A 144,179-nucleotide genomic window follows, 5' to 3' on the forward strand; every position below is an offset into this window, starting at 1 on the left:
GTATATGTACCACTTCTATTTCCCATACCTATGTTATCCCTAATATACCAGCACCGTATATGTACCACTTCTATTTCCCATACCAATGTTATCCCTAATATACCAGCACTGTATATGTACCACTTCTATTTCCCATACCTATGTTATCCCTAATATACCAGCACCGTATATATACCACTTCTATTTCCCATACCAATGTTATCCCTAATATACCAGCACTGTATATGTACCACTTCTATTTCCCATACCTATGTTATCCCTGATATACCAGCACTGTATATGTACCACTTCTATTTCCCATACCAATGTTATCCCTGATATACCAGCACTGTATATGTACCAATTCTATTTCCCATACCAATGTTATCCCTGATATACCAGCACCGTATATGTACCACTTCTATTTCTCATACCAATGTTACCCCTGATATACCAGCACTGTATATATACCACTTCTATTTCCCATACCAATGTTATCCCTAATATACCAGCACTGTATATGTACCACTTCTATTTCCCATACCAATGTTACCCCTAATATACCAGCATTACTGTATATGTACCACTTCTATTTCACATACCAATGTTATCCCTAATATACCAGCACTGTATATGTACCACTTCTATTTCCCATACCAATGTTACCCCTAATATACCAGCACTGTATATGTACCACTTCTATTTCCCATACCAATGTTACCCCTAATATACCAGCATTACTGTATATGTACCACTTCTATTTCCCATACCAATGTTATCCCTAATATACCAGCATCGTATATGTACCACTTCTATTTCCCATACCAATGTTATCCCTAATATACCAGCACTGTATATGTACCACTTCTATTTCCCATACCAATGTTATCCCTGATATACCAGCATTACTGTATATGTACCACTTCTATTTCCCATACCAATGTTATCCCTAATATACCAGCACTGTATATGTACCACTTCTATTTCCCATACCAATGTTCTCCCTAATATACCAGCACTGTATATATACCACTTCTATTTCCCATACCAATATTATCCCTAATATACCAGCACTGTATATGTACCACTTATATTTCCCATACCTATGTTATCCCCTAATATACCAGCACTGTATATATATGTACTTCTATTTCCCATACCTATGTTATCCCCTAATATACCAGCACTGTATATATACCACTTCTATTTCCCATACCAATGTTATCCCTAATATACCAGTACTGTATATGTACCACTTCTATTTCCCATACCAATGTTATCCCTAATATACCAGTACTGTATATGTACCACTTCTATTTCCCATACCAATGTTATCCCCTAATATACCAGCACTGTATATGTACCACTTCTATTTCCCATACCAATGTTACCCCTAATATACCAGCACTGTATATGTACCACTTCTATTTCCCATACCAATGTTATCCCTAATATGCCAGCACTGTATATGTACCACTTCTATTTCCCATACCAATGTTATCCCTAATATACCAGCACTGTATATGTACCACTTCTATTTCCCATACCAATGTTATCCCTAATATACTAGCACCGTATATATACCACTTCTATTTCCCATACCTATGTTATCCCTAATATACCAGCACTGTATATGTACCACTTCTATTTCTCATACCAATGTTACCCCTGATATACCAGCACCATATATATAACACTTCTATTTCCCATACCAATGTTATCCCTAATATACTAGCACCGTATATGTACCACTTCTATTTCCCATACCAATGTTATCCCTGATATACCAGCACTGTATATGTACCAATTCTATTTCCCATACCAATGTTATCCCTGATATACCAGCACCGTATATGTACCACTTCTATTTCTCATACCAATGTTACCCCTGATATACCAGCACTGTATATATACCACTTCTATTTCCCATACCAATGTTATCCCTAATATACCAGCACTGTATATGTACCACTTCTATTTCCCATACCAATGTTACCCCTAATATACCAGCATTACTGTATATGTACCACTTCTATTTCCCATACCTATGTTATCCCTAATATACCAGCAGCACTGTATATGTACCACTTCTATTTCCCATACCAATGTTATCCCTAATATACCAGCACTGTATATGTACCACTTCTATTTCCCATACCAATGTTACCCCTAATATACCAGCACTGTATATGTACCACTTCTATTTCCCATACCAATGTTATCCCTAATATACCAGCACTGTATATGTACCACTTCTATTTCCCATACCAATGTTATCCCTAATATACCAGCACTGTATATGTACCACTTCTATTTCCCATACCTATGTTATCCCTAATATACCAGCACTGTATATGTACCACTTCTAATTCCCATACCAATGTTATCCCTAATATACCAGCACTGTATATGTACCACTTCTATTTCCCATACCAATGTTATCCCTGATATACCAGCATTACTGTATATGTACCACTTCTATTTCCCATACCAATGTTATCCCTAATATACCAGCACTGTATATGTACCACTTCTATTTCCCATACCTATGTTATCCCCTAATATACCAGCACTGTATATGTACCACTTCTATTTCCCATACCAATGTTATCCCTAATATACCAGCACTGTATATATACCACTTCTATTTCCCATACCAATGTTATCCCTAATATACCAGCACTGTACATGTACCACTTCTATTTCCCATACCAATGTTATCCCTAATATACCAGCACTGTATATGTACCACTTCTATTTCCAATACCAATGTTATCCCCTAATATACCAGCACTGTATATATACCACTTCTATTTCCCATACCTATGTTATCCCCTAATACACCAGCACTGTATATATATGTACTTCTATTTCCCATACCTATGTTATCCCCTAATATACCAGCACTGTATATATACCACTTCTATTTCCCATACCAATGTTATCCCTAATATACCAGTACTGTATATGTACCACTTCTATTTCCCATACCAATGTTATCCCTAATATACCAGTACTGTATATGTACCACTTCTATTTCCCATACCAATGTTATCCCCTAATATACCAGCACTGTATATGTACCACTTCTATTTCCCATACCAATGTTATCCCTGATATACCAGCACTGTATATATACCACTTCTATTTCCCATACCAATGTTATCCCTAATATACCAGCACTGTATATGTACCACTTCTATTTCCCATACCAATGTTATCCCCTAATATACCAGCACTGTATATGTACCACTTCTATTTCCCATACCAATGTTATCCCTAATATACCAGCACTGTATATGTACCACTTCTATTTCCCATACCAATGTTATCCCCTAATATACCAGCACTGTATATGTACCACTTCTATTTCCCATACCAATGTTATCCCTAATATACCAGCACTGTATATGTACCACTTCTATTTCCCATACCAATGTTATCCCTAATATACCAGTACTGTATATGTACCACTTCTATTTCCCATACCAATGTTACCCCTAATATACCAGCACTGTACATGTACCACTTCTATTTCCCATACCAATGTTATCCCTAATATACCAGCACTGTATATGTACCACTTCTATTTCCAATACCAATGTTATCCCCTAATATACCAGCACTGTATATATACCACTTCTATTTCCCATACCTATGTTATCCCCTAATACACCAGCACTGTATATATATGTACTTCTATTTCCCATACCTATGTTATCCCCTAATATACCAGCACTGTATATATACCACTTCTATTTCCCATACCAATGTTATCCCTAATATACCAGTACTGTATATGTACCACTTCTATTTCCCATACCAATGTTATCCCTAATATACCAGTACTGTATATGTACCACTTCTATTTCCCATACCAATGTTATCCCCTAATATACCAGCACTGTATATGTACCACTTCTATTTCCCATACCAATGTTATCCCTGATATACCAGCACTGTATATATACCACTTCTATTTCCCATACCAATGTTATCCCTAATATACCAGCACTGTATATGTACCACTTCTATTTCCCATACCAATGTTATCCCCTAATATACCAGCACTGTATATGTACCACTTCTATTTCCCATACCAATGTTATCCCTAATATACCAGCACTGTATATGTACCACTTCTATTTCCCATACCAATGTTATCCCCTAATATACCAGCACTGTATATGTACCACTTCTATTTCCCATACCAATGTTATCCCTAATATACCAGCACTGTATATGTACCACTTCTATTTCCCATACCAATGTTATCCCTAATATACCAGTACTGTATATGTACCACTTCTATTTCCCATACCAATGTTACCCCTAATATACCAGCACTGTATATGTACCACTTCTATTTCCCATACCAATGTTATCCCTAATATGCCAGCACTGTATATGTACCACTTCTATTTCCCATACCAATGTTATCCCTAATATACCAGCACTGTATATGTACCACTTCTATTTCCCATACCAATGTTATCCCTAATATACTAGCACCGTATATATACCACTTCTATTTCCCATACCTATGTTATCCCTAATATACCAGCACTGTATATGTACCACTTCTATTTCTCATACCAATGTTACCCCTGATATACCAGCACCATATATATAACACTTCTATTTCCCATACCAATGTTATCCCTAATATACTAGCACCGTATATGTACCACTTCTATTTCCCATACCAATGTTATCCCTGATATACCAGCACTGTATATGTACCAATTCTATTTCCCATACCAATGTTATCCCTGATATACCAGCACCGTATATGTACCACTTCTATTTCTCATACCAATGTTACCCCTGATATACCAGCACTGTATATATACCACTTCTATTTCCCATACCAATGTTATCCCTAATATACCAGCACTGTATATGTACCACTTCTATTTCCCATACCAATGTTACCCCTAATATACCAGCATTACTGTATATGTACCACTTCTATTTCCCATACCTATGTTATCCCTAATATACCAGCAGCACTGTATATGTACCACTTCTATTTCCCATACCAATGTTATCCCTAATATACCAGCACTGTATATGTACCACTTCTATTTCCCATACCAATGTTACCCCTAATATACCAGCACTGTATATGTACCACTTCTATTTCCCATACCAATGTTATCCCTAATATACCAGCACTGTATATGTACCACTTCTATTTCCCATACCAATGTTATCCCTAATATACCAGCACTGTATATGTACCACTTCTATTTCCCATACCTATGTTATCCCTAATATACCAGCACTGTATATGTACCACTTCTAATTCCCATACCAATGTTATCCCTAATATACCAGCACTGTATATGTACCACTTCTATTTCCCATACCAATGTTATCCCTGATATACCAGCATTACTGTATATGTACCACTTCTATTTCCCATACCAATGTTATCCCTAATATACCAGCACTGTATATGTACCACTTCTATTTCCCATACCTATGTTATCCCCTAATATACCAGCACTGTATATGTACCACTTCTATTTCCCATACCAATGTTATCCCTAATATACCAGCACTGTATATATACCACTTCTATTTCCCATACCAATGTTATCCCTAATATACCAGCACTGTACATGTACCACTTCTATTTCCCATACCAATGTTATCCCTAATATACCAGCACTGTATATGTACCACTTCTATTTCCAATACCAATGTTATCCCCTAATATACCAGCACTGTATATATACCACTTCTATTTCCCATACCTATGTTATCCCCTAATACACCAGCACTGTATATATATGTACTTCTATTTCCCATACCTATGTTATCCCCTAATATACCAGCACTGTATATATACCACTTCTATTTCCCATACCAATGTTATCCCTAATATACCAGTACTGTATATGTACCACTTCTATTTCCCATACCAATGTTATCCCTAATATACCAGTACTGTATATGTACCACTTCTATTTCCCATACCAATGTTATCCCCTAATATACCAGCACTGTATATGTACCACTTCTATTTCCCATACCAATGTTATCCCTGATATACCAGCACTGTATATATACCACTTCTATTTCCCATACCAATGTTATCCCTAATATACCAGCACTGTATATGTACCACTTCTATTTCCCATACCAATGTTATCCCCTAATATACCAGCACTGTATATGTACCACTTCTACTTCCCATACCAATGTTATCCCTAATATACCAGCACTGTATATGTACCACTTCTATTTCCCATACCAATGTTATCCCCTAATATACCAGCACTGTATATGTACCACTTCTATTTCCCATACCAATGTTATCCCTAATATACCAGCACTGTATATGTACCACTTCTATTTCCCATACCAATGTTATCCCTAATATACCAGTACTGTATATGTACCACTTCTATTTCCCATACCATTGTTATCCCTAATATACCAGTACTGTATATGTACCACTTCTATTTCCCATACCAATGTTATCCCCTAATATACCAGCACCATATATGTACCACTTCTATTTCCCATACCTATGTTATCCCTAATATACCAGCACCGTATATATACCACTTCTATTTCCCATACCAATGTTATCCCTAATATACCAGCACTGTATATGTACCAATTCTATTTCCCATACCAATGTTATCCCTAATATACCAGCACTGTATATGTACCACTTCTATTTCCCATACCAATGTTATCCCTAATATACCAGCACTGTATATGTACCAATTCTATTTCCCATACCAATGTTATCCCTAATATACCAGCACCGTATATATACCACTTCTATTTCCCATACCAATGTTATCCCTAATATACCAGCACTGTATATGTACCAATTCTATTTCCCATACCAATGTTATCCCTAATATACCAGCACTGTATATATACCACTTCTATTTCCCATACCAATGTTATCCCTAATATACCAGTACTGTATATATACCACTTCTATTTCCCATACCAATGTTATCCCTAATATACCAGCACTGTATATATACCACTTCTATTTCCCATACCAATGTTATCCCTAATATACCAGCACTGTATATATATGTACCACTTCTATTTCCCATACCAATGTTACCCCTAATATACCAGCACTGTATATGTACCACTTCTATTTCCCATACCAATGTTATCCCCTAATATACCAGCACTGTATATATACCACTTCTATTTCCCATACCTATGTTATCCCCTAATATACCAGCACTGTATATATATGTACTTCTATTTCCCATACCTATGTTATCCCCTAATATACCAGCACTGTATATATATGTACTTCTATTTCCCATACCTATGTTATCCCCTAATATACCAGCACTGTATATGTACCACTTCTATTTCCCATACCAATGTTATCCCTAATATACCAGCACTGTATATATATGTACTTCTATTTCCCATACCAATGTTATCCCCTAATATACCAGCACCGTATATGTACCACTTCTATTTCCCATACCAATGTTATCCCTAATATACCAGCACCGTATATGTACCACTTCTATTTCCCATACCAATGTTATCCCTAATATACCTGCACCGTATATGTACCACTTCTATTTCCCATACCTATGTTATCCCTAATATACCAGCACCGTATATGTACCACTTCTATTTCCCATACCAATGTTATCCCTAATATACCTGCACCGTATATGTACCACTTCTATTTCCCATACCTATGTTATCCCTAATATACCAGCACCGTATATATACCACTTCTATTTCCCATACCAATGTTATCCCTAATATACCAGCACCGTATATGTACCACTTCTATTTCCCATACCTATGTTATCCCTAATATACCAGTACTGTATATATACCACTTCTATTTCCCATACCAATGTTATCCCTAATATACCAGCACTGTATATGTACCACTTCTATTTCCCATACCTATGTTATCCCTAATATACCAGCACTGTATATGTACCACTTCTATTTCCCATACCTATGTTATCCCCTAATATACCAGCACTGTATATATATGTACTTCTATTTCCCATACCTATGTTATCCCCTAATATACCAGCACTGTATATATATGTACTTCTATTTCCTATACCTATGTTATCCCCTAATATACCAGCACTGTATATGTACCACTTCTATTTCCCATACCAATGTTATCCCTAATATACCAGTACTGTATATGTACCACTTCTATTTCCCATACCAATGTTACCCCTAATATACCAGCACTGTATATATACCACTTCTATTTCCCATACCAATGTTACCCCTAATATACCAGCACTGTATATGTACCACTTCTATTTCCCATACCAATGTTATCCCTAATATACCAACACTGTATATGTACCACTTCTATTTCCCATACCACTGTTATCCCTAATATACCAGCACTGTATATGTACCACTTCTATTTCCCATACCTATGTTATCCCCTAATATACCAGCACTGTATATGTACCACTTCTATTTCCCATACCAATGTTATCCCTAATATACCAGCACTGTATATGTACCACTTCTATTTCCCATACCGACGTTATCACTAATATACCAGCACCGTATATATACCACTTCTATTTCCCATACCTATGTTACCCCTAATATACCAGCACTGTATATGTACCACTTCTATTTCCCATACCAATGTTATCCCTGATATACCAGCATTACTGTATATGTACCACTTCTATTTCCCATACCAATGTTATCCCTATATACCAGCACTGTATATATACCACTTCTATTTCCCATACCAATGTTATCCCTATATACCAGCACTGTATATATACCACATCTATTTCCCATACCAATGTTATCCCTAATATACCAGCACCGTATATGTACCACTTCTATTTCCCATACCAATGTTATCCCTAATATACCAGCACTGAATATATACCACTTCTATTTCCCATACCAATGTTATCCCTAATATACCAGCACTGTATATGTACCACTTCTATTTCCCATACCAATGTTATCCCTAATATACCAGCACTGTATATGTACCACTTCTATTTCCCATACCGACGTTATCACTAATATACCAGCACCGTATATATACCACTTCTATTTCCCATACCAATGTTACCCCTGATATACCAGCACCGTATATATATGACCACTTCTATTTCCCATACCAATGTTACCCCTAATATACCAGCACTGTATATGTACCACTTCTATTTCCCATACCAATGTTACCCCCTAATATACCAGCACTGTATATGTACCACTTCTATTTCCCATACAATGTTATCCCTGATATACCAGTACTGTATATGTACCACTTCTATTTCCCATACCAATGTTATCCCTGATATACCAGCACTGTATATGTACCACTTCTATTTCCCATACCAATATTATCCCTAATATACCAGCACCGTATATGTACCACTTCTATTTCCCATACCAATGTTATCCCTATATACCAGCACTGTATATATACCACTTCGATTTCCCATACCAATGTTATCCCTGATATACCAGTACTGTATATGTACCACTTCTATTTCCCATACCAATGTTATCCCTAATATACCAGCACTGTATATGTACCACTTCTATTTCCCATACCAATGTTATCCCTAATATACCAGCACTGTATATGTACCACTTCTATTTCCCATACCAATGTTACCCCTGATATACCAGCACCGTATATATATGGACCACTTCTATTTCCCATACCAATGTTACCCCTAATATACCTGCACTGTATATGTACCACTTCTATTTCCCATACCAATGTTATCCCCTAATATACCAGCACTGTATATATACCACTTCTATTTCCCATACCAATGTTATCCCTGATATACCAGCACTGTATATATACCACTTCTATTTCCCATACCAATGTTACCCCTAATATACCAGCACTGTATATGTACCACTTCTATTTCCCATACCAATGTTATCCCTGATATACCAGTACTGTATATGTACCACTTCTATTTCCCATACCTATGTTATCCCCTAATATACCAGCACTGTATATGTACCACTTCTATTTCCCATACAAATGTTATCCCTGATATACCAGTACTGTATATGTACCACTTCTATTTCCCATACCTATGTTATCCCCTAATATACCAGCACTGTATATGTACCACTTCTATTTCCCATACCAATGTTTTCCCTAATATACCAGCACCGTATATGTATATACCAGCACCGTATATATACCACTTCTATTTCCCATACCAATGTTATCCCTAATATACCAGCACTGTATATGTACCACTTCTATTTCCCATACCAATGTTACTCCTAATATACCAGCACTGTATATGTACCACTTCTATTTCCCATACCAATGTTATCCCTGATATACCAGTACTGTATATATACCACTTCTATTTCCCATACCAATGTTATCCCTGATATACCAGTACTGTATATGTACCACTTCTATTTCCCATACCTATGTTATCCCCTAATATACCAGCACTGTATATGTACCACTTCTATTTCCCATACCAATGTTTTCCCTAATATACCAGCACCGTATATGTATATACCAGCACCGTATATATACCACTTCTATTTCCCATACCAATGTTATCCCTAATATACCAGCACTGTATATGTACCACTTCTATTTCCCATACCAATGTTACTCCTAATATACCAGCACTGTATATGTACCACTTCTATTTCCCATACCAATGTTATCCCTAATATACCAGCACTGTATATGTACCACTTCTATTTCCCATACCAATGTTACTCCTAATATACCAGCACTGTATATATACCACTTCTATTTCCCTTACCAATGTTATCCCTAATATACCAGCACTGTATATGTACCACTTCTATTTCCCATACCAATGTTATCCCTGATATACCAGCACTGTATATATACCACTTCTATTTCCCATACCAATGTTACCCCTAATATACCAGCACCGTATATATACCACTTCTATTTCCCATACCAATGTTATCCCTAATATACCAGCACTGTATATATACCACTTCTATTTCCCTTACCAATGTTACTCCTAATATACCAGCACTGTATATATACCACTTCTATTTCCCTTACCAATGTTATCCCTGATATACCAGCACTGTATATGTACCACTTCTATTTCCCATACCAATGTTATCCCTGATATACCAGCACTGTATATATACCACTTCTATTTCCCATACCAATGTTACCCCTAATATACCAGCACCGTATATGTACCACTTCTATTTCCCATACCAATGTTACCCCTAATATACCAGCACCGTATATGTACCACTTCTATTTCCCATACCAATGTTATCCCTGATATACCAGCACCATATATGTACCACTTCTATTTCCCATACCAATGTTACCCCTAATATACCAGCACCGTATATATACCACTTCTATTTCCCATACCAATGTTATCCCCTAATATACCAGCACTGTATATGTACCACTTCTATTTCCCATACCAATGTTACCCCTAATATACCAGCACTGTATATGTACCACTTCTATTTCCCATACCAATGTTATCCCTAATATACCAGCACCGTATATGTACCACTTCTATTTCCCATACCAATGTTACCCCTAATATACCAGCACTGTATATGTACCACTTCTATTTCCCATACCAATGTTATCCCTAATATACCAGCACTGTATATATACCACTTCTATTTCCCATACCAATGTTACCCCTAATAGACCAGCACTGTATATGTACCACTTCTATTTCCCATACCAATGTTATCCCTAATAGACCAGCACTGTATATGTACCACTTCTATTTCCCATACCAATGTTATCCCTAATATACCAGCACCGTATATGTACCACTTCTATTTCCCATACCAATGTTACCCCTAATATACCAGCACTGTATATGTACCACTTCTATTTCCCATACCAATGTTACCCCTAATATACCAGCACCGTATATGTACCACTTCTATTTCCCATACCAATGTTACCCCTAATATACCAGCACTGTATATGTACCACTTCTATTTCCCATACCAATGTTATCCCTAATATACCAGCACCGTATATGTACCACTTCTATTTCCCATACCAATGTTACCCCTAATATACCAGCACTGTATATGTACCACTTCTATTTCCCATACCAATGTTACCCCTAATATACCAGCACTGTGTATATACCACTTCTATTTCCCATACCAATGTTACCCCTAATATACCAGCACTGTGTATATACCACTTCTATTTCCCATACCAATGTTATCCCCTAATATACCAGCACTGTATATATACCACTTCTATTTCCCATACCTATGTTATCCCTAATATACCAGCACCGTATATGTACCACTTCTATTTCCCATACCAATGTTACCCCTAATATACCAGCACTGTATATGTACCACTTCTATTTCCCATACCAATGTTATCCCCTAATATACCAGCACTGTATATATACCACTTCTATTTCCCATACCAATGTTACCCCTAATATACCAGCACTGTGTATATACCACTTCTATTTCCCATACCTATGTTATCCCCTAATATACCAGCATTACTGTATATTTACCACTTCTATTTCCCATACCAATGTTATCCCTGATATACCAGCACTGTATATGTACCACTTCTATTTCCCATACCAATGTTATCCCCTAATATACCAGCACTGTATATGTACCATTTCTATTTCCCATACCAATGTTATCCCCTAATATACCAGCACTGTATATGTACCATTTCTATTTCCCATACCAATGTTATCCCCTAATATACCAGCACTGTATATGTACCATTTCTATTTCCCATACCTATGTTATCCCTAATATACCAGCACTGTATATGTACCACTTCTATTTCCCATACCAATGTTACCCCTAATATACCAGCACCGTATATGTACCACTTCTATTTCCCATACCAATGTTACCCCTAATATACCAGCACTGTATATGTACCACTTCTATTTCCCATACCAATGTTACCCCTAATATACCAGCACTGTGTATATACCACTTCTATTTCCCATACCAATGTTATCCCTAATATACCAGTACTGTATATGTACCACTTCTATTTCCCATACCAATGTTACCCCTAATATACCAGCACTGTATATATACCACTTCTATTTCCCATACCAATGTTATCCCTGATATACCAGCACTGTATATGTACCACTTCTATTTCCCATACCAATGTTATCCCCTAATATACCAGCACTGTATATATACCACTTCTATTTCCCATACCTATGTTATCCCTAATATACCAGCACTGTATATGTACCACTTCTATTTCCCATACCAATGTTATCCCTAATATACCAGTACTGTATATGTACCACTTCTATTTCCCATACCAATGTTATCCCCTAATATACCAGCACTGTATATGTACCACTTCTATTTCCCATACCTATGTTATCCCTAATATACCAGCACTGTATATGTACCACTTCTATTTCCCATACCAATGTTATCCCTAATATACCAGCACTGTATATGTACCACTTCTATTTCCCATACCAATGTTATCCCTAATATACCAGTACTGTATATATAACACTTCTATTTCCCATACCTATGTTATCCCCTAATATACCAGCATTACTGTATATGTACCACTTCTATTTCCCATACCAATGTTATCCCTAATATACCAGCACTGTATATATACCACTTCTATTTCCCATACCTATGTTATCCCCTAATATACCAGCATTACTGTATATGTACCACTTCTATTTCCCATACCTATGTTATCCCCTAATATACCAGCATTACTGTATATGTACCACTTCTATTTCCCATACCAATGTTATCCCTAATATACCAGCACTGTATATGTACCACTTCTATTTCCCATACCAATGTTATCCCTAATATACCAGTACTGTATATATACCACTTCTATTTCCCATACCTATGTTATCCCCTAATATACCAGCATTACTGTATATGTACCACTTCTATTACCCATACCAATGTTATCCCTAATATACCAGCACTGTATATATACCACTTCTATTTCCCATACCTATGTTATCCCTAATATACCAGCACTGTATATATACCACTTCTATTTCCCATACCTATGTTATCCCCTAATATACCAGCACTGTATATGTACCACTTCTATTTCCCATACCTATGTTATCCCCTAATATACCAGCATTACTGTATATATACCACTTCTATTTCCCATACCTGTTATCCCTAATATACCAGCACTGTATATATACCACTTCTATTTCCCATACCTATGTTATCCCCTAATATACCAGCACTGTATATGTACCACTTCTATTTCCCATACCTATGTTATCCCCTAATATACCAGCATTACTGTATATATACCACTTCTATTTCCCATACCTGTTATCCCTAATATACCAGCACTGTATATATACCACTTCTATTTCCCATACCTATGTTATCCCTAATATACCAGTACTGTATATGTACCACTTCTATTTCCCATACCTATGTTATCCCCTAATATACCAGCATTACTGTATATATACCACTTCTATTTCCCATACCTGTTATCCCTAATATACCAGCACTGTATATATACCACTTCTATTTCCCATACCAATGTTATCCCTAATATACCAGCACTGTATATATACCACTTCTATTTCCCATACCTATGTTACCCCTAATATACCAGCACTGTATATGTACCACTTCTATTTCCCATACCAATGTTACCCCTAATATACCAGCACTGTATATGTACCACTTCTATTTCCCATACCTATGTTACCCCTAATATACCAGCACTGTATATGTACCACTTCTATTTCCCATACCAATGTTACCCCTAATATACCAGCACTGTATATGTACCACTTCTATTTCCCATACCTATGTTACCCCTAATATACCAGCACTGTATATGTACCACTTCTATTTCCCATACCAATGTTATCCCTAATATACCAGCACCGTATATGTACCACTTCTATTTCCCATACCAATGTTATCCCTAATATACCAGCACTGTATATGTACCACTTCTATTTCCCATACCAATGTTATCCCTAATATACCAGCACCGTATATGTACCACTTCTATTTCCCATACCAATGTTATCCCTAATATACCAGCACTGTATATGTACCACTTCTATTTCCCATACCAATGTTATCCCTAATATACCAGTACTGTATATATACCACTTCTATTTCCCATACCAATGTTACCCCTAATATAACAGCACTGTATATGTACCACTTCTATTTCCCATACCGATGTTATCCCTGATATACCAGCACTGTATATGTACCACTTCTATTTCCCATACCAATGTTATCCCTAATATACCAGTACTGTATATGTACCACTTCTATTTCCCATACCTATGTTATCCCCTAATATACCAGCACTGTATATGTACCACTTCTATTTCCCATACCAATGTTATCCCTAATATACCAGTACTGTATATGTACCACTTCTATTTCCCATACCAATGTTATCTCTAATATACCAGCACTGTATATGTACCACTTCTATTTCCCATACCAATGTTATCCCTAATATACCAGCACTGTATATGTACCACTTCTATTTCCCATACCAATGTTATCCCTAATATACCAGCACTGTATATATACCACTTCTATTTCCCATACCTATGTTATCCCCTAATATACCAGCACTGTATATGTACCACTTCTATTTCCCATACCTATGTTATCCCTAATATACCAGCACTGTATATGTACCACTTCTATTTCCCATACCAATGTTATCCCCTAATATACCAGCACTGTATATGTACCACTTCTATTTCCCATACCAATGTTATCCCCTAATATACCAGCACTGTATATGTACCACTTCTATTTCCCATACCAATGTTATCCCTAATATACCAGCACTGTATATATACCACTTCTATTTCCCATACCAATGTTATCCCTGATATACCAGCACTGTATATATACCACATCTATTTTCCATACCTATGTTATCCCTAATATACCAGCACTGTATATGTACCAATTCTATTTCCCATACCTATGTTATCCCTAATATACCAGCACTGTATATGTACCACTTCTATTTCCCATACCAATGTTATCCCCTAATATACCAGCACTGTATATGTACCACTTCTATTTCCCATACCAATGTTATCCCTAATATACCAGCACTGTATATATACCACTTCTATTTCCCATACCAATGTTATCCCTGATATACCAGCATTGTATATGTACCACATCTATTTTCCATACCTATGTTATCCCTAATATACCAGCACTGTATATGTACCAATTCTATTTCCCATACCAATGTTATCCCTGATATACCAGCACTGTATATGTACCACTTCTATTTCCCATACCAATGTTACCCCTAATATACCAGCACTGTATATGTACCACTTCTATTTCCCATACCTATGTTATCCCTAATATACCAGCACTGTATATGTACCACTTCTATTTCCCATACCAATGTTATCCCTAATATACCAGCACTGTATATATACCACTTCTATTTCCCATACCAATGTTATCCCTAATATACCAGCACTGTATATGTACCACTTCTATTTCCCATACCAATGTTACCCCTAATATACCAGCACTGTATATGTACCACTTCTATTTCCCATACCAATGTTACCCCTAATATACCAGCACTGTATATGTACCACTTCTATTTCCCATACCAATGTTATCCCTAATATACCAGCACTGTATATGTACCACTTCTATTTCCCATACCCATGTTATCCCTAATATACCAGCACTGTATATATACCACTTCTATTTCCCATACCAATGTTATCCCCTAATATACCAGCACTGTATATATACCACTTCTATTTCCCATACCAATGTTACCCCTAATATACCAGCACTGTATATGTACCACTTCTATTTCCCATACCAATGTTATCCCTAATATACCAGCACTGTATATGTACCACTTCTATTTCCCATACCAATGTTATCCCTAATATACCAGCACTGTATATGTACCACTTCTATTTCCCATACCAATGTTATCCCTAATATACCAGCACTGTATATGTACCACTTCTATTTCCCATACCAATGTTACCCCTAATATACCAGCACCGTATATGTACCACTTCTATTTCCCATACCAATGTTACCCCTAATATACCAGCACTGTATATGTACCACTTCTATTTCCCATACCAATGTTATCCCTAATATACCAGCACCGTATATGTACCACTTCTATTTCCCATACCAATGTTACCCCTAATATACCAGCACTGTATATGTACCACTTCTATTTCCCATACCAATGTTACCCCTAATATACCAGCACTGTGTATATACCACTTCTATTTCCCATACCAATGTTACCCCTAATATACCAGCACTGTGTATATACCACTTCTATTTCCCATACCAATGTTATCCCCTAATATACCAGCACTGTATATATACCACTTCTATTTCCCATACCTATGTTATCCCTAATATACCAGCACCGTATATGTACCACTTCTATTTCCCATACCAATGTTACCCCTAATATACCAGCACTGTATATGTACCACTTCTATTTCCCATACCAATGTTATCCCCTAATATACCAGCACTGTATATATACCACTTCTATTTCCCATACCAATGTTACCCCTAATATACCAGCACTGTGTATATACCACTTCTATTTCCCATACCTATGTTATCCCCTAATATACCAGCATTACTGTATATTTACCACTTCTATTTCCCATACCAATGTTATCCCTGATATACCAGCACTGTATATGTACCACTTCTATTTCCCATACCAATGTTATCCCCTAATATACCAGCACTGTATATGTACCATTTCTATTTCCCATACCAATGTTATCCCCTAATATACCAGCACTGTATATGTACCATTTCTATTTCCCATACCAATGTTATCCCCTAATATACCAGCACTGTATATGTACCATTTCTATTTCCCATACCTATGTTATCCCTAATATACCAGCACTGTATATGTACCACTTCTATTTCCCATACCAATGTTACCCCTAATATACCAGCACCGTATATGTACCACTTCTATTTCCCATACCAATGTTACCCCTAATATACCAGCACTGTATATGTACCACTTCTATTTCCCATACCAATGTTACCCCTAATATACCAGCACTGTGTATATACCACTTCTATTTCCCATACCAATGTTATCCCTAATATACCAGTACTGTATATGTACCACTTCTATTTCCCATACCAATGTTACCCCTAATATACCAGCACTGTATATATACCACTTCTATTTCCCATACCAATGTTATCCCTGATATACCAGCACTGTATATGTACCACTTCTATTTCCCATACCAATGTTATCCCCTAATATACCAGCACTGTATATATACCACTTCTATTTCCCATACCTATGTTATCCCTAATATACCAGCACTGTATATGTACCACTTCTATTTCCCATACCAATGTTATCCCTAATATACCAGTACTGTATATGTACCACTTCTATTTCCCATACCAATGTTATCCCCTAATATACCAGCACTGTATATGTACCACTTCTATTTCCCATACCTATGTTATCCCTAATATACCAGCACTGTATATGTACCACTTCTATTTCCCATACCAATGTTATCCCTAATATACCAGCACTGTATATGTACCACTTCTATTTCCCATACCAATGTTATCCCTAATATACCAGTACTGTATATATAACACTTCTATTTCCCATACCTATGTTATCCCCTAATATACCAGCATTACTGTATATGTACCACTTCTATTTCCCATACCAATGTTATCCCTAATATACCAGCACTGTATATATACCACTTCTATTTCCCATACCTATGTTATCCCCTAATATACCAGCATTACTGTATATGTACCACTTCTATTTCCCATACCTATGTTATCCCCTAATATACCAGCATTACTGTATATGTACCACTTCTATTTCCCATACCAATGTTATCCCTAATATACCAGCACTGTATATGTACCACTTCTATTTCCCATACCAATGTTATCCCTAATATACCAGTACTGTATATATACCACTTCTATTTCCCATACCTATGTTATCCCCTAATATACCAGCATTACTGTATATGTACCACTTCTATTACCCATACCAATGTTATCCCTAATATACCAGCACTGTATATATACCACTTCTATTTCCCATACCTATGTTATCCCTAATATACCAGCACTGTATATATACCACTTCTATTTCCCATACCTATGTTATCCCCTAATATACCAGCACTGTATATGTACCACTTCTATTTCCCATACCTATGTTATCCCCTAATATACCAGCATTACTGTATATATACCACTTCTATTTCCCATACCTGTTATCCCTAATATACCAGCACTGTATATATACCACTTCTATTTCCCATACCTATGTTATCCCCTAATATACCAGCACTGTATATGTACCACTTCTATTTCCCATACCTATGTTATCCCCTAATATACCAGCATTACTGTATATATACCACTTCTATTTCCCATACCTGTTATCCCTAATATACCAGCACTGTATATATACCACTTCTATTTCCCATACCTATGTTATCCCTAATATACCAGTACTGTATATGTACCACTTCTATTTCCCATACCTATGTTATCCCCTAATATACCAGCATTACTGTATATATACCACTTCTATTTCCCATACCTGTTATCCCTAATATACCAGCACTGTATATATACCACTTCTATTTCCCATACCAATGTTATCCCTAATATACCAGCACTGTATATATACCACTTCTATTTCCCATACCTATGTTACCCCTAATATACCAGCACTGTATATGTACCACTTCTATTTCCCATACCAATGTTACCCCTAATATACCAGCACTGTATATGTACCACTTCTATTTCCCATACCTATGTTACCCCTAATATACCAGCACTGTATATGTACCACTTCTATTTCCCATACCAATGTTACCCCTAATATACCAGCACTGTATATGTACCACTTCTATTTCCCATACCTATGTTACCCCTAATATACCAGCACTGTATATGTACCACTTCTATTTCCCATACCAATGTTATCCCTAATATACCAGCACCGTATATGTACCACTTCTATTTCCCATACCAATGTTATCCCTAATATACCAGCACTGTATATGTACCACTTCTATTTCCCATACCAATGTTATCCCTAATATACCAGCACCGTATATGTACCACTTCTATTTCCCATACCAATGTTATCCCTAATATACCAGCACTGTATATGTACCACTTCTATTTCCCATACCAATGTTATCCCTAATATACCAGTACTGTATATATACCACTTCTATTTCCCATACCAATGTTACCCCTAATATAACAGCACTGTATATGTACCACTTCTATTTCCCATACCGATGTTATCCCTGATATACCAGCACTGTATATGTACCACTTCTATTTCCCATACCAATGTTATCCCTAATATACCAGTACTGTATATGTACCACTTCTATTTCCCATACCTATGTTATCCCCTAATATACCAGCACTGTATATGTACCACTTCTATTTCCCATACCAATGTTATCCCTAATATACCAGTACTGTATATGTACCACTTCTATTTCCCATACCAATGTTATCTCTAATATACCAGCACTGTATATGTACCACTTCTATTTCCCATACCAATGTTATCCCTAATATACCAGCACTGTATATATACCACTTCTATTTCCCATACCTATGTTATCCCCTAATATACCAGCACTGTATATGTACCACTTCTATTTCCCATACCTATGTTATCCCTAATATACCAGCACTGTATATGTACCACTTCTATTTCCCATACCAATGTTATCCCCTAATATACCAGCACTGTATATGTACCACTTCTATTTCCCATACCAATGTTATCCCTAATATACCAGCACTGTATATATACCACTTCTATTTCCCATACCAATGTTATCCCTGATATACCAGCACTGTATATATACCACATCTATTTTCCATACCTATGTTATCCCTAATATACCAGCACTGTATATGTACCAATTCTATTTCCCATACCTATGTTATCCCTAATATACCAGCACTGTATATGTACCACTTCTATTTCCCATACCAATGTTATCCCCTAATATACCAGCACTGTATATGTACCACTTCTATTTCCCATACCAATGTTATCCCTAATATACCAGCACTGTATATATACCACTTCTATTTCCCATACCAATGTTATCCCTGATATACCAGCATTGTATATGTACCACATCTATTTTCCATACCTATGTTATCCCTAATATACCAGCACTGTATATGTACCAATTCTATTTCCCATACCAATGTTATCCCTGATATACCAGCACTGTATATGTACCACTTCTATTTCCCATACCAATGTTACCCCTAATATACCAGCACTGTATATGTACCACTTCTATTTCCCATACCTATGTTATCCCTAATATACCAGCACTGTATATGTACCACTTCTATTTCCCATACCAATGTTATCCCTAATATACCAGCACTGTATATATACCACTTCTATTTCCCATACCAATGTTATCCCTAATATACCAGCACTGTATATGTACCACTTCTATTTCCCATACCAATGTTACCCCTAATATACCAGCACTGTATATGTACCACTTCTATTTCCCATACCAATGTTACCCCTAATATACCAGCACTGTATATGTACCACTTCTATTTCCCATACCAATGTTATCCCTAATATACCAGCACTGTATATGTACCACTTCTATTTCCCATACCCATGTTATCCCTAATATACCAGCACTGTATATATACCACTTCTATTTCCCATACCAATGTTATCCCCTAATATACCAGCACTGTATATATACCACTTCTATTTCCCATACCAATGTTATCCCTAATATACCAGCACTGTATATGTACCACTTCTATTTCCCATACCAATGTTATCCCTAATATACCAGCACCGTATATGTACCACTTCTATTTCCCATACCAATGTTATCCCCTAATATACCAGCACTGTATATATACCACTTCTATTTCCCATACCAATGTTACCCCTAATATACCAGCACTGTATATGTACCACTTCTATTTCCCATACCAATGTTATCCCTAATATACCAGCACTGTATATGTACCACTTCTATTTCCCATACCAATGTTATCCCTAATATACCAGCACTGTATATGTACCACTTCTATTTCCCATACCAATGTTACCCCTAATATACCAGCACTGTATATGTACCACTTCTATTTCCCATACCAATGTTATCCCTAATATACCAGCACTGTATATGTACCACTTCTATTTCCCATACCAATGTTATCCCTAATATACCAGCACTGTATATGTACCACTTCTATTTCCCATACCAATGTTACCCCTAATATACCAGCACTGTATATGTACCACTTCTATTTCCCATACCAATGTTACCCCTAATATACCAGCATTACTGTATATGTACCACTTCTATATCAGGGCCCCCAGGTGCTGTTACTTGAATAGATTATTTACTTCTATACTGTCCGGTATAAATGAGATCTTCCGACTGCTACGATTATGGGAATTGATACATAACATCATTATTGGTGCTGTGATGCATTTTATTTATTTCTCTTCCATCTTGAACCTGATGTAAGTGTTGTATCTCCTGTATCCTGTTTATATGTTGTTCTTAGGTTTATTTGATGCAGTTACAGTAGATTAGATGCATAAAATTACCAACAATTAGGTCACAAATCCGTTTTCTCTTACTATGTCAGCCTAAGGCCCCTTATACTTGTGTACTTTATGTGTTATTGTAGCGCAGAAAACTGTGGATTATATATATATATTTCACTTTATTCTGGTACATGATATGTTTTCCTATGATAAGAGCCATCGCCTAATGTACAATCTCTGCACAATTAGTATTACAGAGCGGTTTCTTACCGTTAGTTGTTTGGTCTGATTTCCCGTCTGTTTGTCCAGTTTCTGTCTGACCCTATCGGTGACCACGCCAGAGACGGACACATACGTTTGGAAAAGGAAAATATAAGTAAAGCGTTTGGAGCAGATACTTTGGTACTTTATTGTAAACTTTGTCACTGTGCTTATTTCATTCACCTTGGTGTTATTACAGATCACTTTCTTCCTATATAACCTTAATCTGTGTTATATAGACGTATACATGTATTTTCTTTATTTAATATTGGATCCATATTGTTTATAACACCAATTTTATACTAATGTCTAAGCTATAAAACGACTTTACTCTTGTATCATTGGGTCATGCCTCAATAAATATATATATAGTTTCCTGCTATAGTACCACTTGGAATGTTATTTATTGAATATTTAATACTACAGATTACTATAATATTGTGTGATTGTTTTGCTGCTAGAATAATGCAAGAAAAGCAGATTATAAAATGAGCAGCTGCTGTATCCTGCAAACCTGGGGGCAGACACACAAGCAGCAGATAATGTGGGTGGTGCTGGAAATCTGTAACTAAAGAGAATGGTAACAGCAGCACAGAGTATGTCAGCTCATATAACTCCATTACAACTATGATCAGACAAGACTGACATGGATACAGCTAGGTAACAGAACAGAGTAATGATGTGAGGCTCCCGGCATACTGGTACAGTGACGCTGTGCTGTGCACCTGTATATAGATAACAGATCATACATCCAACGCTCAGAGATGTGCAGCATCCTGGCATTTTCCATCAGGTGGGGTCTGTACGTATTAGGAGCCATCCATGAGGAATAGCTGTCCTGGCTTTCTCTCTTTGGTATAATATGGTCCTTACATTAATGATGAGAGTAACATCCTGCACATAATAGTCCTGTAACGTCCAGTTACTCATACAGAGCAATTCCTGTTATTATTCATGGCTTGTGTACAATGTGTCATTTCTGTATTACTCATGTATTATAAGCTGCAGGATATGATACTCGCACAGTGCTGTCATTCCCTCCATGGCACACATACAATAGAGATGACATATTATCTAATACATATGTACTAACATAATGCTGATATATACCATGATAGGAGGTAATGACAGGACAGGCCAGTGTATCCATGCAGGTGCCCATCAGAGAGCAAATCCCCAACACCAGAGCGGTGTCACAGTGACAGGAGACAGGAGAGAGGGGCACACGTGTAAGACAAAACCTTCCTTGTTTGGGTATGAGAAATGGATACTAAGACATTCACAGTATAAAGATACTAAGAGCAAAGTTAGGATAAAGCTAAAAGACAGAACAATAAATAACTGCATAACAAGAACCGAGGAATAGGATGAGCTGGTGCAGCCCCAATATATACCTATAATCACCCCAATATATACCTATAATCACCGGTACCTAAAGTGACAGAGTAATACAGCTTTATGTCAGTTTATATCCAGTTCTGAATGAATCACAGTAATTATCTGATTAACCAATACTGACCCGGCTTATGCCTGTGTTTGTTCTTCTGTGGCCCTGACCTCGGTTCGTACCCTGCTCTATAGCTGACTGCCCTGTCCCTATCTGTTATTTTCTCCTGCCAGTGTGACCAGCCCGTGAGACACAACTCACCCTCATGCAGAAACCTCTATACTTCCTTGTGACATCTCTGGTAATATCAGTGTTTCCACTAAATCCCGTCTTACAGCAAATCACTAGATCTTACATCTAGGCCAGTGGTGGCTAACCTTGACACTCCAGATGTTGTGGAACTACATATCCCAGCATGCCTTGCCACAGTTTTAGCATGCCCTAATAGCAAAATGGTAGCAGTGCATGCTGGGATATGTAGTTCCACAACATCTGGAGTGTCAAGGTTAGCCACCAAGGATCTAGGCCATCACAGAACATGTGCACCACCGAGAGGACAACTGGTCACTATTCCAGCTTTACTAACAATGTACAAAAACATTCAGGTCATTAAGTGTGGTAAATACTAACAAACAAGTGCAACTGTGTTACCCCACATGGACATCAGACAGGTCCATGCGGAGTTTGGTTTTCTTGTTACCAAACACTTTGAGCTCATATTTGTAGGTGTGTAACAAAGCTTGTATTGTCCTTTCTGTGATTTCCTCACTACCAAATAATCTTCATCTCCTGACCCTGCACATTACTGGTGGTGTCACCACTGTGGGAGGTGACAGTGCAGGACATACTGAGGACAATCTGTACTGATCCTACTTATCCTGTGATGTCCCTGTATTATTCCTCCAATACTACGTACCCTGCTCACATCTGTATTCTGCTGGGGATATCGGGAGCCTGATGCACTTAATGTACATTACTGTTAGTGGTTTATACCAGGACCAGCAGCTTCCTGTGTCCCAACACAAGTTACAGTATGTATACATTAAATATATGATCATGATTTTAATGTTCATATCTTTTGGAACAGTGTAAATAGTAGGTTACAGAGGATCTAATTAGAAGGAACCAGACATCAGACTGCTGTAAGGAGATTAGAGATCCATTTACCAGGAAACCCAACCAGAGAATACTGGATCCAGTGAGATAAAATCAGAGGTCACAGATGTCATTATATCGCCCATCTCACCCCGTCACTTACAGCCCAGTCATCACATGATGTCATAGTTTCCCAGTTCCCATATTACATCCCCAGCACATTGTCATGGTGACAGATTAGTTATGTCCTATATTACATCATGTGGTCTTGTTACTGCAGAAATAGGCCAAGACCACAATAATAATCTAATACAGAGCTTCCCAAACTCCCCCATTACAGGCCAGGGTTTAAGGTTATCCATGATTGAGTCCAAATGGTTAAATCAAATTGGCTGAGAAATTAGGTGACCTGTGCTCAAGCATGGATATCCTTAATACCTGGCCTCTAATAGAAGAGTTTGGGAACCTCTGATCTGATAGAATAAGGAAACTGAAAGCCATTACATGAGGAACCTTTTAGAGCCCTATGTTAGTGACATCCGTCTGGATATATAATAAAAGTGTAATATATTAGTATATAGGGGCTGATTCAGCAGAGGATATAATGATGGTAGTTACGCAGATAGAGCGAATGCTTGCCATCAGACCTGCGTATAAGTCACACAGCGATCACATTGCGATTACGGATGCACAGAAGAATACATCACATAGTGAGTTGCAGGGTGACAGCGTTTGGAAGGAGGTAACGGGGGGATGGACAAAAAACTGCAGACGTATCTGTCCGTGTGATCGCCATGTCATGGGCGTGTATAAATTAGACATAGCGATGGCCGCTGCAGCATGAGACCTCTCTGCGTGTCAGGAGAGCTGCAGTGTTTGCGGCTGGTCAAACCTGATGTAAATGCTGCGTGACTGCTTGATGTGCGGCGATGGTACCGATTACACAGGAGGGCGACATTGGATGATAACGAGAAGGTAGCAGTGGGCGTGGTTATGGCGGCTGTACCTCGGCATTAGCATATATTAGCACCTGCGATCTGTAAGAGACTGCAGCTGCATTTGCTTCTGAATCAGGCCCATAGTGTGATCATGCAAATGTAATTTACCCTTCAACAAGCAGGGACAGCAATCTAGGCTAACATTGTATTTATGCTTGTTCTCATAATTCCCAATTATTATTTCAGTGATCCAAATATCGCTGCAATTTCTATATATTTCTAGACGCTCATACACATTGTTTTTCTCATGTGTGACGTTTCTGATGACTAAAAAGAGCGGATATATTTGTAAAACATTTCCCACACTCAGAGCATGGATATGGTTTCTCACCTGTGTGATGTCTCTGATGTTTAACGAAACTTGATTTATATGTAAAATACTTCCCACACTCAGAGCATGAAAATGGTTTCTAACCTGTGTGAAGTCTCTGATGTGTAACAAGATGTGATTTCTGTGTAAAACATTTCCCACACTCAGAGCATGGAAAAGGCCTTCCAGCTGCGTGAACTCTCTTCTGATGCATAGAAAGACTCTTGTGCTTAGTAAAACCTTTCCTACACTGAGAACATGAAAATGGTTTCTCACCTGTGTGACTTCTCTTATGTGTAATAAGAACTGATTTCTGTGTAAAACATTTCCCACACTCAGAGCATGAAAATGGTTTCTCACCTGTGTGAGATCTCTGATGTATAACAAGAGATGATTTCTGTGTAAAACAATTCCCACACTCAGGACATGGAAATGGTTTCTCACCTGTGTGACTTCTCCTGTGTTTAACAAGATCTGATTTCTGTGCAACACATTTCCCACACTCAGAGCATGAAAATGGTTTCTCACCTGTGTGAATTCTCAGATGTCTAACAAGATGTGCTTTCCGTATAAAACATTTCCCACACTCAGAACATAAAAAAGGTTTCTCACCTGTGTGATGTCTCTGATGTTTAACAAGACATGATTTATATGTAAAACATTTCCCACACTCAGAACATGAATATGGTCTCTCAATTTTGTGAATCTTTGTATGTCTAGCAAGATCTTCTCTCAGTATAAAACATTTCCTGCACTCAGAACACAGAAAAGGCCTCTCAGCTGCGTGTACTCTCTTCTGATGTTTAGAAAGACTGATCTGCTTTGTAAAACCTTTCCCACATTCAGAACATGACAATGGGTTATCACCTGTGTGATCTGAACTATTTGTAACGCAACAGGGATTATCTTCATGGTTAGAGGGATCAGATGATATATCTGCACTATGAGATGTTGGATGTATACTAGGAGTAAAGGGGTTTTCTCCTGGAGAGTCCTGTGAGAAGTTATTATCATCTAGGTCAAAATCTGGAGATAATATGAGACGTCTCCCCGAGTTATTCCTGCTGCTGTGTCCATCTGCTGGGAACAGAATAATTATATGGGAATTAGCACCCCTGCAGAACCATACCATACTGTGTAACTATAATAAGACGTCCCCGTATGTACCCCAACATCTCCATACTGTGTAACTATAATAAGATGTGCCCGGCTGTACCCCAACATCTCCATACTGTGTAACTATAATAAGATGTGCCCGGCTGTACCCCAACATCTCCATACTGTGTAACTATAATAAGATGTGCCCGGCTGTACCCCAACATCTCCATATACTCAGTGACTTCATCAAGTATTTGCTGATGATTGTCATGAGGAGGTATAGGTGTAGGAGTAACACTGGCCGGGGAATAGTCCGTAAAAAAGACAAATCTCCATCTCAGCATAGGTCATACTAGCTGTATCCTCACACTCTCCATATCTCCATCTCAGTATGTGTAACATAGTGCAGGCATGGTCTATACATTATATCACACACAGGTCATACTAGCTGTATCCTGCTGTGTCCTCACACTCTCCATATCTCCATCTCAGTATGTGTAACATAGTGCAGGCATGGTCTATACATTATATCACACACAGGACATACTAGCTGTATCCTGCTGTGTCCTCACACTCTCCATATCTCCATCTCAGTATGTGTAACAGAGTGCAGGCATGGTCTATACATTATATCACACACAGGACATACTAGCTGCACCCTGCTGTGTCCTTACACTCTCCATATCTCCATCTCAGTATGTGTAACAGAGTGCAGGCATGGTCTATACATTATATCACACACAGGACATACTAGCTGTATCCTGCTGTGTCCTCACACTCTCCATATCTCCATCTCAGTATGTGTAACAGAGTGCAGGCATGGTCTATACATTATATCACACACAGGTCATACTAGCTGTATCCTGCTGTGTCCTCACACTCTCCGTATCTCCATCTCAGTATGTGTAACAGAGTGCAGGCATGGTCTATACATTATATCACACACAGGACATACTAGCTGTATCCTGCTGTGTCCTCACACTCTCCGTATCTCCATCTCAGTATGTGTAACAGAGTGCAGGCATGGTCTATACATTATATCATACACAGGTCATACTAGCTGTACCCTGCTGTGTCCTCACACTCTCCATATCTCCATCTCAGTATGTGTAACAGAGTGCAGGCATGGTCTATACATTATATCACACACAGGACATACTAGCTGTATCCTGCTGTGTCCTCACACTCTCCATATCTCCATCTCAGTATGTGTAACAGAGTGCAGGCATGGTCTATACATTATATCACACACAGGTCATACTAGCTGCACCCTGCTGTGTCCTCACACTCTCCATATCTCCATCTCAGTATGTGTAACAGAGTGCAGGCATGGTCTATACATTATATCACACACAGGTCATACTAGCTGTATCCTGCTGTGTCCTCACACTCTCCATATCTCCATCTCAGTATGTGTAACAGAGTGCAGGCATGGTCTATACATTATATCACACACAGGTCATACTAGCTGTATCCTGCTGTGTCCTCACACTCTCCTGATCTCCATCTCAGTATGTGTAACAGAGTGCAGGCATGGTCTATACATTATATCACACACAGGACATACTAGCTGTATCCTGCTGTGTCCTCACACTCTCCATATCTCCATCTCAGTATGTGTAACAGAGTGCAGGCATGGTCTATACATTATATCACACACAGAACATACTAGCTGCACCCTGATGTGTCCTCACACTCTCCATATCAGTATGTGTAACAGAGAGCAGGCATGGTCTATACATTATATCACACACAGGTCATACTAGCTGCACCCTGCTGTGTCCTCACACTCTCCATATCTCCATCTCAGTATGTGTAACAGAGTGCAGGCATGGTCTATACATTATATCACACACAGGACATACTAGCTGCACCCTGATGTGTCCTCACACTCTCCATATCAGTATGTGTAACAGAGAGCAGGCATGGTCTATACATTATATCACACACAGGTCATACTAGCTGCACCCTGCTGTGTCCTCACACTCTCCATATCTCCATCTCAGTATGTGTAACAGAGTGCAGGCATGGTCTATACATTATATCACACACAGGACATACTAGCTGCATCCTGCTGTGTCCTCACACTCTCCATATCTCCATCTCAGTATGTGTAACAGAGTGCAGGCATGGTCTACACATTATATCATACACAGGACATACTAGCTGTATCCTGCTGTGTCCTCACACTCTCCATCTCAGTATGTGCAACAGAGTGCAGGCATGGTCTATACATTATATCACACAGAGGACATACTAGCTGTATCCTGCTGTGTCCTCACACTCTCCATATCTCCATCTCAGTATGTGTAACAGAGTACAGGCATGGTCTATACATTATATCACACACAGGTCATACTAGCTGTATCCTGCTGTGTCCTCACACTCTCCATATCTCCATCTCAGTATGTGTAACAGAGTGCAGGCATGGTCTATACATTATATCACACACAGGTCATACTAGCTGTATCCTGCTGTGTCCTCACACTCTCCATATCTTCATCTCAGTATGTGTAACAGAGTGCAGGCATGGTCTATACATTATATCACACACAGGACATACTAGCTGTATCCTGCTGTGTCCTCACACTCTCCATATCTTCATCTCAGTATGTGTAACAGAGTGCAGGCATGGTCTATACATTATATCACACACAGGACATACTAGCTGTATCCTGCTGTCCTCACACTCTCCATATCTGCATCTCAGTATGTGTAACAGAGTGCAGGCATGGTCTATACATTATATCACACACAGGTCATACTAGCTGCATCCTGCTGTGTCCTCACACTCTCCATATCTCCATCTCAGTATGTGTAACAGAGTGCAGGCATGGTCTATACATTATATCACACACAGGACATACTAGCTGTATCCTGCTGTGTCCTCACACTCTCCTGATCTCCATCTCAGTATGTGTAACAGAGTGCAGGCATGGTCTATACATTATATCACACACAGGACATACTAGCTGCACCCTGATGTGTCCTCACACTCTCCATATCAGTATGTGTAACAGAGTGCAGGCATGGTCTATACATTATATCACACACAGGTCATACTAGCTGCACCCTGCTGTGTCCTCACACTCTCCATATCTCCATCTCAGTATGTGTAACATAGTGCAGGCATGGTCTATACATTATATCACACACAGGTCATACTAGCTGTACCCTGCTGTGTCCTCACACTCTCCATATCTCCATCTCAGTATGTGTAACAGAGTGCAGGCATGGTCTATATATTATATCACACACAGGTCATACTAGCTGTACCCTGCTGTGTCCTCACACTCTCCTGATCTCCATCTCAGTATGTGTAACAGAGTGCAGGCATGCTCTATACATTATATCACACACAGGACATACTAGCTGTATCCTGCTGTGTCCTCACACTCTCCATATCTCCATCTCAGTATGTGTAACAGAGTGCAGGCATGGTCTATACATTATATCACACACAGGACATACTAGCTGCACCCTGCTGTGTCCTCACACTCTCCATATCTCCATCTCAGTATGTGTAACAGAGTGCAGGCATGGTCTATACATTATATCACACACAGGACATACTAGCTGCATCCTGCTGTGTCCTCACACTCTCCTTATCTCCATCTCAGTATGTGTAACAGAGTGCAGGCATGGTCTATACATTATATCACACACAGGTCATACTAGCTGTATCCTGCTGTGTCCTCACACTCTCCATATCTCCATCTCAGTATGTGTAACAGAGTGCAGGCATGGTCTATACATTATATCACACACAGGACATACTAGCTGTATCCTGCTGTGTCCTCACACTCTCCATATCTCCATCTCAGTATGTGTAACAGAGTGCAGGCATGGTCTATACATTATATCACACACAGGTCATACTAGCTGTATCCTGCTGTCCTCACACTCTCCATATCTCCATCTCAGTATGTGTAACAGAGTGCAGGCATGGTCTATACATTATATCACACACAGGTCATACTAGCTGCACCCTGCTGTATCCTCACACTCTCCGTATCTCCATCTCAGTATGTGTAACAGAGTGCAGGCATGGTCTATACATTATATCACACACAGGACATACTAGCTGCATCCTGCTGTGTCCTCACACTCTCCTTATCTCCATCTCAGTATGTGTAACAGAGTGCAGGCATGGTCTATACATTATATCACACACAGGTCATACTAGCTGTATCCTGCTGTGTCCTCACACTCTCCATATCTCCATCTCAGTATGTGTAACAGAGTGCAGGCATGGTCTATACATTATATCACACACAGGACATACTAGCTGTATCCTGCTGTGTCCTCACACTCTCCATATCTCCATCTCAGTATGTGTAACAGAGTGCAGGCATGGTCTATACATTATATCACACACAGGTCATACTAGCTGTATCCTGCTGTCCTCACACTCTCCATATCTCCATCTCAGTATGTGTAACAGAGTGCAGGCATGGTCTATACATTATATCACACACAGGACATACTAGCTGCACCCTGATGTGTCCTCACACTCTCCATATCTCCATCTCAGTATGTGTAACAGAGTGCAGGCATGGTCTATACATTATATCACACACAGGACATACTAGCTGTATCCTGCTGTGTCCTCACACTCTCCGGATCTCCATCTCAGTATGTGTAACAGAGTGCAGGCATGGTTTATACATTATCACACACACAGGTCATACTAGCAGTATTCTACTGTGATCTCCATCTCAGCATCTGAGATACACCAGAGAGTGTGGGGAGGAGACTGGTCAGATTTCTGGGCTGGTAACAGAGTGACATGATGTGAAGGGGAGAGCAGGAGTATATAATAGGGGCTGATGGCTCCCGACTCCCCCACTGGGCAGATACATTTACTTTATTAGTTTGTACTGACAGAGGAGGGTGTAAGTTAAGACAATGAACAAGGAGAATGTGACTATTCTGTAATAAGTGTTTATTACTCACCTGTGCTGATATCTTTAGGGATTTCCTCCATCGTAAACTGCTGATTGCCCCACGCAAACGTCTCTGCATCTCCCTCTATATCTTCTGCCTTCATATCAGTCACATACGTCTCTTCTACCTCTATATCTTCTGCCTTCATATCAGTCACATACGTCTCTTCTTCTGCCTCCATATCAGTCACATACGTCTCTTCTTCTGCCTTCATATCAGTCACATACGTCTCTTCTACCTCTATATCTTCTGCCTTCATATCAGTCACATACGTCTCTTCTTCTGCCTCCATATCAGTCACATACCTCTCTTCTTCTCCCTCTATGTCTTCTGCCTTCATATCAGTCACATACGTCTCTTCTTCTCCCTCTATTTCTTCTGCCTTCATATCAGTCACATACGTCACTTCTTCTCGCTCTATATCTGCTACCTTAATATTAGCCTGAGCTGCACCCTAAACAAAAATGGTTTTGTTTTTTTAATAATGTTTGATTTCATTAATTGAGAATAGACAGTATAATATCAGTGCATAAAACACACACAGCTTCTCTACACATCATATAGTGACGGTCACTGTGGTATATTGGTGAGACCCTAAATCCCATCTACCTGATGCTCCTGTGGGGTCCTGTGATTCTCCTCTGTACAATACTGTGAATAAAGAGGATGTGGACATCTCTCTGGGGTATTTCTGTTACTGGGTCCATCTATAGGAGACACACAGTGACTGAGTACATTGTGTATATGTGAATATCAGGGTGGTGTGTGTATATAGGGGGCCCCAATACCTGCTCTCCCAGTCATGTCCCTGTATTATTACTATAGATATAAGTGATGTCACTGTGACACTCCCAGACTCTCTCACCTCCCCAGTCATGTCCCTGTATTATTACTATAGATATAAGTGATGTCACTGTGACACTCCCAGATCCTCTCACCTCCCCAGTCATGTCCCTGTATTATTACTATAGATATAAGTGATGTCACTGTGACACTCCCAGATCCCCCTCACCTCCCCAGTCATGTCCCTGTATTATTACTATAGATATATGTGATGTCACTGACACTCCAAGATCCCCTCACCTCCCCAGTCATGTCCATGTATTATTACTATAGATATAAGTGATATCACTGTGACACTCCCAGACCCTCTCACCTCCCCAGTCATGTCCCTGTATTATTACTATAGATATAAGTGATGTCACTGTGACACTCCCAGATCCCCTCACCTCCCCAGTCATGTCCCTGTATTATTACTATAGATATAAGTGATGTCACTGTGACACTCCCAGATCCCCTCACCTCCCCAGTCATGTCCCTGTATTATTACTATAGATATAAGTGATGTCACTGTGACACTCCCAGACTCTCTCACCTCCCCAGTCATGTCCCTGTATTATTACTATAGATATAAGTGATGTCACTGTGACACTCCCAGATCCCCTCACCTCCCCAGTCATGTCCCTGTATTATTACTATAGATATAAGTGATGTCACTGTGACACCCCCAGATCCCCTCACCTCCCCAGTCATGTCCCTGTATTATTACTATAGATATAAGTGATGTCACTGTGACACCCCCAGACCCTCTCACCTCCCCAGTCAGCAGGTAGATGATCTCCAGGGTGAGATGTAAGATCCTCTCAGTCCTGTGACTTTCATCCATGTCCATCTTCAGTGAATCAGTGAGAATATAGAACGTGTGACGTGTAATAAAGACTCTGGTTCCTCACAGCAGGACTATCTAGGAATAAATAGAATAAATATAATACACATCACAGAGAACACATGTAACACAGTCAGACATGTAACACTGAGTGACCAGTATGTCTCCCCTTTCCCCCCAGCCATAGAGCCCTGGTCAGTGTCTGTCAGAGGTTCCTGTGACCCAGCCCCATAAGGCTCCTCAGAGGCCATCACACAACGCTGTACTGTATAAGGTTACACCAATGCTCCTCTCCTGGCCGGGGGTCTTATTCCTCCCAGACACAGATTTGGTGCAATTTGCTCCACGTGAATCTTTTACAAACACATGAATTAGGGATTTGGGGATTTTTTACTTTGTTTTACATTTATTCCAGAAACGGAGAGAATCTGTGACTATACTGAGGTCATATAGATAACAGGGGTGTGAGGGGAGAGTACACAGGAGAGCAGAAGGGGTGCAGATATGGGGAGAGGGGAAGTAACGTAGGAATACAGAGCACACAACAGGGGGTGTAACAGATGTACAGAGGTGGCAGTAACACAGGGGAGGGGGAAGGGAACAGAAGAGGTTAATAACACAGGGATAGGACAGCAGGCAGCCCAGGGGACACACAAAGGGTTACACAATACAGAATCCCATCAGTCAATCTGCACAAATGATGAAATGACAAATGACCGCACCTCAGATGTATGTTACATGTGTGACCAGCCTGCCGGCCATGTGTGTGCAGCGTAGGGTGGGGTGAGACATGTCCTGGGGGATAATCAGTGACACTCTGAGGATCTGGGGACTGTCACAGCCAATGGCTGTCTCTGAGAGAGTCTCTATTGCTCAGGATAACAAGACGCCCTGACAGACAGTCTCAGCTCAGGGAGTCAGGGGAAATTGTGGTTGTGCTGTCAGGTGTTATTATATAATAGGAGTGAGGTAAGAGTATATAATAATAACACTATACATTTATTATAGACAATAACACATAAAACAAACCAATGCACTTAGATGTATAATGTCAGTCTCTCAGGTGTATATCTCTATGTTACAAGGAAATATAGTTACACACCCAGTAACTGTGCAGAGAGCTCCTGTAACAGAGTATTAGGATTGTAGTAATACGTTTGTACATAGTGACACAAGGTATAAAAGCCACATTCCTCTGACTATAATCATTACTAGCCCGAGAGAAAATATGAGATATGGTAAGAACTTACCCTTGTTATCTCTATTTCTACGAAGTCCATAGGGTTCCACAGGATACCTTGGGGTATAGGTGTGACGTCAGTCGCTGGGCACCATAGAGTTAAGCTTTTCAGCCTCCCAGGATGCACTAGGGTCCCCCTCCTATACCCCGCCCCCGAGCCAAGGCACCTCAGTTAGTTATCAAGCCATAGGCCGGAGGAGGAGAAGGAAGAGAGAGAAAAAAGATCTGGACACATACAAGAATCACATTCTCACCAGAGGGAGACGGAAAACCGGTGACCAGAGCAAAGCCCATCTGCAGCACAGGTGCGACAGGGCGGGAGTCCTGTGGAACACTATGGACTTCGTAGAAATAGAGATAACAAGGGTAAGTTCTTACCATATCTCATATTTTCTACTTCAGGGTCCATAGGGTATCCACAGGATACCTTGGGGATGTCCCAAAGCAGTATCCTTTAAGGGTGGGGACGCTCCTGTGCAGAAAGGAGAATCCGCCGCCCGAAGGAAGCATCCTGAGAGGCGAAGGTGTCAAACCTGTAATACCTCACGAAGGTATGGACAGAGGACCACGTAGCAGCCTTGCAGATCTGAACTGCCGAGGCACCACGTCGAGCTGCCCACGAAGGACCCACAGACCTAGTGGAATGAGCCTTCAGAGAAGGTGGGACCGGTAGGCCTTCATGAAGATAAGCTTCAGAAATAGCCATACGGATCCAGGCTGCCAAAGTTTGCTTTGAAGCAGGCCAACCCTTTTTACGGAAGCCATAGAGGACAAACAAAGCGTCCGACTTCCTAAACGAAGAAGTGCGGTCAACATAAGTCCTTAAGGCCCGCACAACATCCAAAGAGGCCTCACCCACGGAAAGACCCGGTGAGTTAAAGGCCGGAACAACTATTTCCTCGTTAACATGAAACTGGGAAACAATTTTGGGAAGAAACTCGGGCCGAGTGCGGAGCACTGCCCTGTTCCCATGAAAAACCAAGAAAGGGGGTCTACAAGAAAGAGCCCCTAACTCAGAAACACGTCTGGCCGAAGCAATGGCCAGAAGGAAAACAGTCTTAGCTGTTAGCCATTTAAGATCCACTGAGCCCAGTGGTTCAAACGGCGGTCCTTGGAGAGCCCTCAGGACCACAGCCAAATTCCAAGGCGCCACAGGTGGAACAAAGGGCGGCTGAATGCGGAGAACACCCTGCATAAAGGTGCGCACATCCGGGATTGTAGCAATCCTACGGTGAAACCAGACAGATAGGGCCGAAACCTGTACCTTCAAAGAAGCAAGGCGAAGCCCATGATCTAGTCCCGCTTGCAGGAAGGCGAGAATCCGAGACAGACGAAACTCCCGCGGTGCATAACCTCTCGGTCGACACCACTGGAAGAACGTATGCCACACGCGATGGTATATCCTCGCGGAAGACGGTTTCCGAGCTCGTAACATGGTACGCACCACAGAACTGGAAAACCCCCGGGACCTCAGCATGGCCGTCTCAACAGCCACGCCGTCAAAGACAGCCGAGTCAGGTCCGGGTGAAGGCAAGGACCCTGAGACAGAAGGTCCGGTCGTAGCGGCAACCGCAGAGGACTGTCCACGGACAGACCCTGAAGGTCTGAGAACCAGTGCCGTCTGGGCCACGCGGGAGCTATCAACAGGAGCGTCCCTCCTTCCTGTTTGAATTTCCGGATTACCCGTGGAAGAAGGGAGACCGGAGGGAACAGGTATGCGAACTGGAACGTCCACCGGACGGACAGAGCATCCACCAGAGACGCCCCTTCGTCTCTTGTGCGAGACCCGTACACCGGCAACTTGTTGTTGTGCCGGGACGCCATGAGGTCGATTTCTGGAAGACCCCACCTGTCCACCAGTAGTTGAAAAACGTCCGGGTGCAGGGACCATTCCCCTGGATGAACGTCTTGGCGACTTAGAAAGTCCGCCTCCCAATTGAGCACTCCCGGGATGAAGACCGCTGATATGGCCGGAAGATTGCGCTCCGCCCAAACCAGGATCCGAGAGACTTCTACGAGAGCCGCCCGACTGCGAGTTCCTCCTTGCCTGTTTATGTAGGCCACGGTGGTAGCGTTGTCCGACTGGACCTGCACCGGGCGACCCTGGAGAAACCGCTGTGCCTGCTGGAGAGCATTGAAGACCGCACGGAGTTCCAAGATATTTATTGGAAGCTCCGCTTCTGTCGGCGTCCACCTGCCCTGGAACAAGTGTGGACCCGAAACTGCTCCCCAGCCCCGAAGACTGGCGTCCGTTGTCAACAGGACCCAATTTGGAACCCAGAACGGACGTCCCTTGTTGAGGTGGATCGTCTGTAACCACCACGCAAGGGACAGGCGAACCTCCGGGGTGAGCACAATCGTCTGGGACTTCAGAGACTGAGGCAGCCCGTTCCACTTGGACAGGATCAGGTGCTGCAGAGGTCTGGAGTGAAACTGGGCGTATTCCACCATGTCGAACACCGACACCATGGAGCCCAGTAACCTCATCGCCGAGTGTAAGGACACCCGGCGGCTGTGCAGGCAACTGCGCACCCTTGACTGTAAAGCAGAGATCTTGTCCTCCGTCACGAAGATCCTTTGCTGTCCCGAGTCCAATAAGGCTCCAAGATGCAGAATCCTCCGAGACGGGATTAGAGTGGACTTCTGCCAGTTGATTAGCCAGCCGTGCCGTTGCAGCAGTGCAATGGTCAGGTCCAAGTGGCGTAACAGGAGCTCTGGAGATCCTGCCACCAATAACAGGTCGTCCAAATACGGCAACATGCGGACTCCCTGCAGCCGCAGAGAAGCCGCCATGACCGCCATCACCTTGGTGAAAACACGTGGTGCTGTTGCCAGGCCAAAAGGTAACGCCCGAAACTGGAAGTGGTCGCTGCGGATTGCAAACCTGAGGAACTGTTGATGGCGCAAAAGAATAGGGACATGCAGGTAAGCGTCCTGTATGTCCAATGACACCATGTAGTCCCCAGGTTCCAGCACCAGAATGATGGACCGTAGGGTCTCCATCCGAAACTTCGGGACCCGCAAAGACTTGTTGAGTGCTTTGAGGTTGAGAATCGGACGATATGACCCATTGGGTTTCTGTACCAAAAATAGATTTGAATAGAAACCCTGGCCCCTCTGGGAGAATGGAACAGGCACTATAACTCCAGCCTGGAGCATAGTGTGCAATACCTTCCGCAGCTCCGTAGCCTTGTTCCGGTCTGATGGTAGACCCGTGGTGAAGAAGCGAGCCGGGGATCTGTGCTGGAAGGAGAGGGCGTATCCGTGGGAAACCGCCTCCAGAACCCAAGTGTCTGTCGTAGTGGTCGACCAACACTGGGCGAACTGTAGCAGGCGGCCTCCCACCCTGGGATCCCCCAAAGGGAGGCCCGGACCGTCAGGCCGCAGGCTTGTCATCTGGCTTGGGGGCCGGACGTCTGGTACTCCATGCCTGCTTCCGGGGCTTGACCGATTTCTTAGGGCCAGCCTGTCGAGGAAACGACTGTGGTTTGGGCCTGCCCTGGGCCCTAGATGACCGAAAGGACGATGGTCCAGAACCAGAAGGAGCAGCGGCCGACGGGAGACAAGCAGATTTGGCTGCCGCCAGCGTGGCCACAATCTTATCCAGATCCGGACCGAAGAGAACTTCTCCGGTAAACGGCAACGCTTCCAGACCTTTCTTGGAATCTGCGTCCGCCTTCCAGGATCGCAGCCACAAGGTGCGACGAGCAGCTACCGCTGCTGAAGAAATTCTAGACACCAGAGTACTAATGTCTAGAGCCGCCTCGTTGATGTAGGTGGCCGAATCATGGAGATTGCCAATCAACTCCGCCTGTTCGGCCGGACAGTCGGATTCAAAAGAAGCCTCTAATGAATCCGCCCAGCGCTCCATCGCTCTGGCAACCCAGCAAATGGCCATAGCCGGCCGTGCTGCCCCCCCTGCAAGGGAATAAGCGGACTTCAGGCAGATTTCTACCTTGCGGTCCGTAGCATCCTTAAGGGAGGACATGGATGGCATCGGCAATGTGGCACTACGGACAAGACGGGTCACGTGAGAATCCACCTGTGGAGGGGATTCCCACTTAGCAAAATAATTATCCGCGAACGGATAAGCCACCGCCAGGCGTCTCTGCGGCTGGTATCGCTTGCCAGGCTGTTTCCACGCCTCCTCTAAATGGTCCACCAACTGACCCGAAAGAGGAAAGACTGTGGCATCGCCCTTCACATCTTTGAAAAAGGCATACTTAGATTTAGCCGCTGGGGGAACTTCGTCCTCAATCACCAAGGCTGTGCGGACCGCCCGAATAAGTCCAGGAATATATACTTTGGACTTAGCATCAGCGTCCTTAGTATGGAGAGGTTCCTGATCGTAAGGATCCAGAATCTCCCCATCATCAGACGTCCCTTCGTCATCCTCATAAGGAGCGGACAGAGACGCCACCGGCCTTTTATGAGGCCGCATCACAGACTCCCCTTGTAACACATCCGACAAGTGCTGTACAGAACTCGTCAGGGAGTTAACCCACGCTGGCTCCTGAGAACCCGGGAGCGGGGAAATAGGGAGACTGTGGGGTACCACCAATTGTCGTGGGAACCCCTGCATGGGTGACGACACCACAGACTGCTGGGACAAACCCATCGGAGTAAACGCGGGCTGCGGAGCTAACTGGCCCACTAAAGCTGTTAACGCCTGAGCGAAACAAGCCCAGGGCGGCTCCTGTACCGGTGCTGTAACCGTAATAGGCCGCGCCATGGACAAACACTGCCGGCAAAGGCCCTCCGCGCTACCCTCCCCCTCCGCTAACGGTACTTTGCACGTGGTACACTGTAACCAGAGGGGAAAATCACTTTCAGACATGATGGCACCACGTTTGTGACCTCTCTCACCAATTAAGTATTAAATAGGCGAGAGACCACCCTGCAGCACCGCACCGCAAGGGCTTTAGCAGAAAGAACAGGGACAGTAATAAAGCTGACAGTTTAGAGAAGATAAAGTTACAGGCAGCGCTAGCACAGTCACATACAATGCAGAGAGATAACAATTCCTGCACTAACAGCGCTGATCACTCAACTACACAGACACAGGGCCTGGTTGGACACAGCGCTGCATACACAGACCTGAGCCACAGCGGAGGAGAGGTATGCGGGGGGACCCAGACCACGATGCTTCCGTCCAGCGCTTCCAGCAGCGTTCACCATGCGTTCTGGAGAAGATGCCGCCGAGGAGCAGAGAGGAGGCTGGCCTGGGGGAGGAGCGCTGCCACAGGACTAGTCGGCAGCATGCAGAGAGGGCTGTGTGCAGCGGGGGAGGCGCCGGCTGTGAAACAGGGAAGGCGCGCTCCCCTGGCATGCATTTAACCCCTGGGACGCCGCAGCGCTACCGCTCTGCTGCGGTCCGCTGTCCCAGGGGGTAGTGGAAAGCGCAGGTTGGTCGCCTGGCTCCACGCTGCAGCCAGTCCCCAGGGAGCCCCCTGCCTGGGGACTTAGGACCATGTGACCAGCGGGGACCCACCGCGGGACCCGCTGCTTACCTTTGTCCCCCTTGGATCCGGCCATGGTCCGGAACATCTGGGGTCACCGCTAGCTGTGACCCCAGATGCTCACCAGCATCCCCGGATCGGTACCGGCGTTCTGGTACCGGCGGGGGTGTAGGGAAGACAGCATGGACGTCAGGACTGACTGTCCATGCTGTACATCCAGATGTGCAGTCACAGCTGCACTGAAGAAAGCTTCAGGGGCTCTTCTAGCCCCCACTCCGACAGGTGCACCCGACGCCGGCCGGGCACCAAACTAAACTGAGGTGCCTTGGCTCGGGGGCGGGGTATAGGAGGGGGACCCTAGTGCATCCTGGGAGGCTGAAAAGCTTAACTCTATGGTGCCCAGCGACTGACGTCACACCTATACCCCAAGGTATCCTGTGGATACCCTATGGACCCTGAAGTAGACAAGAGAGTTACTGAGTGATAGCTGAGTCAGGGCTAATACATGGTCAGTAATAAGATCATTGGTAGAAGGGGATATAATATGTCATGTACCTGGCACAGAGATCACAGACTGTCCTATCAGGATATCTTACTAATATGTCCTTATTGTCAGCTTGTACTGTACGGGTAATGACGTGTCCTTATTGTCAGCTTGTGCTGTACGGGGAATGACGTGTCCTTATTGTCAGCTTGTGCTGTACGGGTAATGACGTGTCCTTATTGTCAGCTTGTGCTGTACGGGTAATGACGTGTCCTTATTGTCAGCTTGTGCTGTACGGTAATGACGTGTCCTTATTGTCAGCTTGTGCTGTACGGGTAATGACGTGTCCTTATTGTCAGCTTGTGCTGTACGGGTAATGACGTGCCCTTATTGTCAGCTTGTGCTGTACGGGTAATGACGTGCCCTTATTGTCAGCTTGTGCTGTACGGGTAATGACGTGTCCTTATTGTCAGCTTGTGCTGTACGGGTAATGACGAGTCCTTATTGTCAGCTTGTGCTGTACGGGTAATGACGTGTCCTTATTGTCAGCTTGTGCTGTACGGGTAATGACGTGTCCTTATTGTCAGCTTGTGCTGTACGGGTAATGACGTGTCCTTATTGTCAGCTTGTGCTGTACGGGTAATGACGTGTCCTTATTGTCAGCTTGTGCTGTACGGGTAATGACGTGTCCTTATTGTCAGCTTGTGCTGTACGGGTAATGACGTGTCCTTATTGTCAGCTTGTGCTGTACGGGTAATAATGTGTCCTTATTGTCAGCTTGTGCTGTACGGGTAATGACGTGTCCTTATTGTCAGCTTGTGCTGTACGGGTAATGACGTGTCCTTATTGTCAGCTTGTGCTGTACGGGTAATGACGTGTCCTTATTGTCAGCTTGTGCTGTACGGGTAATGACGTGTCCTTATTGTCAGCTTGTGCTGTACGGGTAATGACGTGTCCTTATTGTCAGCTTGTGCTGTACGGGTAATGATGTGTCCTTATTGTCAGCTTGTACTGTACGGGTAATAATGTGTCCTTATTGTCAGCTTGTACTGTACGGGTAATGATGTGTCCTTATTGTCAGCTTGTACTGTACGGGTAATAATATGTCCTTATTGTCAGCTTTTATTGTATGGGTAATGATGTGTCAGGGATCTTTAGGACTCCCCAGGGTCTTTATCTCGGTCTGCAGACCACCCCACAGGTCACTCACCAGTCGTGTGTGTGTCTCAGAGTATATACCACCTTTTTGGTTGGTATATACACTGTTTTTAACGTGAGTTCGGTATGCGATTGATATACTGAAATATTCGAAGTAGAGAATCATTACAGCCACATGCCTGTCTGAGAAGTACTCAGGGCCGTAGCTAGGGTAGTGCGGCCGGTGCCATCGCACAGGGCACTATAGGTCAGGGGGCGCTGTTTGGCTCTTTTTTGGGTGCATTATGTCCCTTTGAAAAATGAGGGGGCGTCAATGCTCTTTCTGGGACAGGGCACCAAAAAGTCTAGTTACGGCTCTGGAAGTACTGTACCATTGGTTTTCCTTCTTCTCTTTTCCCCTCTCCTGAGGATATTTTGAGATTCACCCCACCTTTTGAAGATTGGGTCATTATACGTTTGACAGAAGAGAAGTCCCGTATCGGCCAACGACATTATATGGAGCAAATTGAAAAGAAGTGACTTTGATATAGAGATTATTATATGTTTCTTTTGAGAGTTAGTTCACTCAAATTATGGGGAAGGGTAAGCGCTCTATAATATAATAGAGAATATGAATGTATACTATGAAATTATGTGTGTTGGCTGTAATTTCATAGTATACATTCATATTATCTATTATACCACAGAGCGCTTACCCTTCCCCCATAATTACTACCATAATCATAGGAGGTTGGAACACCTCATAGAGTAAGCTGCTAGTGGTTGAGTAAGTTAGAGGAATACCCTGAGAGCGCCTACCATCTATTTTATATTGATTAGTTCACTCAAATACCATTAGCTTTGATCAATATATATTGAATTGTTTATTAGCTGTGCACAGGAGTAGGGGTGCTTGGTCTTTGTTTTATTGTACCTTTTGAGAGGTGGATGACCTCTTTTTAGCACTCCTTTAGTGCTGCCGCTAATGTGCGCAGTCTATTTCTCCTCGCTTATTTGGTTTAGAATCCTAATACTCTGTTACAGGAACACTCTGCAGAGTTAGGGCCGTATTCAATTAGCGGCGAAAACGGTCGACATTCGCCAGAAAACGGCAAAAACAAAAATCCCTATTTTTTGCTAAAAATATGGGGATTTCTTTCAGAACCCTTTGGACATCCCCCTAATGATAAATTACCCCCAATATGTTTCTTAAGCTGCGTACTTTGGCAAAAAACTGCAGCGCAAATCTTGGGTGAAAACAAAAATAAATAAAAATGACTTTAACATACTGGATCTAATTTTTGGGGGGGCAATATGGATGCGTCAAGTGTTTTAAACATCACATGCAGACGCAGCAGGCGGTTTATTAAAGGTTTTTAAAATTGCATTTTTACAACATGAAAATATACTTGCGCCCATTTTAACGTTCTCCCAATTTACGTGGGACAGTAATTTCCTGGAAAAAAAATAGCTCTATCATGTTAAAAAAAACATTTCCACCCAAATTTTGCACAGTCGTTTTTCACCAACGTCCGCAACTTTCAAATTTTTGGGGGGTTAATTTATCATGAAGGGGGGAGGGGGGTGTCCAAAGGTTCCTGAAAGAAATCCCCTGACTTTTAGCCATAAATAGAGTTTTGGCTTTTTTTTCTCCTGATCTCGGATGGAGAAAACTTTTTTCTCCATTTTCACCTGTTTGCTGTTTCCGCTGTTATTTGGGGAAAATCAGCCATTTCCGATGTTTCTTTTGTCAAAAATTGTCCGTTTTCACCAATGTCGAAAAAAAAACCCTGCCGTTTTCCAAACTAATTGAATAATAACAAGACACCCCAGGCTGCTCCCCCTGTATAATAATAACAGGACACCACAGGTCACTCTCCCTATATAATAATAATAACAGGACACCACGGGCTGCTCCCACTGTAAAATATTAATAACAGGACACCACAGGTCACTCCCCCTGTTTAATAATAATAACGGGACACCACAGGCTGCTCCCCCTGTATAATATTAATCACAGGACACCACCGGCTGCTCTCCCTGTATAATAATAATAGGACACCACAGGCTGCTCCCCTGTATAATAATAATAAAAATAATAACAGGACACCACAGGTTGCTCCCCCTGTATAATTATAATAACAGGACACCACAGGCTGCTACCCTGTATAATAATAATAGGACACCACAGGCTGCTCCCCTGTATAATAATAATAAAAATAATAACAGGACACCACAGGTTGCTCCCCCTGTATAATTATAATAACAGGACACCACAGGCTGCTCCCCCTGTATAGTAATTATAACAGGACACCACAGGCTGCTCCCCCTGTATAATAATAAAAACAGGACACCACATGCTGCTCTCCCTGTATAGTAGGACACCGTTACCTGCTGCTGCCGGACACTCTGGGCCGGACACCCGGAAGGTGCAGCAATGGGTGAGATCACATTTTCTGTGTGTGAAACGCACAGCCCGGAAGTAATGTGGAACGCACAGCCCGGAAGTAGATTGGAACGCACATCCCGAAAGAAAAGTGGAACGCAGAATCCGGAAGTAAGGTGGAATGCACAGACCGGAAGTAACGTGGAACGCACAGCCGAGAAGTTGGGTGTGATTGGCAGGGTATTGGTTCGTTTCTTCTGACGTCATCAGGTAGCGTTGAATCATGGGATGAGACCACACACAGAGTTCCCGGGTCTTGCAGGCTGCGTTGGAAGAGACTAAGGTCAGAGAAGGCGCTGGGGGCATGGGGGGCAGATGGCAGTGTGGGGGGGGGGGGAAGCTGGGGCATGGGGGGCAGATGGCAGTGTAGGGGGAAGCTGGGGGCATGTGTGGGGGAAACTGGGGGCATGTGGGGCAGATGGCAGTGTGGGGGGGAAGCTGGGGGCATGGGCAGATGGCAGTGTGGGGGGGAAGCTGGGGGCATGTGGGGCAGATGGCAGTGTGGGGGGGAAGCAGGGGCATGTGGGGCAGATGGCAGTGTGAGGGGGAAGCTGGGAGCATGTGGGGCAGATGGCAGTGTGGGGGGGAAGCTGGGAGCATGTGGGGCAGATGGCATTGTGAGGGGGAAGCTGGTGGGCAGGGGTACCATGCAATGGAAGGGATGGGGATGTAAGATAGCATGATGGAATTCATAGGCTAGGCAAGGCTTTGTCTATAAAGTCACTGTCTCATGTGCCCCCTCTGCCCACCCCCCACTCTCATGTGCCCCCTCTGCCCACCCCCCACTGTCTTAAGTGCCTCCTCTGCCCAACCCCCACTGTCTCATGTGCCCCCTCTGCCCAATCCCCACTGTCTCACATGTGAGACACCAGCCATTGCACCCACCATGTATACTGGCACAGTTTCGTCACCGCCAGCCTGGGGCTTATGCAGGTGTGGGGTTACCCTGGGGTGTTACATCACTGAGGGTCACTGGCTGACACCATGGTAAGAGCTGGGGTCACAGGGAGCAGTCCTGTGACAAGATGGCCGCACCATATCTAGTCAGTCAGGATCCCTACATGATCCCTACCATCTATTACATGGGTTCTGTCCCTGGCCCCCGCATCCTGCCCATCAGCATTACTGACACTGAGCAGATCAGGGACTGGGCACGGGTCAGCGTACAAAATGAGGGGAAGTGATGGCAGGAACGGGCAGCTGTACCCTCTGTGTAGCACTGAGATGCCCATTCCAGCACCTGCCCTTGGTACTATTCCCTCTCCCCTGGCAGCGCCAGCTACAACCACATGTTTTTGAATAGAGATTCCCTAAAAATTGTTACATTGTGCATATGCGCGGCGGCTATTTAGTGTTGGGAGGGGGCTGGGGGCTGTCAGTAGCTGCCGGAGTGCAGGGATTCCCCCCAGTGTGACGGAAAATGGGGCAATGACACATGGTCTCACCGCTAAAATGTAGCATCAGTGGGTGTGGCCTAGTAAAGCCCCTCCCCAGCATTACAGAATGTGGGGGGCTCTGGGGCACCTGCTGTCACACCATCATGTTGGAGAAGTGTTGGGGTTACGCGGATCACCATGGGCAGGACGGAGAGTCGCCGTGTAACCATCATAGAGAGCGTTATACTACTATCATTGGGCGACTTAAATGATGATGGACCCCTCTTTTTGAGGAATTAGTGATTAGTGCCCCCACCCCAGCTTATCTAATAGATAGTGTGAGTATCCCGTGTGCACTTACCTGGGAGCAGTGTACTGATGTGTAATAATATATACAGCTATATGGAGACCTTTCCTTAATACCTGCTCCTTCTATGTCAGGGGTCGTTGTACAAGTGGCTGCTTCTTCCTATAACAGGTTACTGACTACACAATAATAGTATATTTACAGCATCTTTATACTATATAAGAGCAATGACCAATATTCCATTACAATAAACACAATACAACAGAGATATCACCCATAGACAGTTACTGTAATACACAAATAACTCCTCACCCTTCTCCTGCAATTATAATGGTATCCTATCCAGTGACCGTGTGTATACAGTATTACATGGTATACTATTCAGTGACCGTGTGTATACAGTATTACATGGTATACTATCCAGTGACCGTGTGTATACAGTAGGGGTGTGCACCGGCCACTTTTCGTGTTTTGTGTTTTGGTTTTGGATCTGGATCTTTCTTCGTGTTTTGGATCTGGATTGGTTTTGCCAAAACCACCCTTCCGTGTTTTGGGTTCTGGGTTTTGTGTTTTGGATCTGTATTTTTTTTTTAAAAAGCATAAAAACAGCTAAAATCACAGAATTTGTTGGTTTCTCTGCTCCTATGCTATTATTAACCTCAATAACCTTAATTTCCACTCATTTCCAGTCTATTCTGAACACCTCACACCTCACAATAGTGTTTTCATGTCCAAAAGGTTGCACCGAGGTAGCTGGATGACTATGCTAAGCGACACGAGTGGGCGGCACAAACACGTGACCCATCTAGGAGTGACACTGCAGTGGCAGACAGGATGGCAGTTAGAAAAACTAGGCCCCAAACTGTACATAATGCAAAGAAAAAAAAGAAGTGCAAGATGGAATTGTCCTTGGGCCCTCCCACCCACCCTTATGTTGTATAAACAGGACATGCACACTTTAACAAATCAATCATTTCAGCGCCAGGGTCTGCCACACAACTGTGGCTGAAATGATTGGTTCGTTTGGGCCCCCACAAAACAAGCTGGCAATTAATGTGTCCCTGCACAAACTGGCTCTACGGAGGCAAGATGTCATCCTCATCCTCCTCATCCACCGATTCCTCACCCTCTTCAGTGTGTACATCCTCATCCTCACAAAGTATTAACTCGTCCCCACTTGAATCCACCACCACAGGTCCCTCTGTACCTTCTGGAGGCTGGTCTCCCTGGAAGAGCTGATAATTCATTTTGATGAACATCATCTTCTCCACATTCTGTGGAAGCAACCTCCTACGCCTTTCGCTGACAAGGTTCCCGGCTGCACTAAACACTCTTTCGGAGTACACACTGGAGGGGGGGCAACTCAGGTAAAATAGAGCCAGCTTGTACAGGGGCCTCCAAATTGCCTCTTTTTCCTGCCAGTACAGGTATGGACTGTCTGACATGCCTACTTGGATGCTGTCACCGATGTAATCCTCCACCATTCTGTCAATGGTGACAGTATCATATGCAGTGACAGTAGACATGTCAGAAATTGTTGCCAGGTCCTTCAGTCCGGACCAGATGTCCAAACTTGGTCCTGCCTGCCCTGCATCACCGCCAGCGGGTTGCTTAGGATACCTAAGTTTTTTCCTGGCAGCCCCAGTTGCGGGAGAAAATGAAGAAGGAGCCGTTGACGTGTCACGTTCCGCTTCAGCTGACAGTGTGTTCACCAGCAGGTCTTTGCACCTCTGCAGGCTTGTGTCGGCCGGAAAGAGAGACACCACATAGGCTTTAAACCTAGGATCAAGCACGGTGGCCAAAATGTAGTGGTCTGATTTCAACAGATTGACCACCCTGGAATCCTGGCAAAGTGAATGAAGGGCTTCATCCACAAGTCCCACATGCCGAGCGGAATCGCTCCGTCTTAGCTCCTCCTTCACTTTCTCCAGCTGCTTCTGCAAAAGCCTGATGAGGGGAATGACCTGACTCAAGCTGGCTGTGTCTGAACTGACTTCACGTGTGGCAAGTTCGAAGGGCTGGAGAACCTTGCACAACACGGAAATCATTCTCCACTGCGCTTGAGTCAGGTGCATACCCCCTCCTTTGCCTATGTCATAGGTGGATGTATAGGCTTGTATGGCCTTTTGCTGCTCCTCCATCCTCTGAAGCATATAGAGGGTTGAGTTCCACCGCGTCACAACCTCTTGCTTCAGGTGATGGCGGGGCAGGTTCAAGAGTGTTTGCTGGCGCTCCAGTCTTCGGCACGCAGTCGCTGAATGGCGAAAGTGGCCAGAAATTTTTCGGGCCACCCAAAGCGTCTCCTGCACGCCCCTGTCGCTTTTCAGAAAATTCTGCACCACCAAGTTTATTGTGTGAGCAAAACATGGGACGTGCTGGAATTTGCCCAGATGTAATGCCCGCACAATATTGGTGGCGTTGTCAGATATCACAAATCCCCAGGAGAGTCTAAGTGGGGTAAGCCACTGGGCGATGATTTCCCTCAGTTTCTCTAAGAGGTTGTCGGCGGTGTGCCTCTTACTGAAACCGGTGATACACAGCGTAGCCTGCCTTGTAACGAGCTGGCGTTTCTGAGATGCTGCTACTGGTGACGCTGCTGCTGTTGCTGCGTAAGGTGATACATCTACCCAGTGGGCTGTCACAGTCATATAGTCCTTAGTCTGCCCTGTTCCACTTGTCCACATGTCCGTGGTTAAGTGGACATTGTGTACAACGGCATTTTTCAGGACACTGAGGACACTTTTTCTGACGTTTCTGTACAGTCTCGGTATCGCCTGCCTAGTGAAGTGGAATCTAGACGGGATTTGGAACCGGGGACACACTACCTCCATCAATTGTCTAAATCCCACTGCACTAATGGCGGATACCGGACGCACGTCTAACACCAACATAGCAGTCAAGGCCTCAGTTATACGTTTTGCTTCAGGATGGCTGCTGTCGTACTTCATCCTCCTCGCTAAGGACTGTTGGAGGGTCAATTGTTTAGTAAAAGTAGTGGTGTTCCTACTTCCTCTCTGGGATGATGAACGACTCCCAGCAGCAGCAACAGCAGCAGCGGCAGCAGTAGGCGTAGCAATGCAGGATCCTCCAGAGGAATCACGGATAGGAGAGTCAGTCATGCCAGTGACATGGCCTGCAGGACTACTTCCGATCCTGACTAAGGAGGAAATTGACGAGGAGGGAGTTGACGGTGTGGTTTGCAGGCGCTTGGATACAACAGGACAACGGGATTTAGGTGTCCCTGGACTGCTTACGGTCTTAGCCAAAGTTTCTGAACTTGACAGTAACTTTTTATGAACGCGCTGCAGGTGCCGTATAAGGGAGGATGTTCCTAGGTGGTTGACGTCCCTACCCCTACTTATTTCACCTTTACATATGGTACATATGGCAAGACAGTTGTTGTCCGGATTTGGATAGAAATATTGCCAGACCAAAGAGGTGGAATGTTTGGTCTTCTGCCCAGGCATGACCGTGATGGGCTTTTTCATCCCACGGACAACAACTGTCTCCCCCGGAGCCTGATTTAAACAAACCACATCACCATCAGAATCCTCCTCGCCAACTTCCTCCTCAGCGCCAGCTACACCAGTATCCTCATCCTGTTGTACTTCAACAGTGACATCTTCAATTTGCATATCAGCAAGTGGACTGTGGGTGCTCCTTTCAGCACTTGCAGGGGGCGTGCAAATGGTGGAAAGAGCCACCTCTTCCCGTCCAGTGCTGGGAAGGTCAGGCATCGCAACCACCACCACACTTGGACTCTCCTTGGGGATTTGTGATATCTTCTTAGAAAGCACAGTTCTTCGCTGTGCTTTTGCCAGCTTAACTCTTTTGATTTTTTTAGTGGGAGGAGGGCTTCCATCGTCATGTGAAGCTGAACCACTAGTCATGAACATACTAGGGATCGACCTTAGCCGTTCCTTGCCACTCCGTGTCGTAAATGGCATATTGGCAAGTTTACGTTTCTCTTCAGCTGATTTAAATGTCTTTTTCAAGGTCATTTTCCTGAACTTTGCCATTTGGGATTGTATGTGCCCTCTACTATGACATTGGGCATCGGCCTTGGCAGACGACGTTGATGGCATGTTATCGTCTATGTCATGACTAGTGGCAGCAGCTTCAGCACTAGGAGGAAGTGGTTCTTGATCTTTCTCTATTTTATTTTTATCGGAGAAAGTTTGGTCCTCCATTTATGTTATATCGATTTGATATATACGTGCGGCTAAACACAGAAAATAATTTTTTTTTTGGTTTGGACTGGAGTGTACTTTGGGGGTTACAGCACCCTTTAACGGTCAAGCCAGCCGGCCCTTTACTTATGACACAGGCGCACGCTTGGCACTACTTTGTTGATGCACGTGCGGCTACTGCGCACACAATTCACAAACACAGAAAATAATTTTTTTTTGGTTTGGACTGGAGTGTACTTTCGGGGGTTACAGCACCCTTAACGGTCAAGCCAGCCGGCCCTTTACTTATGACACAGGCGCACGCTTGGCACTACTTTGTTGATGCACGTGCGGCTACTGCGCACACAATTCACAAACACAGAAAATAATTTTTTTTTTGGTTTGGACTGGAGTGTACTTTCGGGGGTTACAGCACCCTTAACGGTCAAGCCAGCCGGCCCTTTACTTATGACACAGGCGCACGCTTGGCACTACTTTGTTGATGCACGTGCGGCTACTGCGCACACAATTCACAAACACAGAAAATATATTATTTTTTTAGCACTTGGGGGGAGCACCCCTGATGGACAGAGCACCCCCTGGACAACACTACAGCACCCCTTTAGGTCTGGGACACTGCACAGGACTTTGGAGTGGACACAGCCCCTATGGAGAACTGACTGCACAACACAGTCCAGCCAGCCCCTATGGACTTTGAAGTAGTGGACACAGCCCCTATTAACAACAGCAGCACAGCACAACACAGCCAGCCCCTATGGACTTTGAAGTAGTGGACAACAGCAGCACTACACTACACTACACTACACAGCCCTAACTCCCACCCTCCCTCTTCACTGTCCACAGCCGAGTGAGAAAATGGCGCCGACGCGGGTACCTTATATAGGATCCAAAACCCGCGAGACTCGGAAGGCGGGATGATGACGTTTTGCCTCGATTTCAGATCCGAGTCAGGCGGGAAAAGTCGAGCCTGACTCGGATCGGACTCGGATCGGGGGGGCTCGGGGGGGTTCGGATTTCAGAAATCCGAACCCGCTCACCCCTAGTATACAGTATTACATGGTATACTATCCAGTGACCGTGTGTATACAGTATTACTTGGTATACTATCCAGTGACCGTGTGTATACAGTATTACATGGTATACTATCCAGTGACCGTGTGTATACAGTATTACATGGTATACTATCCAGTGACTGTGTATACAGTATTACATGGTATACTAGCCAGTGACTGTGTATACAGTATTACATGGTATACTAGCCAGTGACCGTGTGTATACAGTATTACATGGTATACTATCCAGTGACCGTGTGTATACAGTATTACATGGTATACTATCCAGTGACCGTGTGTATACAGTATTACATGGTATGCTATACTATCCAGTGACCGTGTGTATACAGTATTACATGGTGTACTATCCAGTGACCGTGTGTATACAGTATTACATGATATACTATCCAGTGACCGTGTGTATACAGTATTACATGGTATACTATCCAGTGACTGTGTATACAGTATTACATGGTATACTAGCCAGTGACTGTGTATACAGTATTACATGGTATACTAGCCAGTGACCGTGTGTATACAGTATTACATGGTATACTAGCCAGTGACCGTGTGTATACAGTATTACATGGTATACTATCCAGTGACCGTGTGTATACAGTATTACATGGTATGCTATACTATCCAGTGACCGTGTGTATACAGTATTACATGGTGTACTATCCAGTGACCGTGTGTATACAGTAGTACATGGCGTACTATCCAGTGACCGCGTGTATACAGTAGTACATGGCGTACTATCCAGTGACCGCGTGTATACAGTATTACATGGCGTACTATCCAGTGACCGCGTGTATACAGTATTACATGGCGTACTATCCAGTGACCGCGTGTATACAGTATTACATGGCGTACTGTCCAGTGACCGCGTGTATACAGTATTACATGGCGTACTGTCCAGTGACCGCGTGTATACAGTATTACATGGCGTACTGTCCAGTGACCGCGTGTATACAGTATTACATGGCGTACTGTCCAGTGACCGCGCGTATACAGTAGTACATGGCGGACTGTCCAGTGACCGCGCGTATACAGTAGTACATGGTGGACTGTCCAGTGACCGCGTGTATACAGTATTACATGGCGGACTGTCCAGTGACCGCGTGTATACAGTATTACATGGCGGACTGTCCAGTGACCGTGTGTATACAGTATTACATGATGGGAAATTACAGTACAAAAAACCATTACTGTAATAACATATATTTCCACGGAAGGTAAATCCACTTTTCGGTCATTGTATTACCCTGATGACACCTCCTAGTGTATTATAGCTCCTCTACTGCTTGTCCTCTGTAGTATCTGACCACAGTATGTGACGGTCTGTTCTCCGCTTATAGGTCATTGTATTACCCTGATGTCACCTCCTAGTGTATTAGAGCTCCTCTAGTGCTTGTCCTCTGTAGTATCTGACCACAGTATGTGACGGTCTGCTCTCCGCTTATAGGTCATTGTATTACCCTGATGACACCTCCTAGTGTATTAGAGCTCCTCTAGTGCTTGTCCTCTGTAGTATCTGACCACAGTATGTGACGGTCTGTTCTCCGCTTAAAGGTCATTGTATTACCCTGATGACACCTCCTAGTGTATTAGAGCTCCTCTAGTGCTTGTCCTCTGTAGTATCTGACCACAGTATGTGACGGTGTGTTCTCCGCTTATAGGTCATTATATTACACTGATGACACCTCCTAGTGTATTAGAGCTCCTCTAGTGCTTGTCCTCTGTAGTATCTGGCCACAGTATGTGACGGTCTCCTCTCCACTTATAGGTCATTGTATTACCCTGATACCTCCTAGTGTATTAGAGCTCCTCTAGTGCTTGTCCTCTGTAGTATCTGACCACAGTATGTGACGGTCTGCTCTCCGCTTATAGGTCATTGTATTACCCTGATACCTCCTAGTGTATTATAGCTCCTCTAGTGCTTGTCCTCTGTAGTATCTGACCACAGTATGTGACTGTCTGCTCTCCGCTTATAGGTCATTGTATTACCCTGATGACACCTCCTAGTGTATTAGAGCTCCTCTAGTGCTTGTCCTCTGTAGTATCTGACCACAGTATGTGACGGTCTGCTCTCCGCTTATAGGTCTTTGTATTACCCTGATGACGCCTCCTAGTGTAACACAGTAAATTGCAGTGCAGGACAAGGACACAATTTATATACATTGCTGCAATAGTGATTAAAACACTCACAATAAGCAGCCGAGAGTAGGCAGTCACGTGTTAGGTGCCCTTATGGGGAGTGAAGAGTAGAAGAAAATGTAAAGAGAAGCACATGAGGGAAGAGGTCCTTGCTCGTGAGAGCTTACATTCTAAAAGGGAGGGGCAGACAGACAGGTGTGACACAGAAGGGAAAGATGGGGAGGAAAGAGCATGAAGTGGGATAGGATGAGAGCTGGAAGGCTATGATGAAGTAGTAAATCTTGAGAGCCCGTTTGAACATTTGTAGAGAGGTGGAGAGTCTGATAGGGAGAGAGAGAGCATTCCAAAGGTAGGGAGCAGTACGGGCAAAATCTTGGATGCGGGAGTGGGAGGAAGTAATCAGTTGGCAAGAGAGGCGGCATGCATTTGTTGAGCGAAGTGGACAGGCGGGAGTGTGAAGGGAGAGAAGGTCAGAAATGTATGTGGGAGAGTATTTGGTGAGGGCTTTGTAGGCGAGTGTAAGAACCTTGAATTGGCATCTGGAGGGGAAGGGGAGCCAGTGTAGGGCTTGAAGGAGAGGGGAAGCAGATGTAGAACGTCTGGAGATTAATAGTGTTCCCGCTAGGCTGTTTTAGCGGGGCGCGGCGCCCTGCCCTCCTTCTGGAGGGCAAAAAGCGCCCTGCCATCACAAACTGCGGGTGCCGTCTTCACCTGTGGGTCACAGTGTCCCGCGGGTGGAGAAATGTGCGGTGACCCGGTCCCCGCCGGAGAATAGTCGCCGGAAATCTATTCTCACTGTCTGCAGCGCTTGGGGGCTGCCCGGCACGTCCGTAAGTGCCGGGCACGCCCCCAAGTCTGACGAAAAGGGGACGCATCTTATAGACACACCCCCTTTCTGTTGCCACTCCCCTTTTTCGGACGCGCGCGCCTTCGGCGCTCACACAAACTTGCCCTCTCTAGCTCCGGTGCCCTGCCTGCCGCCGGAGCTAGAGTGAACACTAGATTAAGATGAGTCGAGCAGCAGCATTGAGAACCGATTGTAGTGTAGAGAGGTGAGAGACTGGGAGGCCAGCTAGAAGAAGGTTACAGTAGTCCAATCTGGAGATGACCAGTGAGTGGATGAGGGTTTTAGTGGCATCCTAGGTGAGGAAGGGTCTAATTCTGGAGATATTTTTTATGTGGAAACGGCAGGACTGTGAAAGGTGCTGAATGTGTGGTTTAAAGGAGAGGGAGGAGTCTAGGATAACTCCAAGACAGCGCACTTTGGGGCTAGAGGAGATAGTTGTGCCATCAATAAATAATGAAATTTTGGGAAGTGATGTAGTGGAAGAGGGTGGGAAGATGATCAGCTCAGTCTTAGACATGTTAAGTTTAAGAAAGCGCTGGGACATCCGTGAAGAGACAGCAGAGAGACAGTTGGAGATACGGGTAAGGAGCGAGGGGGAGAGTTCACGGGTGTAAAGGTAAATTTGAGTATCATCAGCATAGAGATGATATTGGAGGTCAAAGGAGTTTATGAGTTCACATAAAGAGGTCTTATATAGGGAGAAAAGGAGGGGTCCAAGAACAGAACCTTGGGGAACTCCTACTGTTAGTGGAAATGGGGAGGGAAGAGGAGTCATGAGAGGACACAGAGAAGGAACGATCAGAGAGGTAGGAAGACAGCCAGGAGAGGGCAGTGCCACGTAAACCGAGAGAGTAAGTACTTTGCAGGAGGAGAGGGTGGTCTACAGTGTCAAATGCAGCAGAGAGGTCAAGGAGAATGAGCAGAGAGTAGTGGCCCTTAGATTTGGCAGCAAGGAGGTCGTTGCTGACTTTCGTGAGGGCAGTTTCAGTGGAGTGGAGAGAACGGAAGCCAGATTGAAATGAGTCAAGGACGGAGTGGGAGGAAAGAAACTTAGTAAGGCGGTTGTAAACAATAAGTTCAAGGAGTTTGGAAGCAAAAGGGAGAAGAGAGATGGGTCGATAGTTGGAAAGTATGTTAGAATCACGGGTAGGTTTTTTAAGAATGGGGGAGACAAGGGCATGTTTGAATGCAGAAGGGACAGTGCCAGATGATAGGGAGAGATTAAGGAGGTGAGCAAGATGGGAACAGGCAGAAAGAAACAGGTAACAGAGGAGACGGGAAGGGATAGGGTCAAGGAGGAGAGGAACGGCTGAGGGCATGACAGTGACATCACTTATATCTAAAGTAATAACCGAGCAGAAGGGAGCCGGTCTCGGATATAGTATAAGTCCCACAGTTCTCACTGGAGTTGGGATTTATTATGTTGCTCGCAGTATGCTCTTTTCTTTTAGTCACTGACTCAAATATGTCAGAACTGCAAGAGATTCTATATACTCTACTTTTTCCTGTGTATGGGGGATTGTTACAGTACTTGTTATTGTGAAATAGTCTTCTTGCATATTATGCAAAGTTATCCAAGTTATCGCCTGAATAAACAGCCCCATTTAGTTGACGTTTAATTGACCTTTTCATTGATGTCTCCCCCAATATACAGGATTACATAGTAGTGAAGAAGACAACTGGTGAGTGTGAGACACCCAACAACCGTCCCTGTGTGTCAGGAGGACTGAGCAGTACCCAGAACCCCATCACGGTGCCTCCACGTCACTCTCTGATACAAGAGAGAGACAATGACCAGAAGATCCTGGACCTCACCAACAAGATCATTCAGCTGCTGACCGGAGAGGTGACTGCTGGGAATAGGACATTATACAGTAACACCAGGGGATGTCTCTGGGTGATGACTGGAGAGGTGACTGCTGGGAATGGGACATTATACAGTAACACGAGGTGGTGTGTCTGGGTGATGACCGGAGAGGTGACTGCTGGGAATGGGAGATTATACAGTAACACGAGATGGTGTGTCTGGGTGATGACCGGAGAGGTGACTGCTGGGAATGAGAGATTATACAGTAACACCAGGGGATGTGTCTGGGTGATGACTGGAGAGGTGACTGCTGGGAATGGGACATTATACAGTAACACCAGGGGATGTGTCTGGGTGATGACTGGAGAGGTGACTGCTGGGAATGGGACATTATACAGTAACACCAGGGGATGTGTCTGGGTGATGACTGTATCATTGTGTGTGTCAGGTTCCTATAAGGTGTCAGGATGTCACTGTCTATGTCTCCATGCAGGAGGGGGAGTATATAGAGGAACACAGGGGTCTGTACATGGACGTGATGATGGAGAATCACCGGCCCCTCACATCACTGGGTAAGAGGAGACTGTCATTTATTGTACAGGGGAGAGCAGGTATGGGTGCCCCTATATACACACATTACCTGACAATCACATATATACAATGTACTCAGTCACTGTGTGTCTCCTACAGATGGACCCAGTAACAGAAATACCCCAGAGAGATGTCCCCATCCTCTTTATTCACAGGATTGTATAGAGGAGAATCACAGGATCCCACAGGAGCATCAGGTAGATGGGATTTAGGGTCTCACCGATTTAGCAAAGTGACTTTATATGATCTGTGGAGAAGCTGTGTCTTATTAACCAGAATTCCTATACTTAGGGGGTATTCAATTAGAAGCAAAATTGTCCGATTTCGCCGTCGTTGGCGAAATTGGCCCGCCAGTCAGTCGATTTGGCGGGCGATTTCGCCAACGACGGCGAAAACCGTTAGTTTTTCGCCTAAAAACTGAAGAAATCTTTTCTCTAGCCTAGGGCAGGCGAAAAAATTTGCAAAATCCCTATTTTTGTGTAAAAATGTCGGGATTGGACAGCCCCCCTAATGATACTTTAGAGTAAAAAAAAAAAAACTCGTAAGCTGCGTACTTTGGCGAAAAACGACAGCTGAAATTTTGGTCGAAATTTATTTTTTCCCATGAAAAGTGCGTTTAAACATATTGGGTCTGGTATTTCGGAGGGCCATAAGGATGCACCAAGTGTTTTAAACCGCATGTGGCTGGCGCAGACTGTTTTTAAAACTGCTAAAAAACACCTGCGCCAGCCATGTGCGATGTTTAAAACATTTCGCGCCTTTCGAAAAATTTGTTAAACGCATTTTCGCCAAAGTACGCAACTTACAATTTTTTTTCCGCTAAAGTATCATTAGGGGGACTGTCCAAAGGGTTCTGTAAGAAATGCCCACATTTTTATCCCAAAATAGGGATTTTGCTAATTTTTCCCCATTTCTCAAAATGGAGGAAAGTTTTCTCCAGTTTTTCGTGATAAATCGGCAATAAATTATAGCCGATGTGACAATATCGCCGAAAAGTCGGCAATATTATCGCGGGTATGATAATATCGCCACTAATTGAATACCGCCCTTAATGTGATTTAATTGTTTTGTGGGTTACTTAGGGTGGACGTATAGCTGATATAAAGGCAGAAGATATAGAGGGAGAAGAGACATATGTGACTGATATGAAGGCAAAAGATATAGAGGGAGAAGAGACATATGTGACTGATATGAAGGCAGAAGATATAGAGGGAGAAGAAGAGACGTATGTGACTGATATGAAGGCAGAAGATACAAAGGGAGAAGAAGATACGTATGTGACTGATATAAAGGCAGAAGATATAGAGGGAGAAGAAGAGACGTATGTGATGCCGCTTCAGCAGTGTAGGGAGGAGGAAATTCCTACAGATATTAGCAAAGGTGAGTAATAAACACATTACAGAAAAGAGTCACATATTCTCCTTGCTTAATCACTACAAAAATCTTGTTTCCTCCACCCTCCTCTGTCACTACAAACTAATGAGGAAAATAAGTCCGCCCAGTGGCGGAGTCAGGAGCCTTCAGTCCCAATTATACTCCTGCTCTCCTCCTCACATCATGTCACTGTGTGTTACCATCCCAGAGATCTGACCAGTCTCCTCCCCACACTGTCTGGTGTATCTCATACATCAGGAGCCATCAGCCCCTATTATACTCCTGCTCTCCTCCTCACATCATGTCACTGTGTGTTACCAGCCCAGAGATCTGACCAGTCTCCTCCCCACACTCTCTGGTGTATCTCATACATCAGGAGCCATCAGTTCCTGCTCTCCAGTATTTAAACATTTTAAAAGTCAACACTGGTAGTAGAATATTAGGGTGTGAGGGCTTCTTAAATCTTTGTGTCTGGAATGCTTGGACTCTTTCTTTCTCCACTAGGGGATACAGGGACAATGATGGGTGTGAAGACACCGAGTTTATGTGTGCGTTATTCTCGTTTACTGGCCCTCATCGCCTTGAGAAAGGCAACGGTACATAGCTCCTGCACGGTACCCCGGGTCTTTTATGGGTTCAAGGATCACACAGTAAGCACGCAATAGCAAGGTACAAGAGCACCTTTATTTCATACACTCTAATTATACATGTAAACCGTAACCAAACTATGTACAGTATATACAGGTAGCACTAACATCAACCACATTTAAAGACTATGACTATTATAAAAACCACACAAAGGAACCCTTCCCACCTAGACAGTCAATAATCACCAGGTGGACTATGTGAGCACGGACCGCTGCACAGCTGTGAGTCTCCGGTGGGCACGGTGCTGCTGCAAGAGGTAATGCTGAACGACTTGCTGGTCCCGGCCGCCTGGCCCGAACGGATTCCGCTACTCGCGAGAGTAGGGCACGCTGCAAAAGTTACCCAGCTCCAGCTGGCACATAAACCGCGAACCTGAGACAGCTCCGGATAGAGCAGTAAGTTTTGGCTGCGTATCTGTCCCAGGTTTCCCTTTGATGAAGTCCGTTGCTGGAAGTCGGTAGGGTCTGCAATCCTGGCTGGGTCTGGAGGTGCCTCAGCCACTCAACATCAGTCCTGCCTCGCCGGTCAGGACCCAAGAACAAAGAACCCAGAAGCCCAGCTTTAGACCCTTTTTATCCACTCATCAGTGACCTGACGGCACAGCTTTATCTACTGACCGCAATGTACCTTTGTCCATTCCGCTTCATTAAAGGTGGTAATGTCTCTATAGGAGGCCAAACACAGTCTTCAGCTATTACAAGCTATCTGTGCCACATTGCTGTTTCCTGGTGGCCAACTGAATGAACAACAGCTTATATTATAAGGATTTCCCCACCAACATTTGTGGCTACTATTCAGACTGTGCTCTATCCACCTCACTCACTGGTTTGTTGCCTTAGTGTCAGCTGACAAGACTTCCCTGTAATGCTGCTCCCACCCACCCATATGATTATTTCTCTTTGTGTTGTCCTCTGCTACGTGTAGCTTCCAGGGTCGTGATGTATCTTCTAATCAATGCCCTTATAATACCACTGTGGGTCATGTCCTGTGAGTCCCTGTCTGAGTGTATGATACCGTCGATAGGAGCCTATTAACAGTACAATCTCCTTAGCTGTGCCTCCCTGGTTACCTCCATGCCTAAGGGTAAGAAATCTGGATTCCACCACATTGTTTATTCTTTAAACCCTCACCACCCACCCAAACCTTTAGTTTTCCAGAAAAAAAAACCCTTACCCTTTTGTAGGTGCTGCTTCGGGTAGAGATTTGGAGGATGGAGGACCAATTGCCACACTCTACTAAATCAGACATTCCTGGTGTCCTGTTGGAATTTAGAAAAAATACAGAACGCATTTCAGGATGGTGTCCAAGAGGCGCGTTCTGTCCTTAAAGCTCAGTACCAGTATTAGTGAACGTGTCGTTGTATACTTACTTTCAGGGGGCTAATGTGGCAAGATGCAGAAGACGAGCCTTTTCGCTATGGGCTTACCATAATAGACTACCCAGAGCCCTGGAGGCAGAAGACGAGCCTTGGCACTATGGGCTTACCATAACAGACTACCCAGAGTGCTGGAGGCAGAAGACAAGCCTTGGCGCTATGAGCTTACCATAATAGACTACCCAGAGTGCTGGAGGCAGGAGACGAGCCTTGGCACTATGGGATTACCGTAACAAACTACCCAGAGTGCTGTAGGCAGAACACGAGCCTTGGCGCTATGGGCTTACCATAACCGACTACCCAGAGTGCTGGAAGCAGAAGACGAGCCTTGGCGCTATGGGCTTACCATAATAGACTACCCAGAGTGCTGAAGGCGCTATGGGGTTACCACAATAGACTACCCAGAGTGCTGGAGGCAGAAGACGAGCCTTGGCGCTATGGGCTTACCATAATAGACTACCCAGAGTGCTGTAGGCAGAAGACAAGCCTGGGCGCTATGGGCTTACCATAACAGACTACCCAGAGTGCTGGTGGCAGGTGACTGCACCAATTGTTTTCGCACAGTGAGCTGTCACAGCTGGCACTGATTGTTGCATTGCAGTGATCCTGTCCATGTCAGTGACGGGTAACAAGTGGTACAGAAAGTGAGTGCATGTGTGCGCCATCCTTTGGAGGGAGAGTGTCTGCTTGCTCAGCAGTCTCATCAGCCAGTCTGTTTCCCTGGGCTATAGCAAATGTCTAGGCAGCCAGTGAGTGCTCACACTTTTGTCCGTCTATTGGCGGTCACATGTTGTATCTGTGAGCAGGCCATAGTTTGTTTGACAGCTTATGGGACATGTACATGGACAGAATGTCCTAGTACTACTCCACTGGTTTTATCTTCCACGCAGACAGCAATGGCTTCCCCTGTCACATGGATTAATACCTTGGGCAATGGGTGACCAACATGTTGCTGAAATAGCCTAGAGGATGGAGCTTATTGCCATATAACTGGGTAAGGATGCCAGCTGCATTACCTTGGGCCTTGTGTAGGTGGAAAGCTTGTTACTATAAATTGGGAGGCCCCATGGCCGGACCTCAGTGAGGGCTTTTTAGATATCTTCAAATGTTTCAGTGGAGTCCTCTTTGTGTCACCTTCTCTGGTTGTGGTAAGGCAGAAAGGTCATTAGCCAGAGCTGGAGGAAAGTAACTTGGAGTAACCGTTGGAGACCTCTCCTGTGTAGGGTGTAGATGTTCCTAATCTGTGTAATAAGTTCTCTCATTCCTTCTGTACGCTTTTGTACGGTCTTTGCACATTTCTCTTTGAGTGGACCAGGCACTGTACATTACGCATAGTGCGCGCCTGGACCTAAGGATGACCAATCTTGTTATTATCGTTATGTTCCTCACACAAACATTTTAAAGGTCCCAATTTTGAGAATGGTCTAGAACATTTTTTCATCACTTTATGCAGTTTATCCTGTATCTGACTGTTTTCTTCCCATAAATACTCATCATTACACTGACCGGCATCCATTGTGGAATTTCCAACAAAGAAGGACCCGACCTCATTGTGGTATAGCTAATTACAGTAATACAACTTCATAATGAGACATCTCCTTAATTACAACGTCACCGGCAGGCCTATAGTTTGTTATATCTTCTAATGGGGGACATACCCATAATGAACAATGTGGAAGTGTTGGATCCAGCAAGGATTAAGGTCACTTAGAATCTGCTGACATATGTCCGATCCTGTTACCTCTATCTTTATGTCAGATGTTCCTTCATTGATGCTATGGATGAGAGGAGCGCACATAAGAAGTGTAACTATTACATATACATGGTGACACCTCTGCATTGCTGCAGTTACAGTGTTCCTGGATATTGTGCATCTTACCTACAAGCCTGGAGGCAGCCGTATTATTCTCACGCGTTTCAGCTGTAATTTTATACAAACACCGGTCTAATATATTACAGCACGTTATAGCTGTATTATCGCCACATGTTGCTGTCATGTTACAGAGTAATTCCCAGCACATGTTATAGCTGTATTATCGCCACACGTTGCTGTCATGTTACAGAGTAATTCCCAGCACATGTAATAGCTGTATTATCGCCACATGTTGCTGTCATGTTACAGAGTAATTCCCAGCACATGTTATAGCTGTATTATCGCCACACGTTGCTGTCATGTTACAGAGTAATTCCCAGCACATGTAATAGCTGTATTATCGCCACATGTTGCTGTCATGTTACAGAGTAATTCCCAGCACATGTTATAGCTGTATTATCGCCACACGTTGCTGTCATGTTACAGAGTAATTCCCAGCACATGTTATAGCTGTATTATCGCCACACGTTGCTGTCATGTTACAGAGTAATTCCCAGCACATGTAATAGCTGTATTATCACCACACGTTGCTGTCATGTTACAGAGTAATTCCCAGCACATGTAATAGCTGTATTATCACCACACGTTGCTGTCATGTTACAGAGTAATTCCCAGCACATGTAATAGCTGTATTATCGCCACACGTTGCTGTCATGTTACAGAGTAATTCCCAGCACATGTAATAGCTGTATTATCGCCACACGTTGCTGTCATGTTACAGAGTAATTCCCAGCACATGTAATAGCTGTATTATCGCCACACGTTGCTGTCATGTTACAGAGTAATTCCCAGCACATGTAATAGCTGTATTATCACCACACGTTGCTGTCATGTTACAGAGTAATTCCCAGCACATGTAATAGCTGTATTATCGCCACATGTTGCTGTCATGTTACAGAGTAATTCCCAGCACATGTAATAGCTGTATTATCGCCACACGTTGCTGTCATGTTACAGAGTAATTCCCAGCACATGTAATAGCTGTATTATCACCACACGTTGCTGTCATGTTACAGAGTAATTCCCAGCACATGTAATAGCTGTATTATCGCCACACGTTGCTGTCATGTTACAGAGTAATTCCCAGCACATGTAATAGCTGTATTATCGCCACACGTTGCTGTCATGTTACAGAGTAATTCCCAGCACATGTAATAGCTGTATTATCGCCACACGTTGCTGTCATGTTACAGAGTAATTCCCAGCACATGTAATAGCTGTATTATCGCCACACGTTGCTGTCATGTTACAGAGTAATTCCCAGCACATGTTATAGCTGTATTATCACCACACGTTGCTGTCATGTTACAGAGTAATTCCCAGCACATGTTATAGCTGTATTATCACCACACGTTGCTGTCATGTTACAGAGTAATTCCCAGCACATGTAATAGCTGTATTATCGCCACACGTTGCTGTCATGTTACAGAGTAATTCCCAGCACATGTTATAGCTGTATTATCACCACACGTTGCTGTCATGTTACAGAGTAATTCCCAGCACAAATGACTATAATAAAGCTGTAATCCCTGCCCTATGTATAACGGAACATAAAATGTCAGGTGATGAGTTTACATTGTACATCATTGTGAGTTTATCCATTTGATGGTGATAAAAGGAACTTTGATAACAGTCTTTATTGAAAAATTTAATTTATGTGGCATCAATCATTTATTTATTTTATTCCCAGCAGATGGAGGTAACAGCAGGAATATCTCAAAGGAAAATCTAATTTTGTCTCCAGATTGTGAAATAGAAGATAATGACATCAATGAGAATTATCCAAGAGAAAACCCCATTACCCCAATTATACATCCAGTACCTCAAAGTGATCCTGATAATAATGAGGAATGTTCTCCTGGTACATCTATCACAGCTCTTAGAGTAGATAACATATTTACCTCTTCTATTGAAGCCAAATGTCTTACACAGAACACAAAACTCAATCTCCATCAGCCAGCTAAGGCAGGTGAGAGACCATTTCCATGTTCTGAGTGTGGGAAATGTTTTAAGCGGAAATCAGATCTTGTTTCACATCAGATGAGTCACACAGGTGAGAAACCATTTCCATGTTCCGAGTGTGGGAAATGTTTTACGTGGAAAGCAAATCTTGTTACACATCAGAGATGTCACACAGGTGAGAAACTATTTCCATGTTCTGAGTGTGGAAAATATTTTGCACAGAAATCAGTTCTTGTTAGACATCAGAGACGTCACACAGGTGAGAAACCATTTCTATGTTCTGAGTGTGGGAAATGTTTTATGTGGAAAGCAAATCTTGTTACACATCAGAGATGTCACACAGGGAAGAAACCATTTCCATGCTCTGAGTGTGGGAAATGTTTTACACAGAAATCAGCTCTTGCTAGACATCAGAGAAGTCACACAGGGGAGAGGCCATTTCCATGCTCTGAGTGTGGGAAATGTTTTAAACAGAAATCAACTCTTGTTAGACATCAGAGATATCACACAGGGGAGAAACCATTTCCATGCTCCGATTGTGGTAAATGTTTCATACAGAAATCATTGCTTGTTACACATCAGAAAAGTCACACAGGTGAGAGGCCATTTCCATGCTCTGACTGTGGTAAATATTTCATTAAGAAATCATTGCTTATTACACATCAGAGAAGTCACACAGGTGAGAGGCCATTTCTATGTTCTGAGTGTGGGAAATGCTTTTCATGGAAAAAAGCTCTTGTTAGACATCGGAGAAATCACACAGATTAGCTATTCTCATATTCTGATTGTCAGAAAGTACAGAAATTTGATCTCATTAAACCATCCTTTATTTAGCATGTTGAAACTTTGCATGTTTACAAGTGGAAATTATTTATAATAAAAACCAAAATATCCTTAAGGATAGTATTTCTCCTGACCTGGTTGCTTCATTGGCCTCTTCTGTTGTGTGAAACCAGAACAATGAATAGTAATGTATTGTATTACTGTCCTCATTGTTTCTAATATTTAGTCTATTTTGTATGGAGAGCTACCCTGCAGCGTGTATAGCAGTAAATGTATGGAGAATGACCCTGCAGTGTGTATAGCGGTATATGTATGGAGAGTTACCCTGCAGCGTGTGTAGCGGTATATGTATGGAGAGTTACCCTGCAGCGTGTGTAGCGGTATATGTATGGAGAGTTACCCTGCAGTGTGTTTAGCGGTATATGTATGGAGAGTTACCCTGCAGCGTGTGTAGCGGTATATGTAGGGAGAGTGACCCTGCAGCGTGTATAGCGGTATATGTAGGGAGAGTGACCCTGCAGCGTGTATAGCGGTATATGTAGGGAGAGTGACCCTGCAGCGTGTATAGCGGTATATGTAGGGAGAGTGACCCTGCAGCGTGTATAGCGGTATATGTAGGGAGAGTGACCCTGCAGCGTGTATAGCGGTATATGTAGGGAGAGTGACCCTGCAGCGTGTATGGCGGTATATGTAGGGAGAGTGACCCTGCAGCGTGTATGGCGGTATATGTAGGGAGAGTGACCCTGCAGTGTGTATAGCGGTATATGTATGGAGTTACCCTGCAGTGTGTATAGCGGTATATGTAGGGAGAGTGACCCTGCAGTGTGTATACAGTATATGTATGGAGAGTTACCCTGCAGCGTGTATAGCGGTATATGTAGGGAGAGTTACCCTGCAGTGTATAGCGGTATATGTAGGGAGAGTGACCCTGCAGTGTGTATAGCAGTATATGTAGGGAGAGTTACCCTGCAGTGTGTATAGCGGTATATGTAGGGAGAGTTACCCTGCAGTGTGTATAGTGGTATATGTAGGGAGAGTTACCCTGCAGTGTGTATAGCAGTATTTGGAATTGGATCACGTGAATGGTATAATAGTGTGTAAGGAAGACACAAGGAGCAGTGGGCACTAAGGTGGTAGCAGAGTGGTAGCATCTAATAATAGAGGTTCCTGCCACCCACCTCCTCCCCTCTATGTAATACCTATTATATGCTGCAGGGCGGCAGAGTAATGGGAGGATATATACACTAAGTTATATCAGAGAATGATTTGCTAGAGATAGAAATAAAAGCTGTCACACACCATCAGGACACAGCAACAGTGAGGAGTAAGGACTTCGGTGGGCAGCACGGTTGGTGTAATGGTTAACACTGCTGCCGCACAGCATTAAGGTTTTGATTCCCTCCACAGCCCTAACTGTGTGGAGTTTGTATATTCTCCCTGTGCTTGTGTGGGTTTCCTCCGGCTGTTCTGGTTAAACATTTGCTGTAGTGTCCATGTAGCAGGGAATATAGAGTGTAAGCTCCACTGGGGCAGGGACTGAGGTGAATGGCCAGATACTCTCTGTAAAGCGCTGTGTAATATGTGTGTGCTATATAAATAACTGGTAATAATATAAATAGTATATGGGTGTCCCTGATGCTCCGGGTGGTGTCCCCACTATGTCTATATATCTGTGTATGTAATTACACTTTTCTCTCTGTACTTCTCTTTCCTGAGCTTAGAGTATGAGGCTATAAAGGTATTTTGTGAAAATATAAATATATTAGTACATACTGCACAATATTATACTGATACATTGTGATATTGTGTGTATTTATTTATCTGGTTTTCCATGTACAAGGTGCCAGATGAGCATCTACTTCCCAGTGCTGGGATTCCAGGGACTGAATGTTGGTCATGTGCTAAGTAACTAAGTGATGCATCATTAAACACATTTTATTTTTTATCTCAATATCTCTGAGTTAATAAATAGACCGATATACCTAACACATACATTGTGCACCCAACCGGTATCACATGGCCATTCTCTTTACTGGTTATATTGTTTTGTATGTCATGTACTTAACTAAAACAACAAACAAATGGATCCGCTAATATCGTGTGTACTAATATACAATGTATCACCCCTCACACGTTACCACAGGTGCTAGGAAATCATTACACGTAGTGTCTGGAGTCCGGTCTCTCCCATGTCATAATGTTAAGAAGACAAAAGTATCTCTCATCTTTGCTGGGGGAACTCAATGACAAAATATTACACTATAACTTTGTTAATATCATTTTAATATATATAATAAAACAAACAACGTACAACACATAAAGTATCAAACGATGATACAGCAGAGATAGGAATAATAAATAGTATGGTATTACTGAGTGTTAATACTCAGTAGTATAGGCAGCAGTCATGTTCAAGTAAATAGGCAACTCTGTATATAGGGCCTGATTCAGAGCCGCTCGTAAGCTCCGAGCGATGTTCGCACAACTGTGCATGCGTATGGGTCGTAATACGCATGCGCGAACCAGTCATTGCGGTCGGAAATTTTGTGCTCGCAAAATAGCGAATGCCTGCTAATTTGAGTGACAGAATGAGGCGTTTGTGGGTGGTAACAGGGGAAGGTGCTTGAAGAAGGGGAGTGGAGATCAGAACGCAGGCGTGCATAAAGGTCAAAACGGGCGTTTCAAGGGTGTGCATAATTAACAAAGCAGCGTCATTGACCACGTCACTTGGTTGTCTTTTAGCCTGAACTGCTCGCATGATTGCGGTAGGAAAATCCAACCACAAGCACTGCGAGCAGTTCATACGCCTTTCGATGTACTCGATTAATCTAATAAATAGCAGAGATGACGTAGGATGCGAGCGGCCAGGGGACGTTTTATAAAAAATAGCGAGCGCATGTTTCGTTCGCTCGTTCAGACATAGAGGCGTCAACAGACCGCAAAGAGCGAGCGCTCAGTTTAAATATCCGGCCCCTTTTTCTGAACGAGCGAGCGCAAATAGCGTCCGGCTCTGAATCAGGCCCATAATGCGTAGTAAGACAATATATAATACCTGGTAATTGCTTACATAGAGTTACCTGGTATAGTCTTCTAATATAGAGCAATATGTAGTGTCTAGCACTCACTACTTATCTCCAACATATAACTACACATACACTTATATACAGTATAACTACATATACACTTATATACAGTATAACTACATATACACTTATATACAGTATAACTACATATACACTTATATACAGTATAACTACATATACACTTATATACAGTATAACTACATATACATTATATACAGTATAACTACATATACACGTATATACAGTATAACTACATATACACTTATATACAGTATAACTACATATACACTTATATACAGTATAACTACATTTATATACAGTATAACTACATATACACTTATATACAGTATAACTACATATACACTTATATACAGTATAACTACATATACATTATATACAGTATAACTACATATACATTATATACAGTATAACTACATATACACTTATATACAGTATAACTACATATACACTTATATACAGTATAACTACATATACATTTATATACAGTATAACTACATATACACTTATATACAGTAACTACATATACACTTATATACAGTATAACTACATATACACTTATATACAGTATAATTACATATACACTTATATACAGTATAACTACATATACATTTATATACAGTATAACTACATATACACTTATATACAGTATAACTACATATACATTATATACAGTATAACTACATATACACGTATATACAGTATAACTACATATACACTTATATACAGTATAACTACATATACACTTATATACAGTATAACTACATTTATATACAGTATAACTACATATACACTTATATACAGTATAACTACATATACACTTATATACAGTATAACTACATATACATTATATACAGTATAACTACATATACACTTATATACAGTATAACTACATATACACTTATATACAGTATAACTACATATACACTTATATACAGTATAACTACATATACATTTATATACAGTATAACTACATATACACTTATATACAGTATAACTACATATACACTTATATACAGTATAACTACATATACATTATATACAGTATAACTACATATACATTATATACAGTATAACTACATATACACATTATATACAGTATAACTACATATACACTTATATACAGTATAACTACATATACACTTATATACAGTATAACTACATATACATTATATACAGTATAACTACATATACACCTATATACAGTATAACTACATATACACTTATATACAGTATAACTACATATACACGTATATACAGTATAACTACATATACACGTATATACAGTATAACTACATATACACTTATATACAGTATAACTACATATACACTTATATACAGTATAACTACATATACACTTATATACAGTATAACTACATATACACGTATATACAGTATAACTACATATACACGTATATACAGTATAACTACATAATATACACGTATATACAGTATAACTACATAATATACACTTATATACAGTATAACTACATAATATACACTTATATACAGTATAACTACATAATATACACTTATATACAGTATAACTACATATACACTTATATACAGTATAACTACATATACACTTATATACAGTATAACTACATAATATACACTTGTATACAGAATAACTACATAATATACACTTGTATACAGTATAACTACATAATATACACTTATATACAGTATAACTACATATACACTTATATACAGTATAACTACATATACACTTATATACAGTATAACTACATATACACGTATATACAGTATAACTACATTTACACTTATATACAGTATAACTACATAAACACTTATACTGTATATAAGTGTTTATGTAGTTATACTGTATATAAGTGTTTATGTAGTTATACTGTATATAACTACATATACACTTATATACAGTATAACTACATATACACTTATATACAGTATAACTACATATACACTTATATACAGTATAACTACATATACATTAATATACAGTATAACTACATATACACTTATATACAGTATAACTACATATACACTTATATACAGTATAACTACATATACACTTATATACAGTATAACTACATAATATACACTTATATACAGTATAACTACATAATATACACTTATATACAGTATAACTACATAATATACACTTATATACAGTATAACTACATTTACACTTATATACAGTAACTACATAATATACACTTATATACAGTATAACTACATAATATACACTTATATACAGTATAACTACATATACATTAATATACAGTATAACTACATATACACTTATATACAGTATAACTACATATACATTAATATACAGTATAACTACATATACACTTATATACAGTATAACTACATATACACTTATATACAGTATAACTACATATACACTAATATACAGTATAACTACATATACACTTATATACAGTATAACTACATATACACTTATATACAGTATAACTACATAATATACACTTATATACAGTATAACTACATAATATACACTTAAATACAGTATAACTACATTTACACTTATATACAGTAACTACATAATATACACTTATATACAGTAACTACATAATATACACTTATATACAGTATAACTACATAATATACACTTATATACAGTATAACTACATAATATACACTTATATACAGTATAACTACATAATATACACTTATATACAGTATAACTACATTTACACTTATATACAGTAACTACATAATATACACTTATATACAGTAACTACATAATATACACTTATATACAGTATAACTACATAATATACACTTATATACAGTATAACTACATTTACACTTATATACCAATTAGAGCAGATTAATATATGTTACTGAAAAAGATATAGAAAGGTTGGTCTAATGTATCATGTAATAGTTATGTTGGTTATTATACAAAAATAGCTATTGGTTATATATAGAGAATAGTTTTTGCCAAAAATATGGTAGTCTACAGAGGTATCGCCAAAAAAGTGAAAATAAAGATACTCCATTACAGACATATGAAGAAGGCACCTGCTGCTCTGTGTGTGACATGTATTTATACACAGAGGGAGCGTACCCTCTGACCGTACTAGGGTGTGACATGTATTATACACAGAGGGAGTGTACCCTCTGACCATCCTAGGGTGTGACATGTATTATACACAGAGTGAGCGTACCCTCTGACCGTCCTAGGGTGTGACATGTATTTATACACATAGTGAGCGTACCCTCTGACCGTCCTAGGGTGTGACATGCATTTATACGGAGAGTGAGCGTACCCTCTGACCGTACTAGGGTGTGACATGTATTATACACAGAGGGAGTGTACCCTCTGACCATCCTAGGGTGTGACATGTATTATACACAGAGTGAGCGTACCCTCTGACCGTCCTAGGGTGTGACATGTATTTATACACATAGTGAGCGTACCCTCTGACCGTCCTAGGGTGTGACATGTATTTATACGGAGTGAGCGTACCCTCTGACCGTCCTAGGGTGTGACATGCATTTATACGGAGAGTGAGCGTACCCTCTGACCGTCCTAGGGTGTGACATGTATTTATACACATAGTGAGCGTACCCTCTGACCGTCCTAGGGTGTGACGTATTTATACACAGAGTGAGCGTACCCTCTGACCGTCCTAGGGTGTGACATGTATTTATACACAGAGTGAGCGTACCCTCTGACCGTCCTAGGGTGTGACGTATTTATACACAGAGTGAGCGTACCCTCTGACCGTCCTAGGGTGTGACATGTATTTATACACAGAGTGAGCGTACCCTCTGACCGTCCTAGGGTGTGACATGCATTTATACGGAGAGTGAGCGTACCCTCTGACCGTCCTAGGGTGTGACATGTATTTATACAGAGTGAGCGTACCCTCTGACCGTCCTAGGGTGTGACATCGTTTATACACAGAGTGAGCGTAACCTCTGATCGTCCTAGGGTGTGACATCGTTTATACACAGAGTGAGCGTAACCTCTGATCGTCCTAGGGTGTGACATGTATTTATACAGAGAGCGAGCGTACCCTCTGACCACCCTAGGGTGTGACATGCATTTATACAGAGAGTGAGCGTACCCTCTGACCGTCCTAGGGTGTGACATGCATTTATACAGAGAGTGAGCGTACCCTCTGACCGTCCTAGGGTGTGACATGTATTTATACACAGAGTGAGCGTACCCTCTGACCGTCCTAGGGTGTGACATGTATTTATACAGAGTGAGCGTACCCTCTGACCGTCCTAGGGTGTGACATCGTTTATACACAGAGTGAGCGTAACCTCTGATCGTCCTAGGGTGTGACATCATTTATACACAGAGTGAGCGTAACCTCTGATCGTCCTAGGGTGTGACATGTATTTATACAGAGAGCGAGTGTACCCTCTGACCACCCTAGGGTGTGACATGCATTTATACAGAGAGTGAGCGTACCCTCTGACCGCCCTAGGGTGTGACATGCATTTATACAGAGTGAGCTTCCCCTTTGATCGTCCTAGGGTGTGACATGTATTTATACAGAGTGAGCGTAACCTCTGATCGTCCTAGGGTGTGACATCATTTATACACAGAGTGAGCGTATCCTCTGATCGTCCTAGGGTGTGACATGCATTAATACACATAGTGAGTGTACCCTCTGACCGTCCTAGGGTGTGACATGCATTTATACACAGAGTGAGTGTACCCTCTGACCATCCTAGGGTGTGACATGTATTTATACAGAGTGAGCGTGCCCTCTGACCACCCTAGGATGTGACATGCATTTATACAGAGAGTGAGCGTACCCTCTGACCGTCCTAGGGTGTGACATGCATTTATACAGAGTGAGCTTCCCCTTTGATCGTCCTAGGGTGTGACATGTATTTATACACAGAGTGAGCGTATCCTCTGACCGTCCTAGGGTGTGGCATGTATTTATATAGAGAGTGAGCGTACCCTCGGATCGTCCTAGGGTGTGAATAATTTTATAGGGCATCTGCTTTTATGAAGTAGATAGAGGGGAACTCTGTTGAATCAGCACAGGGATCTCCTAAATCACCGACCCAACGAGAGAACACAAAGAAATAACAGGAAGTGTAGAATGTAGATTAGACAATAAAGTATGAATAAAGGGAAATAATGTCACAATCGTGCTGCTGCTCCCTATGTACTATAAAGCAGCGACGGGAATGTGAGCGGTACACCGCTGTGAGTGGCATTTAGAAGAGATAAGATCTAGGCCGGGTGGATCGCTAAATGGGGCAGTGAAGGACATTGCAGGGTCACAGCTCACACCCGTGCCAGCAAAACACCTACCTGAAGGCGATACCCGAGCAGGTTGCCGGGAACACAGGTCTGTAGCCCAGCGGTGGTGAAGTGGAGAGCAGGTAAGAGAAAATAAAATTATTGCTGCTGCCTGGTACGGGACACCCTGCTCGTGTACAGGCGGTGTCCACTGAGTCACAGACGGACGTTTCGCTGAACCGCTTCCTCAGTGTGTATCAGGAGATCTGTCCTGACTGTCATTCTTATCTGCAGGATGGACCAATCAGGAATCCCCGGAGATCAGTAAGATATGTTACATGAGCCCTGATTGGGGGAGAACCTCTTGATCTATAAAGGAGTCTAATAGGATATGCAAATGAGGGGTGTGTGCAGTCAGCACACAGCTGTTATAGTTCACCATTCACTGTAACCTATAGTAATCACATATAGAAAGTTACTGTTATTGCCATGAATGGGTAAATAATATTAGGTCTGGATAGCGTCACAGGGGAAGGTGATAAATACTATGTATTATAGATTTACACTAAACCCTATTGGCTGATAATCCCTCTTTAGCACTCACTACTACTCACCAATTAGAGCGGATCAATAGATGGTACTGACAACTATGTAGAAAGGTTGGTCTAATGTATTAAACTAAGTATTATGTAATAGTTATGTTGGCTGCTATACAAAATATAGCTATTGGCTATTTATAAAGAAAAATAGCTTCTGCCAAAAATATGGTAGTGTGTAGAGGTATCGCCAAAAAAACATTTTTTTTTTTTTTTTTTTTATAAATAACGCTACCCCAATTACAGACATCATGGAGGCAGCTGCTGCTCTCTGTGTGACATGCATTTATACAGAGAATTGGTCCAGTCAAGAGGACATAACAAGTATCTGTAAATCTCTATCACAATATTGCATGAAAATCAGTGGTAAATAGGAATAAATGGTCAAAAAATGATTTGATGACTCGGTGAGACACACTGATGACTGGTGAGACACATTGATGACTGGGTGAGACATTGATGAATGGTGAGACACACTGATGACTTGGTGAGACATTGATGAATGGTGAGACACACTGATGAATGGTGAGACACACTGATGATTGGTGAGACACCCTGATGAATGGTGAGACACACTGATGACTGGGTGAGACACACTGATGACTGGGTGAGACACACTGATGACTGGGTGAGACACACTGATGAATGGGTGAGACACACTGATGAATGGTGAGACGCACTGAAGAATGGTGAGACGCACTGATGAATGGTGAGACACATTGGTGAATGGTGAGACACACTGATGACTCAGTGAGACACATTGATGAATGGTGAGACACATTGATGAATGGTGAGACACACTGATGAATGGTGAGACACACTGATGAACGGTGAGACACACTGATGAACGGTGAGACACAGTGATGAACGGTGAGACACAGTGATGAACGGTGAGACACAGTGATGAACGGTGAGACACAGTGATGAACGGTGAGACACACTGGTGAATGGTGAGACACTGATGAATGGTGAGACACACTGATGAATGGTGAGACACATTGATGAATGGTGAGATTACTGGGAAAAGAGGGACCATAAGTGAAAAATAAAAAGGAGGAAAGTGTTGTCTGCACACCCTCAGGTGGATAAGTGAGTGTGAAAATCTCATATCATAATAAAATTGTTGTGTAAGTGTAACATTATTATGTACAATAATTACATCTGTAAATACGATGTATGTGTGAAAATGTAGGAACAATGTTATAATTAGGGGTGTGCACCGGCCACTTTTCGTGTTTTGTGTTTTGGTTTTGGATCTGGATTTTTCTTCGTGTTTTGGATCTGGATTGGTTTTGCCAAAACCACCCTTCCGTGTTTTGGGTTCTGGGTTTTGTGTTTTGGATCTGTATTTTTTTGAAAAAAAGCATAAAAACAGCTAAAATCACAGAATTTGTAGGTTTTTCTGCTCCTATGCTATTATTAACCTCAATAACCTTAATTTCCACTCATTTCCAGTCTATTCTGAACACCTCACACCTCACAATAGTGTTTTTATGTCCAAAAGGTTGCACCGAGGTAGCTGGATGACTATGCTAAGCGACACGAGTGGGCGGCACAAACACGTGACCCATCTAGGAGTGACACTGCAGTGGCAGACAGGATGGCAGTTAGAAAAACTAGGCCCCAAACTGTACATAATGCAAAGAAAAAAAGAGGTGCAAGATGGAATTGTCCTTGGGCCCTCCCACCCACCCTTATGTTGTATAAACAGGACATGCACACTTTAACAAATCAATCATTTCAGCGCCAGGGTCTGCCACACAACTGTGGCTGAAATGATTGGTTCGTTTGGGCCCCCACAAAACAAGCTGGCAATTAATGTGTCCCTGCACAAACTGGCTCTACGGAGGCAAGATGTCATCCTCATCCTCCTCATCCACCGATTCCTCACCCTCTTCAGTGTGTACATCCTCATCCTCACAAAGTATTAACTCGTCCCCACTTGAATCCACCACCACAGGTCCCTCTGTACCTTCTGGAGGCTGGTCTCCCTGGAAGAGCTGATAATTCATTTTGATGAACATCATCTTCTCCACATTCTGTGGAAGCAACCTCCTACGCCTTTCGCTGACAAGTACACACTGGAGGGGGGGCAACTCAGGTAAAATAGAGCCAGTTTGTACAGGGGCCTCCAAATTGCCTCTTTTTCCTGCCAGTACAGGTATGGACTGTCTGACATGCCTACTTGGATGCTGTCACCGATGTAATCCTCCACCATTCTGTCAATGGTGACAGTATCATATGCAGTGACAGTAGACATGTCAGAAATTGTTGCCAGGTCCTTCAGTCCGGACCAGATGTCCAAACTTGGTCCTGCCTGCCCTGCATCACCGCCAGCGGGTTGCTTAGGATACCTAAGTTTTTTCCTGGCAGCCCCAGTTGCAGGAGAAAATGAAGAAGGAGCCGTTGACGTGTCACGTTCCGCTTCAGCTGACAGTGTGTTCACCAGCAGGTCTTTGCACCTCTGCAGGCTTGTGTCGGCCGGAAAGAGAGACACCACATAGGCTTTAAACCTAGGATCGAGCACGGTGGCCAAAATGTAGTGGTCTGATTTCAACAGATTGACCACCCTGGAATCCTGGCAAAGCGAATGAAGGGCTTCATCCACAAGTCCCACATGCCGAGCGGAATCGCTCCGTCTTAGCTCCTCCTTCACTTTCTCCAGCTGCTTCTGCAAAAGCCTGATGAGGGGAATGACCTGACTCAAGCTGGCAGTGTCTGAACTGACTTCACGTGTGGCAAGTTCGAAGGGCTGAAGAACCTTGCACAACACGGAAATCATTCTCCACTGCGCTTGAGTCAGGTGCATACCCCCTCCTTTGCCTATGTCATAGGTGGATGTATAGGCTTGTATGGCCTTTTGCTGCTCCTCCATCCTCTGAAGCATATAGAGGGTTGAGTTCCACCGCGTCACAACCTCTTGCTTCAGGTGATGGCGGGGCAGGTTCAAGAGTGTTTGCTGGCGCTCCAGTCTTCGGCACGCAGTCGCTGAATGGCGAAAGTGGCCAGAAATTTTTCGGGCCACCCAAAGCGTCTCCTGCACGCCCCTGTCGCTTTTCAGAAAATTCTGCACCACCAAGTTTATTGTGTGAGCAAAACATGGGACGTGCTGGAATTTGCCCAGATGTAATGCCCGCACAATATTGGTGGCGTTGTCAGATATCACAAATCCCCAGGAGAGTCTAAGTGGGGTAAGCCACTGGGCGATGATTTCCCTCAGTTTCTCTAAGAGGTTGTCGGCGGTGTGCCTCTTACTGAAACCGGTGATACACAGCGTAGCCTGCCTTGTAACGAGCTGGCGTTTCTGAGATGCTGCTACTGGTGACGTTGCTGCTGTTGCTGCGTAAGGTGATACATCTACCCAGTGGGCTGTCACAGTCATATAGTCCTTAGTCTGCCCTGTTCCACTTGTCCACATGTCCGTGGTTAAGTGGACATTGTGTACAACGGCATTTTTCAGGACACTGAGGACACTTTTTCTGACGTTTCTGTACAGTCTCGGTATCGCCTGCCTAGTGAAGTGGAATCTAGACGGGATTTGGAACCGGGGACACACTACCTCCATCAATTGTCTAAATCCCACTGCACTAATGGCGGATACCGGACGCACGTCTAACACCAACATAGCAGTCAAGGCCTCAGTTATACGTTTTGCTTCAGGATGACTGCTGTCGTACTTCATCCTCCTCGCTAAGGACTGTTGGAGGGTCAATTGTTTAGTAAAAGTAGTGGTGTTCCTACTTCCTCTCTGGGATGATGAACGACTCCCAGCAGCAGCAACAGCAGCAGCGGCAGCAGTAGGCGTAGCAATGCAGGATCCTCCGGAGGAATCCCGGATAGGAGAGTCAGTCATGCCAGTGATATGGCCTGCAGGACTACTTCCGATCCTAAGGAGGAAATTGACGAGGAGGGAGTTGACGGTGTGGTTTGCAGGCGCTTGGATACAACAGGACAACGGGATTTAGGTGTCCCTGGACTGCTTACGGTCTGAGCCAAAGTTTCTGAACTTGACAGTAACTTTTTATGAACGCGCTGCAGGTGCCGTATAAGGGAGGATGTTCCTAGGTGGTTGACGTCCCTACCCCTACTTATTTCACCTTTACATATGGTACATATGGCAAGACAGTTGTTGTCCGGATTTGGATAGAAATATTGCCAGACCAAAGAGGTGGAATGTTTGGTCTTCTGCCCAGGCATGACCGTGATGGGCTTTTTCATCCCACGGACAACAACTGTCTCCCCCGGAGCCTGATTTAAACAAACCACATCACCATCAGAATCCTCCTCGCCAACTTCCTCCTCAGCGCCAGCTACACCAGTATCCTCATCCTGTTGTACTTCAACAGTGACATCTTCAATTTGCATATCAGCAAGTGGACTGTGGGTGCTCCTTTCAGCACTTGCAGGGGGCGTGCAAATGGTGGAAAGAGCCACCTCTTCCCGTCCAGTGCTGGGAAGGTCAGGCATCGCAACCACCACCACACTTGGACTCTCCTTGGGGATTTGTGATATCTTCTTAGAAAGCACAGTTCTTCGCTGTGCTTTTGCCAGCTTAACTCTTTTGATTTTTTTAGTGGGAGGAGTGCTTCCATCGTCATGTGAAGCTGAACCACTAGTCATGAACATACTAGGGATCGACCTTAGCCGTTCCTTGCCACTCCGTGTCGTAAATGGCATATTGGCAAGTTTACGTTTCTCTTCAGCTGATTTAAATGTCTTTTTCAAGGTCATTTTCCTGAACTTTGCCATTTGGGATTGTATGTGCCCTCTACTATGACATTGGGCATCGGCCTTGGCAGACGACGTTGATGGCATGTTATCGTCTATGTCATGACTAGTGGCAGCAGCTTCAGCACTAGGAGGAAGTGGTTCTTGATCTTTCTCTATTTTATTTTTATCGGAGAAAGTTTGGTCCTCCATTTATGTTATATCGATTTGATATATACGTGCGGCTAAACACAGAAAATAATTTTTTTTTTGGTTTGGACTGGAGTGTACTTTGTGGGTTACAGCACCCTTTAACGGTCAAGCCAGCCGGCCCTTTACTTATGACACAGGCGCACGCTTGGCACTACTTTGTTGATGCACGTGCGGCTACTGCGCACACAATTCACAAACACAGAAAATAATTTTTTTTTGGTTTGGACTGGAGTGTACTTTCGGGGGTTACAGCACCCTTTAACGGTCAAGCCAGCCGGCCCTTTACTTATGACACAGGCGCACGCTTGGCACTACTTTGTTGATGCATGTGCGGCTACTGCGCACACAATTCACAAACACAGAAAATAATTTTTTTTTGGTTTGGACTGGAGTGTACTTTCGGGGGTTACAGCACCCTTTAACGGTCAAGCCAGCTGGCCCTTTACTTATGACACAGGCGCACGCTTGGCACTACTTTGTTGATGCACGTGCGGCTACTGCGCACACAATTCACAAACACAGAAAATAATTTTTTTTGGGTTTGGACTGGAGTGTACTTTCGGGGGTTACAGCACCCTTAACAGTCAAGCCAGCCGGCCCTTTACTTATGACACAGGCGTACGCTTGGCACTACTTTGTTGATGCACGTGCGGCTACTGCGCACACAATTCACAAACAGAAAATAATTTTTTTTTGGTTTGGACTGGAGTGTACTTTCGGGGGTTACAGCACCCTTTAACGGTCAAGCCAGCCGGCCCTTTACTTATGACACAGGCGCACGCTTGGCACTACTTTGTTGATGCACGTGCGGCTACTGCGCACACAATTCACAAACACAGAAAATAATTTTTTTTTTTGGTTTGGACTGGAGTGTACTTTCGGGGGTTACAGCACCCTTAACGGTCAAGCCAGCCGGCCCTTTACTTATGACACAGGCGCACGCTTGGCACTACTTTGTTGATGCACGTGCGGCTACTGCGCACACAATTCACAAACACAGAAAATAATTTTTTTTTTTGGTTTGGACTGGAGTGTACTTTCGGGGGTTACAGCACCCTTAACGGTCAAGCCAGCCGGCCCTTTACTTATGACACAGGAGCACGCTTGGCACTACTTTGTTGATGCACGTGCGGCTACTGCGCACACAATTCACAAACACAGAAAATAATTTTTTTTTTGGTTTGGACTGGAGTGTACTTTCGGGGGTTACAGCACCCTTTAACGGTCAAGCCAGCCGGCCCTTTACTTATGACACAGGCGCACGCTTGGCACTACTTTGTTGATGCACGTGCGGCTACTGCGCACACAATTCACAAACACAGAAAATATATTATTTTTTTAGCACTTGGGGGGAGCACCCCTGATGGACAGAGCACCCCCTGGACAACACTACAGCACTCCTTTAGGACTGGGACACTGCACAGGACTTTGGAGTGGACACAGCCCCTATGGAGAACTGACTGCACAACACAGTCCAGCCAGCCCCTATGGACTTTGAAGTAGTGGACACAGCCCCTATTAATAACAGCAGCACAGCACAACACAGCCAGCCCCTATGGACTTTGAAGTAGTGGACAACAGCAGCACTACACTACACTACACTACACAGCCCTAACTCCCACCCTCCCTCTTCACTGTCCACAGCCGAGTGAGAAAATGGCGCCGACGCGGGTACCTTATATAGGATCCAAAACCCGCGAGACTCGGAAGGCGGGATGATGACGTTTTTCCTCGATTTCAGATCCGAGTCAGGCGGGAAAAGTCAAGCCTGACTCGGATCGGACTCGGATCGGGGGGGTTCGGATTTCAGAAATCCGAACCCGCTCACCCCTAGTTATAATGTGTGTGTGTGTGTATATATATATATAACAGTACATATATAAACCTAAGTATGGTGTTGTGACAATGAATGGTGTGTACCCTTAATATGAGAAAAAAATATATATACTGAAAAATCCAGACAGTGTACGGAGTGAGTCGTGTATAAGTGGTGACTCTATAGAGGGATAAAAGATTTATGTCTATGGTCCTACAGGGACAGTGGGTAAGGATAGTAATATCTAAGCCATCAGAGAGATTATACAGTAATATATCACTCAAGGCAGTTGCCAAATATTGATATTCTAATACTGTTACAATCCTCTAACAATTGCTAGGACCAAGATGAAGGTATTGGAGATACGAGGCACATCCAAGAACAGTCACGAGCAGAATATTAAAATCATGGCAGTTTACTTTATAAATTATATGGTGGACCTGGAGGGCCAGTACAAACACATGTCAATGGTGCAGTAAGGAGCTGATACCATAGGACAGGCAATAGAATATACTGTAGACTTACAGCCCAAACTAAAGTTGTTGAATGGCCAGAAGGCCTAGATGACAGCGATGCTTGAAACGTGGTGTAGAAGCAGGAGTGCTGGAGGGCCTAGTAGACAGCGATGCTTGGAACGTGGTATAGAAGCAGGAAAGCTGTATGGCCTGGAGGGCCCTGTAGACAGCGATGCTTGAACTCGGGGTACTTTGGTCACTTAGAAGCCGGTGAGCAGAGTACACGCTGCATGTACTGATTATAACTGGAAGTCTGGATGCACAGAAAGCAAGTTGCATAACCAAAAGTTCCACATGAAAACTCTATAGCCGACAGGGCGGCGACAGTCCAGGAAGTTCAAATAGGATCAGCTGCCAATCAGGCAGCACTAGGAGGAATTTGTATTGTCACCTTTCCATGCAGCCATAGCTGCTCTTACCTTTCTTACTTCACATTTCACTTTTCTCATTATGGCGACGCCCTGGGGTGGCTCAGCTGTGCTGATTTTATAGTGTCCTGCGCTCAGGATTTAAACCCTAGTATGTTAGGGTCCTAGCCTGAAGAGGTTACCTGGATATGGTGGGTAGGCCCATAACCTTGGCCATGATTATGCTAAAAACCACTATTGATTGCAAAATTTTATTGAATAATGGATTTATATATAATCAGTAATTTGGAGTTGTGCACCTGTGATTTGTCTGTTCCTGTGCCTGCAAGAAGTCTCAACAGGTAGCACCTCCCATTATATATATAGTCAGGTTGTGCAGTCCAGGAACCTTTCCTATATACTCCATTTAATGTACTTTATTGCACACCTGAAGGAAAGGAGACGCCTTCAGCCTGGACTAGCGCCCCTCCCTTATTGGTTTAAAAGCATGGAGTCTGGTATTGTATATGCACACTAGTGTCACGGCTGCCGACACTTGAGACTCCTGGGAGGAGGCAGGCCTACTAGGCACAATAAACTGGGGTGGCTTTAGGAATGACCTTTTCATGAAATCTCAGAATAAAAGTAAATAGAATTTATTCACAGGAGAAACATAATGGCAACGTCTCACACAAAGTCTCAACAACACTGAGGTTCACATAAGCAATAATGAATATAGGAGAAAACCCCCCATATAGTCTTTAACCACAGAAAAGTTAATATGGTAGGGAACCCCGAGTCCAGTATGAGGCTAACACCTCAGGATGGTATAGAGGAGCTTCACCTGGGTGGAACCCTGTAGTGATGGAGATCTGGAGCAGGGTTGAGCCCTGTGATGCGATGAGGTCGGAGCAGGGTTGAGCCCTGTGATGCGATGAGGTCGGAGCAGGGTTGAGCCCTGTGATGCGGAGGTTGAAGCAGGGTTGAGCCCTGTGAAGCGGTGAGGTTTCGGATCAGGGTTGAGCCCTGCGGTGTGACTAGAATCCGGAGCGGGGTTGAGCCCCATGATGCAATGAAGGTTGAAGCAGGGTTGAGCCCTGTGAAGCGGTGTGGTACCGAGAACGGGGTTGAGCCCTGCGGCGTGACTAGAATCCAGAATGGGCTTGAGCCCCACAATGCGGTGATGATAACTGTAACAGTGCAGTTGACAACCGTAACGAAGATGGATTCGATGTCCACAGGAGTGAGAGACAACAGGCAAAGTAAATAGTGCAGCAAAAGGTGAAACCACAGCAATGGAGCAAAAGCAATACTTAGGCAATGGCTATGCTGAGTTCTGTAGTGCGGCTGGTAACTGGCATCAGAAGTTTAACCGGAACATGGGCAGAGATATAGCAAAGTCCACAGCAACCCACAGGCCCAGCAGGGATCTGGCAGGAGTCCAAGAAAGACCTGAAAGTAACGTTGCACAGACACTGAGACACAGTTAGTAACAGGCTTTATACTAGAGGTATGTGATCCATAGGACGTTCAGAACATGTGACCCAAATGGAATCAGGTTTGAAATAATGAGCAATCTAGGGATCCCACTACCTGACAACACCTTGGAAACAGATGATCACTTTAACTCTCTATTCCCTGTATGTGAAGAATGCCAGCAAGCAGGATAGCTCCTCCAATGACCACAAAGGAACTTTGGAAATAGTAATCTATCTTTATGTACTGAAACAGTCGCTGTCCTGACAACTAGTAATAGGCACAATTTTAGGTAAGTCCTACAAGTTATATACTGTAGTGCAACTTTGGGTTGATTTTTGGGGTGTGGGTCCCTTGGATTGCTTTGGTTGGTCTGCTCCAGGCCATCACATTATAACACATTCTTTCTTTTTTGCACTATTTTAACACTTTACTGTTTGTTTTTATTATATTTGTATTTTCACCTTTCTATGCAGCCATAGCTGCTCTTACCTTTCTTACTTCACATTTCACTTTTTTCATTATGGCTATGCCCTGGGGTGCCTCGGCTGTGCCGATTTGGGTGTGTCCTGCGCTCTGGATTTGAACCCTAGTATGTTAGGGACCTACCCTAAAGAGGTTACCTGGATGTGGTGGGTAGGCCCATAACCTTGGCCATGATTATGCTAAAAACCTCTAAGGATTGCTATATGGCCTGGAGAGCCTAGTAGACAGTGATGCTTGAAACAGGTATTGAAACATGATTGCTGGATAGCCTGCAGGGCCTAGTAGACAGCGATGTGGCTGAAGCCGAGGAACATGGGTCACCTAGAAGCCGGTGAACAGAGTACACGCAGCATGTACTGATTATAACTGGAAGTCTGGATGCACAGAAAGCAAGTTGCATAACCAAAAGTTCACATGAAAACTCTATAGCTGACAGGGCGGTGACAGTCCAGAAAGTTCAAATAGGATCAGCTGCCAATCAGGCAGCACTAGGAGGAAACATGTGACATCCTCTGACGTCTGGGTCTCCTAGCAACTGGCACTTGTAACAGGCAGCCACGGAGATAACTGGCTATTAACGCCAGATGGAGACCAGTGAAACACATCCTTTTCCCCAGAGGTCCCCACACATACCCAGCGGCAGCGACTACAGAAGACCATGGAATCAGGGGTCGTTTAGTCGAACCTGCGGGTTGCAGCCTAGCTACCAGCAGGGAGCCGGGGACTAAACTTGAGAGGCACATAGCTGCGTCTAGTAACGCTGTCATGAGCAGGGGAGATCCTTAACGGTGGACTCCATGAAGCTTCTCCTGGCTTCCTTCAAGTCGGACATTTCCTCAGAATGTAAAGCAGCACTGCAGTCCTGTCAGCAGTCAGTGGACATTTTAGGAGATCGGACAGATCATTTAGAAAATAATTAAGAAGTAGTTACAGTAAATCACACAATGATCTTATAACGTTACATAAGCAGCGCCAAACAGAGGTCACCACTCTGAGAGATAAAGTCGGGGATATGGAAGATAGGTCCCGACGTAACAATTTCAAAATACGAGGTATTCCCGAATCAGTATCATATACAGATCTCAAGGAATATGTCACAAATCTGTTTATGAAACTACTTCCTACAGTGTCCATTACTGATTTTCTGATAGACCGCATCCACCGCATACCTAAACCAAGAAGTGCCCCGGAAAGCTCACCCAGAGACACTCTTATGCGAATGCATTACTTTCACATAAATTAAGCTGTCCTGCGAGCTGCTAGACCCTCGGAAACTTCCGTGTCTTTTCTGGGTAATCTTCAACCCTTTGGAGATCTATCTGCTCCTACACTAGCCAAACGCAGATCATTCTATCTTGTTACAAGGGCTCTTCAGAAGGAGAATATCGGTAGGACTTTCCTACTAAACTGCTGATAGTCAAAACGGTTCCACCACAGTTGTTTTTTCACCAGATGATGGTATCCAACTCCTGGTTTCTTAAACTCCAGAGGACATTTCAGCAAAATTATCCAAAAGCCCGCGGATTGAACGTGATTGGTCTTAAACAAAGACGCCGTGTTCCGAGCACATAATGCCGGCTCTTGCTATAATAAGCTAAGTGGACATTATACAAAGTGTTTGTACGATTCAATTGTTGCTCATCTTGTAAGCAACACAGTTCTTGTTAATCTGATACCAATACCTATATAGTAAATTAAGATAATGCCGGATCAGTTTGTAAATTTCCTCTTTTATCTTTATTCTATTCCATAATTGGTAATTATATGTTGACATATAGTTTAACTTTGTTGTAATTTGGAGTGGTGGGGGGTGGCCGCTACCCCCTACTTTTCTCATATGTACCACCTTAGGAGGTGGTCCTTTCTAGCTCCTATATGGTGCTATTCTGTTTTTTCCCCCTATATGTTTTGTTCTCTTTTTTATGTTTCTGTTTTTTCTCCTGCTATTATTATACATCTGTGTTTCCTATTTTGCTTTTTTTTTTTTTTAAATGGTACAAAATATGCAGATCTAGTACAACTTACTGTAGTCTATGGGTCACTACATCGTTATTTCAACATGACACAATGGTTCATTTACTGTCCTTAAATGTTAAAGGGCTGAACTCTCCCAACAAGAGGCGACTGGCCCTTCACTTTTTCCACAAACATAAGGCACACATAGTGGCGGTTCAGGAAACCCACTTCATTAGTTCAGCCCCTCCGAAATTCTTTAATTCTTATTACCCCCAATCTTATATGTCAAATGGTCCGCAAAAAAAAGCTGGAGTGGCCATACTATGATCACCTCCTGTCAATTTACGTTAGATGAACAAATTACAGACCCAAATGGCCTGTACCTTATTTTAATAGGGAAATTAGAAAATCGAGTGGTTACAATAGCTACGGTATATGCCCCAAATGCTAAACAAACTTTATTCTGTAGGACATTCTGCTCCATCCTCCAAAAATGCTGCAAGGGTCCAGTTATACTGGTCGGGGACTTTAACATGGTGCTAGACCCAACACTAGATAAATCTACACCCACTAGTAAATTACATCCCCAACAGGTCAAGCATCATTCTAAAGCGTTTAATAGAATATTATTAGAATATGATGTTTGGAGGGTGAAGAATCCTACGGCCAGGGATTATACATTTTACTCACATGTACATCACTCCTATTCGAGGATAGACCTAGCACTGTCAGATAAATGGACCTTACGGGAAATTAGAAAGGCTACCATTTTACCTGTAGCGTGGTCAGTCCACTCGGCTCTTGTTTTACACTGGGATGTGGATTCTCACAAGACCACCCCCTAGAACGTTGCATCTAGGTGACCATTTGTTGACTAATTCAGAGGCTATACAAAATATTCTTAATTCTCTTACAACATATTTGGACACCAATAAACCAGAGGACACCTCATTATTTAACCATTGGTGCACACTAAAGGCGGTGGCGAGAGTTACAGCAATCCAATCGGCAGCAAGACTTAGGGAAGAAGCTATTAAAACCCAGGCAGACTTAGAAGTAAAACTAGCTGATCTAGATGCTAGACATAAAAATTCCCCCCTTAACAATAAAATCTATCGCTAACTTCTTAAAGCTAAGGAAGAGTGGAATGTGTTGGCTTTGGGGGAGGTTCATAGGACTATATTTAAATTGAAACAGAGATGTTATGTTCATGGAGAGCGGGAAGAATGCTAGCTCAGAAGTTAAGAGGCAAAATGGCTAGGGAACAGATTCGGGCGATCTTTAATTCAAGGGGAGCTAAGGTCACTGATCCTAATGATACAGCGCGTTGTTTCTCAAACTCGATAAAAAACAGTATTAAATGTTTGCAATCCACGCCACACCCAGCAGCTGATGACCTGCGTGATCTTCACCAATCACAAATATATGTGCATAATAAAAAAGTGGTAAAAAGCGCTTAGGTTAAGGTGCGGGTGCAAATATGTCCAGTTTGTCCCATAAATATGAAAATAAATAACGATACAGCAATCTTATGCTTCAATAGTCACTCTTTTGTAGTCCAATAATGGCCTGTGCTCCAATAACAATTCCTCTTCAAAGCTTAAAACAACCTGGTCTCTCCACTTGGTCCTTACACCATACCCCTCAATATCAGAAGGCCATAAAATACAAGAGTAGGGAAAGTATATATTGTAAAACCATAAAACATTTATTAAAACAAGTATAAAATAAAAAGTGGTCGCATACCATCAGGGACCTTTACATGAAAGGCACAGTTTTTAAACATATAATTAGCCTTAAATAAGAGATATAGATGTAAATTCTCTTTATTTTTCGCAGCAGGGTATTAGATCACATTTAAGGGGATCTTGATTCATGATTTACCCTATTATGTACTAATATATGTTACATGTTTAATGTTTGTCCGAACTTATTTTAAACAGTGATAATAAATGTTGTGTTACCTACTTTCAAATTACATAACAAGTAATGCCCTAAAACAAGAGTCTGCTTTCTTTCTCTTTGCTCTGTTTGTGTATAAAGCGTTAGGAGAACTTGCAGATAAACAGGAACCCTGGACGTTGGGCTACAAGCTTAGATGTTTTGATGGAAATATAAAGGGACCTATCCATTACCAGATCTTTCTGAAAGACAAAAGATTTATCTATTGAAAATTCCTGGGGCTGCTGTGACAGATATCTGACATGTACATGACAGTTTTTGCAAATGATGAACGATATCGCATGACATCATTCTGAGAGTGGATTTTTTTTATGTTTCTATTCATTTTCATAAAAAAATCGTTCGTCGTTCACCGCGACAGATATTTCTAATATCTGTCAGCGATAAACGATAATTGACCAACATGTTGGAAAGGCAAAAGACCCAATTTGTCGGCTGCGGGAGCGTGCATTTTTATCGATCAGAGCCTATCCATTAGTAGATAAATCGTTCGTTGTTCAAATTTATCTGCTTGGATAAGCCCCTTAAACATGATTATAGTGTATTTTGCTTGATAATTCATTTGCAGTGGTGGTGACAATAGCTGTCTTTCTGTTTTGTATTATTTATGCAGTGCTCACACAATAAATGCCTTATTTTTTTCAAGAAAATACCATTAATTTCCTTATTTCTCCTAAAAAGAAAAACAATTTCCTCAAAATAGGCAAAAAAAAGTTTTTATTGAAGAAAGTGAATTTTTTAATTTTATTTTTTCTAACCACTGTCAAGAAATAGTTTTTTGGTTCATTATTCCACCATTCCAAAACAGCAAAAAGCTCAATTCTACCCATAAGGTTTCAAAATAAAATATTATATTAATGGCACACATCCCAATTATCGGCAGATGGATAGCCTAAAACGGTATAATACTGTGTGACTGGAGTGTTACTACAACCCTGTTTTGTATCAGCTCATAGAAATGCTTTTCTCCTGTGTGACAGCTGATGTCTGACAAGATCTGATTTCTGTGTAAAACATTTCCCACACTCAGAACATGGAAAAGGCCTCTCACCTGTGTGACTTCTCTGATGTCTAACAAGATATGATTTCTGCGTAAAACATTTCCCACACTCAGAACATGGAAATGGTTTCTCACCTGTGTGACTTCTCTGATGTGTAACAAGCTGTGATTTCCGATTAAAAGATTTCCCACACTGAGAGCATGGAAATGGTTTCTCACCTGTGTGAATTCGCTGATGTTTAAGAAGATCTGATTTCTGCATAAAACATTTCCCACACTCAGGGCATGGAAATGGCCTCTCACCTGTGTGATGTCTCTCATGAATAACAAGAGCTGCTTTTTGTATAAAACATTTCCCACACTCAGAGCATGGAAAAGGCCTCTCACCTGTGTGACTCTTCTTATGTGTAACTAGAACTGATTTCTGTGTAAAAGTTTTCCCACACTCAGAACATGGAAATGGTTTCTCACCTGTGTGAATTCTCTGATGTGTAACAAGATCTGATTTCTGCATAAAACATTTCCCACACTCAGAACATGGAAATGGTTTCTCACCTGTGTGTCTACTCTGATGTCTAACAAGATATGATTTCTGTGTAAAACATTTTCCACACTCAGAACATGGAAATGGGCTCTCACCTGTGTGGCTTCTCTGATGCGTAACAAGATGTGATTTTTGTGTAAAACATTTCCCACACTCAGAACAAGGAAATGGGCTCTCACATGTGTGACTTCTCTGATGCATAACAAGATGTGATTTCCGTTTAAAAGATTTCCCACACTCAGAGCATGGAAATGGTTTCTCACCTGTGTGAATTCTCTGATGTGTAGCAAGATCTGATTTCTGCGTAAAACATTTCCCACACTCAGAGCATGGAAATGGCCTCTCACCTGTGTGATGTCTCTCATGAATAACAAGATTGGATTTATATGTAAAACATTTCCCACACTCAGAGCATGGAAATGGTTTCTCACCTGTGTGCCTACTCTGATGTCTAACAAGATGTGATTTTTGTGTAAAACATTTCTCACACTCGGAGCATGGAAATGGCCTCTCACCTGTGTGACATCTCTGATGTGTAATAAGATTTGATTCATATGGAAAACCTTTCCCACACTCAGGACATGAAAGTGGCTTTGCAAATATATTAGCTGGCTGATGGGCAATAAGCTTTGTTCTCTTTGTAGAACATGTGGCATCTATATTATTGGGAAATATATTATCTACTCTGAGAACTGTAATAGATGTACCAATATCTGAGTTATCAGGGGAACATGACATATCAGAAGAGTGGGATGACATATCTGTACTGTGGAGAACTGGAGAATCTTGTCTGATGTCATCTTTTATTTCAGAATCTGGAGATATAATTAGATGGTCCTGCAATATATTCCATCTGTTACAGCCATCTGTTGGGAATATAATAAATATACGGTTTTAACAAAATAAGGTTAATTAAAAAAAACCTCACATTTAAGATGTATAAAGGTGAATAAAATAATTCTGCCTCCAGATGTGCAATATCCATGAGATGTAATTAAAGAAGAGCTGTAACTGCAAATGCTTACCGCTCTTGTATAACAGTGCATGTTCTCTGCACATTTATAGCAGAATTAGATTTCTTTCTCAGTGAGACTCGCAGGATCATAGAGCCGGGAGCAGGTTTTATTAGTGTTCCATTAATGCAGTAACTGTATGTAAGTGATTGTTAAAGTGAGAAAATTTGTAGTGATAATATTATGTTGATTTTAACATGTTGTATTGTATTGTGTTATTGTAGGTAGAGGTTTTATATCCTCTAAATAAATGCGCTAATAACTTATTACATATAATATCTTGTACTAATGAAAGTCCCTTTTGTTAGGGCATACCCAGGGATCCACAAACTTCTAGAGTCTGGCCAGAGAGGTCTTCACCTATAGCAACCACCTTTCCCATAGAGATTTATATTCGCACAGGTACTTGGATGTCCTCAGGTCTTATACTTAAGATAGAAGAACCTTATGATGGAAACTAGGTGGCAGCAGAGAGTAAGCTGAAGTGGAAAACAGGGTGCAATTAAACCAGAGCCAGGTGACCAGTGCTGAAAACCAGGAAACAGAAGCTGAGATCAGGGTCAGCAAACAGGCAGAGAATGAACCACGTACTCAGCTGGAAGGTCAGGAAATCAGGACAGGAGGCAGGTCAGGAGCCAGGGACAGGGTGCAGGAAGGTCCGGATGTTTAGGAACAAGCAGGAGGCACACAAAGGCAGGAACAGGTGCAGGGGAGTCAGGATTCCAGTAACAGACAGGAGGTTTCAGGGAGCAGGTCAGCACCCAGGGCAGACAGGATACTATAACAAAGAAGTTATGTCCTCACTGCCTCTTACCTAAGCAGACACCCAATCAGCATGCCCACTGGGACAAGCCCCCAAAGCTGTGTAAACGTGCTGCAGCTGCCGGGCTGTATGGGAAACAGCCAGGCAATAGCCGGGACAAGAAGGCAGGGCAGCCGATGTGATGACATCATGCAGGGTCCTGGTAGCAAAGCAACGGCCAGTACAAGGTGGGGCTGTGTGAGATGAGGCTATGAGTTCGGAGGATATATGATGAATATACAGTACTGTGCTAAAGTTTTAGGCAGGTGTGATAAAAATGCTACAAAGTAAGAATGATTTCACAAATATAAGTGTTATTAGTTTATTTTTTTATCAATTAACAAAATGCAAAGTGAATGAACAGAAGAGAAATCTAAATCTAATGAATATTTGGTGTGACCACCCTTTGCCTTCAAAACTGTATCAATTCTTCTAGGTACACTTGCACACAGTTTTTGAAGGAACTCGGCAGGGAGGTTGTTACAAACATCTTGGAGAACTACCTACAGATCTTCTGGATGTAGGCTTGCTCAAATCCTTCTGTCTCATGTAATCCCAGACAGACTGGATGATGGTGAGATCAGGGCTCTGTGGGGGCCATATCATCACTTCCAGGACTCCTTGTTCTTCTTTACTCTGAAGATAGTTCTTAATGACATTGGCTATATTTCTGGGGTCGTTGTCCTGCTGAATATATTTGGAGCCAATCAAACGCCTCCCTGATGGTATTACATGATGGATAAGTACTTGCCTGTATTTCTTGGCATTGAGGACTCCATTAATCCTGACCAAAGCCCCAACTCCATTTGCTGAAATGCAGCCCCAAATTTGCAAGGAACCCCCACCATGCTTCACTGTTGCCTGCAGACACTCATTATTGTACCACTTTTCAGCCCTGCGACAATCTGCCTTCTGTTACAGCCACATATTTGAAATTTTTACTCACCAGTCCAGGGCACCTGCTGCCATTTTTCGGCACCCCAGTTCCTATGTTTTCCTGCATAGTCGAGTCACTTGGCCTTGTTTACACGTGGAAGGTATGGCTTTTTGTCCGCAATTCTTCCATTTAGACCACTTCTGGACAGATTTCTCCGAACTCATAGATGTAGCTAGGTACCACTGGTTTCTGCGAGTTCTGAGCTGATGGCACTGCTGGACATCTTCCGATTTTGAAGGGAAGTAAGGATGATGTGTCTTTCATCTGATGCACAAAGTTTTCTCAGCAGACCACTGCGTCTTCGGTCCTCAACGTTGCCCGTTTCTTTGTGCTTCTTCAAAAGAGCTTGAATAACACATCTTCAAACCCCAGTCTGCTTTGAAATCTCTGCCTGGGAGAGACCATGCTGATGCAGTATACCCACCTTGCGTTTTGTTGCTGTTCCCAGTCTTGCCATGGTGTATGACCAGTGACATGAAACAGTCTTCCACAACCTCACCTTTGTAGCAGAGTGTGGCAGTTCCTCACCCAGTTTTAAGCCTCCTACACTGTTTCTGTTAATTAATTACTTTGTTTCAACCTACATATAAAAAAGATGTTCATTATCACCTTCTTGGTATGATTGGTTAATCATACACTTGACTATAATCCTACAAAATCCCTGATTTTGTGCAAGTGTACCTAGAAGAACTGATACTGTTTTAAAGGCAAAGGGTGGTCACACTATAGGGTAAATTTACTAAAGTGAGAGTTTTTAGAAGTGAGTTTTAAAAGTGATGTTGCCCATAGCAACCAGATTCTACTTAACATTTAACTAGCACCTTCTAGAAGAAAATAGCTAGTTTCTGATTGGTTGCTATGGGCAACATCACTTTTAAAACTCACTTCTAAAAACTCTCACTTTAGTAAATGTAACCCTAAATATTGATTTTATTTAGATTTCGCTACTGTTCATTCACTTTGCATTTTATAAATTTTATTAATTGATAAAAATAAACTAATAACATTTCTATTTCTGAAAACTTTCTTACTTTGCAGCATTTTTTCCACACCTGCCTAAAACTTTTGCACAGTATTGTATATGGAGTTTCTCCCAAAACTACACACACACACGTTCTCACTAGGAGACCCTGTAACAGCTGTTTGTGCTTTATTTGTATTTTACAAACAGTGACCAAGGATCTAGGCAATCGGATGCATCATTTGAACTTTCCAATCAGATCTTGTGAATGGTGATTACCATGTTTTTGCACCTGTTATATTGACTGTATTATAATTTCTCTATAACATGTATCATTATAATCCTGTGTTTCTACGCTCTAACTATTGGGGTGTACAGCATTCTTCAAAACAGCTTAAGATGGCATTAGCCAGTTTGGAACTGGCAGTGGCTGCATGATCTCAGACAGTCTTGTCTGTGTTACACTCACACTACACACACACACACACACACACACACACGAGTATAATAGGGGCTGATGGCTCCTGATGTAAGAGATACACCAGAGTGTGTGTGGAGGAGACTGGTCAGATCTCTGGGCTGGTAACACACAGTGACATGATGTGAGGGGGAGAGCAGGAGTATAATAGGGGCTGAAGACAGTGTAGAAAAAGATCATTGTACGGGCTGAATAATTAACATAGAAGTATATTTTTGGACTGGGGAAGGAAAGGCATACAACAAATGGGAGTACATACAAACTCTACACATTTAAGACACCGGTTACAATTGAGAAAATAATTGACTCTTTTGTAATTAGTGTTTATTACTCACCTGTGCTGATATATGTAGGGATTTCCTCCTCCTTACACTGCTGATCACCCATCGTATATGTCTCTATTTCCTCTGTATCTTTTGCCACTATATCAGTCACATATGTCTTTTCTTCTTCGTCCTCTGTATCCTCTGCCTTCATATCAGTCACATACGTCTCTTCTTCTCCCTCTATATCTTCTGCCTTCATATCAGTCACATACGTCTCTTCTCCCTCTATATCTTCTGCCTTCATATCAGTCACATAAGTCTCTTCTTCTCCCTCTATATCTTCTGTCTTCATATCAATCACATACGTCTCTTCTCCCTCTATATCTTCTGCCTTCGTATCAATCACATACGTCTCTTCTCCCTCTATATCTTCTGTCTTCATATCAATCACATACGTCTCTTCTTCTCCCTCTGTATCTTTTGCCTTCATATCAGTCACATACATCTCTTCTTCTCCCTCTGTATCTTTTGCCTTCATATCAGTCACATACGTCTCTTCTTCTCCCTCTATATCTTCTGCCTTCATATCAGTCACATACATCTCTTCTTCTCCCTCTGTATCTTTTGCCTTCATATCAGTCACATACGTCTCTTCTTCTCCCTCCATAACCTCGGCCTTATTATCACTCATATTTTCATTCTAAATAACCCACAAAATAATAAAATTACACGCTAGTAATTTCTTTTCCATTGAGATTATCTAGTAGAATATTAGTGTAATATAATGATAATATGAAATACTGGATCTCTGTGCTTGCATTATAAATCTTTTTCTCTCTAGGGGCCTAATTCAGCATGGATCGCAAGTGGTAAAACGCATTCAGATGGCCGATGTTCACGTTCTGCACATGCGTATGCATCTCAGTACACGTGCGCAAACTCCTCACTGCGATTGGGAAAGTGATCGCAGCGAGTCCATAGACCTGTGGAAGAGTGATTGACAAAGTACCGTGTGGGTGGTTGGTGAAATGCAGGCTAGCCATTGGGTTTGAACGCTATCACAGGGGCGTGCATAAATTAGCCCTTGCGATGGCATACGCAGCCTGAGTTCTCACTGCGTGCAGGAAGTTTAACAATTTCTGAGTAAGGTCTGTCCTTGTGCGGGAGGCTCAGATGTTACTGATGTTTTTGCAGACTTTACGGATGTGAGTAAAGGGAAGTTGGCATCTTTATATCGTGCTGCGGTGTCATTGTGTTCGCATTCATTTGCATAATTTCGCAGCAGAACCACGTTTCCATTAGCGATCAGTGCTGAATTAGGTCCATAATGCGGCTCCTCCTCCCATGTCAGAATGTGTTACCGATGTTTTGTGTAAACTGTACCAATTGGGCACTATGAGAAGCTGGTGAGAAAGCGGCTGGCTGAGAGGAAGTGTAACCAGGGCAGCACTAGTCTCCAGCATTATGGAAGTTCATCTGTGCATGTGCAAGGACCATTATCCTGGGGCCACTTACCTACAGCTCAGGCAATTTGTCACATTATCCTCCTTGCCTGAGACATGGAACTCTGAAAGAGATCGTAGGGTTTCTTCTGCCCAAGGTTATTCGTTTTTCTACTTCAAACATCACAGTTTTGCTTCTGGTGCCTCCTTGGTGATATATGATGGACACCCCAGGTATCTTCTCTATAAATACTCCTGAGAACTTTTCCAATAACTATGGATGAAATTGCTAAACTGCATTCCATACAACTCTCATTTCTAGTACATCTACATGGAGTCTCCTTTCTTTCTGTGACCAAGTCCTTTGTGTGATCATATTAGTTACATAAGCTGGAATCTGTCATCGATGTTGCCCATGGATCTGAGAGTGACATACCCTGTGTCCTCAGTCCTGGGTCTTGTCACCAGATTAGAGATCTCCTGGTAGGTGATGACAGGCTGTCTGTGATACCAAAGAGTAACCAATCCCAGCTGGAGACTGTGCAGGTACCATCTTGCCCGGGAGGAACTATTCCTATGGCTGAGAACATTCCCGATAATTGCAGCACTCTCCTTATTGGTGACCAGTGATGAATCCGTACATCATGCGCTAAGTGCTGTAGTGTGAGATACCTTTCCTCTGACAGAGTTACTGTGTACTCTATGGTATATGTGATCCCAGATATTGTATTTGCTGTGAGGGAACAAGCTGACTTTCTGTCCTCCCAATCCGGCCATGTTTCTGCAATAAGGCCATCACCTGTATTTTCTTGGTGTCTGTCACATGTCCTGATTCTCCTATAACCAGGATGATGTATAGATGTGCCACATCTGTGCCCCAGATCTCTTATCGCTGCACCAGCATTTCTGTAAAGGTTCATAGAGCAGTTGCCAGGCCAAAAGGAAGACCGGTGAACTGGTAATGTCGTCCCTGATCCAGCACCTGAGACACTTCCTGTGGTAAACTACAACATAAGAGGAAGCGTCCTGCAGGTCTATGGTGTGAGGAAATCCTCCTGGCCAATAGCAGAGAGGATCAAATTCACTGTTCCCATGCAAAACCGGTCTGACACTAACATAGTTGTTTAGTCTCCTCTAAAGGATCCTGATGTCCTCCTATAAGGAAAAGCCTTTGCTCTTCTGTCCTGAAGGAACTGGGACAACTGTTGCTGTTCTTAGTAAATGTTGTAGGCAGTTCTGTAGATTGTCTAGTTCCATGAATTCTGAAGGATTCTTAGTTTGTATGAAAACAATTATTGCTGGATTCTGTACAGTTTGGGGACTGGAGATAAACTGGGGGCTGGAGGGACACTGTGGGGACTGGAAATACACTGGGGGCTGGAGAGACACTGTGGGGACTGGAAATACACTGGGGGCTGGAGGGACACTGGGGGCTGGAGGGACACTGAGGAAACTATCTATTATCCATATAAACTATGTGTGTATAGTACAAAAATCTGCCTCCTACAGGTGTTAGATTGGATAACAATAGACATTGTGGGTTTCTACGCTTTGGCGTATTAGTCTTCATTTTGAAGATCCAAAAGGGCTGAGGTAGAATGAATTGTAAACATGAGGAGAGAGCCTAGAAGAGCTGGGATCTTTTCAGAAGATTTTTCTCCAGAGGGTTTCATTATCCAGTTTTCCTTAGACTAAAAGGTTTCATGCAATAAACAGATTATCCAAAAGGTCTCTGATTGGGCAACAGCTGCAAAAGAACGTAACTAGGTGGTTCATCTGGCCACTAATGCTGATCTTCATGATGAAGCTGTGGTGCTTAAAATAGCTTCACACAGATATGGATACATACAAGTCTTTTAGCATTATACTGGTGTTCTCCACAGGATTCCATTCCCAAATGACTAAATCTTCCACCTCTTGATGTTCCCGGGAACCTTTGTTCTTGTGGCTGCAATCCTCAGAGATTCTCCTGCTAATGTGGGTGTTATTAGTGCCGTCATTCCCATAGATTTATGTTACTCAGCAAAGATTCCTCATTATCTAAGCTAAAGATCATCAGTGTTTCCTCACTGTCATCAGATCCAGCTATAGAGGAATCTTCTACTAATCAGGGGAATCCCTGAGTCCAGGCTTTGGGGAGATGTATCAAAGCTTCTTAAGTGTGGTCAAGTAGAGAAGTTGCCCATAGCAACCAATCAGCATTTACCTATGGAGTCGGTAAGCCAAACCTTCAACAATGACTTTTAAGTAAAATCGAGGACTCAGAGTCTAAGGTTTCGGTTACCAACTCAACAGCCCTGTTTGATACATCTCCCCCTTGTTCTTCTATCCTCCCTGTGTAACAAAGATCTTCCTTAGTAATAAAAGCTTCTCTCATTCATATAAATTATTCTATAAATTGTCCTGGAGGCTGGTTCCATCCCATATCCTGGGATCTGTGGGCCTGATTCAGAGCCGGACGCTCTGACAAGAGCGCTCGCTCTGAATCAGGGCCGTCCTAATTAAAATTGAAGCGGCCTCCTGGCCGCTCGCATAGCTGTGGGTGACCACCCACAGCTTATGCGAGTGGCCAAAAGATGGTTGCGATGGTCAAGACCATCGGGCTTGCGACGAGACTCTTGCGGTAGGGTCTCGTTGTCCGCAAGCCCGGAGTGCTTTTGGCTCTATCAGAGCCAAAAACACTGCCACTGACATCACTAGTGTCAGTGGGATGTCAGTGGGGCCGGACCCAGACGGTAGGCGTTCCCATGGGAACGCCTCCGTCTGGGCAGCCACGCCCCCGACACGCCCACCAAAGGGGGCGTTCTGTCAATCACCATCGACAGCACGCCCCCTTTGGTGCGAGACCCCGGAGTGACGGCTTCCCCAACGAAAACCGGGTCTCGCGCATGCGCACGACGGAGCAGCCTCCGTCGTGCGCATGCGGACTTGGGCAACATCGACCCGCTTGCGAGCGGGTCTGAATCAGGCCCTGTGTGTGCTACACAGTACTCCTTCATTGTGTGCAGGAAACCTCCCATCACAGGCCGCACAGAGCTTATTATATGGTCACTTGTTTGTCTTCTCCCCCAAAGACTCTTCACGGGCACTGAAGAGAAACACTAATCAATATGTATCAGGGTACAGCATATGGACACCCCCTAATTTAGGGAATTACCTTTGGCGGGGGACTTCCAAGTGTGTGAGATCAGGCTCTGGCTCCAACCGGCTTCCAGACATGGTTTTTTTTACACCCTTGCAGCAAGAACGGTATCACTGTAGAGAGCTCAAGGTTCCCGGCTTCTGGCATCCGGCCCGGCGCTACCATCGTGCTGCGGAGCGTGTGCATCCTCAGTGCATCGATCTGTTTAGTTTAGGTGCTTTATGTTACATCACTCACTTACAGTGATGCACGCGGGTCACACTGCGCGTCCTCAGCTTGTAGAACTGATATGGTGCATTGCCAGGAACGAGAAGAGAGATAAGTCTCTGTTACCACTAGGGATGTGCAAGCTCGGATAGGTTCGAATTTGCACGCCGAGTTCGGATTTTTCCCTCCAAAAAACGGGACTCAGAAAGGGGCAAAACGTCATCTTGCATGGACAAACATCATCATTCCTGGACAAAAAATCCGAACTCGGCGTGCAAATTCGAACCTATCCGAGCCTGCACCTCCCTAGTTACCACCAGAAACAATGAGAGAGGTAAGCCTCTGTTACAGCCAGGAATGATGAAAGAGGTAAGCCTCTGTTACAGCCAGGAATGATGAAAGAGGTAAGCCTCTGTTACAGCCAGGAATGATGAAAGAGGTAAGCCTCTGTTACAGCCAGGAATGATGAAAGAGGTAAGTCTCTGTTACAGCCCGGAATGATGAGAGAAGTAAGCCTCTGTTTAAGAGACCATAAACACTAACTGACCTAAACAGGAAAAGATACAGGTGATGTGGAGAAGCCTCCTTATAGACATTACCCTTTGTGGGGACTGCCATGGAGCACTGACAGAGAAAGTCACTTTGTATATTGCTATTTGGGGAGAACTAAATCCCACCTACCTGATCCTCCTTGGTAAACTGGTGACTCTCTGTACAATCCTGTGAATAAAGAGGATGGGGACATCTCTCTGGGGTATTTCTGTTACTGGGTCCATCTGTAGGAGACACACAGTAACTGGGTACATTGTATAAATTTGATTATCAGATGATGTGTGTATATAGGGGGCCCCCATACCTGCTCTACCCTGTACAATAAATGACAGTCTCCTCTTATCCAGTGATGTGAGGGGCCGGTGATTCTCCATCATCACGTTCTTGTACAGATCCTTGTGTTCCTCTATATGCTCCCCCTCCTGCATGGAGACACGGGGCCTCATTCAGACCCACTCGCGAGCGACTGTCCGCTCGCAAGTGGGTCGATGGTGTGCACTGCGCATGCGCACGACAAAGGGAGCTCCGTCGTGCGCATGCGCGAGACGCGACGAGCGAAGGACTTTCCTTCGCTCATTGTGTCTGATCAAAGGGGGCGTGCTGTCGATGTTGATTGACAGCACGCCCCCTTTGGTGGGCGTGCCAGCCAGACGGAGGCGTTCCCAAAGGAATGTCAGTGGGAGTGATTTTGGCTCTGATAGAGCCAAAATCACTCCTGGCCTTGCGGTTGAGAAACTCAACCGCAGGCTTCTGGTCGCACTGGCGATGGTCGCGATGGTCAAGACCATCGCGACCATCATCCTGCACGCTCGTATAGGCTGTGGGTGGTGACCCACAGCTATACGAGCGTCCAGGAGGACGCTCCATATTTATGGAAGTGGGCCCTGATTCAGAGCGAGCGCTCTGGTCAGAGCGTCCGGCTCTGAATCAGGGCCATAGACAGCGACATCCTGACACCTTATAGGAACCTGACACACACAATGATACATCATCACCCAGACACATCCCCTGGTGTTACTGTATAATGTCCCATTCCCAGCAGTCACCTCTCCAGTCATCACCCAGACACATCCCCTGGTGTTACTGTATAATGTCCCATTCCCAGCAGTCACCTCTCCAGTCATCACCCAGACACATCCCCTGGTGTTACTGTATAATGTCCTATGCCCAGCAATCACCTCTCCAGTCATCACCCAGACACATCCCCTGGTGTTACTGTATAATGTCTCATTCCCAGCAGTCACCTCTCCAGTCATCACCCAGACACATCCCCTGGTGTTACTGTATAATGTCCCATTCCCAGCAGTACTCACCTCTCCAGTCATCACCCAGACACATCCCCTGGTGTTACTGTATAATGTCCCATTCCCAGCAGTCACCTCTCCAGTCATCACCCAGACACATCCCCTGGTGTTACTGTATAATGTCCTATGCCCAGCAATCACCTCTCCAGTCATCACCCAGACACATCCCCTGGTGTTACTGTATAATGTCTCATTCCCAGCAGTCACCTCTCCAGTCATCGACCAGACACATCCCCTGGTGTTACTGTATAATGTCCCATTCCCAGCAGTCACCTCTCTAGTCATCACCCAGACACATCCCCTGGTGTTACTGTATAATGTCCTATTCCCAGCAGTCACCTCTCCAGTCATCACCCAGACACATCCCCTGGTGTTACTGTATAATGTCCCATTCCCAGCAGTCACCTCTCCAGTCATCACCCAGACACTTCCCCTGGTGTTACTGTATAATGTCCCATTCCCAGCAGTCACCTGTCCAGTCAGCAGCTGAATGATCTTGTTGGTGAGTTCCAGGATCTTCTGGTCATTGTGTCTCTCATGTATCAGTGAGTGAGGTGGAGGCACCGTGATGGGTCTCTGGGTCCTGCTCAGTCTTTCTGACACAAAGGGACGGCTGCTGGGTATCTCACACTCACCGGATGTCTTCTTCACTATTGTGTAATCCTGTGTATTGCGAGAGACACAAAATATCACTGCATACACTCCCAGATCCCCTCACCTCCCCAGTCATGTCAGTGCACAACAGGGGGTATAACAGCTGTACAGAGGTGTCAGTAACACAGGGGAGGGGGAAGGGAACAGAAGAGGTTAATAGCACAGGGATAGGACAGCAGGCAGCCCAGGGGACACACAAAGGGTTACACAATACAGAATCCCATCAGTCACTCTGCACAAATGATGAAATGACAAATGACCGCACCTCAGATGTATGTTACATGTGTGACCAGCCTGCCGGCCGTGTGTGTGCAGCGTAGGGTGGGGTGAGACATGTCCTGGGGGATAATCAGTGACACTCTGAGGATCTGGGGACTGTCACAGCCACTGGCTGTCTCTGAGAGAGTCTCTATTGCTCAGGATAACAAGACACCCTGACAGACAGTCTCAGCTCAGGGAGTGCTGCCCTTTGTTACATGGCCTGTCTGTGTCCTTCTCACACATCCTTCCCCAGCTCCTGTTATGTATCATCTGGTATATAGGAGGGTGGTTCAATACATAAAGTAACAAGACCTCTCATTGTGTAAATGTAGTCACCTTCTACATATACGTATAATAAATGGTATGGCCTTAGTACAGATTATTTATCCATATAGTCCCCGTTCTTGTCTAAGCATTTGTTCAAGGCCTGAAGCCAGGACATGATGGATGCTGAATTTCACCATCGGCTGTGAATCACCTTCCACCCAGGTACTTCTTCCATGGTCCAAAGAGATGGAAATGACTTAGGGGTTTATTTACTGAGCAGTGTTAGGAGACAGAGTGAAAAGTGATAAGAAAGTGATAAGGTACCAGCCAATCAGCTCCCAACTGTCATTTTTCAAACAGCCTGTGAGATGACAGTTGGGAGCTGATTGGCTGGCACCTTATCACTTTCTTATCACTTTTCACTCTGTCTCCTAACACTGCTCAGTAAATAAACCCCTAAGTACCAGGTCAGGGCTGTAGGGAGGATGGTCCAGTACCTCCCAATGGTAGCGCAGTAACAAGTCACACATGTGATTGGCTGAGTGGACGTGCTTGGCTGCTCATCTAGAATATATGTCCTGCTGTTATCAAAGGCACCAACCCCAAACCTGTTACCATGACATTATCACCGTTCACCCCAATAAGATCTTGGTGAATTACAGCTGCTGATGTGCCCTTTATACACAAAAATCTCCACTCCAGGACCCAAACCCTCCACTCCTGCAGCCTAACCCTAACACTCACCGTTTGAAGTTGTCGGCATTTTGACCCAACCGGATCCTGCAGACGGTATAGGGCGCATCAGGGTTCTGACTGTCGGGACACAGACTATTTCCCAAATATACATGTGGTGTCCTGTTATTATTATACAGGGGGAGCAGCCTGTGGTGTCCTGTTATTATTATTATACAGGGGACCAGCCTGTGGTGTCCAGTTATTATTATTATTACACAGGGGAGCAGCCTGTGGTGTCCAGTTATTATTATTATTATTATACAGGGGAGCAGCCTGTGGTGTCTTGTTGTTGATGATAATAATAATACCAACAAGACACCACAGGCTGCTCCCTTGTATAATAATAGGACACCACAGGCTGCTCCCCCTGTATAATAATACCAACAAGACACCACAGGCTGCTCCCTTGTATAATAATAATAATAATAGGACACCACAGGCTGCTCCCCCTGTATAATAATAGTAACAGGACACCACAGGCTGCTCCCCCTGTATAATAATAGTAACAGGACACCACAGGCTGCTCCCCCTGTATAATAATAGTAATAACAGGACACCACAGGCTGCTCCCCCTGTATAATAGTAGTAATAACAGGACACCACAGGCTGCTCCCCCTGTATAATAATAGTAATAACAGGACACTACAGGCTGCTCCTCCTGTATAATAATAGTAATAACAGGACACTACAGGCTGCTTCTCCTGTAGAATAGTAATAACAGGACACCACAGGCTGCACCCCCCTGTATAAAAATAGTAATAACAGGACACTACAGGCTGCTCCCCCTGTATAATAATAGTAATAACAGGACACCACAGGCTGCTCCCCCTGTATAATAATAGTAACAGGACACCACAGGCTGCTCCCCCTGTATAATAATAGTAATAACAGGACACCACAGGCTGCTCCCCCTGTATAAAAATAGTAATAACAGGACACTACAGGCTGCTCCCCCTGTATAATAATAGTAATAACAGGACACCACAGGCTGCTCCCCCTGTATAATAAAAGTAACAGGACACCACAGGCTGCTCCCCCTGTATAATAATAGTAATAACAGGACACCACAGGCTGCTCCCCCTGTATAATAATAGTAATAACAGGACACTACAGGCTGCTCCCCCTGTATAATAATAGTAATAACAGGACACCACAGGCTGCTCCCCTTGTATAATAATAGTAATAACAGGACACCACAGGCTGCTCCCCCTGTATAATAATAGTAATAGCAGGACACCACAAGCTGCTCCCCCATATAATAATAGTAACAGGACACTAGAGGCTGCTCCCCCTGTATAAAAATAGTTATAACAGGACACTACAGGCTGCTCCCCCTGTATAATAATAGTAATAACAGGACACCACAGGCTGCTCCCCCTGTATAATAAAAGTAATAACAGGACACCACAGGCTGCTCCCCCTGTATAATAATAGTAACAGGACACCACAGGCTGCTCCCCATGTATAATAATAATAATAACAGGACACCACAGGCTGCTCCCCCTGTATAATAATAGTAATAACAGGACACCACAGGCTGCTCCTCCTGTATAATAATAGTAATAACAGGACACCACAGGCTGCTCCCCTGTATAATAATAGTAATAACAGGACACTACAGGCTGCTCTCCCTATATAATAATAGTAATAACAGGACACCACAGGCTGCTCCCCCTGTATAATAATAGTAATAACAGGACACCACAGGCTGCTCCCCCTGTATAATAATAGTAACACGACACCACAGGCTGCTCCCCCTGTATAATAATAGTAATAACAGGACACCACAGGCTGCTCCCCCTGTATAATAATAGTAACACGACACCACAGGCTGCTCCCCCTGTATAATAATAGTAATAGGACACCACAGGCTGCTCCCCCTGTATAATAATAGTAATAGGACACCACAGGCTGCTCCCCCTGTATAATAATAGTAATAACAGGACACCACAGGCTGCTCTCCCTGTATAATAATAGTAATAACAGGACACCACAGGCTGCTCCCCCTGTATAATAATAGTAATAACAGGACACCACAGGCTGCTCCCCCTGTATAATAATAGTAATAACAGGACACCACAGGCTGCTCCCCCTGTATAATAATAGTAATAACAGGACACCACAGGCTGCTCCCCCTGTATAATAATAGTAATAACAGGACACCACAGGCTGCTCCCCCTGTATAATAATAGTAGATGACATTACCAGGGATACAGCAGGAGCCGCCGCTAGAACAGGATCACACGGCAGCCGGTCATGTGACGCTGATGCTGCTGCTGGAGTAAGGGGGAGGAGCTCCGGGCACTAGAGCAGGACTCTATGTACAGCTACAGCAAGTGTCCCCAGTGTGCAAAAGAGACGGAGGCGGCGGCCATTTTCCCGAGGCCCAAATCACTTCATGAAGAACAACAGGTGACTATAGATCCCCTTCAGTGTTTGTTCCCTGGAAGTGACGTAGAGTGAGGGCGGAAGTGACGTTACACGCCCATACAGTCTTTCTATCATTCCCAACGACTGCAGATACAGGAAGCAGCAATTGTTGTGTTTGGCAGGAGGTAATTATGTTATTATTCTATAGGCTGAGCAGACTCTTGTGTCACTTTACTGTAGTACAGATGGAGCTGACTCTGGTGCTGCATTGTCATTGTGCAGGAGGGTTGCACTCAAGTCTCCTATTTGTATAATTCAGGTGGCGCAGCCTCTGTTGATACTATAATACAGGTGGTGCAGACACCGTTGTTACTATAATACAGGTGGCGCAGACTCAGTTGTTACTATAATACAGGTGGCGCAGACCCCGTTGTTACTATAATACAGGTGGCGCAGACTCAGTTGTTACTATAATACAGGTGGCGCAGACTCAGTTACTATAATGCAGGTGGTGCAGACTCCGTTGTTACTATAATACAGGTGGTGCAGACTCTGTTGTTACTATAATACAGGTGGTGCAGACTCAGTTGTTCCTATAATACAGGTGGTGCAGACTCCGTTGTTACTATAATACAGGTGGTGCAGACTCAGTTGTTACTATAATAAAGGTGGCGCAGACCCCGTTGTTACTATAATACAGGTGGCGCAGACTCAGTTGTTACTATAATACAGGTGGCGCAGACCCTGTTGTTACTATAATACAGGTGGCGCAGACTCTGTTGTTACTAATATACAGGTGGTGCAGACTCTGTTGTTACTATAATACAGGTGGTGCAGACCCCGTTGTTACTATAATACAGATGGCGCAGACTCAGTTGTTGTTATAATACAGGTGGCGCAGACCCCATTGCTTCTATAATACAGGTGGTGCAGACTCCGTTGTTACTATTATACAGGTGGTGCAGACCCCGTTGTTGCCATATCACAGGTGGCGCAGACCCCATTGTTACTCTAATACAGGTGGCACAGACCCTGATGTTACTATAATACAGGTGGTGCAGACTCCATTGCTTCTATAATACAGATGGTGCAGACTCCGTTGTTACTATTATACAGGTGGTGCAGACCCCGTTGTTGCCATATCACAGGTGGCGCAGACCCCGTTGTTACTCTAGTACAGGTGGTGCAGACCCCGATGTTACTATAATACAGGTGGTGCAGACTCAGTTGTTACTATAATAAAGGTGGTGCAGACTCCGTTATTACTATAATACAGGTGGCGCAGACTCCGTTATTACTATAATACAGGTGGCGCAGACTCCGTTGTTACTATAATACAGGTGGCGCAGACTCTGTTGTTACTATAATACAGGTGGCGCAGACCCCGTTGTTACTATAATACAGGTGGCGCAGACTCCGTTGTTACTATAATACAGGTGGCGCAGACTCAGTTGTTACTATAATACAGGTGGCGCAGACCCCGTTGTTACTATAATACAGGTGGCGCAGACTCCGTTGTTACTATAATACAGGAGGCGCAGACCCCGTTGTTACTATAATAAAGGTGACACAGACCCCTTTGTTACTATAATACAGTTGGCGCAGACCCCGTTGTTACTATAATACAGATGGCACAGACCCCGTTGTTGCCATATCACAGGTGGCGCAGACCCCGTTGTTCCTATAATACAGGTGGTGCAGACCCCGTTGTTACTATAATACAGGTGGCACAGACCCCGTTGTTACTATAATACAGGTGGCGCAGACCCTGTTACTATAATACAGGTGGCGCAGACCCCGTTGTTACTATAATACAGATGGCACAGACCCCGTAGTTACTATAATACAGGTGGCGCAGACCCCGTTGTTACTATAATACAGGTGGTGCAGACCCCGTTGTTACTATAATACAGGTGGCACAGACCCCGTTGTTACTATAATGCAGGTGGCGCAGACCCCGTTGCTGTTATAATACAGGTGACGCAGACCTTGCTTGGTAACTGGTTGCTCTGATGCGTAGGGATAGGGATTATAAAATGGGTCAGCAGGATTTTGTAAATATATGGAATTCTCCTGAACGGCTCAGCTCACTGCAGCGCCCCCTGCCTCTGTATAACTCTCAGTGCACATCCTCATTTGGGGACTTGGGACTGGACATCGGAAGCCAACCATCAAATGTTTGAAACTTTCGATGTGAAGGTAACTAACCATCGCATCAAAAGAATTCAATGGTAAAACTATTTATATGATATGTACATACACAATAATAACTGCAGCTTGGTAGGCAGGGGGTGGGATTGGGGTCTGGAGTAACAACATAATACTGTACTCTCTAATGTGCGGATTCAGTCTTTGTATATAAATGAAGGGACATAAATAAGGGAACAAGAAACCAGTGACTTACTGTACAATACAATGCAGGACAAGGGTTATACACATTGCTGCATTAGTGATCAGAGTACTCAGATACACAACAAGGCATGTTAGGTGCTCTAGTGGGGAGTGAGAAGTATAAGTAAAGAGAAGCACAAGAGGGATGAGGGCCCTGCTCGTCAGAGCTTACATTCTAATGGCTGTCCCTGCGTTATGCGGCGGGAACTGTAGGGTACACTACATACCCAGGATAAACCCATGAAGATTCCCTGATGCAGGCAGCAGACAAGGAGCCAGGGGAGTCATAGCTATTAGCAATTAAAAAAAGCCACCATAGGAACACCATTGAATGATTACCACCCGATGGTGACAAACAATCGAAGGCCGCCATCGAATGGTAAAAACCACTACCATAAAAACAAACATTGATGGTGAGTAAACATCAGATGTCAGGGTCCATCCCTAGTGTGACAGGCAGAAATTACAGCCTCCTCGTATGAAGCTGCTCAGGGCAGAGTGGAGCCTGGGAGCCCTGCACAGAGACAGCTCTGCTCCTTGGCACAATCTGCATACACGGTGGGGATACATGCACCCTCACCACTACCGTGCCTTCTCTATCACTGCACATTGTGACCAGATCTGTGGGTTGGGTTACCACCTTTTCATTTTATGGGCAAAAACAGCACTTTATATGCTATAAAGGCCCCTCGTGCTCTTTTATATGACTTAGAGCCCCATTGTGCCCTTTTATAAGTCTCAGCGGACAGTCGCACCCCTTCATATGCCTGAAAGCCCCCTTATGCCGCTATATGCCAGCCGAGAGGCCACACGTGCCTTTATATACCTCGGAGCGTTCTCACCCCCTTTTTATCCCTATGAACCCACTTGCACCCCTTTGTATTGGTGGCCTGCAAGTGGGACTAAGTGATATGCAGCTGACATCGATAAACAGGAAGAGGTGCCAGTATGGAGCTCCAGTATGTTAGCCTGCCTTTCTGGGTGCTCAAACAGAGCTAGAGTATGTTTGCCATCTATTCTGGAGAATGGAGTTTTACGTGCATTAGTAATCCGTTCCCGGTGCTGGATTACAGCTCTGATACCCTTAACCAACCATGGCGGAGGGAGCTCTGAGTATGTTAGCCAGGTGTTTGGGCTGCCAGACTGGAGGTCTGAGTAGTTAGCCAGCAATTCTAGATGCCAGAATAGGGCTACAAGAACCTTGTCCATCCCTTCAAGCTGCCCCAATTAGGTCTCCCAGTGCCTCAGCCATCCATTCTGGGTGCCGGAATAGGGCTCTAAGTTGCCGAGCCGTTCATTCCAGCTGCTGGAATAGGTATTGGAGCAGTAGTTCTATCTGCTTGAGAACAGGTGTTGGGTTACTAATTCCATCTCCGCCAGCTCTCGGAATAGGTTTCTCAGTACCATGGGTGTAACTAGAGCTTTGTGGCCCCACAGTAACCTTTTTGACGGGTCCCTACAAAACACTCACCCAGAGGGGGAGGGCATCTACATACAAGATGTCCACAATAACTAGTCATCCATTACTCTGCCCCCAATACTGGAACACTGGGGGGCAACATCATCATATCTAGGGAGGGAGCTATTAACCTCTCACCAAGGAAAGCTCAGACCAACCATGGTTACCAAGTCACTAATAGAGGGGGGCACCCAGGAGTGTCAGTGTAACCCCCAATACATGGATCAGTTCCGCTTCCTCGGGCAAATTGCATCAAGTATGTGTTGTGGAGGTCCAGGACTATTGGCCACAAGAGGACCATTGGTGTAACCTCCAGCAATGACGTGTGGTGGTCACTGAGCAGCCCTATGAAGCTGGGTCAGAGGAACGTCTAAGAAACACTGACCTAGACATTATGGCTCTGGGAATGAGGGGACTTAGTGGTCACTCAGTGTATTACATTTATATAGGCAACACGATAGTGTAGTGGACAGCATTTCTACTCTGCTCTGGGGTTGTGAATTCAATTCCCAACCAAGGTCCTGTATGTGTGGATTCTGTATGTTTTTCTGTGTTTGCATTGGTTTCTTCCAGGTGCTCTGGTAGGTTAGTTGGCTTCTTTCATAAATACCCCTGGTGTGTGTATGGGCTGTCCATGTGGTAGGAAATGTAGATTGTAAGCTCCCCTGGGGCAGGGACAGATGTGACTAAATATTCCCTGTAAAGCACTGTGTAATATGTGCGCACTACATAGATAACTGGTAAGAAATTGCTTCTAATAATTATATTTATTCCTAGATTTCTGTGCAGTGAGGAGTCAGATCTTGATCAATGAAGATGGACAAGGACAGGAGTCACATGACTGAGAGGATACTAAATCTCACCCTGGAGATCATCTACCTGCTGACTGGGGAGGTGAGAGGGTCTGGGAGTGTCACAGTGACATCACTTATATCTATAGTAATAATACAGGGACATGACAGGGGAGGTGAGGGGATCTGGGAGTGTCACAGTGACATCACTTATATCTATAGTAATAATACAGGGACATGACTGGAGAGGTGAGAGGGTCTGAGAGTGTCACAGTGACATCACTTATATCTATAGTAATAATACAGGGACATGACTGGGGAGGTGAGAGGGTCTGGGAGTGTCACAGTGACATCACTTATATCTATAGTAATAATACAGGGACATGACTGGGGAGGTGAGAGGGTCTGGGAGTGTCACAGTGACATCACTTATATCTATAGTAATAATACAGGGACATGACTGGGGAGGTGTGGGGATCTGGGAGTGTCACAGTGACATAACATATCTATAATAATAATACAGGGACATCACTAGGGAGGTAAGGGAATCTGGGAGTGTCACAGTGACATCACTTCTATCTACAGTAATAATACAGGGACATGACTGGGGAGGTGAGGGGATCTGGGAGTGTCACAATGACATCACTTATATCTATAGTAATAATACAGGGACATGACTGGGGAGGTGAGAGGATCTGGGAGTGTCACAGTGACATCACTTATATCTATAGTAATGATACAGGGAGATGAGGGATTCTGGGAGTGTCACTGTGACATCACTTATATCTATAGTAATATCCGAGCAGCAGGGAGTCGGTCTCAGATATAGTATTAATCCCACAGTTCTCACTGGAGTTGGTATTACATTGCTATCAATATATTGTTCTTTTTCTGTCACTTACAAAAAAGTTTTTGGGGTGCAAGAGATACTATATACTCCACATTTTCATATATATGGGAGATTGTTATAAGATTTTTTTTTTTTGTATATTATGCAATTTGATCACCTGAATAAACAGCCTCATTTCGGTGGAGTTTAATTGACCTTCTCATTGATATGTTCCCAATATACAGGATTACACAGTAGTGAAGAAGACTTTCGGTGAGTGTGAGACACCCAGCAGCCGTCCCCGTGTGTCAGTAGGACTGAGCCGGACCCAGAGCCCCATCATGGTGCCTCCACCTCACTCACTGATACATGAGAGACACAATGACCAGAAGATCCTGGAACTCACCAACAAGATCATTCATCTGCTGACAGGAGAGGTGACTGCTGGGAATGGAACATTATACAGTAACATCAGGGGATGTGTCTGGGTGATGACTGGAGAGGTGACTGCTGGGAATGGGACATTATACAGTAACACCAGGGGATGTGTCTGGGTGATGACTGGAGAGGTGACTGCTGGGAATGGGACATTATACAGTAACACCAGGGGATGTGTCTGGGTGATGACTGCTGGCAATGGGACAGTATACAGTAACACCGGGGGATGTGTCTGGGTGCTGACTGGAGAGGTGACTGCTGGGAATGGGACATTATACAGTAACACCAGGGGATGTGTCTGGGTGATGACTGGAGAGGTGACTGCTGGGAATGGGACATTATACAATAACACCAGGGGATGTGTCTAGGTGATGACTGGAGAGGTGACTGCTGGGAATGGGACATTATACAGTAACACCAGGGGATGTGTCTAGGTGGTGACTGCTGGGAATGGGACATTATACAGTAACACCAGGGGATGTGTCTGGGTGATGACTGTATCATTGTGTGTGTCAGGTTCCTATAAGGTGTCAGGTTGTCACTTATCTGTGTCTCCATGCAGGAGGGGGAGTATATAGAGGAACACAGGGGTCTGTACAAGGACGTGATGATGGAGAATCACTGGCCCCTCACATCACTGGGTAAGACGATACTGTCATTCATTGTACAGGGGAGAGCTGGTATGGAGGCCCCCTATATACACAGACACATCACCTGATAATCGCTTATAGATGTGTTCTCATACATCTGTCCTCAATATGCCACACATTGTGATTTGCCTGGCAGCTCACTTAGATCCCGTGCTACTCTGCTAACGTTGGGCGTCTTTCATAGAGATGTGTCCTCAAATCTAACCTAAATAACAGCACGCAGTGCGACTTGCCTGGCATGCATGAACCAACAGGTCCTGTGCTACTAGTATGCACCAGCAGACTGTGCTGATTAATGTGATATGTGACACTTGTATATCTGTTTGCACCTATGTCTTTATATGATGCACAGCTGAACTTGGAATGAAAAAAGCTGCTTTCGCCAGGTTGTAGCACTTCGTATAGAGATTCAGAGACTCAGTCACACACAGATATACATATGTTGCATGTCAATTAATCTGCTGATCACATCGCATTGTGACTTAGACGCATTTTCAGCAAAAATAGTTGCAAAAAAGTCACCTGGCGCTTTGTGTCTAATGGGACTTGGCGCTCCGTAAGGGGCTTTTTGTCTCGACTGCAGCAAAGATGTGTAAGGGCACATCTATATATACAATGTACTCAGTCACTGTGTGTCTCCTACAGATGGACCCAGTAACAGAAATACCCCAGAGAGATGTCCCTGTCCTCATTATTCACAGGATTGTACAGAGAAGAATCACAGGACCCCACAGGAGCATCAGGTAGGTGGGATTTAGGGTCTCACCAGTATACCACAGTGACTGTCACTACATGATGCATAGATAAGCTGTGTGTGTCTTATACACTGATATTATACTGTTTAGTCTCAATTAAATCAGACATTATTGTTATATGGATCATTTAGAGTGAAGATCTTGATGATATTAAGGCAGAAGAGACAGATGGAGGAGAAGACACGCATGTGACTGATAATATGGCAGAAGATATAGAGGGAGAAGAAGAGACGTATGTGAGTGATACAGAGGGAGAAGAAGAGACATATGTGACTGATATGAAGGCAGAAGATATAGAGGGAGAAGAAGAGACGTATGTGACTGATAATATGGCAGAAGATATAGAGGGAGAAGAAGAGACGTATGTGACTGATATGAAGGCAGAAGATATAGAGGGAGAAGAAGAGACGTATGTGACTGATATGAAGGCAGAAGATATAGAGGGAGAAGAAGAGACGTATGTGACTGATATGAAGGCAGAAGATATAGAGGGAGAAGAAGAGACGTATGTGACTGATATGAAGGCAGAAGATATAGAGGGAGAAGAAGGGACGTATGTGACTGATATGAAGGCAGAAGATATAGAGGGAGAAGAAGAGACGTATGTGACTGATATGAAGGCAGAAGATATAGATGGAGAAGAAGAGACGTATGTGAGGGGTGATCAGCAGTGTAAGGAGGAACAAATCCATACAGATATCAGCACAGGTGAGTTATAAACACATTACATATTCTCCTTGCTAAGTCACTACATCAATGTACAAGCTTATGAGGGAATTGTATCTGCACAGTGGGGGAGTCAGGTGCCATCAGCCCCTATTATACTCCTGCTCTCCCCCTTACATCATGTCACTGTGTTTTACCAGCCCAGAGATCTGACCAGTCTCCTCCCCACACTCTATGGTGTATCTCATACATCAGGAGCCATCAGCCCCTATTATACTCCTGCTCTCTCCCTCACATCATGTCACTGTGTGTTACCAGCCCAGAGATCTGACCAGTCTCCTCCCCACACTCTATGGTGTATCTCATACATCAGGAGCCATCAGCCCCTATTATACTCATGCTCTCTCCCTCACATCATGTCACTGTGTGTTACCAGCCCAGAGAACTGACCAGTCTCCTCCCCACACTCTCTGGTGTATCTCATACATCAGGAGCCATCAGCCTCTATTATACTCCTGCTCCCCCTCACATCATGTCACTGTGTGTTACCAGCCCTGAGATCTGACCAGTCTCCTCCCCACCACACTCTCTGGTGTATCTCATACATCAAGAGCCATCAGCCCCTATTATACTCCTGCTTTCCCCCTCACATCATGTTACTGTGTGTTACCAGCCCAGAGATCTGACCAGTCTCCTCCCCACACTCTCTGGTGTATCTCATACATCAGGAGCCATCAGCCCCTATTATACTCCTGCTCTCTCCCTCACATCATGTCACTGTGTGTTACCAGCCCAGAGAACTGACCAGTCTCCTCCCCACACTCTCTGGTGTATCTCATACATCAGGAGCCATCAGCCTCTATTATACTCCTGCTCTCTCCCTCACATCATGTCACTGTGTGTTACCAGCCCAGAGAACTGACCAGTCTCCTCCCCACACTCTCTGGTGTATCTCATACATCAGGAGCCATCAGCCTCTATTATACTCCTGCTCTCTCCCTCACATCATGTCACTGTGTGTTACCAGCCCAGAGATCTGACCAGTGTCTCCTCCCTGCACTATAAAACCATATACTCCCACATCACAACAAACTTCATGTATACACACACACCAGCTATAAGCACACACTTATTATTGCACAGTCCTTCCACCAATGCTTGTCTACAATGAATAATTCAACCTATAATAGTACTGTCTATGTGACGCTTTGGAGAGAGGTGGTGAGTCTGAGAGAGTGAGAGTTCCAGTGGTGGGGAGCAGCACAGGCAAAGTCTTGGAGGCAGGAGTGGGAGGATATAATGAGTTGGGCGGAGAGGCGCCAGGCATTGGCAGAGCAAAGTAGGTGATGAGAGAGTGGAGGGAGATGTAGAAAGAGATGAAGGGGGGAGACATAAGGTGGCTTTATAGGTGATTGTAAGGAGCTTGAATGTATTGATGGGGAGGTAGAAGCAGTAGTATGGAGAAGATGAGCTGGACCGCAGCATTGAGGACAGATTACATTGGAGAGAGATGGGTGTTGGGGAGGCCACATAGGAGGAGGTTACAGTAGTCCTGTTTAGAGATGAACAGTGAGTTGATGAGGGTCTTCGTTACCTCTAGGGTGAGAGGGGCTCTGATCCTGGAGATATTTTGAAGGTGGAAGTGGCAAGACTGAGACTGAATTTGGATATTGAAGCAGAGGGCAGAGTTAAGGATATCTCCAAGACAGCAGACTTGTGGGATGTGGTGAGGTTGTCGATGGAGGTGAGGGGACTCCAGATGGTGGGAAAACAATCGGCTCAGTCTTAGACATGTTAAGCTTAAGAAAGCACTGTGATATCCAAGAACATTTGCTCTCATTGTAAATTGTTTATTCTTATACATTTGTTTCCAGTAGATGGACACACAAGCAGGAATACCTCGCAGGGAGATCTCATCGTGTCACCAGATTTTATAATAGAAGATAAGAACATAAGACAAGATTGTCCAGGAGAGACTCCAATTACCCTAAATATACATCCAGCACTTCACAGTGCGGATATGTCATCTTGTCCCTCTAATCATGAGGAACTTTCTCCTGATATTTCAGAACTTGCTACACACAGTACAGCTCATATAGGTAATAGAATATTATCTTGTTCTAAATCTGGTAAAAGTTCTATATGTCGGTCAGTTTCTGTTAGACATCAGAAAAGTCACACAGGTAAGAAACCATTTCCATGCTCTGAGTGTGGAAAATGCTTTACACAGAAATCTGATCTTGTTGCACATCAAAGATGTCACACAGGTGAGAAGCCATTTCTATGTTCTGAGTGTGGAAAATGTTTTACAGTAAAATCTGATCTTGTTACACATCAGAGAACTCACACAGGTGTGAAGTCATTTTCATGTTCTGAGTGTCGTAAATGTTTTACACGTAAATTTGTTCTTGTTACACATAAGAGAACTCATACAGGAGAGAAGCCATTTCAATGCTCTGTGTGTGGGAAATGCTTTACCCAGAAATCTCTTTGTGTTAGACATCAGATTACACACACTGGTGAGAAGCCGTTTACTTGCTCTGAGTGTGGGAAATGTTTTTCATATAAAGCAGCTCTTGTTATACATCAGAGAAGTCACACAGGTGAGAAACCATTTCCATGTTCTGAGTGTGGGAAATGTTTTTCATATAAATCAGGTCTTGATAGTCATCAGAGACATCACACAAGTGTGAAGCAATTTCCATGCTCTGAGTGTGGAAAAGGTTTTACAGTAAAATCTGATCTTGTTAGACATCTGAGAACTCACACAGGTGAGAAACCATTTCCATGTTCTGAGTGTGGGAAATGTTTTTCATATAAATCAGGTCTTGATAGTCATCAGAGAAGTCACACAGGGGAGAAACCATTTTCATGTTCTGAGTGTGGGAAATGTTTTTCATATAAATCAGGTCTTGATAGTCATCAGAGAAGTCACACAGGGGAGATACCATTTCCATGTTCTGAGTGTGGGAAATGTTTTGCACAGAAATCAGATCTTGATAGTCATCAGAGATGTCACACAGGGGAGAAACCATTTCCATGCTCTGAGTGTGGGAAATGTTTTAATCAGAAATCAGCCCTTCATAGACATCATAGAACTAGACACAGGAGAAATACAATTTCAATGAGCTGATATTCATGGACCCAAAGTGCTGCACAGAGCACAATCCAGGTGTGTAGAGGGAAAACACAATGAATAGCATCTGAATAATGAGCACAATAAATACTAATCTGGGGAGACTCATCCTAGTTGGAGTTTCTACAGCCTCATGGGACCCCAATAGTTCCTACCAATTGGCATTTATTGCGCTACCATCATATACAGTTACAGTGTTATCAGCTCTGTATATGTGACCTGCAGACGCTCCTGGTGACTGATCGCAGTGTGGTCTATGCTCTCATTTTATTCACCTATATCACATTTATATGCTTTGGATATTGAATAGCTGCTGAATATTTACACTATGGCCGATTGATGCAACTAATGTATATTAGGTACTGCATCGATACTATATACTGTAATAGCTGTGTATATTAATGTATATAATAAAAGCCTTTGTGTCATACAATATGCTGGATGTACCATTCACTCCCTGAAAGCTCGATTCAGGGAACACAGATGAACATGGTAAAGGGTCACCAGCCGCACAGTGTGTCGCAGCACTTTGCTACCAATCACAGCTGTGGTCCTGAAGACCTGTCACATGTAGGGGTGCAGCATGTGAGGAGGACAAGCAGGGGCGCAGACAGGCTCAGGTACTTATGTGCTAAAGAGGCATTATGGGTGTTTACATTACATACCTTGTTCCCACAAGGGCTCAGTGATACTATGGATCAGGGGTGGCCAACCTGCGGCTCTCGAGCCGCATGAGGCTATTTTGAGCTTCTAATGCAGCTGGGCAGACCCCCATTATTACTGAGAATACTGGTCTCTGAAGCCATCGGAGACTGAAGAAGCCTCTGATCGCTTCAGAGGCCAGCGTTACCAGTAATGCAATGCACAGGTGGCGTCATGATGTCACCCGCGATGTGAGGAGCCCACGCGTCTGCTGGATCCAGTTAGATCCAGCAGGCGGCGGAAGCAGCAGTGACGGCGGGAGTCGGGAGCCCTGATGGCTTGGAGCGGTGCCAGCATGAAAGGAAGTTTCTTCATAGGGGTGTGTGCTGGGAGGGGTAGCTAGTGCTGGGGGCACTTCCTTAGGGGCACGACTACAGGGATATTGCAGGAGGGGCACAGCTAGAGGCGGCATTGCTTAATGGGCACTGCTACAAGGGTCAATGCAGAAGGGGCACAATAGCTGCAGGCATTGCTTAATGGGCCAGCTCCAAATGGTGCATTGCATAAGGGCCACAACTAATGGGGGCATTGCTTAATGGGCACAGCTACAGGGGGCATTGCAGAAGGGGCACAACTACAGAGGGCATTGCATAATGGGCACAGCTACAGGGGCATTGCAGAAGGGGCACAGCTACAAGCGGCATTGCAGAATGGGCACAGCTACAGGGGCATTGCAGAAGGGGCACAGCTACAAGCGGCATTGCAGAATGGACACAGCTACAGGGGACATTGCATAATGGGGGCATTGCTTAATGACCACAACTACTGGGGGCATTGCATAATGTGCAGAGCTACAGGGGGGCACAGCATAATGGGCACTGGCATTCTCAAAGTATTTTATGTGGTTCTGGATTTCAATATGTTTATGTGGATCTGGCTTGTTTCTGTGTATTTTGTGTGGATGTGTGATTTATGTGGATCTGCCTTGTTTATGTGAATGTGTCTATTTCAATGTTTTCTATATTGCTCTGGCTTTTTCTTTCACTCTAGCAGTGAAAATGTATATTGGGAAGATTATGTAAAATGTGTATATTCAATGTCCTGGGCTTGCCCCCAGCGTGACTAAAAAGGGTGGTGTGACACAAGGTCATGCTCCTGCAATGTCATACCAAAGGCGTGTGCACAAAAGTGGGTCGTGGCCTTGTGTCAGCTAGGACACGCGCGTATGCTATCAGCTCTTTCGGTTGACTACATATATTTTTTGGCTCTTTGCCTCCGACTGGTTGGCCACCCATGATAAAGATTGAGTCCTGTGCTTAGATGTTGGTGTAGTCAGCCTGGTCAGCTGGACCTGTATATGGGGCCATAACTGCAACTCTTTCTGTACAAATAGGGGTTACATGACTTGTGTGCGGAGTCTGTTACCCGTATTCCCAAATGTGTAGGTAACACAATACCAGGATGACATGAATAACTGATGGAGGAGACCAGCCTACAATGATGGGATGTACAGGATAGGACATGTAATTCTCTCTGTATTTAGGTCTGTTACCCGTATTCCCCATATGTGTAGGTAACACAATACTAGGATGACATGAATAACTGATAGAGGAGACCAGCCTACAGTGCTGGAATGTGCAGGATAAGACATGTAATTCTCTGTATTTAGGTCTGTTACCTGTATTCCCCTGATGTGTAGGTAACACAATACCAGGATGACATGAATAACTGATGGAGGAGACCAGCCTACAATGATGGAATGTGCAGGATAAGACATGTAATTCTCTCTGTATTTATGTCTGTTACCCGTATTCCCCACATGTGTAGGTAACACAATACCAGGATGACATGAATAACTGATGGAGGAGACCAGCCTACAATGATGGAATGTGCAGGATAAGACATGTAATTCTCTCTGTATTTAGGTCTGTTACCCGTATTCCCCACATGTGTAGGTAACACAATACCAGGATGACATGAATAACTGATGGAGGAGACCAGCCTACAATGATGGAATGTGCAGGATAAGACATGTAATTCTCTCTGTATTTAGGTCTGTTACCCGTATTCCCCACATGTGTAGGTAACACAATACCAGGATGACATGAATAACTGATGGAGACCAGCCTACAATGATGGGATGTACAGGATAAGACATGTAATTATCTCTGTATTTAGGTCTGTTACCTGTATTCCCCTGATGTGTAGGTAACAGAATACCAGGATGACATGAATAACTGATAGAGGAGACCAGCCTACAATGCTAGAATGTGCAGGATAAGACATGTAATTCTCTCTGTATTTAGGTCTGTTACCCATATTCCCCACATGTGTAGGTAACACAATACCAGGATGACATGAATAACTGATAGGAGACCAGCCTATAATGATGGGATGTGCAGGATAAGACATGTAATTCTCTGTATTTAGGTCTGTTCAGCAGTAATAGATGTACCACTAAAACACATTGCGGTTAGAGTGGTGTAACTAGTGGTATATTTCCTGTAATAGGTAAAGAAGATACATGTGGTAGTGCAGTGGCGGGCTGGGCCGGGGGGCAGGGTGCCATGTGCCCGCGGGCCGGTGCAGTCTGTGTCACTGTGACACAGACTGCACCGCGTTTGTAGCGCTGACCGGACGGCTATGCGAGCGGCCAGGAGGCCGCTCTGAAAAACAAGAAGGACGGCCCTGATTCAGAGCGAGCGCTCTTTCAGAGCGTCCGGCTCTGAATCAGGCCCTCAGTCCTTTCGGACCTTCCATCCTCAGAGTAAGGCCAAGGGTCAGTCCTTTCCCAGACCGTCTGGAACTAAGAAAGTCACAAAGCCCAAGAAGAGGCTTGGAGTGCTAGGCGTCCAGCTGCCAAGCCCGATGCCAAACCCTCAGCCTGACAGGACGGGCCTCTCCTTGGGGGACCCGAAGATGGGAGGCCGACTTCAGTTCACCCAGTGTTGGTGTCATACAACGACAGGCACATGGGTAAGGGAAGTAGCAGGATTACTATGGCGACAACACCTCATCAGTAGGGTAAAACTAACCTGTCTCACGACGGTCTAAACCCAGCTCACGTTCCCTATTAGTGGGTGAACCATCCAACGCTTGGTGAATTCTGCTTCACAATGATAGGAAGAGCCGACAGCGAAGGATCAAAAAGCGACGTCGCTATGGGTACGCCCTTTCCTTTCAATACAGGCCTCCTCATCAATTCTGCCTTATGGGACATCAGATGGATCAGGAAAAGGCATTGGAACTGAAGAACGTTATTCGATCTATGCTTCTACAGGGAGTTATAGTTACGGTACCTACTCCCCAGAGGGGAATGGGGTATTATCCCACTCTATTTTTGTTTCCAAAACTGAATGGTACATACAGGCCTATCCTAAATTTCAAGTCCCTAAACAAATTTCTCTGAGTGCCTCGGTTCAAAATGGAATCCCTGCGGTCAATTATACTGGCTATGGTACCTGGGGATGTTATGGTGTCTCTGGACATACAGGATGCCTACATGCATGTCCTGATAGCTGCGGCTGACCAGAAGTACCTCAGGTTCGCAGTGTTACATCAACACTTCGTTTCAGGCCCTGCCGTTTGGACTGTCCACGGCACCCAGAGTGTTCACCAAACTTATGGCGGTAATGGCGGCCCGACTGTGGCTGCAGGGGGTCCGTCTTTTACCCTGCCTGGACAACCTGTTATTGCTAGCCAGGTCTCGGAATTGCTTCTTCAGCATCTACAGCTGACAATAACAGAGTTACAGAGCCACGGTTGGTTGATCAACTGGAAGATGTCTTCACTGACGCCCTCACAGAGGATGTTACATCTGGGGACATTGTTGGATTCTCAACAACAGTGGATTTTCTTAACTAGGGACAAGATAACCACATTGCAGCAGCGGTTTCGCAGCTGTCTGAACAGTCACCGGGTGTCGATGCACTCTGCAATGCAGTTACTGGGCTCCATGGTGTCGACCTTCAACATGATGGTTTCATTCCCGGCCTCTACAGACTCTGATCCTTTCCAGATGGGATGGATCTCCATGCCAGATAAGAACACAGACATTGGTACCGTCTCTGGAGGTATGTCTGTCTCTAACTTGGTGGCTGCTCACAAGTCACCTTACCAAGGGCCATCCCTTTTGGATTCTGGAATGGATCCTTCTTACAACGGACGCCTGTCCCCGGGGTTGGGGTGCAGTGACAGGTTCACACCTCTTCCAGGGAAGGTGGTCAATAGAGGAGTCAGTACTTCCAATAATCATATTGGAACTCAGGGTGGTTCTAAGGGCTCTTCAACAAGCAAGGCTCATACTTCATGGAAATCCTGTGCAAGTCCAGTCAGACAAGGCCACCACAGTGGCCTATATAAACCGCCAAGGAGGCACTCAAAGCTGGGCGGCACTGATAGAGGTGTCCCGCATCCTGACTTGGGCGGAGGTAATATACCAGCCATATCGGCGGTGTTTATCCCGGGAGTACTAAACTGGGAAGCGGACTTCCTAAGCCATCACGACGTACACCCAGGGGAGTGGTCACTTCACCAGGAAGTATTTCAGCTTCTGGTGAACAAGTGGGGTCTTCCCGAAGTAGATCTAATGGCATCTCGGCTCAACCACATGCTGCCATGGTACGGCTCCAGGACAAGAGACGTGGAGGCTCTGCTGGTAGACACTCTGTCGGTCAAATGGACCTTCCAGTTCACGTATTTGTTCCCTCCATTCTCCCGTCTGCCTCTGGTGATCCGGAAGTTCAAGCAAGAAGGTATGCTGATGCTGGTGGCACCAGCATGGCCCAGACGTCACTGATACGCAGATCTTCAGAGTCTATCAATAGACACTCCGATGCTGTTGCCACAACATCTGGACTTGTTGTCTCAAGGTCCTTGTCTCTACCCAGACCTGAGTCATCTGTCTTTGACGGCTTGGCTCTTGAGACTACCTTCTTGAGTTCCAGGGGTTTTTCCAGCTCGGTGGTAAACATCATGCTTAGAGCTCGCAAGCCTGCTTCTGCGAGGATTATAGAGTGTGGCACACCTTCTTTGAATGGTGTCGTCCCAGAGGTTATAATCCTTGGACATTTGGATTATCCAGGATTTTGTGAGAGTGTGATACTTTATGTGTTCCAGAAATTCTTCCTTCTCTCTTCTCCTCCTCCGGCCATTGTCTTGTTACGAAACTGAGGTGCCTTGGCTTGGGGGCGGGGTATAGGAGAGGGGCCCGGTGCATCCTGGGAGCACAAGTTTAACTATGAGGTGCCCGATGACTGACATCATCAACCTATAGCCCAAGGTCTCCTGTGGATACCTATGGACGTTCAGTTGTCCAAAAAATCGACCCGTGTGTACGCACCATTAGAAATAACTTTTGCAAATAGAGGAAGATAAGGGGATTACCAATGCTGGGCTATGGTGGCCCTGGCAGATACTATAATGTGACCAAGGACATAGCAGGCAGATTTAGGAACAGTGGAAGGATACCAATGTAGGAGGGCTATGGGGGGGGTCTGGGGTTAAGGTGAGGCCTAATACATCATATATAAGGGTAAACACTTACAACCAAAAAGAGTGTAGAACAGGACATTCCCAAAAACATGGAAAATAGAGCCGTCTTAGCGGCAGAGACGCCAGCAAAATGTTGACGTCGCAGGCCATATCTTATGGAGTTTAGAGGGAGTGAAGTACAATCTATTTAAGAGCTTGACAGCATTTCAGTATGATTGGTGCATTTAGAGAGGGAGAAGGAAGAAAGGTGAATAGATTCCCACTGTTTAATGGTGAAAGTACATTGGAGATCAGTCTCCCACTTAAGTTGAACTAGGGACTTATCCGTCAATACCAGTACGATGGCATCACGGGAAGGTCTAGTCAACCTGCCTAGAACTCGATCCGTGGGTGATTGAAACACATTGGGATCTGTATACATACTATAAACCCAGTGTTTAAGTTGAAGGTGATAGAACCAGGACGAGGGACTTAAATTCAATTTAACACAAAGGTCAGACAATGGTAAGATGGAAGATGGGAAAAGGAAATCTGTCAGAGACCTGATACCTAGGCGCATCCAATAAGAGATATGCAGATGGGGCAGAGTTCTATCTAACGCCTGGAGGGAAACATTCCTTTTGAGATTGGTAAACTCAAAATGGGTCTTGTGCTTAAGATCCCAAACTAGGTAATCGAGGACAGCTGCGGGGAACAGTGGAGGGTGTGGACGGAGCTGACTGGGTAGCCAAGGAAGGTCAGGGAGAGGGAAACCTTTAACGAGAGCATGTTCCAAATCCACCCAGGACTTAAAATGAGGGGGCAGAAACCAGTCACATAATTGGGAGAGTAGGACAGTCTCATGATATCTAATAAGATCAGGAAGGGTAAGACACCCTGCGGTTCTGAGTGAATCGTAACATTATAAGCCATTCTGGGGGGCTTACGTTTCCACACATAAGAAAACATCAATCATCTCATCTGTTGTAGTAATGTACGGGGGATTGCATAGGGAATGGCACAAAATATGTACATCAGTTTTGGTAACAACATAATTTTAAACGCCGCCAGACGGCCTAACCAGGAGACATCGTGACACATCCAAGCTGTGGCTAAGGACGTCAACTGTGTCAATAAGGGGATGTAATAAACCTTGTGAACATTTTTAATGCTAGAGGGAAGGAGAAGTTTGGGGAAGGCCGTTTCTATTCCAACATGACTGCCCAAGTGCAAAAAAGCAAGGATTATAAAGACATGGTTTGATATGGTGGAAGAACTTGACTGGCCCACACTGAGCCCTGACATCAACCCCATCGAGCACCTTCGGGTTGAACTGGAATGGAGATTGTGAGGAGTTATCATCCAACATCAGTGCCTGACCTCACAAATGCTCTACAGAATGAATGGGTACAAATTCCCACAGAAACCCCCCAAACACTTGCAGAAAGCCTTCTAAGAAGAGCTGAAGCTGTTATAGCTGCAAAAGGGGGACCAACTCCATATTACAGTATATGTATTACAGTCCCTGTTGGTATAATGATCAGGCATCTGAATACTTTTCTCCATATAGTGTGTAGAGATAGATATATAATACTTTTCTCCATATAGTGTGTAGAGATAGATATATAATACTGTTTTCCATATAGTGTGTAGATATAAATGTGTGTGTGTGTGAATAAATGGGATTATTGACACCCATTTAGGTAATGAAGGGAAGGTGAAAAGAATTTTACAAAAACCTAATTGTGTAAAACAATTATGATGATCAACATTGCATTTTACAAATAGAAGTATAATAAATAAGTATATTCCTGATATATTACTGTAATTCTCTTACATGTAATAGGGAGAGGTGTCTGCCATAAATTTATCTATCCCTATCTTCATTTTCCAATCTGATTTTGGTGTCAATTTTCTTAATATCAAACACAAATACCAAATCTTATGTCAGAATAAGGATAAAAATAGTCCCAATATTCACCAACATAAGACAAATTGAAGTAATTGTTCCTTATATTTAAGTGGAATGGGACAGATTTAAGTAATTGTTCCTAAGCAGATGTGGGGGAGCCCCCTCCACTAATAGGATTGTTTGTGAAATATTAGTTGTTTTTAAAATAATTCTTTTAAATCCCCAGGATTACATGAGAAATGCCGTATAATTGTTCTCCTCATTTAGGCCCACTGGTGCCCAGGTGCCCATTACACATATGAGTCTTGTTTCTCATCTTAATAGTTCACTATCGATATCGCTCCCTCTAATGTCCATGTTATTTTCCTCATGCCAAATGCTGTTATCCCATTAGGGTTACTTTGTGGTATAGTATAAAATGTCTGTCCCCTGGTGTTAGTACATTAGGGTTACTTTGTGGTATAGTATAAGATGTCTATCCCCTGGTGTTAGTCCATTAGGGTTACTTTGTGGTATAGTATAAGATGTCTGTCCCCTGGTGTTATCCCATTAGGGTTACTTTGTGGTATAGTATAAAATGTCTATCCCCTGGTGTTAGTACATTAGGGTTACTTTGTGGTATAGTATAAAATGTCTATCCCCTGGTGTTAGTCCATTAGGGTTACTTTGTGGTATAGTATAAAATGTCTATCCCCTGGTGTTAGTCCATTAGGGTTACTTTGTGGTATAGTATAAAATGTCTATCCCCTGGTGTTAGTCCATTAGGGTTACTTTGTGGTATAGTATAAGATGTCTGTCCCCTGGTGTTAGTCCATTAGGGTTACTTTGTGGTATAGTATAAAATGTCTGTCCCCTGGTGTTAGTCCATTAGGGTTACTTTGTGGTATAGTATAAAATGTCTATCCCCTGGTGTTAGTCCAGTAGGGTTACTTTGTGGTATAGTATAAGATGTCTATCCCCTGGTGTTAGTACATTAGGGTTACTTTGTGGTATAGTATAAGATGTCTATCCCCTGGTGTTAGTACATTAGGGTTACTTTGTGGTATAGTATAAGATGTCTATCCCCTGGTGTTAGTACATTAGGGTTACTTTGTGGTATAGTATAAGATGTCTATCCCCTGGTGTTAGTCCATTAGGGTTACTTTGTGGTATAGTATAAGATGTCTATCCCCTGGTGTTAGTACATTAGGGTTACTTTGTGGTATAGTATAAGATGTCTATCCCCTGGTGTTAGTACATTAGGGTTACTTTGTGGTATAGTATAAGATGTCTATCCCCTGGTGTTAGTCCATTAGGGTTACTTTGTGGTATAGTATAAAATGTCTATCCCCTGGTGTTAGTCCATTAGGGTTACTTTGTGGTATAGTATAAGATGTCTGTCCCCTGGTGTTAGTACATTAGGGTTACTTTGTGGTATAGTATAAGATGTCTGTCCCCTGGTGTTAGTACATTAGGGTTACTTTGTGGTATAGTATAAGATGTCTATCCCCTGGTGTTAGTACATTAGGGTTACTTTGTGGTATAGTATAAGATGTCTATCCCCTGGTGTTAGTCCATTAGGGTTACTTTGTGGTATAGTATAAAATGTCTATCCCCTGGTGTTAGTCCATTAGGGTTACTTTGTGGTATAGTATAAGATGTCTATCCCCTGGTGTTAGTCCATTAGGGTTACTTTGTGGTATAGTATAAGATGTCTGTCCCCTGGTGTTAGTACATTAGGGTGACATTTGTGGTATAGTATAAAATGTCTATCCCCTGGTGTTAGTCCATTAGGGTTACTTTGTGGTATAGTATAAAATGTCTATCCCCTGGTGTTAGTCCAGTAGGGTTACTTTGTGGTATAGTATAAGATGTCTATCCCCTGGTGTTAGTACATTAGGGTTACTTTGTGGTATAGTATAAGATGTCTATCCCCTGGTGTTAGTACATTAGGGTTACTTTGTGGTATAGTATAAGATGTCTATCCCCTGGTGTTAGTCCATTAGGGTTACTTTGTGGTATAGTATAAGATGTCTATCCCCTGGTGTTAGTACATTAGGGTTACTTTGTGGTATAGTATAAGATGTCTATCCCCTGGTGTTAGTCCATTAGGGTTACTTTGTGGTATAGTATAAAATGTCTATCCCCTGGTGTTAGTCCATTAGGGTTACTTTGTGGTATAGTATAAGATGTCTGTCCCCTGGTGTTAGTACATTAGGGTGACATTTGTGGTATAGTATAAAATGTCTATCCCCTGGTGTTAGTCCATTAGGGTTACTTTGTGGTATAGTATAAAATGTCTATCCCCTGGTGTTAGTCCAGTAGGGTTACTTTGTGGTATAGTATAAGATGTCTATCCCCTGGTGTTAGTCCATTAGGGTTACTTTGTGGTATAGTATAAGATGTCTATCCCCTGGTGTTAGTCCATTAGGGTTACTTTGTGGTATAGTATAAAATGTCTATCCCCTGGTGTTAGTACATTAGGGTTACTTTGTGGTATAGTATAAAATGTCTGTCCCCTGGTGTTAGTACATTAGGGTGACATTTGTGGTATAGTATAAAATGTCTATCCCCTGGTGTTAGTGGCCCCATCAGTTGTTGGTCACGTTTGGCATTGTGTATGTTCCCCAGGTGTTCCAAAGTCCTCTTTTTCAGTGGTCCTCTCATTATTCTTGCATGGGCATTGTACATTATAGATAATTGCTGCTGTGTTACAGGTAATATATTAATATATGTACCATGTTTTGTTCTACCTATCACATTATTATTAGTAGGTACCATCACTGGGCACACCTTACATGTACCACATTGCATGGATCCTTTTTTAGATAATACAGATTTTTGACACTACTCATACTGTATACTTTAATTTTATTCCAAATGTATAAATGTCTAACCTATTTTATTATGGAATAAGATACTCCAGTTGTCTCAGAACTAATTTCAGCATGATCCTAAAAGAAATGTCCCATTAAACTACATTTCCCATGAGAAAACTACATATTACCTAATTCCCTGAAGATGCCTCCAATATCAGACCTAATCATCATGGTGACATCACTTCCGCCATCCCACTCAGGGTTTTTATTACCTTGAAGATCCCCAGATTGACAGGAGACCGGCACTATGATACAAGTCACTACTGCCCCACACCCCTGAAGATGCTTATTTTATACATGAAGATGGACCTCCACTTCCAGTCTGCAGCACCGGAACCTGAAGTGACACCATTTTAAAGAGAAAACTGTTAATATAGAAGTGAGCACTTAGGAAGTTACCCTCCATGCCGTGATAAAGATATATAGGGCCTTATTTATCAATGAGTTTTATTATTCACAACGAGTGACTGTGTATGATTAATGGTCCTCCAGCCAATCAGCTCCCAACTGTCACTGTTTAAACAGATGGGAGCTGATTGGCTGGAGCACCGTTATCATATGCAATGAGTTTTGAATAAATGATAAAACTTGTTTATAAATGAGGCCCATAATATCTAGAAATGCGTTGGCTGTAGTACAGCGCGCTGGCGCTGCATACTTATACCCTGGAAGGAGGTAAGACCCTTGTTTGCACCATCTAGTTTCTTGAAAATGATATTAGTGATTCCTAACATCATCACTGCTCACTTTGCTCCAGGGGGAGCATGAAACCCCCTGGGTAATACATTTTGTATTTGTTTATATGTGTCAGGCATATCCATGCACTATAATATTCTAATACCAGTAACATTCCTTATACCAGCTAATGGTACCTGTATATGAGAGGCAGAGTATGCACAGTGGTGAGTATGGTACACATGTGATTCCCATTCCTCATTTGCATAGACACACATACATGTTTGGTATCACTACTGTCAGTGTAAGTGAGATACGCCATCATCACTTACTGCTAATACCAGTCACATTTCTTATACCATCTAATGATACCTGTATATGAGAGGCAGAGTATGCATAGTGGTGAGTACAGTACACATGTGATTCCCATCTCCCATTTGCATAGACACACATACATGTTTGGTGTCACTACTGTCAGTATAAGTGAGGTACGCCATCATCACTGACTGTTAATACCAGTAATATTACTTATACCAGCTAATAATACCTGTATATGAGAGGCAGAGTATGCATAGTGGTGAGTACAGTACACATGTGATTACCATCTCCCATTTGCATAGACACACATACATGTTTGGTGTCACTACTGTCAGTATAAGTGAGGTACGCCATCATCACTGACTGTTAATACCAGTAATATTACTTATACCAGCTAATGATACCTGTATATGAGAGGCAGAGTATGCATAGTGGTGAGTACAGTACACATGTGATTACCATCTCCCATTTGCATAGACACACATACATGTTTGGCATCACTACTGTCAGTGTAAGTGAGGTACGCCATCATCACTGACTGCTAATACCAGTAACATTTCTTATACCAGCTAATGATACTTGTATATGAGAGGCAGAGTATGCATAGTGGTGAGTACAGTACACATGTGATTACCATCTCCCATTTGCATAGACACTCATACATGTTTGGTGTCACTACTGTCAGTATAAGTGAGGTACGGCATCATCACTGACTGTTAATACCAGTAATATTACTTATACCAGCTAATGATACCTGTATATGAGAGGCAGAGTATGCATAGTGGTGAGTACAGTACACATGTGATTACCATCTCCCATTTGCATAGACACACATACATGTTTGGCGTCACTACTGTCAGTGTAAGTGAGGTACGCCATCATCACTGACTGCTAATACCAGTAACATTCCTTATACCAGCTAATGATACCTGTATATGAGAGGCAGAGTATGCATAGTGGTGAGTATAGTACACATGTGATTACCATCTCCTATTTGCATAGACACACATACATGTTTGGTGTCACTACTGTCAGTGTAAGTGAGGTACGCCATCATCACTGACTGCTAATACCAGTAACAGTACTTATACCAGCTAATGATACCTGTATATGAGAGGCAGAGTATGCATAGTGGTGAGTACAGTACACATCTGATTTCCATCTCCCATTTGCATAGACACACATACATGTTTGGTGTCACTACTGTCAGTGTAAGTGAGGTACGCCATCATCACTGACTGCTAATACCAGTAACATTACTTATACCAGCTAATGATACCTGTATATGAGAGGCAGAGTATGCATAGTGGTGAGTATAGTACACATGTGATTACCATCTCCTATTTGCATAGACACACATACATGTTTGGTGTCACTACTGTCAGTGTAAGTGAGGTACGCCATCATCACTGACTGCTAATACCAGTAACATTACTTATACCAGCTAAAGATACCTGTATATGAGAGGCAGAGTATGCATAGTGGTGAGTATGGTACACATGTGATTTCCATCTCCCATTTGCATAGACACACATACATGTTTGGCATCACTACTGTCAGTGTAAGTGAGATACGCCATCATCACTGACTGCTAATACCAGTAACATTCCTTATACCAGCTAATGATACCTGTATATGAGAGGCAGAGTATGCATAGTGGTGAGTATTGTACACATGTGATTTCCATCTCCCATTTGCATAGACACACATACATGTTTGGTGTCACTACTGTCAGTGTAAGTGAGGTACGCCATCATCACTGACTGCTAATACCAGTAACATTTCTTATACCGGGTGTGATACTATTTGCCGACAAAGCTAATACCGTCATTAAACCTGGCCACAGTGGAATCCCGATTGTGTTAAAATACTGAACACCGTAACAAAGACACTTAACATAGACCTACAATCATTATACCAAAATGTAAAATACAGACAGTATCATTATACCAATATATTGTTATCCCCAACGTCAAGACTCAGACGGGTAATAAACTCGATTTGAATGAAATAACAACAATTCATTATGCTCACAAAGTTGAAATATCAAAATTGCAATAAATCCAACAGCCCAAAAGACCGAAAACCACAATGTAAGTAGGTTAAAATACCTACAAATATAATATCGACATTAATATTCCTTGAGAGAAAACTGACAACTGATTTACTGACAAATGAATTTGCCAACAAAACTCTGACATATCATAAACCTAACATTTAATATACCGACAATAATTTCCGGTTATAAGATATCGGCAACTGAAATACTGACAAAAATAATCTCAACACACCTAAAACTTTTATTATACCGATATTTACAATACCGACAATAAATAACCTCCATTCATTATCATAATAATCAGGAACCAAAATATCGCCAAATGAAATACCGACAAACCTAATCTCGACACATCCATAACTATGACAATACCGATCCTCATAATACCGACAAGTAAACAACCAACAAGTGACATCAGTCAGAGGAGTCGCTAAGTCCCGTAATAACTGTCCAGATCCGCCATGTAAGAGAATGCAATGTAGATGGCTGACCCTAGGCTAATACGGGAGTACGCCTTCATATCCCATCTAAAAATGAAAATAGCCGTCCCTTATTAGACAGAAAGTTAGACGCCCAAACTGCGGTATTACCTACTACACACATACTGTATATATGGGGGATACGTATCTTAATCCTACAAGGGGGGTGCCTATCTAACCTTCCCCCCCATGCGGCTAACTTATTCTTTTACTTTTGTTAAGGATGCAGACAGTCTGGATTTTGGCATCTAGCTAAAGATAGGTGTCGGGATTTAGACCCATAACTTAATTCCAGCTTCGTGTTTTGGGCGTCGGGATTTAGACCCATAACTTAATTCCAGCTTCGTGTTTTGGGCATCAGGATATAGACCAGTGGAATCTTTTCCACCAGTGTATTAGTTACATCCCACTAGGAGTATATCTGTATAAATAACTTTATTGTTTAATAATCATTAACCAATTTATTATTAACACTTTCTTATATAGCGCAGCATATTCCGAATAATTTTGTCAGATACAGCCTACCTATAAATACCACGCCTTTCACCACAAATAGTCCAAACTGGAAAATTTTGCTTTTGAGTTGGTCAAGAATTTTAACGACCTAAAAATGGAACAACAACAACAGCAACAATAACCCTCCTGCAAGCTTGTTCCTTCACAAAAGGGAGGTGTTATTGAACATACATGGATATTTGTTTGCTAAAAACAAGACGAGAGGTGACATTTCTTATTGGAATTGTGTGGAGAAAAGAAGTGGCTACTGTTTGTCATATGCCAGAACCATTGATTGTGGAGAACCAGCAGTGCGTTCACATGGAGAGCACAATCATCCTCCTCGTGCCGCAGACTGATGTATTAATCGCCAGAGCAGCTCTGAAACAAAGGGCAAGATGTACAACAGAATCTCCTGCACAAATAATTCAGAATGTCACCACAGAAATGTCAACTACCAGTGCTATTGCCATACCTAATCAAGATGCTTTGAGGCAAGTTATAAAAAGGGCCAGAAGAGAGAATTTACCTACAGAAGCCCAGTCTTTGATAGATATAAATGTGCTCCAAAATGTAAGAGAAATTGATGGTGCTGTTTTCCTGGCTAAAGATACAACCTTTGCTGGTAACAGAATATTATTGTTTTGTACAGTAGAGAACTTAATTAAACTTCATGGTTGGGACAGATGAGTCCTCCCAAAGATTCCTACCTTAGGTGTATGGTTTACTCTCCAGCACATCCCTGGAATGCTACAAGCTATTATTTTCGGATTTGCAGGATTTTGCTGATGAAAATGAAATCCAATTGGCACCACAATATTTCATGACTGACTTGGAATTGGGTGTCATTCATGCAGCTAAGAATGAGTTTGGGAGCAGTGTACACAAATGCTGTCTTTTCCACTTATCCCAAAGTATTTCGAAAAACATACAGGACACCGGACTAGCAGAACAATATGGGTCAGACCCTGAATTTTCATTAAAAATGAGACATTTACAAGCACTTGCTTTCTTGATAGAAAGTGAAATCCCATCTGCCTTCATTGAATGAAAAACTCAGATGCCTGCTAACGCTCAACCAGTACTTCGATACTCTGAGGAAAATTATGTACTTGGCAAAACAGGAACGTGGAGCAACTCAGCCAGAATCCCTCCAACTTTTCCCCCCTAAATTTGGTCGGTAACAGTAAATAATGACCTGGGTATACCCAGAACGCAAAATAAATGAGAAGGTTGGCATCACCGCTGGAACACTATTCTAGGACACAACAAATTGGGAATTTATAATCTTATTACAAATCTAATCAAGGAACAGTGCAATACAATCATTCAATGCGAAAGAGTTGTAGCCAATGTGTCCAAAACCCCCCACGTAAAGAAAATGTCACTAAAGAAAGAGCATTGCAGAATTGCATCCACACTAGAGATACAGTGGACACAATGACATTTCTAAGAGGCATTGCACACAATTTGAAACCTTAAATATTTTAATGCTAAAATATAGCATAAATCTGCTGCACTTTTCTGCATATGTTAAGTAAAAGTTTACCTGTGTTATGCTTGAGTTCTTAGATTGTTTATTTTCTTTCATAATGTGATTATAACTTAATTTCTTCACTTTAAAATCTAAATTTTATGGAAGATGCACTTTACAGAATATTGCCTAAGGTATAAATACTAAATAAATGATTTGATTTTACTAATGCTTTGGCTTTTTTTTTAAATGTACACTTAGTTTAAAATATATATTTATATTTTAATACTTATTTATTATGATTATAATTAAAATGTCAATCATACTCCAATTGTTTTTGTTTGTTTAAAAAATTAAGTATTATATTTTATTACCGAAGCCACCATCTTTTTCTAGGATTAAATAAGTAATGCAAGGTATGTGGACAAAGTATAGGTGAATCAGTATTAATTTTTATAATTTGGTTGTGTTTAATTACAAAACACCTGACTTATGTTCCCTGTTTTGCACCTACAGTACAGACAAGTCTGTGTATGTGTGGAATGTAGATAATAAACCTGCGCCAGAGATGCCATCGGGGTCTATATTCCAACACTCAAATCCCCATTGTGGAAATCAGATAGGCAACTAAATATATATATCCAACATGTTGTAGACGGCTAACGATATCTGTCATCTTCCAGTCTCTAAACCGCTAAACCATGCATATCCTGTGTATTCTAGATGGATAACCCTAGCAGCTGTACATACAGTGTTAGTCACAATGATTTTGATCCTAACCCATCTCCCCTGGTTTCCTAAACCTTGCTCGCCCCACTACGGCCGAAGGCTGTGAAGCCGCCGGTTCAAATCCCGACAAGAGGAGATCCCAATGCCAGCTGTTACGTACCCTAACCCTCCACCCCCCTAACTCTAACCATCCCTTAGGGTGTCTAACCATAAAATTCCAGGGGTGGTGTCTGACTCAAAGTCCCCCCCACCAGGGTTGAATAAACCTAACCTCCCCCCACACCATAAACCTCAAACTCCCGGAGGGGTTGCCTAATGCTTATTCACCCCGGGAGTGCCTAAATCTAACATGCCCCTCCCACCCACGGATACAGAAGTACGCCGGACTGACTTCGTTCGGTCTGGCGTCTTTTGGCAAGTCATTCTTAAGATAGGTGTCGGTATTTAGACGCCTATCTTAATGATCTCATATAAATTTATGCATCAATAAATCTAATGACGGCATTTAGTCTGACGGTATATTAATACCTCCCCGTAAACTATACTAATCCGCTGAAGCATGGTAAGGGATGCCGGGCGTCTCGATTTAGATGTCAGCATCCCACCCCCCTTCTAGGTACACCCATCTAGGTTTATGCATCTGTCTTTAGTAGTAGATGTAGAAGTAGTCGATATTTAGATGTACAGCATCACGTATGCCAGGAAATCAATTTATATGAAGTGAAATACCAACACCCTAACCCACCCCACCCTAAGTCTCCCCCCGGTGGTACCAAGGGTCCGTAACCCCTCACCCCTTAGCCTCACCACTGATAAAATATAGTTGCCAAAATTACGATGCCATCTTTTAATAATCCACCATCCTAGCTATGAGCTGCGGTGATGTATGAATTATTTAGATATTACATAAATATTTTGGAAGCAAATGTGAAATTTTATTCACAGCACTGATAAAATGGCCGCCTGCAAACCAAACATTTTCAGAACCTATTTTTCCTTTATCGATTATTTTTGCCGTTCCTGGGGGATGAATTAAGTGACATTTTCTGTAGCCTGTGAGATAACCAATAACAACGTCTAGATTTGAACAAGGGGATTGCTAATATTTTCGCGCACTTTGTGTTTAATATAAAAGCTTTGACACGCCCTAGCACAGTTGCCATTTTCCTTCCACTGAAACTGATGGTGACAGCATTGAGGGAATCGGCTCTTTTATTGACAACTGCTAACTGGTGATTAACTGATCGAGATAGCAAATACCATATTGCTTCTGAAAGTTTTTTTTTAATCAACGTAAGTATTTACTGTTATTAAAAATAATTTTTGGGAGAGTTAATAAAATACTATTATAAATATTACATGTATCCCCTGTTCCCCCACCACACCATCCTTTAGTGGTGCCTAACCCACAGTAAATCAAACCCTCCCCCCCAACCGGTGCCATACAGATGGACGCCGGACACTTCGTTCGGTCTGGCGTCCTTCAGCATTCCAGCGTCGGTCTTGAGAAAGGCATTGGTATTTTGACGCCTATTCTTAATCCTCTGGAATTTAGGTGTCAGTAAATATACTGCTGGCATTTAGTCCGGTGGTATATTAACTACATCCCTTATATGTTAGTTCATTGAAATGTTATCATACTCTGGAATTAGCACCCCATACTGTGCCTATTTTCTAGGTTTCCTCATATAAGGGTATATTTACTAAGCTGTGTTAGGAGACAGAGTGAAAAGTGATAAGAAAGTGATAAGGTGCCAACCAATCAGCTTCCAACTGTCATTTTTCAAACACAGCCTGTGAGGTGACAGTTAGGAGTTGATTGGCCGGCACCTTATCACTTTTCACTCTGTCTCCTAACAATGCTTAGTAAATAGATCCCATAATTAGCTATACCTATGGATAATTTGAATTGTGTTAGTCAATTTAATGAACACAGATCTGCACCTGATGTGTGAGATTGAAAATGTGTATTATGTGGTTACTCAGTTTGATAATCAATGGTCTATATAATATATAAATGAATATTCTTTGTTTCTGTTGTTGGTGGGAATATTGATTAGTGTGTGTGTGTGTGTGTGTGTGTGTGTGTGTGTGTGTGTGTGTGTGTGTGTGTGTGTGTGTGTTTATAGATAATCTAATGCATGTATCCAAAAATATGGTATTGAGAAAACAAAATATTTTAATTTTTTTAAATGATAAAAGTTTAAAAATACATTTATATTTTTGTACAACAAAAATCTTAATACACTTTTAGCACCTGCAAAACATGTTTATTGCACAGATGCATGCCTGGTAACATGGGAGAGATATACATTTATAATTGGATGAATGTATATATTTGAAATGTAATGTAGTTGTAATACTGAAGGCCAGGGTGCCGTCTGCTTAAAAGAAGCCCTCAATCCTTAAGCCAGTCTAACAGTCCTAGTTTAAAGAAAATACATAATGAAGAATTTGATGTTTTACTTAGACAGGTAGTTAAACCATGGATATCCTTAAACCATGACCTGTATAAATGCATTAAGAAATTAGTATAGTAAACAATGTTATAAGTTCAACATTTTAAATTTTGAAAACATTTATAATAATAAGTTTAGTTTGTTACATATATTTAATGTTTGATATTGCATTATTTTTTCATCGCTTTTAAGGGATATAAATATATTTATTTTTAACAGGATGTAATTTTGTATCAGGATCTCATCATACCAACGCTCACCATTATGGAGCTTGAATGTTGCCACCAGTATAACTGTGGCTACAATCCAGTTATGTCAAATTATACTGTTAAATTTTGTGGGGTAGGGTTAATCGCAAGGGTGAAGTGAAGGGTTACATATTGATGTAAGGTTATTAAAGGTTAGTGGAAGGGGATTTGTTAATTAACTTTAGATGTGTGGGATGTCACTGAGTATTCCTGGTCTGTGATCCAGTACACAACCTGATTTACCTTGTTTAAGGCCTTTTTTACTTTAGAAACGTGTATGCGTAATTTTGAAACTGTTTGAATAGTCATTTAATTTTTTGCTTTTTTTTGAGTAAGTCTTTAAATAATGTTTCTTTTTAAATAGCTATTTAAACCATGTCCGTGGAGGTGAGGACACAAGAAGAAACTGAGCATGACCAGAGGATCGGTCCAGAAGAAGCAAACCAAGACACCTCAACAATGGAGACTGTCAATGTTTCACATGATGAAGATGAGTCTGAAGATAAAGGATCAAGGCAGAGAGCCCTGAATTTCAGCACAAGGCAAATGGAGATCCTCATCTACCAGGTATTTCTTCACACCTCTCTGCTTTTGGTTCGCAGGCAAAGAACATGCACCACAAATTCAACATGGGAAAAGATTTCACAAGCCGTTTCCTCAGTCATTAAAACAGAACGCACACCGGAAAAATGCAAGAAGAGGCTTTGTGACTGTAAAAGGACAACAAATACCAAAATCCAAGATGGAAATGACCTGGAGGAAGAATGAGAAAAGAAGATACAGACAAACTTCGATATGGTCAGGGAGGAAGAAGTTCCAGGCACTAGCTCACAAGGTATGTATGTAATTTATAATTATTATTTGGTTGTTTTTTTCTTTTTTTATAAGTAGTGAGGTTTAAGACTTGTAATTGTCAGAACTAAATGTCCAATTTTCATTGTGGTTATTGTATAGGAACGCTAAAGAAGAGCAGTAAAAAAACCAGACCAACAAAGAAGGAAACAATTACAAGAAAGAAACATGCAACGACACCATCAGAAACAGAAAGTAAATAATATAGTTATTTACTTTGCTTTAAAAATGTTTGAACATTATACATAAAATTATTAAATGATTTAAAAATATATATATATATATATATATATATATATACAGGAGAAGAGAGAAAGATAAGAGTTTCTTTTGTTGAGGAAGAACATGACAGCGAAAGTGAACCAAGGACAGCGGACAGGGCAATAACCACGTTGGACACAGGTATGCATGTTTAACCAAAATGTACAATGTATTTACTTAGTAGAGACATTGAATAATTATTGATTATAATTAATTTTTAAGCTATAAAATTTAAAGCAGTGTTTTGTCCATTATGGTTGTGCTTGAAATAGTCAGTCAGAATTACAATGCAAACATTACTACACATTTTGGTCGATATTATATGCCTCGCCCTCTCATTACTCTAACCCTCATTACCTAGTGATAGAGCCTAAAATCTCACCTAGTAAGTACACTTAATCTAACACTCACCATACCCTATACCTAACCCTGTTCCTTAGTGCCTAAATCCAACCCTATCCCCAACTACATTAGTTAATTGGAGTGGGGAACATTTACTACATTTAAATTTTAGAAAGTTCATTCACGAGTTTAAGACCCCCCCTACAAAACAGATCGAGCTGTCGATCAACATCGACAGCCATCCCGTTTTGTAGCGAGCCCCAGAATGAGTGAATTCTCACTCGCTCCGGGGCTCGTGCACGTGCATTGCACATGCCGTGCGTGTGCAATGGCCAACCATCAACCCGCTTGCGAACACTATGTGCTTGCGAGCAGGTCTAAATCAGGCCCTCTGTCCCTTAGTGCCTAAATCCAACCCTACCCCAACTACATTAGTTAATTGGAGTGGGGAGCATTTATTTTTAGAAAGTTCATTCACGAGTTAAAGAAAACTGCACCCTGGGTATATGTATAAATTGGACATAAATATGTAAAAACTGAATGATATGGTTAACTTTTCATCTTCGTCGTGGTTAGTTCATCCAAAACAAGACAGATGTTCTATTCCCATAAAAGTATCTTTCATTGCTAAGAGAATTTTGTCAATTAAAGACTTGTGGATAAAATGTAACTGTGAAACGGGGAAGCTGTGCACTCGAACACTTTGCTCCAAATGTACTAAGCTCTGGAAAGTGATTAACTGGACCGAGATAAACTACCAGCCAATAAGCTCCTAACTATCATTTTTCTAACACAGCCTGAAACATGACAGTTAGCAGCTGAGTTGTTGGCTGTTTATCACTTTCCAGTGTATAACTTTTCACAGCTTAGTACATCTGTCCCTCAGGGACAAGCACAGTGAGAATAGTAATCTTGTTTACTATGAAATGATTGCAGCATGATGCAAGATTATATAATATACTGGACTTCAACTAAGGTACAGGAATATAATGTTTTCTTATTCTCAGTAGATTGTAAAAGTGTATGAGAACTCCTGTTATCTGTTGTGCTTACACCCAGCAGTATTTTTTTTTGTAATGAACTTTTATGATTAACTCTGGTGAATATCCACAATATTTTTGGGAAATCACAAAGCTGTCTCATCAATGAAAAAGACTTATGGAAATAGAACATCTAGATTGTATGTGAGTACAGTACACATTTGTTTAAATTAAACTTAAAATACTAGAGAACACCTATTGCATAGTGAGTGGAGTACACCACTTTTTTATTTATCCAATCTTCACTGTGGGATTCTGCAAGAACTGAAGATTACATAAAGGGAATCTGATTTAGTACATATTTAGTACACACTCCACTAGTGATTTTTCTTGGGCTATCAATACTCATAACAGAATATAATTTTATGACATTGGTAAAACATTAATATGTTGGAAGCTTAAAGCAAAAAACACAGGTATATTGGTTTCAAAAATAATCAAAGACTAAGGCCCTCATTCAGAGCCGTATGCTCTGAGCAGAGCACACGCTCTGAATGAGGGCCGGCCTCCATGAAAATGGAGCGTCCTCCTGGACGCTCGTATAGCTGTGGGTCACCACCCACAGGCTATACGAGCGTGCAGTTTGATGGCCGCGATGCTCTTGACCATCGCGGCCATCGAAACTGCGAGCCGGAGCCTGCGGTTGAGGTTTTCAACCGCAAGCTCCGGAGTGATTTTGACTCTATCAGAGCCAAAATCACTCCCACTGACATCACTAGTGATGTCAGTGGGCCGGCTTCTGACGGGAGGCGTTCCCGTGGGAATGCCCCCGTCAGGGAGGCACGCCCCCGGCACGCCTACCAAAGGGGGCGTGCTGTCAATCAACATCGACAGCACGCCCCCTTTGATCAGACACAACGAGCGAAGGAAAGTCCTTCGCTCGTCGCATCTGGCGCATGCGCACGACGGAGCTCCCTCCGTCGTGCGCATGCTCAGTCCAGAACATCGACCCACTTGCGAGCGGACAGCCGCTCGCGAGTGGGTCTGAATCAGGCCCTAAGTTTCTTTCATTGTACTGTTCTACATCGACATTATCTCTACATACCGTTGTTATAATGTAATGTTATTAAATTTTAATATTTTAAATTGTTTTTTTTCTATTAATCAACATAAAAAAAATAATTAATTTTTACATAAAAAAAAAATATATATATACACACACACACACACACACACACACACACACACACACACACACACACACACACATATATATATATATATATATATATATGTGTTTTATAATTGCAGGAGGACAAAGTACAATAGCGAATAGATACTGCATCTGGAGGACCATCCTCACCAAACTTGCAATCAAATGAAGAAAATGCACCTCAGATTATTAGTACGGACCCAAAAAATATTATACATAAAAAATGTTTCAAAAGTTTTAATTTTTTAATATCTTTATGTTTATTTACATAATTTTAAATTTGTTCTATTAATACTGCAATAATAGAGCATCGTGAATGGATGGAACAAAAAATATGAGAACACGAATGGTTTGAACAAAGGAGAAGAGAAGATCGGGAATGGTTTGAACAAAGGACAGAAGATCGGGAAAGGATGGAACGATATTTTAACAGCCTGGCGCAGAGCATGAACCAGATTTGAAATATACAGCTAAATCACTCATGCAGTTGGGAAACGGTAGGCCAGTACTTGGTCAAATGACGATTGATGTGCTTTTTAGTCGTCTCCAACAGATGGACAGCCACTTTAACCATATGGAAGTGTGGCAGCATCAAGGCAACACAAACACAAGATTGATTGCCAACCAACTGTAGCTGTTGACGGACAATATAAAAAGAAGACCCTCTGAAGTAGATCCACATCTTCAAACTGATCAGGTTGTAACGCCATCAACGTACAGTGGAGTCCAGCAAATACATGAAGAAAATAGAGAGCTTCGGATGAGGGTGGAAATGGAACAGATGCAATTCTCAAGCCAGGAAGAACAGGACCCGGAACCAAGAACTGATGAACCATGATTTTTAAAAGTAAAATAGATTTTTGATTGTAACCATATAAATGTATTGATTTATTTTTTGCTGGGGGCTGAGGATGTGTTTTGTTACACTCCTTTTATTTTTTGATGGTAAAAGATTTTTTTGGGGGGGTATTTTTCTTTGGAGTTAGACTGGGTGTAAGGGGTCTGTGTCCTACTTTGGAGCGCAGGACCCTGTGATGACAGCATAAGAATATCGGAGAGTAGGACTTGGGGACCAGGTGCTGGCTGTTTTTTCTTTCGGGAAGATTGAAGCTTCATGCCATGTTTGTTTTCCTCCGCCATTGTGTCCAGGAGAAGCGGGGCGGCATGAAGGGACCAGCCTGTCACTAGATGGGGAGGAACCACCGAGGCTGGCATAGAGCTGTAAAGGTGGTGGGCAGATGGTAAGTGCAATATATTCTCTGGGGCTTCCCCCACAACATTTTGTTTTAAGATAAAGTAATACTTGAATAAAAAAGGGATAGTCATCATCCCAGCTTAAGGGATGCTCACTGTAATTACCATTACTAGAATACAAACAGTGGCCCTAATTCTACAAGTAACACAAGTGCAACTCTGCAGTCAGACGATTCTTTCATTCTTCGTATATACATCTTAGTTACAGTGTGTATGCAAACTAGTCACTAAAATAGGGAATGTGATTGCAATGTATACACAGACCCACCTGGAAGTGATTGACATGAAGTATCATTGGTGGGTGGTGTGGGAGTGTGGTCAAGCAAGTGCAGGCGTGTCAGTGTATATGAATAAAGTTGCAGGGGTGTGTATAATTTATCCATTGCAAACCTATATGCAGCCTGAGCAATCACTGTGTGAAGGGGGAGGATTTATGTTGTGCTGCGTCTCTAAGTATTGAGCTGCAAGAAGGTAAGTTTCAGAGGTTAATGGAGTGTTAGGTCTAGGCACAACCGGTGGGTTAGGGCTAAGCTGCGGGAGGGGGATTTTAGGTTGAGGCATCACCAAGAGGGACTTGGGGTTAGGCACTGTAGGAGGGGAGGTTAGGTACCATAGGGGGGAGGTTAGGCACCACTAAGGGAGGGTTCCAGTTAGGGGGTTGGGGAGAAGGTTGAGGGTTAGTGTACTTACCATGCCCAGTCAGGATCTTCAGAGTTTGTGATTGCAACGTCAGTATTTAGTGAGATACTTACCAGCCGTCAGAATTTCATACACAAAGCTATAGAAAATAGTTGGGTAAATTTCTCCATCATCCACTAGGGGACACTGGACTCTCAGTACAATTGGGTATAGAAGTGGGTCAACCGGGAGCTGGCACCTTTAATAAAAAACTTGAAAGGTGGCTAGCTCCTCCCCCTTTATACCCCCCCAGGTCAGTCTAAAAATTGTGCCCTGGGAGCTGGACCTATGCTCCTGAAGGCACACTTAAAAGCTATAAAAACATCTTCAATCAATCAAATGAGGATACAGACAGGCAGCCCACAGCCCTCATTTGATTGATTGTGGTCTGATCAAATCACATCTGTTATATCTAGACTGTCTGGTCAGCTTGAAGCAGCTCGCAGAGACAGGGAGGTGATCAGACAGAGATCACCTGAACCAGATTGGGCACGTTCTTTAGCCAAATCTGTGGAGGCACTTACTAAAGTTATGTTCCAGGCTCCTCCTGCTGCCTCATCATATAATGTCCCTAATAAGAGACTTATCCAGATTCCCTTACATTGGGATGATTCGGATGATGAGGCGCAGGAGCCAGAAGAGGGTGAGGTTCAAGAAGAGGTTCAGTTTCCTGATGAATCAGAACATATATCACAGGGCGTAGATGCATTAATCACTGCAGTACGCCAGGCCTTACATATTGAAGACTCAGAGGTGACTTCTAAACCGTCTATTTTTGGTAAGAGATTTAGACAGGCTGTCACTTTCCCAGCTTCAGAGGAGTTGGATGATATCCTAACCTCAGCATGGAAACACCCTGATAAGAGGTTTCAAATCTCTAAGACGCTTTTATCTTATCCATTTCCACCAGATAGTAGGAAATTATGCGAAACTCCCCCAGCAGTAGATCCCTCAGTATCCCGTCTTTCTAAAAATACAATGCTTCCTGTACCGTGGGCTGTTTCCTTAAAGGAGTCCTCCGACAGAAAGCTGGAAAACACGCTAAAATCCATATATACAGTGGCAGGAGTATCACTGCGTCCAGCACTGGTTAGCTGTTGGGTAAATAAGGCTGTCGAAGCCTGGGCTACACAGCTCACAGAGGGTCTCAGGACCGGAACGCAGACTGAAGATCTTATTCAGCTGGCTGAACAGATTGCAGAATCAGCCGCTTTCCTTGGGGAAGCTTCTAAGGACATATGTGGTCTTTCTGCTAGGTCTTCGGCTTTAGCTATATCAACCAGAAGAGCCCATTGGCTGTGTCAATGGCACGCAGATGCAGAGTCCAAGAGAGCAGTAGAGGCTCTTCCTTTTACCGGAGAAGTTCTTTTCGGGACGGAGTTAGATAAGAGAATCTCACAGGCTACTGGTGGGAAATCCACTTACCTACCATCTGCGGCTCCTCCTCCCAGACGACCTTCTGCAGGACCTTCCTTTCGGTCCTTTCGTCCCCCCGGGAGGTTTAGAGGATGCTCCAGAGGAGCTCCAGCTTTCTCCCGCGGGTCTAGAGGCCACGGTAGAACTGCGACATCCTCTACATCCGGGTCCCAGCAGGACAAGACAGCAGCAAAGCCCTCCGCATGACTCTCTTCTCAGTTGGGGGATCACAGGGTGGGAGCTCATCTTCTACACTTCAGGGAAGTGTGGATCAAGTCTTGCCAGGATACCTGGGTCAGGGACATCATTACCCACAGTCTGAAGTTGGACTTCAGAATAGATCCGCCTTCTCATTTTTTCACAACCGGTTACCACTGGCATCAGAAAAGCGAGTGGTTATTCTAGAAGCAATACAGAAGCTGATATTGTCCCAAGTGGTAGTGGATGTTCAGACCCATCAGAGAGGTCAGGGTTTTTATTCCAGCTTGTTTGTGGTGCTCAAGCCAGACAGCTCAATGAGACCCATTCTCAATCTCAAGGATCTAAACCCTTATCTTCGAACCTTCAGGTTCAAGATGGAGTCTCTCCAATCCGTTATAGCAGGACTTGAGAAAGACAAGTTTCTTGTGTCCCTCGACTTAACGGATGCCTATTTCCACATCCCCATCTGGCCTCCTCATCAGGCATTTCTTCGATTTGCGGTCCTAGACTCGCATTTGCAATTTCAGGCCCTACCTTTCGGTCTTTCGTCGGCTCCAAGAGTATTCACAAAAGTCATGGCCATCATGATGGCCCTGCTTTGACTTCAGGGGGTAGTCATCATACCATACTTAGATGACCTCCTGATCAAGGCCCAGTTGGTAGCTCGATTGTTACTAGACATTCAAATTACACAGAATCTTCTCTTGCAACACGGGTGGATTCTAAATTCCAAGAAATCCTCCCTGATTCCGACTCAGCGTCTGCTATTCCTAGGCATGATATTGGACACAGTGGAACAGAAGGTGATTCTGCCCCAGGACAAGGTCTCCTCCATTAAAGACATGGTGCGCCTGATTTTGCGGCATTGCAGAGTGTCAGTACATCTCTGTATCCACCTGTTAGGGAAGATGGTGGCGATCTTCGAGGCAATTCAGTATGTGAGGTTTCACGCCCGCCCCTTTCAGGAGTGGAAAACTGGGAGGCCGATTATCTCAGGTCGGCAGGACATTCATCCGGGGGAATGGTCGCTCAATCCTCAGGTATTTCACCAACTAATTCTCAGGTGGGGTCGTCCACAGGCCGATCTCATGGCATCGAGGATGAACCACAAATTACCAATTTACTGTTCCCAGACCAGGGACCCATGGGCAGCAGCAGTGGATGCACTGACAACACCGTGGAGGTTCCAATATGTATACTT

At 43.0% G+C, this 144,179-nt stretch overlaps 2 protein-coding genes and 1 pseudogene across 3 annotated transcripts; 2 read left to right on the plus strand and 1 right to left on the minus strand.

The window, feature by feature from the left end:
- Window positions 1–26,607: 26,607 nt before the first annotated feature.
- LOC148476852 (uncharacterized) lies at window positions 26,608–102,504 on the minus strand (annotated as a pseudogene). Its single transcript, XR_015872596.1, has 5 exons — window positions 102,486–102,504; window positions 99,385–99,479; window positions 93,982–94,612; window positions 88,890–90,321; window positions 26,608–27,571 (listed from the first exon to the last, which is right to left on the minus strand). The product of XR_015872596.1 is annotated as an uncharacterized LOC148476852 (transcript).
- Window positions 57,391–65,642, plus strand: LOC148476853 (uncharacterized). The gene is made up of 4 exons (XM_088457567.1): window positions 57,391–57,475; window positions 57,594–57,691; window positions 58,577–58,874; window positions 64,455–65,642. Exons 1-4 carry the CDS (start codon window positions 57,391–57,393, stop codon window positions 65,492–65,494), a joined length of 1,521 nt encoding a protein of 506 aa, XP_088313693.1. The 3' UTR covers window positions 65,495–65,642.
- Window positions 102,505–104,925: 2,421 nt separating the features above from the next.
- On the plus strand, window positions 104,926–116,374 carry LOC148476854 (uncharacterized). Its single transcript, XM_088457553.1, has 7 exons — window positions 104,926–105,031; window positions 109,474–109,590; window positions 110,562–110,753; window positions 111,317–111,395; window positions 112,050–112,147; window positions 112,291–112,867; window positions 114,703–116,374. Exons 2-7 carry the CDS (start codon window positions 109,507–109,509, stop codon window positions 115,956–115,958), a joined length of 2,286 nt encoding a protein of 761 aa, XP_088313679.1. The 5' UTR covers window positions 104,926–105,031; window positions 109,474–109,506; the 3' UTR covers window positions 115,959–116,374.
- Window positions 116,375–144,179: the final 27,805 nt, after the last annotated feature.

Source organism: Taudactylus pleione, unplaced genomic scaffold, assembly GCF_031769625.1.
Source record: "Taudactylus pleione unplaced genomic scaffold, aTauple2 ptg000768l, whole genome shotgun sequence".
Taxonomy (NCBI): domain Eukaryota; kingdom Metazoa; phylum Chordata; class Amphibia; order Anura; family Myobatrachidae; genus Taudactylus; species Taudactylus pleione.

What these genes read in the sequence shown, in the direction of transcription:
- LOC148476854 (XM_088457553.1), top strand. Translation starts at nt 109,507, where the DNA reads ATGAAGATGGACAAGGACAGGAGTCACATGACTGAGAGGATACTAAAT. An exon ending in TCTACCTGCTGACTGGGGAG is followed by an intron (nt 109,591 to 110,561) that starts GTGAGAGGGTCT and finishes CCCAATATACAG; the next exon opens with GATTACACAGTAGTGAAGAA. An exon ending in TTCATCTGCTGACAGGAGAG is followed by an intron (nt 110,754 to 111,316) that starts GTGACTGCTGGG and finishes GTCTCCATGCAG; the next exon opens with GAGGGGGAGTATATAGAGGA.
- LOC148476853 (XM_088457567.1), top strand. Translation starts at nt 57,391, where the DNA reads ATGCAGGAGGGGGAGTATATAGAGGAACACAGGGGTCTGTACATGGAC. An exon ending in CCGGCCCCTCACATCACTGG is followed by an intron (nt 57,476 to 57,593) that starts GTAAGAGGAGAC and finishes TGTCTCCTACAG; the next exon opens with ATGGACCCAGTAACAGAAAT. An exon ending in TCCTACAGATATTAGCAAAG is followed by an intron (nt 58,875 to 64,454) that starts GTGAGTAATAAA and finishes TTTTATTCCCAG; the next exon opens with CAGATGGAGGTAACAGCAGG.